The 121,896-nt window shown below is 37.4% G+C and overlaps 9 protein-coding genes across 20 annotated transcripts; 5 read left to right on the plus strand and 4 right to left on the minus strand.

Moving 5' to 3' along the window:
- The first annotated feature begins 4,856 nt into the window (after positions 1-4,856).
- LOC110374262 (secernin-3) lies at positions 4,857-8,210 on the plus strand. The gene is made up of 6 exons (XM_021331913.3): positions 4,857-5,481; positions 6,084-6,280; positions 6,607-6,913; positions 6,986-7,177; positions 7,561-7,695; positions 7,774-8,210. Exons 1-6 carry the CDS (start codon positions 5,323-5,325, stop codon positions 7,987-7,989), a joined length of 1,206 nt encoding a protein of 401 aa, XP_021187588.3. The 5' UTR covers positions 4,857-5,322; the 3' UTR covers positions 7,990-8,210.
- A 1,974-nt stretch (positions 8,211-10,184) lies between these two features.
- On the minus strand, positions 10,185-28,594 carry LOC110374244 (uncharacterized). 3 transcript variants are annotated; one of them, XM_021331874.3, is made up of 11 exons: positions 27,737-28,594; positions 26,268-26,411; positions 25,703-25,838; positions 24,436-24,607; positions 24,242-24,357; positions 22,858-24,080; positions 22,432-22,567; positions 19,813-19,973; positions 19,041-19,165; positions 17,919-18,125; positions 10,185-17,625 (listed from the first exon to the last, which is right to left on the minus strand). In XM_021331874.3, the coding sequence occupies exons 1-11, from the start codon at positions 28,127-28,129 to the stop codon at positions 17,553-17,555; spliced, it is 2,886 nt and encodes a 961-aa protein (XP_021187549.3). In that variant the 5' UTR covers positions 28,130-28,594; the 3' UTR covers positions 10,185-17,552. The 3 variants fall into 3 exon arrangements, with proteins under 3 accessions (XP_021187549.3, XP_021187547.3, XP_021187548.3); XM_021331872.3 differs by having other exon boundaries at positions 22,426-22,567; positions 27,737-28,593; XM_021331873.3 differs by having other exon boundaries at positions 22,426-22,567; positions 24,439-24,607; positions 27,737-28,592.
- A 4,091-nt stretch (positions 28,595-32,685) lies between these two features.
- Hk (Hyperkinetic) lies at positions 32,686-46,776 on the plus strand. Of its 5 annotated transcripts, XM_021331884.3 has the most exons (20): positions 32,687-32,896; positions 32,977-33,071; positions 33,383-33,484; positions 35,265-35,399; positions 36,854-36,971; positions 37,383-37,536; positions 40,546-40,619; positions 41,281-41,511; positions 41,664-41,757; positions 42,199-42,347; positions 42,441-42,520; positions 42,597-42,729; positions 42,803-42,939; positions 43,020-43,116; positions 43,193-43,311; positions 43,492-43,628; positions 43,874-44,036; positions 44,178-44,268; positions 44,345-44,395; positions 44,880-46,775. In XM_021331884.3, exons 1-17 carry the CDS (start codon positions 32,857-32,859, stop codon positions 43,983-43,985), a joined length of 2,007 nt encoding a protein of 668 aa, XP_021187559.1. In that variant the 5' UTR covers positions 32,687-32,856; the 3' UTR covers positions 43,986-44,036; positions 44,178-44,268; positions 44,345-44,395; positions 44,880-46,775. The 5 variants fall into 5 exon arrangements, with proteins under 5 accessions (XP_021187560.1, XP_021187559.1, XP_021187561.1 ...); XM_021331885.3 differs by having other exon boundaries at positions 32,686-32,896; positions 43,196-43,311; positions 44,345-46,776; XM_021331886.3 differs by having other exon boundaries at positions 42,220-42,347; positions 44,345-46,776.
- A 9,645-nt stretch (positions 46,777-56,421) lies between these two features.
- On the plus strand, positions 56,422-68,800 carry LOC110374253 (sodium-coupled monocarboxylate transporter 1). 2 transcript variants are annotated; one of them, XM_021331894.3, is made up of 13 exons: positions 56,422-56,720; positions 56,836-56,995; positions 57,112-57,229; positions 57,306-57,373; positions 57,854-58,008; positions 58,388-58,528; positions 58,909-59,127; positions 59,621-59,748; positions 64,316-64,458; positions 64,871-65,052; positions 66,744-66,864; positions 68,149-68,292; positions 68,684-68,800. In XM_021331894.3, the coding sequence occupies exons 1-13, from the start codon at positions 56,539-56,541 to the stop codon at positions 68,741-68,743; spliced, it is 1,821 nt and encodes a 606-aa protein (XP_021187569.3). In that variant the 5' UTR covers positions 56,422-56,538; the 3' UTR covers positions 68,744-68,800. The 2 variants fall into 2 exon arrangements, with proteins under 2 accessions (XP_021187569.3, XP_021187568.3); XM_021331893.3 differs by having other exon boundaries at positions 56,428-56,720; positions 68,681-68,800.
- Positions 68,801-69,550: 750 nt separating this feature from the next.
- On the minus strand, positions 69,551-78,168 carry LOC110374257 (sodium/potassium/calcium exchanger 3). 5 transcript variants are annotated; one of them, XM_021331904.3, is made up of 10 exons: positions 77,388-78,168; positions 72,932-73,120; positions 72,317-72,504; positions 72,058-72,244; positions 71,908-71,997; positions 71,474-71,817; positions 71,239-71,401; positions 71,060-71,161; positions 70,811-70,932; positions 69,551-70,563 (listed from the first exon to the last, which is right to left on the minus strand). In XM_021331904.3, exons 1-10 carry the CDS (start codon positions 77,404-77,406, stop codon positions 70,336-70,338), a joined length of 1,632 nt encoding a protein of 543 aa, XP_021187579.3. In that variant the 5' UTR covers positions 77,407-78,168; the 3' UTR covers positions 69,551-70,335. The 5 variants fall into 5 exon arrangements, with proteins under 5 accessions (XP_021187579.3, XP_021187581.3, XP_021187580.3 ...); XM_021331906.3 differs by lacking the exon at positions 77,388-78,168 and adding an exon at positions 73,527-73,750 and having other exon boundaries at positions 71,474-71,712; positions 71,908-71,979; XM_021331905.3 differs by lacking the exon at positions 77,388-78,168 and adding an exon at positions 73,527-73,750 and having other exon boundaries at positions 71,474-71,712.
- Positions 78,169-84,461: 6,293 nt separating this feature from the next.
- Positions 84,462-99,488, plus strand: LOC110374258 (sodium/potassium/calcium exchanger 4). Its single transcript, XM_021331907.3, has 11 exons — positions 84,462-84,892; positions 84,969-85,090; positions 85,735-85,837; positions 88,654-88,841; positions 90,758-90,905; positions 93,000-93,101; positions 94,101-94,211; positions 95,810-96,028; positions 96,710-96,811; positions 97,174-97,295; positions 97,617-99,488. Exons 1-11 carry the CDS (start codon positions 84,742-84,744, stop codon positions 97,827-97,829), a joined length of 1,581 nt encoding a protein of 526 aa, XP_021187582.3. The 5' UTR covers positions 84,462-84,741; the 3' UTR covers positions 97,830-99,488.
- Positions 99,489-99,732: 244 nt separating this feature from the next.
- Positions 99,733-102,457, minus strand: LOC110374264 (uncharacterized). Its single transcript, XM_021331921.3, has 3 exons — positions 102,194-102,457; positions 101,127-101,187; positions 99,733-101,050 (listed from the first exon to the last, which is right to left on the minus strand). The coding sequence occupies exons 1-3, from the start codon at positions 102,281-102,283 to the stop codon at positions 100,425-100,427; spliced, it is 777 nt and encodes a 258-aa protein (XP_021187596.3). The 5' UTR covers positions 102,284-102,457; the 3' UTR covers positions 99,733-100,424.
- Positions 102,458-104,156: 1,699 nt separating this feature from the next.
- On the minus strand, positions 104,157-116,528 carry LOC110374279 (dentin sialophosphoprotein). Its single transcript, XM_021331935.3, has 9 exons — positions 116,238-116,528; positions 115,046-115,588; positions 113,250-114,291; positions 112,370-113,115; positions 112,052-112,297; positions 111,384-111,646; positions 111,023-111,143; positions 110,498-110,798; positions 104,157-108,029 (listed from the first exon to the last, which is right to left on the minus strand). The coding sequence occupies exons 2-8, from the start codon at positions 115,553-115,555 to the stop codon at positions 110,499-110,501; spliced, it is 3,228 nt and encodes a 1,075-aa protein (XP_021187610.3). The 5' UTR covers positions 115,556-115,588; positions 116,238-116,528; the 3' UTR covers positions 104,157-108,029; position 110,498.
- Positions 116,529-120,949: 4,421 nt separating this feature from the next.
- Positions 120,950-121,462, plus strand: LOC126054667 (uncharacterized). Its single transcript, XM_049841114.2, has one exon. It carries the CDS (start codon positions 120,950-120,952, stop codon positions 121,460-121,462), a length of 513 nt encoding a protein of 170 aa, XP_049697071.2.
- Positions 121,463-121,896: the final 434 nt, after the last annotated feature.

Genomic DNA, 121,896 nt, shown 5'->3' on the forward strand with positions numbered 1-121,896 from the left:
TAGCAATGTGCGAAGCAACTTAGTCGTGTTCCCTAACTATATCTAACGTATACCACTTGCGTACTTTTCAACTCGATTAGTTTTATAAGAGAATTTATAATGCAAGTTGTAAGATTTAGTGCCTTGGTAATGTTGGTATCGTAAATTGAAGTCAAATATTTTGAGTTTTGAAAACCTTGCACCCTTTTTTGTGAGAATTTGTTGAATGAGTCCTTCCTCAGTGCGCACCGAGCAAGTGTTCAAGTTTTTACTAACTAAAACCCACCATTGTTCTTCTTGGAGCCCTTTATGTACCACGGCCGCGGGAATGCTTTGGAACCATCAAGCAGCCCCGTCAGGCTCACACAGGACAATGCGTTAGCTTGGTTAGCTGCATATGAGTGACGTCAAATTCCCTATCTCTAGAAACCGTAACAACAGATAGATAGCATACCGGAAGACAGTAGATCGATATCTCAAATGTCCCACTTTTAGAGCCTTCCAAATTCAAAGATATTATTGTATTTGTTCATTTGTAAGGAGGCTATCACAGGCCCGTTTCAGTCCTCCCCACGATCTAAAATTATTCTAATTTATTGGCAATGTCGATACCCGATTTGTAAACGTATTTATGATTTACTTTTCTTCGAAACCTATCATATCTATGCTATTTTATGTGGGTCAGAAAGTAAGTGTAGCTGTCAAAATTTAAACCGTCGCTTGGCTTAAGTCTGAAACAATGAGCTCCTCAAAATCCGCGGCTTCTCGCTTACAATAGTCTGCACTAAGTGAAGATACGCCTGACTATACACTGCACTAAATAGTCTGTGCATCGGCCAGGAACGTCTTGGAGTGCCGGCACACTGTAAACTAACAAATGACAATTGGCCGACAATCGACACGATGGTAGGCAAAAAAAAATCTTGATTCCAAACAAAATTTTCAGTCTTTCTGATACCGAATAAATACCTGATCTTAGTAGCCCAAACAAACTATCGGCCTACTAAAAGTTTGCGGTATACTCATAGACACAGCAATAACGCAATGAATTTATAGTGGGTACCTACACGGCAGTACTTAAACACCACAATGTTTACAATGTTGTAGAGTACCATTGTGTTTGAACCTGTTAAATAGTTTTTATAGCGAGTATTATTTTTAGCTGTAGCTTGAAAATGATGAGAACTAACTGTCATTCCTGGTGAAATCCCTTATTCATAAAGGTCTAAAATTCTGATAGCTCAAAGCAGTGTCGTTCCTAAAATGCGTTTAGAATGCTGGCGGTTGAGTGCAACCGTCGACTTATTAAAAGGCGTGACAGAATTTGTACGGTTGCGCTGAATTTTTTTAGAACTAAGTTTACAAACTTGTTATAGTTGGGAAAAGGCTCGGGAGATGATGATGATGACCAACGCTTGGATATAGTACCAGTAATCATAGCATTCCGGCTACAAGCTTGACACACTACTTATCCCCCTCAGAAAACCTAAGAACAATAAAAAGTGTTCTTAAACCTAAAAGCTGAAGTTGAGTCATCCGGCTTGACTTGAGTCTTCTTCCTGCCCCGTTCACAGGTCATTAGAGGTCGGCTTGACTTGACTGCTGATACAATTTATAAAGATTGAAGAAGAAAAGATTGAAGATGAAGAAGAAAATTATAAAGGACGGAAACCACACGAATCGACGCGCTCTCATTAAAATATATTTAAATTGCCACAAAAATCCATTGAATTTCTCGCCGTAAATGTGGTATTATTTACTTAGTTATCACCTCGATGGAGCAAAGGTCACCAAACCAGAGTTAGGGGCCGATTCCAGGTCGACATTCGTGTAATGAGCGTGCTTGTTGGCCGTGGTCTGGATGTTATACCTAATATGTGTTTACAAACATGTATATGTAGGTAGTTTATCAGTTGTGGTAGAACCCAAATCACAATTAAGTACTATCTTACCCGACCGTCTGTGAAAAGGTGTCCCGACATTTATTATATAGTTATTGTGGTACACATATGTGGGTATAACCACGTTCGGGACACTGCATTGCACCAAGGCTTTGATTGGTGCACCTACTTACAGTGGCCTCGCTCCTATAGGAATAGGGAACACGCTTGCACGGCGCGGAAATTATAAACACCTGTTAATTTCCTGCGAAAGGAGGAACCCTTGACATCAACTATTTTATTAATTTCAATACTGGCAGTAAACAAACACATACATTCCTTTAAAAATAGAAAGGTTGGTATTTCAGATCGTATACACCACATTTTAGGATATGAAAAGTCAGTTGGTTTCCTTAAAACTATAACATTGTAGTAAGGAACAAATAAATGATGTAGTTAGTTAGGTATATTTTTGTACGTTCCGTTCAGTGGCGAATTGACTCGAAGCTCAGCAGAGCGTGTATTAGACACTTAAGAAGATTAAATGAGGCCTGTCAGGAATGTCAAATCTTCAATCCAAAGTTTGGGAATGATAAATGATGCATAAATAAATCAGTCCTACTAAAAAGTCCATCACTGGCACAAAAATGGAATGAACGAATGACTGTACAAAAATGCTTTCTTTACTTTATTAAAACTGTTTTTTAACTTTTAGTTTTATCTAGCATAGATTTCGCGTGGTTTCACTTGGTAACTTCTTTCTGGAATAAACTATACCAATGTTAATCGGGGATAGTGTAGCTTCGCAACAGTGAAAGGATTTTTCCAATCAGTTCAGTAGTTTCAGAGCCTTTAAGGTACAAACTACTACAAACAAACAAAGAAAAAAATGTTTTCTCATTATTATATTTGTAAAGATGTTTTAGTTCGCACTAATGACATCGCTATTCGGGCAGGTTAGGTACTTAAAACCGATAATGAGAAATACAGTACATATGTAGGTAGTTCCAAGTAATAAAGTAAAAACAATGTTTTGGTTAGATTGTACTGATTGAACTGCCAGAAGCACACATGAGCTGAACGAGGACTGACGTTGCACCAGTAAATTCGGTTTCCAAATTCGTAGGCAGAATTGTTTTTCAAAATTCACTTAGGTACCTACCTATTCTTTGAAAATACTCAAGTTATTTTTTTTCTGAAACTGTACGTTTGTTAGGTAAGTGTACTCTTTTCAGGGTAAGGTAAAGGTACTGCTAGCTGAAAAAGCTATGATAAAACTTGGTACGAAGATAGGCTGCTTTTTCGTGTGGGAGGTATGTGCTGCTTTCTACCGGATGCGCGAAGTAGGAAGTCCTTCAGGACGTGGGTACGCAAGAAACTGACTAAGGAATTCATAAGTTTTTTACACAGCGAAACTCAATTCTCTCCGGCGATTATATCAAAAATAAATATCATAAAAAGGTCTTTTTTTTGTTCGTTTATGTGTAGGTACACTAAAGGCTCCGAAGCTATTGAACCGATTTAAAAAAATATTTCACTGTTTTCAAAGCTACAATCTTCCCGAGTAACGTAGGCTATATTTTATTAAACAGCAGGAAAACTACTAGTGGGCAATATACATAGGTCCGTTCCGTCATTACCTTTGACTTAATTTTAAATATTCTGATTCACAATAAAGTTATACGAGGGATAAACTCACAGACTTATGATTATAGGTAAGTGAGATTCATTACCCTCGTCTTCATAACCGCATCCAGCGCATCCGTTAAAAACATGTACCAATATATCTTTATACCATAAAAGGCTCTGCACGTAATATAGTATAGTGAAAGCTCCACTGATATAAGTTTACGGTTGCTCCACCTAGAACGGAGGCACAGACAATTTACCTGGACATAAATACCGCATATTAAGTTCTGAATTTAAAGAGCACATAGCGGAGTTCGCAGTAGGGTGCGTCGGTAACCTACCCGGCGGAAACAGGAGGTAAAACCGTCAGAAACCGGCGGGAAGTCGCTAGTACATCCGGTGCGACGTTCCATAGAGCACTCTCTATATTATTTTGCTTCATTGTTGTTGTTGATTTACATAAATGATTTATGAGCGCGGCTTTCTTTGGCCGAGCTAGGGCAAAAACAGTTTAATTGACGTTGATTATATCTACGTACTTGGTACAGATTGTGGGCCGATTATAACCCACGAACGTGTTAGTTGAATTTACCGAAAATAACTATACTTGTAGCCTTTTCACACTGGTGGATTTTCCGAGCGGAAACCCCGAGTGACATCGCCTGATTCGAAAATGACGTAAAAAACCGCGCAACTGCCGAAAATCCGCTCGGAAAATAAGCCAGTGTGAAAAACCTGTACAGTTGTTGTGTACACTAGCAGTTAGCCATTTCTATTACCTCCTTCCAAGGCAGTACTAAAATAATAAAGCAGTCGTTTGTTTGATTGAGGGAGCTAATCTCAGGACCAATTGGTTTGATAAAATTCTGCACGAGTTATCGTGCTAGTTTATCGTGGAAGGCTGCTATTCCTATAGAACGCGAGTGAAGCTGGTTCACGATACCTATTTCAGTAATATTTGAAGAAGGGAGTGACAAAGTTTACTGTCAATATCGAACTATCCCGCAGCAATAAAGGCATATAACACTGGAAGCCGTGCCTACACTCGTAGATTTTACACATACATTGCAGAATGCATCAAAAATAAAAGATCCCAAAGAAGAAAAGCTCATACATTCAGAAGGTGCATCCAAATAGTTCCGAGAAGGCCCTAAATTCGAGAACGTACATATAAAGAAGTATAAACAACGGCGAAAACTTAAAAAGGCCACTCAGTTTTCATGAGTATATGCTACGTCCGCCATCTATTGTGACTCACTAGAAACTAACTAATTATGAATTGGCGGTAGTGAGCAAGTAAATCGACTAAAATGGGACTTGCTAGAACAACACTAAATGCACTGACAGACAAATGTCCAAATGTCAAGCCGTGCATAGTCAAAGGAGCGAAAAGCAAAATGTGTCAATGACAATGACAAAAGTGGAAGTGGGACGTTTTTCGTTTAAAGATTTCGACTTTTCGTCACGTCAACAATCAACATACTACAGAAATATAGCACACACATATCAGTAATTTAATTAGGAATAAGCATACGTTCTTCTACAAAACAATATTACTTAGTTAATTTCCTGTTGAGACTTAGTTCAATGGTGCCATAATTCTTATGTCCTCGACCCTTGTCACCTTGTCTTTGCAAATTATTGTTGATTGATCGAGTTCACAATATTATTGCGCGGGCATTATGATTAAGTATTTATAATGTTTCATATTTTATTCATAGTATAACATTATATGGTCGGGAACCGTTGTTTTGTGCTTGAATCGTGTTAGAATTTACATATAGACGCTAGTGTTTATTTTCTGTCGGCGATAGCGTTCGAATTGCAACTGAAAATGTTTTCTAAACTGCCGAAATCATGCGATACGTTCGTTGTACTGCCGCCGTTGACCAAAAACAATTTAGTGGTGTTTGGAAAGAACTCAGATCGTCCACAGCATGAAGTACAGGAAGTGGTTCTAATAAAGGGTGGAATCAGGGATCCAAAACTCAAGGTATAGCCAATTTACCAAGTTGGATTTTAGTTTATGAGAGAGAGAATACATTCATTAAGATTTAAAAAACATGCAGATCTGTTCAACAGTATACTTACTCTAATATTATCAATACAAAGTAGGTACATAACTCTCTGGCTTTCACAGAATTTCTAAACAAATTGAATAAATGAAATTTGCTACACAGTTAGTCTAGAGCCTGACAAAAGAAAAAAAGCTACTTTTTAACACTGGTGGAACCCATGGGGCACTGCTGGTGTTCAAATAATATTAAATTTCCTTTTTGTCTATATTTCATTCAAAATTTGCAGCACATTGCCATATCATCAACAATGCTTTTAATAACAAACCCAGTGTATGGAAGTTAAAATCAATACATTGCTTTATACTTTCTTACTTGCCAGTAAGTCTGACACCAGTCTAACCAAGGGGTATTGGGTTGCCTGGGTAACTGGGTTGATGAGGTCAGATAGGCAGTCGCTTCTTGTAAAGCACTGGTACTCAGCTGAATCCAGTTAGACTAGAAGCCGACCCCACCCAAGCAAAAGGCTCAGAGGATGATGATGATGGTTTATACTTACTTGAATCCATTTCTATTGCAGTGTACTTATATAACCATAGAGGAGAGTTCCGCGCCAGTGAACACAGTCATTCTAAGTAAACCTGCATGGATGTGGGGAGCTGAGATGGGGGCTAATGACAAGAACGTGGTGATCGGCAATGAAGCCGTGTGGACCAATAATAATGAAGGAGAGGGTGATGCTAGACCTAAACGCCTGTTGGGCATGGATTTAGTGCGGTGAGTTTGTGCTGAAAACAAGAAAAAATATTTGAATCGTATCCTAGGATATTTTTGACAAGACCTCAAAGATTTTTGAAGGTAATGTCAAACTTTTCCACGAACTTTTTTTGAAGAAATATATTATTCAATGCATATTCATAAAACATTGTAAGCAGTACATTAATACTGTATGTTCAATGATAAAGACAATTACATGCCAACAATAATTAAGTAGGCTAGACCCAATTGGCTAATTAAACAAATAGTATGGTTGCAGCGAACTCTTAATAAGTAATAATTGGCGATAATATTTTAGATGAATTAAATGCTTCCTATTTTTGCAGACTAGGTTTAGAGAGAGCAGATACGGCAGAAGCAGCATTGGATGTTATTACTTCTCTTCTTGAGAAGTATGGTCAAGGAGGACCATGCTCTGAGCATGATGACAGTCACTTCTATCACAACTCGTTCTTAATCGCTGACCCCAAAGAGGCTTGGGTTCTTGAAACCAGTGGCAAACTGTGGGCTGCTGAAAAATTAAAAAGTGGCTACAGAAATATTTCTAATGGGCTCACAATAACTACCAAAATTGATAAACAGTCTGAAAATTTGTTGGAGAAAGCTAAGCGCATGGGCCTGTGGGATGGTCAAGTATGTACTCTCATGCAACAAAATATGTTTTAAAAGTTGCAATTTTCTATTGAAATATTACTTTATTTTCAGAGTGAATTCAACTTCACAAGATGTTTTTCATCGGGTGGTGATGAACTGAGGCAGCAAGAAGGAGAGAGGTTGTTAAAAGAGGCAAGTGTGTCATCTGCATTTGAAGTAAGGGACATGATGAATATTTTGAGACATAAGGACAGCCGTATTTGCAGAAGTTGTGATGACACTTTTCCTACTCAAGGAAGTCAGGTAAGCATACAGAAATTTGAAAACTGATAAACTTTTTGGGTATCGTGTATAAGGAGACAAGTGAAAGGAGTGAGGTTCGAATGCCAACTCAATGCATTTATTAGTTACTAGCTACTGCCAGCGGTTTTACCCGCATCCCGTGGGAACTACTTCCCGTACCGGGATAAAAAGTAGCCTATAGCCTTCCTCGATAAGTGGGCTATCTTACACTGAAAGAAATTTTCAAATCGCACCAGTAGTTCCTGAGATTAGCGCGTTCAAACAAACAAACTCTTCAGCTTTGTAATGTTAGTATAGATATAAAGTTGATACCTATGCACTCCATAAACTAAAGTACCTAAATATCTACTGATTTGTTGTTTTAAATGACTGATATCTTTCAGGTTTCATGTATCTCAGGGACAGGCATAAGTGTGCATTGGTTCACTGCCACACCAGATCCGAGTGTGTCATATTTCAAGCCTTTTGTATTTACCCAGAAGGCCCAAGCCTCTCCACATATGGTCAGCCCTGATGAGGTAAGGTATAGTCCAGTTTGATATTAAAAAACTGTAATAAAATATATCAGTACTCATTGATTAATTTCTATTTTACAGCCACTTAGAGAACATCTCCTATATAAACTACATAAAGAAAACATTGCAAAGGGGGACAACGAAAAACTAACCAAGAGTCTCCAAAAATATGAAGAGGAATATATTGAAAAAATGGAAAAGTATTTAAATAATCTCCCTGCCGGCCAAAACACTGTTGATGATCTTGACAATCTACTCAAAGGCTGTGTGGAGACTGAATTGAGCTTGTATAAATAATAATTAATCTCTTGTGTCAATTTATAAAACAAAGGCCTTGTTTGATCTTTGCTTGATAGGAATTAGCTAATAGATTAATCCATATAATTAGAGCGAAACTTGTATGGCTTTATGTGGCTGTTAAGCCTGTATTTATCCAAGTTCGTGAAATAGCCACGTATTCTAAAAATGAGTAGCCAAAATTTAAGTCTGAATGACCGCAAATAACTTACGTATGTATGTATGACAAAAAAAAACTGCGCAGCTAGAGCGGACGGCAATTTTAGTATATCATTGACACCAAAGCAACTTTATAGAAAATGTTTATGACTTAGATACTTAACAGTTAATAATTTATTATAATAATTTTGATGTATTTCTCTGATAAAATGTTTAGAAGCACGAACTATGACATACATAAAGTAATCTTTATCATTATTGTTTGAGTAAGAAAATTAAATATGAAATAAGAAAGCCAATGTAGAATAAATGGGAATTATTTATAGGTATTATGAACCACAGTGAATAATATAGATGGTATTACACAGTGTTGAAAATTCATATAATTTTACATAAACATTGAGCTGCAATTAAATATTTGATATCTCATAAATAAATAAATGCCTAAGATTGTAGAAACTGAAGCTTGTTTTTCAGTCGGGCTAAAATGAATGAAAGGTGTCTAGATAGTTAGAAAAATGATTGATAAATAAGGCTACAAAAAGTAGCTCCTTGCTTATTTTATTAATGACGTTTATATTTATAAAAAGAACACATTTATAGAAATGACGAGAGCAAGTTCAAAATGCTTATCTAGCTAAGCTAGTATTCACAATTATTTGCAATGCATTGCGATTTTAAATGCAGTTTATAGATAATATTAATATGGCAAATTAATTATTTTACAGTACAAAATACAAAGATGCCTATTTTGACACATTTTTAAAGTATTTCATGTAATGTGATGTTGCTTGTTTCAATAGATTTGAATTTATAAAGGAGGATATTTATAAATAATTAGTTAAATTTATAAATTTAGGAGAAGGAAGCTTTTGGTATTTATTACTTATATTTACATAGTTTATCTTACCTGTACACGTCTGTAAACTTTAACTAAAGCATACAATTAATACAGTTATCTCCTACTACGAACGAAAATCGACTGGTTTGACAAGCCTTACCTCCTAGAAGGTAGCTGTCAAACCAGCCAGCTGGTACCACTACAATAGGTATAGGTTTTTATATATTATCCTGTTCGCTTCTCATATATGTTTCTTTTATCTGGTGCTATTTAAATATAAATATCTATGCTATGAAAGAACATCACAATTTAAGTTAGATATTATTTTTTGCTGTTTGAAGACTACTTTGTCATTGTTATTACACCAAAATAAATTATCCATATTATGTAATAGATAACTCGTTCCAAATACTCATATCGCACTCAAATGTACTGTAGATGAGGCAACCTGCGTGTCTACCATTAGTGCGATTAAAATTTTCATTTTAAATGTGTGCTTGGTACTAATAATTTAGAGAATTCGAATAACAGTGCAAACCTGGACCTAAATAACAAATCAACAATCATTTCATTTGGTCATGTAAAATTAGATATTCAAGCGACTGAATAGCTAGTAATATCGTTATAGTTCAATATTTATTTATTTATACGCCACCTCATTACAATCATACGTTACAATCACACTAAGCACATATAAAATGCATAACTATGTTCCCCTGCATTTACACTAGTGGAATTCGATTAATTGAAGCTTGAATGTGACGCTTTACAGGACTCCAGCTTCTTAGAACTAAAACATCAAGTCTTGTGGTTCTCGTTATCCCACTAGACTAAATAACGTCTGCATTATGTGTGTTTTTAAAAATTCATGTCTATTGACGGTGTGTAATGTCTATAAGGACAAATTGTGCGGTCCCTCCTTGCTAAGCACTATGAAAACGTCCTAAAGCCACTTATTAGGCATGTAATTTGAAAATTTTTTGGCTACGATTTCGTATCACATGTTATTTCTATTTTATGATAAAGTGGATCTATTTTCATCTTTATATCAATGTTAAAATGTTAAAAATGATCAAAGTAAATAATTATATTGATTAAATAAATGCACTTTTTAAACTTATTTGGTTGTTTTCTTTCTTATGTACCCTTACTAACTATGGGATGGGAAAGACGAAAAATAAATAAAAAACGTGTATAAATTCTAGAGACGAAGTTCCTTTATTTCAATGTACTTATACAACTTAGTCTGAAGTATCACATGAATTCGTAATTAAACCGAAGTTAGGAGTCCTAAATATACTGAAAGATAAATATTTAAGCTACCTAATTTCAATAGTGTGTTATATACACGACTAACATTTACACTGAAACTTTTTTAGGATTATTTAATAAATGCCACATTATAATAGTATCTACACAGCAGATTAATTTACATTAATGAAGTATAAAAAAGAAATGTGTACAACTACAGTTTATACAAAAAGAAAAGGTATTATTCAGACAAATGTTCCTGAAGTTGCCGATGTTATACTTCGCCTGAATTGATATGCAATTTATACAAGCTTTTTTTATACTTGTTTCTATTGATTATAGTCGGTACAATGTTGCACTAACTACCATTGTTTTGTACCAAGATACATTATCATGACAAGTGTACCCGACTTTACTTCCATAATATTTATAAGAAAAGTTTAAATTCCAATTTGTTAATTAACGATTAATGAGATCTTATTATTTTATGACAAGTGGACAGTGCAGCAAATATCGGATATAATCGAAAACATTTAACAATGACTGCATAGCACTGCGTCTATACTTGCGTATAACAATATAACTGCACTGTGACAGCTGTTGATTAAGAAATTATAATAATAAGCTTACTATCGAACAACAAAATTGTAACCTAGATAATACTTAAACTTAACATAAGTCCATGTCTACTGTTCAGCCACAAGTATCGTCAGCATGTAAATAGAACTAACATTTCTCGAACCCGGTAAAAAGCCCAAGCCTAAAAACGGACCTTGTGTTAGGATATGAAGAGACTAAATTATATTTCATACTTATAATTCATATATTTGTTTTTTTTTTTAAATTTCATTGTTTTTTTTTTTATAATTTTGAAGTAACTCATTATCATAACCAAAAAAAGTTGATCAAGTTTCCAGTTGCGTTTAGTTTTTTTTTAAATTGTTTGAGGAATAATGGAAAATAAATGCGGACTAAAACGCCCGGGCATCGAAATGCCTTATTACTTATCCATGTTGTGGTATAGTTTTTGGGAAAGGATACAATTATTGCCCGAAAGCATACTAACAACGTTTACTTGTGGCTACCTCGTAGACAAAAATGCAAACAGGACATTATTGGCATAAATACTCCAACTCAACATAATTTTAAGTTTACGACACATAAAAACAATTCCAAAAATCTAACATTTAATTACATACCAGATTATTACATCAAAATAATTATTTAATAGGAAGACCAATATACGGCCTCAATGAAAAAATCTCATTCAACACTATTATTTACATTTAATCAATGAACGTACACACAACGCAAATACAAAAATTATAAATCTACGTACCGCTTTTGCTTTAATAACAATCAAAAATATTCGAAGCAAACCTTTTGCACATACCAACAATATTTGAAGTCACGGTAAGTTGAAACAATTTTGATCTAATTTACGATGCGCGTCACAAACAATCACCGAATATCAAAACAAATATTAAAGCATTAGTTCTCATACACACGCTACATAACTTATGAGAAAAATTGTCCTACATCGTAAATAGACTCCTGGTTTACTTTAATTCACCCATATTCTCCTGAATAACTAAGATACTTCATTTATAACTAGATACAGGTATACGTGCTCTATAATTTATGACACATATAACAGTGTAATTTACATTAAATACCTACGACAGTCAATCATATCAACTTTGTAGAGATTTGATTAATATCGTGACTGCAAAACTTCTTAAAACTATAGTTAAACGGAATTTTACATTAAAGTTTATCTAAACGCTATACGTAACTTACAAGTGAACCGAAACGATTATTGTTTTGCAAATCTTATTATGTCACAGATCTATATAACTAAAAGACAATTTTCTAACATAAATTTGTAATTACGTAGTGCTAAGGTACTTTATTCTAATTCCCAAAATATTTACAATATTCATTCATTTATTTGTTGATATAAAGACATTATGATTTCATTATGATCGAAAATTGATCATTTACAAAATTATATCATTCGCAATAAATATTAATTAAATCATTGACAAAAACTCATTTTAATTCGTAATGCTAATGAACATTTTATATTTGGCTAACGCGTGAATAACGAGACAACGTCGACATCGTCACGTTAAGTTCATAACACCTTGTTAAACACTGCTCCCAGAACATACAAAACATGCGGTGTTACGTCAGTATCGCAACCGCAAGACCGAACGTCCAATGTGAAAAGACCCTAAAAGCTAAAGTATATGTAAAGTTTATAAACGAAAGACTTGCCCTTATTTATTGCAGAGTTACAGAAAAATAAACAAAAAAGAAATACAACTTCAAGTGAAAAAGCATGCATAATCATTCACTTTTGAAGAATTGATAGACAACAAAATAAAATATTCTGAAATTACTGATATTAGGTATATGAAAATAGGTAAATATTGCTTCAATAAGAACGATGTTCATTATTATGCATCGAAAAGACATCACTAATATCAAGTATAAATAGTAAAGAAAAACTACGCATCTAAGGGTTAAGGACAAAATAATAATTTCATGAAAAATAAGGAAAGGAATGTAATGAGAAAGTATCACGATTTTAATTTAAAAACCCCAAAAGAAACCAGTCTGGTTTAGCTCATCAGGAAACCGATAAGAAAATATAAAAAAAATATAGCTAATACCAATCAAGGATTGATGAAAATTAAATTCATGATTATCACAGTACAGCCAAGAACAAAACTATTCATTATTGCAATACAATTTTGCGACTGAAACTTAAATATCAATATTATTCTGTGCCTTATATACAAGATTTATTTATTTTAAATTATCATTGTATTTTGCTGTTGACTATACATTGGAAATAATAAATACAATGGACATGGGTGCATTTCATGAATTGTTATGTAGAACCTTCAGATTGTAACAGAATAGTTCGGCACCCCCGAACTACTATGAGTTTCGATAAAGACAAGAAAAAAAATCATAACCCTTTTGATAAATAATTTTGTAGTTGTGCGAGCAAAGGATTAGAAATAACACAAAAAACGTCAAAGTGTGAAATTCCAAAGTTAAATGAAGCCTTATAAAATTATACCTTCGAAATAAGATGTATCAAATTATAGAACCTTAGTAATATGTACAGCTATCATTATATTTAAAACCTAATTTCCGTTAGTTATCCATCCATTTTTTTAATTTTTTTGTTAATAGTATTTAACATGTACTAAACACAAGCGGCTTTTACACATAATGATGATTATTATATGCAAAAGTCGCCTGTAGGTGTAACTTTGAAAGAATCGTATAACAATTAACATCAAACATTCAATTTTGTGAAAGTTATAGAACGAAATGAATCTTAGCTGATATCAAATATTTAAGAAGTCTGTTTTAACAGGAATAGTAGGTATGTTAACTAAGTATGGAGTGTTTTTCTGTTGGTGCCATGAAACTTTGAGATAAGTGCTATTTGTAACCGTGAGTAACTTGATGACAAAAGTTTAAGAAAAAGCATAGAGGATTGAATGCTTACTGCCGTCTGTATCCGCCGACCGCACATTCCGCGATTGCATGAAGTCGGCCGCAGTAGCACTACTTGTGTATGTATTAACTGTTAGTGTAGTAAAATTTGACAGCAACTGCACGTGAAATCGGTTTCATGACAATTCCCTACAAACTCGTAGTGCAGCTGCGGTCAACTTCATGCAGTCGGCATGTGCGGTCGGCAGTCGCAACCAGCAGCAAGAATACAAAACGTACCTTGAGTGAACTGAAAGTAAAACTGCGAACTGTATCACATCCGACTGTGGTGCTTTGTATTATGCCATAAAGTATTGGAACTTCCATGATTTGACATAGAGCTTACATATTCAGTCCTAGATTCAAAGCGGAAAGAAACAAAGAAGTTTTTAAACAACCAAGAAAACTTCGTTATTCAAACATTTAACCACATTCTCTCGTAAACAGTTGTGAAGCTACGTACTAACGTTCGTAACAGTATCACTCAACCACGCATGTGCTCGATGATTTTTTACGAACGCTAATGATAGCTTCATAACTGTTTACAAAAGAATATATCTAAACTGTGATTTAGTCTGTGGTATCGGAGCGGGGATATGCCTTTTTAAAAACTTCTCCGCTTTAATTTGGTTCAATCCGATAGATAGTTTCACCGTCAGTTTAACGTGTCTATTCCAACGCAGTCTTCTACGATCACAGATACCACCACTCCGCGTATCTTTGTAATAAGCAAACGTTATCTACAGTACTCGAACAAGAACAGTAATTGTCTAACTAGTTTGTCTATCTAACTATACATCTATTATACGACAAATATAAACAGCACACACGAGTGTACAAACGATGTTCTATTTAGTTAACAAAATGATTTTCGTATAAAAAGGTTTCTTTTGTGATCGGATTTCAACTATGGAAAAACTAGTCTTCTTCTTCCTGACACGTTCCTCTTCCATTTTTCCTGTCACTCGTCACACTGACACTCACTTCCTTCCTATTCATGTCATCTTTCAGGCAATCCATCCATCTTTTCTTAGGTCTTTCTCTTCCTCTCCATCCATCTACATTCATACCTAGCACACACTTTGTTGAATGCTTATCATCCCTCCTCATTACATGCACTTCTTTCACCCACCACCAAGTTTCCTTCTCTAACACTCCCTTTCGATTCTCCTAGAATGCTTCTTGCCTTATACACGTCGCCATTCCACTCCATCATTCATTCAAATTCTTTTCATTAATTTCTCCCATTTCAATCATCTTATCAACTTTCAAATCTCTAAATTCCTAAACTATAGAAAAACTGCAAAAAAGTATTTCTTGTAAGACAGATTGGTTTGTTTGTGCAATTAACTGTGAGGGATAACTCGAGCAACATACAGACATTTTAAAACCAAAGGCCTACTTTAAACTTTAACATTTAATGTTATTTTTGTTCTACGACTACTTTAAAGCAAAAGTGATATTCTGAAGTACAATGCCGTTGGATCATTTCTAAAGTATTTCCTGTTTCCTGAAGTCAAGGCAATATAAACAAAAATCTCCGAAGATCATCAAGTGAAATAAAAGGTTATTTATACTAAAGTTTCTAGTGGACTACATTTCTAGCTGCTGTAAGAAACTGAAAACTTTGTACGCGATGTCATCGTATCCAAAGTTGTTCAGTTTCACTTGATGGCTGTAAAATTTGAGGCACTGACTTTTTCTTATATTAGGATAATGTTACAGTCACCAAATGCCGACTAGGACTCAACAACTGGTAACGCATTACATACCTCTGTAAGCAAAACCAGTCCTTGAATAAAGATGCAGAAACTACATAATTATACTGTTTCTTTTTCTTCATAAAAATATGATCCGTGAAAATATTTTTTCCTTTTACTTTTTTTTATATAAATGTACTGACATAATGTAAAAATAATCTTATTGGCTACGCATATAGTGTCACTAACTAAGTTTCACTATTAAATCATTCCACTATTGTTATATGACTTGCCTTTTCAAAGACCCGGCGAATAGGTTCTACAAACAAGTTAGAATAGAAAGTCGAATAATGAATATTGCTTTTGAAAGAATATACTTTGCATGTAGTTGTTATATTTTTTTAATATTTGATAACGTGTTACAAAAGATGGAAAGCAAATATGACGATGTTGATAAATTATATTCTAAAAGTTATGTGACGTGTTTCATTTTTTTATGGTATATTTTCAAAATAGAAAATATAAAACTAGAAAAAAAGTGAACATATTCAATATGTTCGATATTTACAAAACGTCATTAATTCATGATTCATTCCATATTTACAAACAAAAGACGACACAAATGATTTAGGCCCAAACTCCACTAAGGGCGCTTCCAACTTATGCGTTAGACGTACGGCGTATGGACGTTCCTCTTTATTCATATAAAACGAAGGAACGTCCGTACGCCGTACGTCTACGCACCGCTTCGGCATCGCAGCAGGCCGTCAAGAAACGAATAAGTTGAAAGTGCCCTAACACGGAGACGACGAGAGCTATCCAAAGATGTTTTTCAACAACCAATAGAAACATCCTGCCACCGGACTGATAGGGACTAAGTAGAAAATATCTCCAGTTGTAAAAAAAATCTCTGCTCTGCTCTTCTCGTCTCTCGCTTTAGTCGAGTTCGGGCTGAGGGCCATCTTGGAATAACGACCCTTTCAAACACTAGTTCGATAAACCCCTTATATTTGCGTGACAGTCAAATATGTAGTGTTCATACTATCTCGCGCACACTCGCCTGGCCCAAAACACAGCGTTAGAGAGCTTAAAACATCAAATATTTATCTCGTGACTCGATAAACGGCCAGTCCTATTTTCTGACGAGCATAAACAGGATGTGGATCTTGTAATTACCGCCAAAACCAACGCAATTGCAACCATGAAGTTTCTTCACTCTACGTAAACATAGACTAGGAAAAGTTTAAGTTTGTTTACCTTTATTTAAGTGCTCACTCATATAGAGTTATAAGGTAAGTATAAATTTTTGTTTATGATGAGTTATGAAAAATATAATCATCAGAACCTCTGTCATCATTTTATGCAAGTCAGTGAAATGATTATGAATTATTATGAAACTGCAACTGCTCTAGATCAATTTAATGAACTTACTATAACTATATTACTTGGAAGCGCGTTGTTATCAGATTATGGAAAATGTCTGTCATTCAGCTTAATGATATTTAGGTAGGTACAGACTATGGAATATACGAACGCCGTCAAATATACAAACAATTTACATGTCATGCACATTTTCGGATTTGTTCACATCATTTTAAATGAACTTGACTATTGAGTATCAAATGGAGTACTTATTTCTGTCATTTAAATTTAAATTTTTAAATACTTGATACATTTTGAAAGAACAAAATCCGGCTTAGGCACATGGTTCAGTTTTCAATCATGACACGTAAATTCTTTGATAGCAAAGTTATCGCCAAACTTAATGGCGGCTCGCAACTAACTTCCGAGCACAGGTGCATGCGCATAACTAAAATATTTTCTTTCGGCACCTGAACTGGTAGCGGCAATATTCCGATACGTCATAAAGTTTGGCGAGAATTACACCAGCATTCGAATAAAATTGTCAATAAATAAGGCAGTTCACATCGCATTATGACCAAACTATTGTTACCTACATATTACCTGCTAGTCTAATCTGCTTATAGATAAGAAATGTTCTCCATGAGCAATGCTGCGGAGACTGGAAGCCGGATCGCACGAAGTTCATGCTTGAGTGCGTATTGTAGAGCGACCACGCAGGCCGCGAACAATCAGTGTAGCGTCTTCGAACGTTTGGACCTTTTCAAAGCTTTCGACGTTCTCACCCACGGTAGCATAAAGTCACTGGAAATTGTAAAATATAGATTTTAATTTGTGCACCTTATGATAGTATAGAAATATTGAATGACCTCTAAAGTATTTTGAAACGCACTTGGTAAGGTACCCTCTATAAAATAATTAAGATTCGCGAGAGACTCATAACTAAAAAAAAAGTTATGGTAACTCTGTCTGTCTGTCGGTCTGTCTGTTTGTCGGGCTTTCACGCCAAAACTACAGAACCGATTTAAATATAATTTGGTACATACTCTAGACATGAGTGGAACTGCAGGAAACAGCTAATTCATAAATATACTTACGCAGGTGGCAAATCTGGCAGATCTTCCCCGAAAGCCATGACGGGTATAGTATCTGTGATCTCGATCATTCTAACATCTCTTTGGGGTTGTGGCCAAATCGTGTACACAGACGGTTGGTAGGGCGAGTGACCGCTGTACCAAGGATCCCTCTGACGCATGCGCAGTCGCTCCACGTGCCTTTGCTCCCGAATCCGACGCATATGCCACCTAAAACATTCTCATAATATCACTAACTGCACACAAATACTTAGGCCTAAGTTCACTAACAAAATAAACGTCAGTTTCCTAAAAACAATTGTTTACAGTCTGATCGAATCTTGTGTGCAGTTGACAACTGTCAATTTTCAAGGGGAAATAGCATTCTTTGTAGTGTCTGTCAGAGTTGCCGACTGCACCAAAAAACGGACAGACCATGGTCAGACCATACTATGAATTTTAGCTTTCAATTTTCAAAATACACAATTATTTTAAGAAAAACCGGCATTTATGTTGTCTATGAACTTAGGCCTCGGTTATTAGTAGAACCTTTGAAAACACGACATCAAAATTTTTGATAAAACCGCAGATGTTTAACAGACGAGCCGAATTGTTTTGATAATAAACCAACACTGCTTACCATCAATTCCTTAGTTTCGGGCAATGTAACAAAAAATTACAAATTGCAAATTTAATATCGTTCGTGTCTAACAGAATTAGACACGAATGATAATGCCCGCGAACGTACTTTTGTAGAAAGATTTATTTTTATCTATACTAATATTATAAAGCGGAAGAGTTTGTTTGTTTGTTTGAACGCGCTAATCTCAGGAGCTACTGGTCCGATTTGAAAAATTCTTTCAGTGTTAGATAGCCCATTTATCGAGGAAGGCTACTAATAAATACCAAAATTTAAAAGTTACACCTATTTTTCTTCCAACTTTGTTTGGTTCAGCCTCCAGTCTAACCAGATGCGGCGGCGTGCATGGGTGGAGCGACCCAAGACTCTTTGGTAAGACTGGTTTTCCGACTTTCTGACATAATAACTGCCTGACAGTCTCCCTCCTCCAGTCTTTACAATTACCAGAATTTTACGAATAAAACTAAGTATCAAGATTTTTTTAATATATCTAAATCGTTACATACCTCAATTGTCTGCGCTCTTCAGCTTCTAATTTTTGATGTCGTTTTTCAAAAACTTTATCATCTAAATTCTCTGTTCCTTCAAGACTATATAAACTAGTGTATGGCTTCTCTCGCCATCTCGGTACCTAAAAAAGTAATAAAAAAGTGTCAACTTACTTATAATATGCTATTTCATGTATGTTTAGTACACACTGTATTGAAAGGCATATTTACATATATATTACACGACGACATATACATTATACGACGCTTTAAAATCTTGAAGCGCGTTTTCATGCGTAGGTATTCCAGCGTGATCGCTAGAACACATAATAACGTTCTAAGCCGTACCCTTATGATATCCTCTTAATCGATTATCGGCTACTGCTCCATGTAAGGAGATTAGCCAACTGCGCAGGACATATTATACTACAGAAGTATTTGCGTATACACAGGTGCTGACTATTCCTTCACTCTCATAGCCCGATGGGACGGCAATCCGACACGACCGGAGAGAGACAAAGCGCAGGACCGACATTTAAGTGCTCTCCGATGCACGGGTGTATCAATCACCAACTTCCAGGCTCCGGGCTGCTTTGTGAAAGTCTTCTAAAACCCACAAAGCGATTTCAGCCCGACTCGGGAATCTAACCCGAGACCTCGTGCTCAGCAGCCGCACTTGCAACAGCTAGACCAAGGAGGCAGTTAAAACGTACCCTTATACTTCTATTTAGAATCTTGCCAAACTAAAACCGACCTTACCTTGAGCGCAATAAGGGTCAGAAAAACTTACCTCTACAGTGGAGGCTTTGCAGTCCCCTTGATCGATGTCTTCCATTTTAACGTCGGGGTCCAGGCCGAGGTACCACGATAGGTCCGGGTCTCCCACCAGGGTGTGATACGGTTTCCTCGTCATCATTCCTGGCAGCGGAGATTTCTTGCCGCGGCAAGCAGCTGGAAGAACCAACAGGCGTTTCAATGGAGGATGGAACATTCGATAATTTAAAATAAAGGACATTTATAACCAAATTGCGATGGCATTAGATTTGCACAGCAACAATAGTGGTTTTGTTTTTATTATATAAATTAAGACTTAATAAAACATTACTGTAGGTTACCAGTTGACATAATGGGAGTCACGACTAAGACAATTATGTTAAATTTTAATATTTTGTATTCAAATATCGCACCCGTGCGCCGCGAGGCGAAATCCTAAGCCGAAGTGTTTGTGTCTTGTCTGCGAGTTACTGTATACTGTGACAATTTGTGATGAGGGTGATAAGAAGAGTGCCGCGAGCCGCGCCGGGTTGCGCGCTCACGTAACCTCGCGTAACCTCAGTCATAGAATATAGCAAACTGTTTTTAAACTTATTTCGTTCAAATATTGAAAAAATCTAAGTGCTACAGTAATAAATAATGTTAACAGTAAAGTTATAGTAAGTTATTTTTTGTTATTTTATTTTTATCTGGCGGCGTGCGTTTCATGACGCCCCCATGTACTGTTGTGATTTTAATCAACTGTAAACTTGTGAAACCAAATAAAAGAGAGGTTGGCGGGAAGAACGACGTAACGAGGCCCTCGCTACGGTAAAGTTTCGAATACATTAGGTGCGCACGCACCACGATACATTCGTAGTCATCTGTATAGTGATATGTAGTATTAAATAGTAAACAGTGCAAGTGTAAATAGTGCGTCGAAACTACAAGATTCCGTGAAAATTACTCGAAGACTTTTATTTCGCCAGCATTTCCTGACCCCACAACGACAGTAGCAGAGAATGTCGTGTTTTAAGGTGTGGTAAGTTTAGTTTTAAATTAAACCCGATATTGTGAACATAAACATTTATTTAGATAGGTTGAGGTTCTAATGCCCGTCAGTTACATTTAAATTCCTATCTCGAGGTAAGTGCGCTTGTACTTTCCTGGCGTGACGTGGAGAGATATCCAGTGATGATGCTCAGCAGAGGAGGACCCGCAGATGGTGATGCAGTATAGTAGGGTGTAGTGGGTGCACGGTGCCTCTCGGTGCCTGCTGACGTTCGGTCAACGGATCGACAGTGGCCCGGAGTTTAAGCCCGGATTTTGCACCCGAACTTTGGAACCTGGAATTTACGTCCATTCAAATAAGTGACGGCTTTTGTTCGTCCTTTTCTTACTGTGATTGCCGCGGAAGCAGGAAGCAGAAGTGCAGTGCGCTTAAGGCGAATATGTGCAAATTCACAGTCGGAATCGGAGTTTCCAAGTAGCAACTCAAAATATAGTTTTATATAAAATGTATAAAACGTATAAAAAGAAAATACAATGATAAGCAGAATAAGGAAATTTACAATGATGATGGAAATGGTTAAGAATGATGCTACTAATGTGCAAAGCAAGAAAAAAAATGAAATCTGCAAGTCATTTGCAAACGGTCACCCAATAGGCGGGTGGTAGCAGTAACACGATTGTTCAACACTTACCCAATACGGGAAAATACACTGATTCTACAATTTTAGAGAATAAAGTTTAAAGAAATTTGAAAAATTCGTAAAGACGGCACGATTAACGTCACGCACTGAGGACCGGCAAGAGTAAGTACTTGTAAGGAGCGCGAGAAAGAGTCCATGAATCTCTCAAGTCCGTGAATGAGTAACGAACGAAACTGATTTGCATTGGTACAGCAGTCCAGGTAAACGGATCGAAACATATTGTAATATGCACAATGGCGTGAAGTTCCAAATTGGCTCAACTTGCCGATGCACCGCTACAGAGCATGACTGACTACGTACTATTTGTTTTTAAGTTATTATTAAAAATATTAATTTGTAAATACGTAAATCATTTTAGTAATAGAAATAAATAATAGTATAACATACCAAGTAAACAACTCAATATAATGACGCATCACCGCCAGCTCACGCACACATACAAAGAACGTGTTACCGAGTCTTCGACAGCAACGAAAACAACGTCCCGCGGCGACTATATAAAGGCCAGCGCTGGCTTACCAGATTAATTCGCTAACTAGACGGATCCGAGTGCGATAGCCCCGCAGTCCACTCGTATTTCGTAAGCACCCTCTTATTCGATAGCCTAGCAGTCTTTTAAGAGTGTGTTTAGGGAGATTAAGTTGCGATACTACGTGTCCTTCTTAATTTCAGATTCAAGAACCAGCGACAACGGGGCGTCAACGTCTCGAAGTCATACCCCATAGTTTCCTGATTCTTAGTTACGTCAGTCCCTGACATAGTTAAAACTGTTTGTTACAACAATTCTTAAACATTGTATAGCCCGGAATAAGTATTTTTATTTCTTTACCTGAATACATAAAACTCCTGCTCATACAACCCGCTCAGCATTCTAGAAAATTTACCGTAGCGAGAGCCCACGTATCGCGAATACTGTATCTAATAATATAAGACGTTACCTTTACCCTTGACCATCTTTGCCTTGGGCCCGACTGGTTTCGATAAATTTTGCTTCGAGTTTTTAATGACTCCTGCAGCTGACAGCGCTCGTTTCCTACCACGTTTGCTTCCCATGCCACGTCGACTGTCCGAGGGATCCTCCTAAAATATTAACATAATTAAATAAATATTATACACTCTGTTTAGGCAGTAAGACCAAATTCCAGGACTTGATTGATTGTGTTCGGTCAGAGACCTTCAAACAGAAAGGGCCTAATCGTCACAACAAACGAACACGACAAGATCGAATGAACTATTTAATTGAATGAACATGTTCGATAGTTGGACTGTAGTTACACGAGACAACAGTACTGGAGGTTTGTCCGATGTGATGCATCAACACACTCCTATAAATTCAAAAAATAAATAGAACTTTTGAAAGCAGTACTTACTTCGGGCCCAACTAAGCTAGTGGTTCGCGCTCCCCTTTTTTTCATCTTATCGCTTTCATTCTTATCAATGGAGCCGTAATCTAAATTGTTTGTAAGAGCATCGACTGCGGCCTCTGCTGCGGCCTCCGCATCAATAAGCTGACGAAATTCCGAAACATCAAGAGTGGGCAGAGGTGTCAAATTCGGATTTTCACCATACGAGAAATCGCATAAACTAGTCTCAGTTCTCGCTGTTGAATATAACGTTGAGAATAAAGGCCATTCCAAATTTGGTTCCTTCTTTATGTTATCCAGATCTGATTGCTGCATTAAGGGCGACGTCGTCGGCGACTCGAGAGATTCTTTTTTAATTTCGGGTATTGTAAGTGAGGCCGAAACGGGAGTCAACGGCGTGGTCAGTGACGAGTGTGTCGTCTGCAAGCCCGACAGCGGCACGACGTGCAGCGGCGTCAGCGAAGCCATCGTCGTGTGTGGGCTCGTTAGAGAGCTTTTGAGTACGCCTTTTTGCAAACCTTTACTGGCGGCCGAGTGTGGCGACTTGCGAGACGCAGCCGGAGGCGACTTGTGCTGGCCTTTCGCTGCCTTGTGCGAGGCACCTGTACGCGTCGAAGTGTTCCGCGTCGGATGCGTGTACGTAGACATATGCGTGCACGCATTCGTCGTGAGCGTAGACGTCTGCTTAGGAGTTAACGTAGCTATTCGCTTAGGCGTCAGGGCGTCCGGCTTAGTAACGTGCGTGTACGTAGACACATGCGTACACGCATCTGAAGGCGTCTGCGTCGTGTGCGTAGATGTATGCGTAGTTGATTGAGGCGCTGAATACGGAACTATATTTGGCAAATTATACCTTTTCTCTAATTTTATTTTATTTGGCATTTTAGTACTCGTTTCGGTTGCTGGCACATCGTATATCCGCCTAGAAGTCGCTGCACTGTCTCCCGAGAGGTCCGAACATATCTTCATTCTCCCATGATTAGTTTTTTGAAGCATAAGTTTTGGTATCGGCGATTGCTCCCTCATGTCCGCTTCCCCTAGTTGGTAAGGGTCTTCCCCGGTAGGGGTCGTGTCGATCAGCTGTAGCCGATCAGACAGCGAACCGGTGTAGTGAAGCGTTTTCTTTGGAAGAGTGGAGGTTTTAGACTTGCCATAAGTATTTATCATTTTAGATTTCTTATTTACACTAAAAGTGCGCTCAAACGCCTTATCATCGTCGAACATATTCACTGAAACAAAAATAATGGATTAGCTGCTATATTACTCATTTTATTTCTAGTGTAACTTAATGGTTACTCGCGTATAGGTAAATTAAGGAAGTTGGTATATAGTTATAAAATGTTTATTTCAAATAGGTTATGTTAATGTAAGGAATCACAATGAAACTTACCATTTTCCGGTGGCTCAGTTTTGACTGTTGGAGTTTTAGGCAGCCGACTCAAGCTACCCAAACTGCCAGATGTTCTTCTCCGATTCCTCTGTATTTTCTGTATCACCGTGTTTCCGCTGTATGTGAAAAATGATTAATTGTTATTTGTTTCCACAGTAAGACACGGGGAGCTATAAACTTCTAATATACTGAACAACCTGTTTGACGTGACAGTGTACAGTGGTTCGGGTCGGGGTTCAGTCTTGATTTCCTTTTTGATATACGATCGCTTATTCTCAATCATGGTGCCGAAGTTATCGCATTGCAGGCTACTGTTGTCCAAAATCGAAGGCACGCTGATGTCGCCGGGCAAATATGTTGTTACGTCTGAAAAATAATCGTAATCAAAAGTTCAACTCCTATTTCCTACGGACGGAAGACTGAAGAACTTAAAGGTGCAAGTTGAAAACGAGCTGCCGACTGCAACTGCCGCGCACTTATCGCAAATTGTCGACCGCACCTTCACTACTGGTTTTTATGTATATGGTTATGGATCTCCGCCGCAACATAATAAGTAAATAAGCAACACATTGCAGTCTCCATTAGCTATCCACCTATTTCATGCAATCGGCAGTTGAAGTGGGCACCACGTTTCTAACTTGCACCTAAGACAATTACAAAATAGCCAACTGTGAAACCGGTGTGAACTCAAAGAATATTACATTTCAACTAACAGCTGAAAACATGTTCCGTTGCTGAAATCGATCGTATATTCATCAATATTGCATTAAACTATTTTAGGACCTAAATGTGCGACTTTCTCGGTGGCAACGTCGCCTTGTCACCTTCTAAAACATATTAGTCTGACATGTTTCTCAGCTCAGAAACCCAAATACATTTTGCTACACTGAGTTGGTATTACCATCAACATTTACTTCAGGATGAAAAAAATACTTTTTCGATCCATATCCATCGGTTGAAATCTTATTCTTATTTGTCCACAAAACAATATAATTAATTATGTATGTCAAAATCACAAAAATTACTAGAAAAATAATACAATGTTCAAATTCATGACTCCTTCTTGACTTACTGGAAATCATGACATTGCAAAATCATAATATCTGTTGTAGTTTCAAATAAAAGTGGTATATATGCCTGTATTCAGTTCAGATCATCCAGAGTCAGCCATTATAGTTCAGAATGAGAAAACAAAATATCATATATGCTACTTTTTATCTGAGTGCAGGAAGACATTCCCCAAGGAAGTGAGTGAAACCGCTGGCTGAAGCTAGTCATGAATAATGTAGTAATCTATCTTTATATATATAAAAATGAAACCCGCTTTCCGTTGTCACAACATAACATGAAAACGGCTTGACCAATTTGGCTGAAAATTAGACCCGGGAGAAGGTTTTAGGATAGTTTTTGTCACCATCCGGCTGCGGAACGCGGGTGAAAACTAGTAAGCATTTAAATTACCTGTTTCAGAAGGTCTGTTCAAATCAAAAGACTCCGGTGGCATCAAAGGTTTGGTTTTAGAAGCATCATTATTGAAAACATATGAATTTGCTCTGCTCTCTGGCACCAAAAAATCTGTTAGACTGTTAAACACTACCTGAAAAATAAGGGATATTACATTTTATAACATATTCCTAAAACAATCAAAGATTAGTCAGTGAATACTACAAAGTCCAATATTGGGGTTTATTTTCATGCAATATTTATTATTTTTATGCCAGTAAGTCTGACACCAGTCTAACCAAGGGGTATCGGGTTGCCCGGGTAACTGGGTTGAGGAGGTCAGATACGCATTCGCTTCTTGTAAAGCACTATTACTCAGCTGAATCCGGTTAGACCGGAAGATTGATTTCCATATGATAGATATTGAAAGAAACACAGTCACTGTGCACTTTTTGATGTCTACTAATTAAATCAGTTTATAGAAATGATGATAAATAAAAGTAGTGGTGATTGACATTCAGTCCTTCTCTGTATGAGAGGAGGCCTATGCCGATAATAAGGCTGATGATGAAAGTAAAATTACCTGATTATCAGTAGTAGCAGGTTCACTCTTGATAGTAGTAGAAGTAGCATTTGGGGGTGGGACATTTATAACAGGTGCGGGGTTAACATTATGCCTTTGACTCACGGTTATCCTCCTGTCCATACGTGTCACCTTAGACTTAAGCTGCAAATGTTAATGCATAAGATGTAAATAAACATTGCAATTGCAATTCAAATACAAACAGCACAGCTTAGTTTAACATGTAATATAAAAAGTTATAAAAAATATGTCTGTGAGAACCATAGATATAGAATCCCAGCACTGTTTGATAGATCGGCAATGGGTGACAAATAAACAAGTATGTTAATCCAAAAATGGTCTGTACTGGCCCCATGATATTTCGAAAATGTTTCTAATGTTTTATAATCAAAATAGATTTTAAAGTAGCAGAAAAAGTCATTCAACAGAAGTATATTTAGTTTCACAAAAATCTATATTGCCGATCTATCTACTATTCTATATCTATGGTATGAATGTCTTTTTGAGGAAAATAGTTCAATTGGATGCTCAGCTTAGAATATTGCAATGCAAGCAAAATTTTAAGCACTGTGTTTTCTAAAACTAAAATAACTAAACTTAAAACTATCAATATAACTTTTTTTCTTTTTATGCCAGAGCAAGCTTGGAAGCATTCGCGTATGCAGACAATACACTTAATAACATTTGCATTGCTTTGAGACAGGAAAACAATCTTACTAATATGCAGATTTGTAAAAAGAGTTTTCATTCATATCACTTTATAATCTATGATTAGTAATTTTGATCCATATTCAAACATGTTCACTTTCAAAAATGTTATTACTATGCAGGTTTCTGTGTTAAATTAATGTGCGTAAAATTTTGTTAAGAATAACAGAGGAAAATAATCGCAAATATGTATAAAAAATATGTGAGATTGTACTAAAATATTTATAACCTCAAATAATAAAGCAAGCAGAGTACTAATACTATAAATGTCTTTGCACAGCTTTTGATTTTGAATTTTAAACCAATAATGTATAGAATAACCAGATAAGTTTAATATTTACAAGTTAGTATTTACGTAAACATAAATATACTTAAGCATAATATCAGTAAAGGTTTATGTGAAAAAACTATACTACATAAACAACAATATGAATGAAATGACGGGTTTTGTAGCAAATATGGGATGAATATGTACTGTCATATACACTATAAACATAGATTTACATTAAAATAGTATATCAATGCAATACACAGTAATACTATAGATTACATGTTTGATGATATTATAAAAAAGTGACAATATCCAGCGATCAACCCAATATCATGTGGTATTTAACCAAATCTGGCATGCAGGTTTACATCAAAATATAAAATTTTACACCAAATTATCTACACAGACTAACTTGCAATATCAATATGTACACCTTCTATGTTCTAAACATGTATTCACATCACAATTTCTAATACAAAATGATACTTACAGAGTCATTTTCCAATTTCAGAGCAGTGTTCTGTTTGTCCTTTTTAGTTATAAGTTCATTTTGTTGTTGTATCAAATCCAGATGATACACAAGCAAATTTTTCAACCTTTTGTTTTGAATTTCAGCAGCAGTTAATCTCTCTGAGAGCCTAGTGATCTCGAAGGTTGGCTCCGCGGCAACCCCTGCCTCCTTGTCATCAGGGTGCGACGAAACTTCTACTTCCTTGTCAAGATGTGCTTGTCGCCGATCCGAGTCCTCTGAATGACATGCGTATATGTGGTCAAATGGAAAACTCAGCGCCAACGACTCTTTCGCGTCCAATTGATTTAATGCCGACAGATCCCCTGAGAGATTCACCAAATTCGATTCATTTACGCTACTACGACTGTTCATTTTTATAAGGGGCCAATCGTAAGTCACTTACGACGACGAGCCTGCCGGCTGTCAAGAACTAACTACCCGACACTACACTTTTGTTCGTTTCATTACAACTGAATTGATCATCTGTTTAATCACACACACTATTATCACATAGTAAAATTATTATCCACACTTGTTTGGAAGCATTACATTTTAACACAATAACAAAATTACGTATATTCAATAAACTGACATTTCTTTCACGCACATGCAGAATGATAAAACGCGCATTATATCCATGCACATATTCCGTCTACGGTTACTCAGGGACAAATATGTTTGAAAGAAAATCATTGGTAAGTAATTTATATATAAATATTAGTAATCTGATTATATCACTGCGTTTGATAAAGTTTTCGAGTAAATTGAATAAAAATTGAAAAAAATCGTCAACTAAGTCAAGGCGTCAACCGTAGACATTATTGTTTTTTTTTTCAGTTCTTTCTTTTGACGCTTCTCGACATTAGGATGTGGACAAGTATCGATGACATTCTCGCTGGTATTACTGATGTATAATTTTTCCTTATTATATCATAAAACACTTTATTCTAATATGATTGTAACAATTTTGGATTTAGAAAATGTGTCCCACAATCAATTGCACTAACTGAGTTTCACTCGATACGGCGGCGGCGTAGAGGTGGCGTTTTGTCTATGGTTCAGGAATGCCGTGAATTTTCACAAGGCTAAAATGCGTATGATACGGCACTTTAATTTGTTGTGTTTGTCATGTTTTGTATTGTAAACAAAAATTAAATAGTATTTTTAACTATGGGTAATTTAATTTCCCAATATCTGGTAGGATCCGCTAGGTTTATATCGGTATTTTAACGTCTTTTCCGTGGTCTTTTAAATATTTTTTTCATACCATATTCGGTTTCATCTTTAAATGACTCTAGGAAAACATTTTAGCCATCGTTATCGTTATATACATGCTTAAATATTTAGGAAATGTGTACTGCTAACAAATTATAATAAAAGAGTTGTTTTTTGTTTTAAGCAGAAATGTTTTTTTACATTGGCAGCAAAAAGTAGCAACTTTTAACGAATGTTCTTTTTTCAAAATCGGCGGCTTTCGTAAAATTAGAAAAATATCCAAAAAAATATTAATATTTTTTTGGTGGGAAATCATCAAATGAGCAGAGTGAGAAGAGTCTCAGAATGTTCCAGGGCCGCGGTAACGCCTTTTGACCCTAGTGGGCCTCACTGGGGTTTACTGACTCTCTTTGAGGAGTGCGTGAAAAAACGTGCGCCGACGACCTTTGCCGGTCATCACCTATTTGACGGAACGGCCACTGGGAGCGCACTACCCCTAGACAACTGTGCCCGGTGAGGATCTGCTTTACGCGGAAGGTAAGGGTAAAGGCGCTATGACTCCTCCCGACCCACTCTTCAAAGAGGGGACTTACACCACTATTGTGGTGTGCCATGCATTGGGCTGCGACAGTCGCTCTCTCCATGCCACCATGAGACCGGTCTCTGAGCGACAACTCGTTGCAGCAACTGGGTTTTCCCCGGCGCAGAATGGATAGGGCCTTCCATATGTGGTTAGGTAATAATAACAAAGACATCTTAACATCGAGTAGGTACTCGGTACTTACAATACGAAACTAGCACTCACGCCATTGAAGTCTAGGCTGTCAAACCGACATTTCATGTGTAAAAAAATTAAAGAAGTGAATTGAATTTATTTGTTTCAGATTATTTGAGCTAATCAAGAAATCCTATGAATGCGGATAGATAAGAACTGGCAAATATGGCAAAGTAAGTATGAGGATTCGTCGAGCAAAGCATTGTTGTTATTAATTAGTAGGTACCTTCCAGTGGTTTTAACCGCTTCCCAATCGAACTAATTACCGCACCCGGATAATAGGTAGCTAATATGTTAGTCTGATTTATAACCTAGGTGAAATTATTGCTACTTAATCTGATCGTTCATAAATTCACAAACTTTCGCCCATATGGTGTGGTAGTGTGATGGAAATTATAAAAAAAACATGATAGGTACTTTCGATTTCGGAAACGTTTATAACAGTTATAATTTTTATTAAATAGCCTCATCTTCTCAAGGCTATATATAAAATAAAAATAATATAATTAGGTACCGACCTACCCCATAAACTACGCTAAATATTAACTACGTTAACTACACTGATTGGCCTTGCAAGGGGTGGTGACCGGGCCAGTAAACAAGGGGACAATGGGTGGACAATCATGTGACCTCCCCACCCCCAAACCCCCGACCCAGCCTACTGATATGATGCGAGAATTAATGGCTTAACTGTAAACGGCTCGTGTGAAAACCCCAGCTGATTAGGTCAGTTTTTAGAGTTCCGTACCTAAAGGGTAAAACGGGACCCTATTGTTTTCGCTCCTCTGTCCGTCCGTCACCAAGCTGTATTTCATGAACCGTGATAGGGAGTTGAAATTTTCACAGATGATGTATTTCTGTTGCCGCTACCTATAACAAAAAATACTGAAAACCATAATGAAATAAATATTTTGGGGGGCTCCCATACAACAAACGTGATTTTTTTGCTCATTTTCTAAATAATGGTACGGAACCGAATGACCAACTTGCACTTGGCCGGTTTTTTTATTGACCTGCAATGCGCGTGCAGTTTGAGTACCTACTTGCATAAATTAAGTCAAGGATGCTTTTTTATAGTACAAAGGCAGGTTAGTGATTAGAGTTTGTACAGAGAATAAGAAAATTCCGCGAAGGTACAGACCGAGGAATAAATACTTTGCATAATTTGTATAATATGTATTTCAGTTTCGTCAATTAAGTATGTACCTACAATTTTTTTTGTGGCGTAGCGCCTGTCAGCGAAACATGACGACGACTCTTCGTGTGCATTGGTTAGAATATTTATGGTAGCTATTGTTGAAATAATATAAAAATAAAACTTATTGTATAAATTAAATTGATGCCTGAAACAGATGGATACTTAAGAAATAAACAGAAAATAGAGTGCAAACATAATTCCAGTTCACTAATCTTATACTAATCATGCCTACCTTCACCACTGTGTGCTTAAAATTGACAACGATCATTTTCTAATGTTATGTTAAATCGATAAAATAATGTAGATAGATACACGGCTTAGTAAAAGAAGGACCTAGGTTTTAAATTAAATCATCATCCTCAGAGCCTTTTCCCAACTATGTTGGGGTCGGCTTCCAGTCTAACCGGATTCAGCTGAGTATATAATAGTGCTTTACAAGAAGCGACTTAAATTATATAAATTATTTTTAACTTTACTTCTTTTTAAATTAAATAAATTATATTTACTTAAATAGATCTTGAAACTAAAAAGGTCCTACATGATAGAATGTTATGCAATACTTTCTCTGGTACGTTAAGTCACGCGTATCTCGTTCAGGGTCAGGGCCATAAGGGTAAATGCAGCGCACCCCTCGGTTCATTTGAATAATGACCGCTCTGCGAGCTACCCAGCCAGCTGTGCAGGAACAGAATAAAAAAGGAACTGTTTTGACAGACATTTAGGTTACTTTTTTTTGGGACTTTCAGGTACAATCGCCAATGGTTTTTATTTAAAATAATTTTATATGCAGGTTTTTTGTTAATTTTATTTGGCGATTTAAAAGTAATCGTATTTTAAACGCCATAGGTATATTACCCTACACAGTGCGATACATTTTAGTTTTTAACCTATTCAAATCAAAACGCTTAGTTTTTGTCTTTGTATTCAAGTCAAAATTTGTATAAAAGCAAGTTACCGTTTATTGCAATCGAGAAGAAAAACTAGTCCTTATTCCATCATTCCTCTTTCATTAATATAAACGAGGAAATAAATCAAAGTGCGGATGTTCACCCCTCAGACGAGGGAAGCAATCTGCATAGATTTGGCACGCTTCCAGCTACACCCTCAATCACATCTTGTTTACACTTAAGTACTTACTGCGGGATTGTTCGAAAGAGTTACCGCGGCTCTGGTGCTTATAAGGCCTACGACGGAACACGACGGGTTTTAGTCAGTAATTCTGACACTCCCTCAACGCTGATAACCTATAGCAGAAGGGGTCATTTGATGATTTTTGGCGCCGTCAAAAAAAAGTACTTATTGCTACATGTCTACTGAAATGTAGCAAATCAGCTGTGAAAGTTAACGAAGTCAGTTTAACGAAGAGGCTGACAAATACATATGTACTTCTATAAAAAAAATCATCAATGTATCGAACATACTGCAGGATATCTTGAGAATAACTGTGGAGTTCAAACGACTTATAAACGGTTCTTAAAAATAATATATTGACTGGCTAACTGATTAATCAATGTTAATTAAAAACCGCTGGATCTCGAAACATATAATATTTTTTTACACATATCGTTCATAAAGTGTGAGTAAAGACTCAGAAAATAAAGTAAAAAGAAATAGGATGAGACGTAATTATTTGTGTAGACGTAAAAATTTCGTAAAAATAATATTTTTTATTGTTTATGAGTTTGGTGCAAGGGCCGGGGACGAATGTACGTCGACGTAGCGTCTTGGCCGCTTGCCAATCGGTTCCATACAACGTAACTCCGTAGTGATTCTACCATGAAAATAAACGTCTATGAATAAAATCTTACGGTTTATACGTGTTTCAGTATCCGTTTGGTATTCCGTGCCGTAAACGCATTTTAGCCTTGACTGGTTGTATTGCAGTTAAAACGGTTAGTTTACTTGGTCACGATGGCTCATCAATTTTGGATATCGTATCATCCACCGACTGGTAGGTTCCTTGACATTGTTTTGACCGGAGCTGGTGGTTTTGTTTTGGATTGTTAACGATTTGGTGTATCAATTGATTAGGGAACAAACATGCGTCAAGTGGAGACGAGACTCCACCGATACCGGAGGAAGAACTCGAACAACAGAAGCTTGAACATGAAAAACAGCTGCAAAAGGTACCTAACAACATTAAATCTGAATACTTAAACAATAAACATACATGCTAACATGAAAAACTACCAAGCGTTCCAAAATTCCTCGTGTCATGCCTTCTAATTACATATTAGAGCTGATTATAGTTTTTGTATGATATCTAAAGCTAACAACAATAATTATAAGACAACAGAGCTACTTAAGGTGAATAATTGTTTGAGAAAAACATGCAATATAAACAAACACAACATGCTAATCTAACTGTGGTCCCTTATCTACTTACGGTGTCTACACATGAATTATACTTATTTACACATCGAACATAACATTCAAGGAGAAGGAATGTCAGGCGAGAGAGGCAGAGGAGATCAGACAGCTCGACATTAAGCTCCTTCACCAGCGGGCCATAGAAGCTGAAGAAGACAAGAAGAGAGAGGTAAAACTATTGCCTTACAATTATCATACATTCGCCACTATATAAAAACAAGTAAACATTCCGAAAAATCGCAAAAATGCTTCTCAATTCAAGTATGTAACTCAACGCCCATAAAGTTATAGGTAACGGCATTAACATATTACATGAGGAGTTATTCCCAATTTGTCATTAGTACCGATTGGTCACCAACTATTTTTTCCATAAACCAAATCCCAATTGGTCATCCGAGCAAAATAAATAATTTAATATTTAAATTTTGAGTTCCGATTCGTCACCCGCATAAAATTTCACGTATCAGAGTACCGTCAGAAATAAAAGTGTTAGAAGAAATTTTATATGAAAAACTTCGATGTAGGTAAAGGTATAGCTCTCATATAAATATAATAAAATTTACATTAAAACACAGGTGAAGGCAACATGGGCATTTTATAAACCCGAAAATGTGACACAACAAAAGTACCAGGGGCCCATAACTAGCAAAGAGATTGGATACATAAAAATGGTGAATGATGGTGTAAATTGGTATGTTTATCTACAATTAGGAAAAAAACGTAAAATCCTGACACTCTTGACTGCTATACTCCTGTAAGTTATGCGGTCCTAGTACACGGTGGGCAGTTCCATGGACACTCGTTGATTGGTATATTACTCATCTGATTTATGCGATCCTGGTATTTTGGTTTTGGCCGTGCGGTGTGTGACGCCGTTGAAATCGCGATTTTATTAATAACGTCTTGCCATATTCGGAAAAAACATAACCAAAATAAATAAAAAAAAAACATATTACAATATTGTAAAGCTTATCTTGTTGACAGTACTTTTTACAAAATAAAGTACGGATGACCAATTGGGACTAAGCAAAATAAAATATTTTATTGAATGACCAACTGGGACACGTTTTTTATGGATGCCAAATCACTAAAATGACGAATCGGGCATAACTCTACATGAGTACGCAAGCTCACTTAATTGATAGCTCTCGTAATTGGATCGAATATGGTAAATCTAAACCGATATTTTAAGTGTACCCAAAGTCAAACTTCTAAATTTATGCAACAATTTGAGTACAATTTAGAGGGATTTTATTAAAGACGGCATTGCGAAAGAGTATATACCTATTCAAATAGTAGTAGGTATTACGCACCTTTTTGATTCCTTGTGGCACCCTGGGCTTTCCTGATGCGACCCCGGCGTCCCCCCGGGGGCGGCGGCGCTGTAATTTATTTCAAACAATTTTAAATTACGAATTCAGGTTTCCATAACATAATTTTGTATCTGAAGTTCACGCCTACCCCTATCTTCAATTGTTTTTTTAAGACCAGCTTTAATTATTACTATCTTAGCTAATTGTAGCAGACTATTTCACTACCTATAATTAAGTATGTAAAGTAAAACATAAGTACAATTAAAATTGTTCACACAGCATCTTGCACTGAGCAAGCGAACTTTAAATTAAGTATAACTCCTTGCAAAATTCTACACCGCGTCCCAACCACCTGTTGAACAACAATACCATTACGTATTCAGTGTTTTACCATCCTCTTTCGGGAATTCAAACTTTGCTAGATTTATGTTAAGTTATGCAACCTTTTTTTCATTGTGAATGCAACACTGAGCGTGATTTGCAAGGTTAATCATGAGCTTTCGACCTTATATTCTTTATCCTATACGAACAATGATGAAGCTTACCTGACAAGAAAAATTCTCTATATATATCTAGCTTAGAAAATAGGTGAAATAAAATTACCTGGCATGTCGGTGACATTGGATGTTGGCGCAGATCGCGGAGGCGGTGGAAGGGCTCCGGGGCATGAACACCTCGTGGTCACATCACCGGCTGTGCGACCTCCAGAGACAAGCTGCACGCTTGCGGCAAAGTCGTCCATCCATTCCGGACACCACCAGACATCCGCGGGTAACTCCTCCCTTTGCCTAATATGTCACATTACTTGATATTTGTACTCATTTGTGGTAAAGGACATGCGCGTGTAAATGCAACGGAAAAGTATGTCTCTCTCATAACTGTGGGATGTGATTTGTCGCGCGTCCTTCTTCGAGATAAATCTAAGATGATGGATGCTGTCTCTATGTTCGAGCTTTAAGCTTCGTTTATGTTTTTAAAGCTGCTGTGTTGTTGGATAATGTTATAAAATAAGATCAATTTAATTATACTAAATCGTTAATCTTCATTTTGGTATTTTGTTATAAATGGTTTTGAAGTAACCAAAATATTGATAAAACACATTTCAAAAAATATCAAGGGTTTAATATTTAACCCTCTTTTTCGAAGCTTAACTAAGCCACGAAATATAAAAAATCACCCCAATAATACAGCTACTTGAAAGACTTCGCAAGACATTGAGACAGTTGAAAACTTTGGAAACTTTCATAAACTTGTAGGTATAATGATCGAAAGTTATTTAGAGAATGGATAAGAAACGTTTTTCGCTTGTTTACGTATAGTTATGTTATGTACAACAAAAAAGTAAACAAAGAATAAAGTAAGAAATTGGTGAAGATATGTGTTTTTAAACATTGTTTATCATGCAGTAACAAAAACGTCACTTACTTCTCCAACCGCTCATCTAATTGATCCATTTTTAATTTCCATATCTTGATTCTTCATAATATGTAAAAAAGTACGTTACAAATTGTTAGAAGACCTTCTATATTCGATACTCGCACAAAAATAAACTCAACGTAATTATATTCCAATAAGTGCACCCACGCGTCTACGAAAAAAGTCCAATCAATAAATTTCTAATTTTCTAGATACATAACTGTTGATGTAAAGTGCGTGCGGTACGAAATATGGCTGGCCATCCGTTACATATACGAGTCTAGATACATCTGTTGAATCCGGAAGGGTAGATCAATACTGCACCGGCGGCGGGCTGCGAGGTCCACCAATCTAGGGCATCCAGGCACTTTATCTAGTGCTCATGTCATAAATTATTGAATTTCGACACATGCGCGAATATATTGACCTATAAAAATTGCACGGGGATAGCCGCCAGGAGGAAACTATGCAATAGATGCAACACGGTTCTCGCTGCAACAAGTCGGCTTCGGAGCTTGTTCCGCGTTCACATCTCACATTTTGGAAATTTGAGTTTAATTTATTGAAATGGGGTTCAGTGTTGATAAATTCAGTGTTTCGCGATATTAGTGGGTTATTTTTTTTTTAATTTTCGTCGATTTTTGAGGGGGGCTTCGGCTCACGCCCTTTGAAACAAAGGCGGCCCGGGTCGCCGGCCGCGCCCGGTCCTCAGATAGTTTGAGTGAATATTTTTTTTGTTTAATTTTAATTGTGCGGTTATTAGTGTTGGTGATTTATAGTGAATAAATTATTTTATTTTTTCTGTGCAGAGTATGTTGAAGAAATCTTGCAGCACGCAGCTGACAAAGCCTCAGTCCAGTCACAGCATCGACGACAACGACGGGATCTACCTAAATTTCACCCCGTGTCGCTTCGGACCCTGCCGAGGTAAGCACCATAGGTCAGATATTTCCAAAAATAGATTCGGGTGATAGGGCGTGGTCAACTTTAAAAATAAATCTCAACGTCTGTTTGGGTCATTAAGTCTTTGTTTCTTAATTACTAAGTAGATTCCAAAGTGAGTGTGGTATTTTAAAATTATTTTATTTAAAAAATTTGTTTTCTGTTACTTCAGACTTTCAATCTTTTTGTTGATCCCTCGTTCGGCCTTTGTGAGACAATAACCCTTAGTAGTATTTTTTCACACGACTGGTTCGTAGCACGAGGGCCTACGTCATACGTTTCATTCATCGCGCTCATTCATACAGTAGGTGCATAATGAGGTGGGGTAGGGTATTCTTTGGTCAAACGTGGACTTTGTATACAAGAGGTTGTAGCTTTGTGACGTTGTTTGTGCAGATGAGTCACTGGACAGCGATTGCGGTGAGGCAGCAGGTTGTACCATCACGGTCAGCGCGGAGTGCAACGTTCCCGGGAAGCCGCGCCGGGGCTCCGCAGTTGATATTAGTACAAATGCAGATGATGAGCTGTTCCGTCCACCCCCTCGTCTTGGGTAAGTGATACTCACTAAGCAACCCTTGCCAGTAACGATGCCGAATGTTCTATGTAATTAATGCACACGATTGTCTTAAGCTTTTAGCTGAAGCGAATGATATAAAGCGTGTGTTATCACAGAATATTTCGGTATCTGTTAAGGAAGTGGTCTAGTATTACAGGTAGCTTCCACGCAGATCTTCTGGAGGCTTGGCTCCATTGTCCGGCAATCTACACGGAACCATTCAACTTCGGTGTGACTGCTTTGTTCACCACAAGGAAAATTAATTATTCGAAATACAAATTGACAAGCATTAAGGTGCATTGGCATCGTCAACGAAAGATTTCTTTAAAGAGTTATTATAATTTGTGATACCTTTGCTTTTCCAAAAAAATCTAATTTATCTTTGCATTCAAATTTCATACCTGCAAAAAATGTGCAACAGATAGGGACATAGGAACTATGTAAAATCTCACGCAATTAGCATTTTTCTACATAGTTAGAAATCGGCCACACCTATATGTCTTTGTATAAAATGTTGCAACATCAGTAGCTACCCCCGGCCGGGAAGTCTAGATCGATCTAGCCGACTGCACCGGCCATGACAGTTATGTAATGCACAGATTGTATCTAGTTTGACTACACAAAGTAGATTAAAATCAAAGTAAATAGGATCCATGCATTATCTTCCCAAATCATAAACCTAAATGATTATGAAAAGCATCAAAATGATGGAAATAGTTGCAATGGCGGCTGGGGCTGAATCTAGAAATAGGTCAGACCGGCGAGGGATGCGCGCGCAGCCGGCAGGCGGGCGTGCGCGGTGTGGCTCCCCCGCACCCGCAATACAGTCGCGTAGGGTCGCAGTGAGCCCGCCGACGCGTCGCAACACCACATGCTCAGTACGTAGACCTCCAGGCAACCCTGGTGAGTGCGACACTCTTGCTGGATACGGATCCCTCTCGCGATCACTAACCGACAGTTTATCTACTACTGTTCCTTTGATTTAACCGCGAATATAGTCTACGCTTAGATGTTACCTCGACGTGGATCACTCGATTTTGTGTACCCTTAGCTGACTAGATGTTAGCGTAGGGCTTGCATGCGTCTCTGTGTCTACCTTCCTTGAGTGTGTTACTTAACTAAACCCGCCGTGTCCTATCCTTGGGTTGACTCTGTGGGGTTGTATCTGTGTGGGTCGGTGTGCGGAGGCGTATGAACGTTTCGTTACAGATGAGATGTTTGTAGGGAGATAAGATGCCGTTGCTAAGCGTAGGAGCAGCATGAGGCGTCACGAGATGCAATGCAAGGGGGCGGAGGTGGGCGGCGGCAAGGAGGGCTCGCAGATGTCTCGCAGCGAGTCCACCATCAGCCGCTGCACGCCGCACACCCCGCTGGGCCCGCCGGACAGCGTGAGCGTCGACTCCAACCCCATGCCCACCATCTATCGGTAACTGTATGTTTGACGCGCCGTCGCGGGAGAAGACGTACCGCCGCCACCAGCGCTGCATGACTACTTGCGCTGAGCGATATCCGCATCATACTGTGCCGACTACTGCCTCATTAAGCCTAAAGCGATTCCGCCGACGCGAACTGCAGTAGACCACTACACTGATATGTCTTCTCCCAATGGCAAATAAAGCTGAGAGCGCACTACGCAGCATCGCGCACCGCGATCTTCGCATGCGAGTAGGTATCACAAGAGCCTTTATCTTAGACGGATGTTGCAACTTACACAGTTATGTAACCACCAAGAAAGTTATAGTTCAGAATGGGTGGCTGTAAGTGAGCCGACTAAGATATTGGGTGCGATAGTTTTACGATCGCTTGGCTTGCCTCATGCTGAAGGAGGAGACAGAGTGGGCCGACCCGCAACTCCCAGGTACGACGATATACAATATTATTGTGTCACGTTGTCTCTTCACCTTGCCTTACACCTACTTCCTGGCTTTCAATATAATCCTAGTGTTTACTTCGTCCTTTTCAGTTACGATATTGTTTACACATTTAGCGATCATTCGTTTAGGATAAATTATACTTTGAATACGCCATCACAAAGAACCAAAACCTATGTTTAGGTTTTTGCATGTCACGATATTAGAAAGAACTAAGATAGTACATTTTAAAATTAGTTTATTTATAATTATATTCATTAATTGAGACATGCCGACCGGCAAGGACTCTTGCTACTTACAATCATAGCTTTAGATCATGGACACAACGCTTTAGATTCAACGCATAAAACAACTAGCTATATACTGGTCATTTAGTGAATCAAACTTCGCTTGTAGGTAGATAAATTGTATATAATCATCAGTAGTGCCCTATAGTTAGAAACCTTGTAAATATCAATACATCCACGATAGATTCGATCAAAAATCTTGCGACAAACCGAATCAAAATAAAAAAATAGTCTCTACAAAGATCACGGATCCTGGTATTCAAAAATACAATAAAAACAATGGGAAAAAATCCTACTTTAAATAAAAAATATACGAAATAAATATAAATGTCTAGCGATATTTATAGGGTTTATTATCGTATTTTCATTCAATTTAGCCGGTAAAAAACAAACCATCTTTCGATAAGCAAAAAAAAAATTTAATGATTACAAAATAATAAAAATTTTGACAGATTCAAACTTTTTATATCATAAATACAGTGGTAAGTATTATTTAATATCACAAATAAACTTTAAAATTAGTACCTACATTTATTATGTAATTCTTTTACAAGAGAGGTAAACGAAGTTACAGAAAAAGAAAACTCTCATAGATCGTCAAACATTGAATAAAAACTATCAAGATTGCAATATACTTTATTATGCGGAAATACTAATACAATATATTTACTACAGATTGTCATGAAAAGTTAAAATAAACCGCATCAAAAAAGCAAAGCAAAGGGAAGTTTAGGTACCCAATAGGCTGGCAGCATTACCACAATGCTTAGCCAAAACAAAAGCCAACCTATGGGTCTCGGGAAGTTTCACAAGACTAATTAGAAAATATTTTATTTATTGTATAGGTGTCGGGCACCAATTGCGTCCCTGGATTGTATGGACGACTTCAGTGCAAATTCACAACAGATGTTGGATCAAGGTAGGTTTCTAGACTAAGCATTTTCTTTGAATATCAAATACACGTAAACGTCCGTTTTAATTTCGACTAGGCTAGAAAATGGTTGAAAGTGACTTACGTGGTGCGTTTTCCGCAAGTGTTGTTGGTTAGAGAAAAAGACGTCCTCTCTTAAATGATAAGCAGAACCAAGTCTGAAGTGTCCAACATTTGCAATTCAACAATCTCCTACATAATGCAGCATTGTTGTCGATATTTCTAGAATGTTTTTGACTTGGATTTTCCTGGTCCCGATTTACATAAAATATTCAGATCGTTGACATGTGACTCTTCCTGAAAGATAATTCAAGAAGTACCTATAAGTACTTAGTAATTTTCTTTTTAATTCAAAGTATGCGTTTTCCATTTACAATTTGCAATTTATCAAAAAGTTACCATGAAAAAAGGAAGGGTTCTAACAATAGGGATCAATTCTACAAAGCATAAAGGGGAAAGATAACAACGTTTTCTCTTTGCTTTGTAGAAGATATTGAAGGATTTATCTATGCAGATTACAGAGAGGTGAATAGAGATTACATACTAGCACACACAATACAGAATAGCCAATTTAAATGACAAAAAAAGTAGGGGAACATTTAAAACCTTCGTGTATATAAGTCAGTACATTTTATAATTTTCTGGGCAGCTGGTGAAGTAACTGTCTCGCGGCACATGTCCGCTTATATGGGAAATCACACCACCATGCCATCGGTGGTGACTCCCGGCTTGCGGTACAAGAACTTGGGGAAATCTGGCCTGAGGGTGCCCAACATTGGCCTAGGCCTTTGGGCCATGAACGAAGACAGCGCTGAAGATGTCATTAATATTGCTCTGGAGAATGGCATCAATCTGTTTGATTTGTCGGAAGCACATTGCGGTTAGTTGTGTTTTGTTTTCTTTTTATTCAAGCTCCTATAATATACATTTTTATATCTAATGTTTTCTTAACTTTATTCTATAATATTAATGAATATATAAATAAACAATTACATTTTTAAGAATATGGTGTTTACAAAAATCCCTTTTTAGCAAAAGGGGAGGCAGAATTGGGCAGAGTGTTAAAGAAACGTGGTGTAAGGAGGACAAGCGTTATAATCACAACCAAAGTATACTGGAGTACCAAGTAAGTTCTAGCTTTAGCTGCGTACGAAGCCTCCACTTGATGGTATCATTAGCACTATTCATGAAAATGTCTCATTCACTATTAATTATCGAAAATCATGGAATGTTGGGTAAAATAAAAATACTTCTTTAGATGAACGACCAACCTACTAGCACTTCGAGTTCCTTAATAAAAGCATTGTGCCTTCCCGTTCACATCTGTGTATTAGAATATTATTACATACTAGATCACTGATTTAGCTGACATATGTACCTACTAATATACTTCATTACATGTTCAATTTAGCGTCCAAGGAGTATATTATCTTGTTGACTGTAAAGATGAGTGGTGTAAGCTTTTACTTTGCTGCTAGGATACCTTGCTCTGTAGATGTACACTTACGCTTAAATTAATTCGCTTCACGCTAGCTTGTAGCTAACATATGAACTTTCCATTTAATAGGTTTGCTCCTACTAATAACAGGTCGGATGAAAGAGGCCTCTCTCGTAAACACATAGTTGAGAGCGTAAAAGCGTCACTGGCCCGTCTCCAGGTTGAATATATTGATGTAGTGCTCTTGCACAAAGTTGATCCCGTGTGCCCGATGGAAGGTCAGTTCTTACATTTAAACTAGCGACCCTTAAATTTGAAGTATCTCAATGCTAGTTAAATTTTCAACCCTAAACTGCGCAATATTTTTACAGAACTTGTACGTGCAATGAACTTTGTGATCAATCAGGGTTGGGTGATGTACTGGGGGACAGCTCGTTGGAGCCCAGCTGAAGTAAGATAACATTCCTATAATATCTTTGCTATCTCCAACCTCTGTTGTCTGTTATTGATGCTTATCTGTTTCGTAGATAATGGACGCATATAGCAACTGCAGACAGTTTAATTGCATAACGCCTATAGTGGAGCAAACTGAATACCACATGTTCTGCAGGGAAAAACCAGAGCTTTATATGCCTGAGTTGTATCACAAAATTGGCGTAGGTGAGTATAGAAAAAGGATGCATATATTTTACACCGTTTTTCTTAAGATGCTAATAGGGATGTTGTGTTCTAGGTATGATGGCGTGGTCTGCGATTACTACAGGCAAAGGTCTTGGTCGTGAGGAAATTACTGGGCTATTCGCGAAGTCACGATTCAACAGAAAATATAGCACATTTAGCTGGTGCGAAGAAGATTTGGCTGTCCCTGAGGTAAACCTCTTTACACATCATAAATAGGTACTTCGAGATGTTTTGCGAAATATGTGTTAATTTTAAATCTTTCGTTAAAGGTTCAAATAGCTGGCAGTAAGGAAGCGGTGAATGGTGAAGAGCCACGCACATACGGAGACAAACTTCGAGATCTTTCGAATCTAGCAAATACATTGAGTGCGTATCATTTCTAATATTTCCCAATATTTTTCTTAGTACATTTTGTTAAGTCCTGTTATTTTTTCTCTGTTAGCAGACTGTTCGATGAGCCAACTAGCAGTTGCGTGGTGCTTGAAGAACGAATCAGTGAACTGTCTCCTTCTAGGAGCAACCAGTGTTGAACAATTTAAAGAAAATATTCACGCTCTACAGGTATGTCATCACAATTTTTAATTTGAAGATTATTAAGGATCTCGCACATTGCAGACTTAACGGCAGTTTGTCCGACGGTTGGCAATTTTTTGAGCCAAAACTGGCCAAAACAAACTATCGGCCGACTAAAAGTTTGCGGTATGCATCTTGGGCCAGGAGTTAAACACAGTTCCATTGCAGATCGTTCCACAACTAACACCGGTGATCATGGTGGAGATAGAGCGTTTGCTAGCGAACAAGCCACAACGTCCACCCATGGTTTCAACACTAGCGATGCGCAACCAACAAAATAACAACTCTGTCAGGATTGACATGACGTATGTATCTGATTACGGTCGTTCCAATATTCTATCTATCTGTTCTTTTGCTTACTTGAAATCGGAATTTGACAGCTTTACTTTTCACTATAATTAAGGGAAGAAGTTCCCTCCCCTCAGAAACGTCGCTAGTTACATATATGCTAAGCTAGTTCCTTATAGATGGAATATTAAGAACGGCCGATGAACCTGCTGTTTTTTTTTTGATGTCCTAAGTACTGAACATGGTGTTTTTTGGCCAACAGAGGCGCTACCACGTCAGGAACGGGTTCCCCGAAGCCCGAGGGGGATGTCGTCGAGGCTGAGGCTTCGACCCCCGGTAAGGAGCCCGGACGGGGCTTCTGTGAGATTCAGTGACCGTGGTGGCGCGGAAGCACTGACTCTGCTTCCAAATCTAGTAGATCAAAGGTAAGAACTAAACAGTAAGCGTTTCTAATCGTAAAGTTCTCGCTAAACTCGCTGAAGGTCCAATTAATGACGACAAAAAGTTTGACGAGAAGTTCAACTTGTGTTTCGAACTACAATAAGTATTGCTCCTTTTGTCACTAGGAATCTCTTAAGGACAAGGAAAAGGAAAAAGAAAAGGATTCCAAACCGAAATTCTTCTTGAACAACGCTGGAGAAGTCATCAAACGTACTGGTAAGTGGCTATTTCATTCGACTTTTCAGATGTTGGACTTATAGCCTCATACTGATGGTACATGTATTTTGTTTAGAGCAAGATGGAGTGTCAACTGATGTCGTGATATCAGTGTCATCGTTGAAAGGTAAGCAACCGGCTAGCGGGGGCAGTAAGGTGAAGAAGTCCAAGTCCGACACGGCACGTCCGCGGTCTGCCTCTCTGCAAAGGTCCACTTCAGGACAGTTGTCGATCGGCAGAGACCGCAGGAAATCCCGTCTGGACTTGAACTCGCCAGCCGATCCATAAATTCAATCGCTTATGGACGTAGGAGTACCTGTTATATTCTAGGCCTGTGCATTTACCTAGCATTAGATCACGGCACCTTCCCGCCGACTCTGTAAACATGTAGAAACAACTGTCATTGAGAAGCTCTAGGGCCTTAAGGAAAATCGATTGTTTGTAGATATAGTAACAAGACGGCGAGCCCTAGGCCTTGTCATAAAGTACACTTATTTCTGCATACTTACAACAATATCCTTGGCAAATATCCTACTACCGCACGAAGCAAATACCCAATCGCTATCATGCTCAAAAAGAAAATCCAATCATTAATAACGTCTGCTCTACAGGTAAATCAAAATCATCAAGTTAAAAATTAAAAGGACCTTAAGTGATTAACAAAAGTCTGCAATCGTTGCAAAACTCTGGGAAGTGTTTCTTATGCAAGTAGTTGGATAAAATCCTGTTTGTTGTATTATAAAAATTAACATAAAACAAAATATCTGGTAGATGTTATTGGCACTTGAAATATTAGTAATAATGTAAAAATTGTCTACTGATGTAATAATGCATGTTTAGGGATGTTCGCTGTGAACTACCAAGTAGTGCTAGCGTTAGGTAGATAGGATAAACTTGTAGTCCATTCTATGGGCGTCGAAGTCACCAGCTGCTTAGATAAACACAGGAGATGCATATATAGCGAGTACTCCGCTCTTTAGGAACTATGTTAGGTAAGCGTAGAACGTTTCCAAATTGTTTAACACGGTTTTTAGAAGTCATAGTCTCCCAGTCTTCAGATGAACACCTCAAACATCGGCTATATCTAGGTACTAAGTATCGAGTTTGATAGGTACATAACTTCCCTGTGAAGTGATTTCTCCTTAAATCGGTCTTGTAAATAATTAATCACGGTGAGAATTAGATGATTCCTTTGAAAACTAATCTTAGAAACAGAGTCTACTACTATTAATAATACCTTTTAGTACAAGCGGGGGCCGCAAAACTTGGGACTAAATATAATGTTGATATATTGAACATCTTGTTGACATATTTTATCCGATCTCCAGTTTTGCGGTACCCGTTTTGACTTTCGAGGTTTTTTCTTATATTATAGCTTCCACTGGTCCGCGTTTCTCTTTCTTAAAAGTTGGTAGTCTGGCTTAAACATGGCGTAGCGTTTAATATTCAGCAAGCACGCACCATCGCGAATATATTGAACAGTTTGATATGCAAAATAATTGACTAAATAATCTAGTTCATTCACGTCATAATAACTAATAAAAAATAATATTAGTAATTAGTCATTGTCATCAAGTTAGTACCAAGTGTCAGGGTTCGTCTCGAAAGTCCTCAGAAAATGTAAAAATAACGTGTGCGTGGTCCGTTTGGTCAGTATTAGATTCAAAAGTACCTACGTGGTTGCCGCGACACTAGTTTCGACATAATAATCGGTACCCATTGTCATCCTTTTAACATCAAATGAATGGTCGTTTGGTCGTTGTTAGATAGTCCGTTGTTACCAGGTACGCATAGATCGATAGGGTTGCCTACTGCGACATTTTAAACTAGTAGTTTGCATTTCAGATTGATTCGAATAAAATGGATTAATAGAAACGAGTAACGCAACGCTTTGAATAATGTCTGAAAGTTTTCTATTTGTTTTTTGAAATTAAACTTAACTAAACAGTTCTACAATTGAAAAGCAGACTAACTACATCAGGATAATGCAAGGGATGACAACTTCTTTTCTTTCTTGACCCACTATAAAATCCTCTTTAACATTGCCGACCGCGACGAGTGGCGTCGCGTGCGCATCTAAAATTCAAAAGTTCTGTAATACGACTTCTTATCGACAAAATTCATATTTTTTTCGTCCTCATATAAAACAAATTAAAATCCTTGGAAAATTTGCAAAAATATCTATAAAGTAAAACTAAATAGTTTTTTCAAAAATAGTTGCCCTTTTCTTTTGTTTAGTAACGTAATTCCTTGATAATATATTAGGCATAAAAGGTCACACCGTTTAGAATGCTAATAAAATTAATTCAATTTAACCCTTTATAAGTAGTCTTTAGTAATAAAGGTTTTATCTCACGAAAACGTAACGGTAAGCGGTCAAACGTGTACGTGTAATGTGTATAGATACGTGCTCTAGTGTGCGTGACTACGGCGTAGCATTAGCAAATATGCTAAAGAAAGGACATTGAAAAACATGATTCTCATCTACCTAGCCTTTCCCAACTATGTTAGGTTCGGCTTCCAGATTTATCGGGTGCCTCAACCCAGGCAACCCAATATGAAAGACAAGATTATGTTAAAGATTTAAGAAACATTAATTTATTTATAACAATATCATCTTTTTTTCTGTTTATATAAATTGTAATTCAAAAGCAGTCTCAATAATCTGAGGGCACGGCAGTGCCCCAGCCAAGACTCGAGCAAAGCGGGCACGGCCGTACTATCTTTTCTCGAAGCGTTTCGCGGCTATTTCAGCCCCCTGTATCTTCCATGTGAACAAAGCTAGGAGTTTAGGTTTGCGATGACCAAGAGTAAGTATTAGAACAAACTCAGTCTCAAAATTACAAGACATTTGAATAAATAGTTTACGAGTTATGAGCAATCAAAGTTACACGATTTTGTCACTGACTCACTCACTGACCGATCATCAAAAGTCTAAGGTACTTCTAGCAAACTTAGAACCTTCAAATTTGGCACCAAGATAGGTTATTAGCTACATATAAAGGGAAAATTATAAAAACCTTAAAACTTAATAAAAAAAATTGAAACAAATTTATATTTGCGGTTTTTCAAGAACATTGTGTATGAATTTTGACTGCATTGATAACTTTGTTATTTATTTATGTACAAAATATTACTATTTGTTTTATTGGTACGTAGTGTGGTATATTGTTATCATGTATTAAATATACATACATATGAATAAAAAAGCTAGGTTACAATGAAATGAATAATGATAAAATCTTTCATATTAATGCAGTGCGATAAATACTGCATGCTCGCTCGATAGATGGCGTTGTCCTGGTCTAAATCGCGCTATGGTTTCGTTACATAGCTTAGTATTAGTAGTACTTAAAAAAAAATCAATAATTTCATGTGATAGCGCCATCTACCTCTGAAATAAATCTCTTTTATTCTAATAGATATTCCATTCAAAAAATCGACAATTTCGAAATTGTTTAGTTTATTAAAAAAAAAGTTTTTTTACTTTAAATCTACATATTTAGTTTGTTATATATATTTAGTTAGTTGCATGTAAGTTAATTTAATTTGTTATATACTTAGAGAAGAAAGAGACCTACAAAAAATAAATTAGATCCCACCAAAAACATTAAATGTAAAAAAAAAGCCAATCCTCTACGCAATTCCTCCACCATAAAAAGTTTTGAGATCGCATAGAAGCCAAGTCCTGTTCAACTTTATTTGTAAAAATAAATCAATATTTTGTGACTATATCAATAGTTTTGATCACATTACAATAATATTGTCTTGGCCATGAGCACAAGTTAAAAGTCGCTCCTTGAAATAATGTGTAAATACTATGGAATTGATAAATTCTATATGGACATGATTTCACGATTGGACTGATTAGGGACTGATTGGAATTTGAGATCACCATTGACTAAACATGCGCCATAGTACATGTGATGATACTGACTGTCGGTCATTTACTAACAATTGAATAAACTAAAAGTATTTAATTCTGTGATATTAAACTTCATGTTTGACTTTCACCTCTCCAAGATATGCTGTATCTATTATATTTGTAGTTTATTGTGCTCATGGCCAAGTCAATATTATTGTAATGTGAACAAAACTATTGATATAGTCACAAAATATTGATTTATTTTTACAAATAAAGTTGAACAGGACTTGGCTTCTATGCGATCTCAAAACTTTTTATGGTGGAGGAATTGCGTAGAGGATTGGCTTTTTTTTTACATTTAATGTTTTTGGTGGGATTGAATATTATCCAAATTACTAACAGTGAACATTTTTCACTATTTTTTTTAACATTGAATAATTTTGACGCAAACAAATAAACACTATTAAAGTGGTGATGTACCCGAGCATATACGCACACGAAAGCAACGTGTAAACGCATTCACACACACAAGTACGGCTCACCCGTTTTCATGACTAAAACCTCTATTCTTACGAAAAAAAAAATACTTTAACTCTCGAATTCTCTCTCCCCAAACGAACGAACGAAATCTCTTCTATCCCTGATTTATCTCATGAGATAGGGTCTGTCAAATTAATTAAGAACAACTAACGTGTCTCAATTTGCTCTGATTCGATTTAATGAAGAAGTTTCTTCAAATTAGGCTAATTAGGCTTAATCGTCGTCTATTAGGCTTAGTGTACATATACCACATTAATATGTGATGAGACACCGTTGCGGAAAGCCGGGTCGAACCTAGGATTACTTAGATAAGTAGCTGTTAACGTCATTCCGATCTGTTTCTATCATTTTTCTGTAAGCACTGTACTGAAAATAATTTGCAATATTTCCAATTTGGTTAGTTCACACCGATTTTAAACGCCTATACCTACCTTCAATTTTTTATTACGTGTATATAATTATAATTTCTTTTACGTAAAATAAGATAAGCGATGTACATATAAAAAAAGCACAGGAACCGAAAATAGTGATTTTTAAATTATGTTTATATTAGCTATATATTATGATGAGCATTTGACACAGTGCATCAATATTCGTAATGGAAATAGGATTAAATACGTAGCCTGTACATAAGTCCAGTGCGATTAGGATTTTACATAACTCGGAGCCCAGTTATAATACTTGGATTTTTAAAACTTCTAACATGCTGTTTCTCGCAATTTTATCAGGATAAATGTAATCACATTAATCTCCGAAATTCCACCTATATTCCTTATACCTTATTCATGAAAACTTACTCGATTCCATCGTCCGATGTAATTAAAACTAGTGTGGGTGCAAACACAAATTTATTCCCGATCGATATCATTTTAAATTCAAATAAAATAATCTACGAAATTATAGCACAAATGCACCAAAAATCTTTAAAAAATTGTATTTTAAAACGTGTTTTCTCTTGAGAAATCACAGCGAGCAGCTTGTTCATAACATCATCATACGTACCGAATGTTTGCTGATATTTGTTCGTGGCCACTATGAAACACATATTATTCTCGCAGACGTCAACTTCTGAGATTAATACACAATATCGCATTTAAAATTACCTTGTACCTATTACGAATGCACGAATAGGCAGTCACCATCTCGTTGCTGGAGGCCTAAGAACACCTCCCCTTGAAACTTTTAAATGGCTTAGCTTGGATAAGTTAAAAGATAACAGCGCATATCTCGATCGAAGTCAGTTCTATAAAAAAAAAAAAACATTACCAGCAACAATTAAATGGGTCATATAATGTAAGGAATTAAAAAAAATACCTTAATTTGACGAAAAAATAGGAAAGATTACTTACATAATATTAAATGTGTTTTAAATAAATAAATTGATTAATTATACGGAAAATAATAAATGAATTGACTTTTGTCAAGAAAAAGAACAATCATCCAAATCCATTTAATATCACAGGGCTGCGCAGTTTTTCATATAGGTAAAATCGCTAATTACACTGGACGCCGTAGAAATTTTATATTATAGAGGAATGAGGCGTTTATACATTCAGCGCTGACAAAAGAAGACCAACATCAATATAATACATACGTTCTTAAAAACAATAAAAAAAACATTTGACATTAAACATAGAGAAAGGACTAAGTATTGCCCAACAGAAAAACAGATTCTTCTACACTGGCGAATTTTCCGAGCGGAAAACCCGAGCGACTTCGCCCGATTCGTACGTACGAACCTAGGAAACACTCCGCGAAAATCCGCTAGTGTGAAAACGCTGTAAAAATAAAACACGGACAAAAAGTGGAAATTAAGAAACGATCGTGAAGCCAGTGAAGAATTCTAGAACTTAAAAATTGTTCCTTATCTATGATTGGTTCACTCCATCATTGCATGGACACACTAACAACCAACTTGACAGACAGATATTGGTTCCACGATCGTTTTCGTTCTTTAAAGATTTTCAAGTCAATTTCATATGGGGCATTGCTTAGTACTTATCTATGTATATGGAGTGGTTCTATCAAACCCATAGACGAAAGCTATCCAATACGTGGTGGCGGGCTTAGAAACTTACAACATTTTTAACTGATCACTTAAATTATCGAACTTGTATTGCATTTATCTATAACTTTATCCACCATTTTTAGGAACATTGTAATGCCTCGGTTATGCGTCTAATGACAAAAACTACAATACTTATGCCAAACGAATAATAACTTGTTTTAGGAACTGAGCGTAAAATTTGCACTACGTCTGTTTGTTGCAAGGGTCTAGGCCTATCATTACACGATATAATATCTGGATACTGATCGTCATGCGTTGGCTGTACAAACGCCTTATCCAATTTTTAATATTATTAGTGTTAACGCATACATACCGTGATATTTTCATCGTTTTCAGTGGAACAAATACAAAAATTCAGGCGTTTTCTAAGCATCGTAAAAATCTAAACTGTATTTCTGCGATTTTAAAACCCACTTACGTTACCCACGTACGAACGCGGTTCTAAATTAATTCCAAAAAGAAAAGGTTCGAATGTCATTCAACAATACTGATTTAGACCCTGTGAACGATATTACGACGATTCTTTAATCCAGTTCGATCTATCGATTAACCGTCAATCAAAGCTATCGATTGATAACAGCATAGATCGGTCCGTGCCATCTCCACCTATGGTAGCGATATCTACTAATCCTTTCTACCCGTCGATCGACTTTCAATCAAAAAAATTTAGGCGAAGATAAAAAAAAAACAAATTTTCCAAATTGGCCGAAGTTCTCGCGATGCTAAGAAGATGCTGTTTCTAGAAATTCAGAATATTAACAGCACGACTCGAGTTATCATTTTTGAAACTTCACAAACGTAATGAATACGGTCTCAATATTGCTACAACTAAAATTATTAATTTTTTAGGTCGATTGTTCAATCCCCAAAAACGTTTTAAGTAAATAATAATTTCATTTTGATAGACTTTAAAAAGATTTGTCGGTCTATAAACTATGCTACAGTTGAAATACTTTCACGGCAAACTATTTGGAGCAACTGTGGTATCAACATTAATCTGATCTTTAGGGCGTGTTCACATATAAAGTCTTCATTTACCTATAGAATCGTACTACTGGAGGTAATTTTTACTAACATCTTTCGTACACCAGAAGTTACTGTAGTGTGAGTAAACTCGTATAAATAACTCAATCACAAAAAACCTGTGATATGAATTTCTATATGAATGCACCCTAAAATCAGACAGATTTATTAAAAGGTTAGAAAAAAAAAAAATTATACGGACTTCAATATTACTACAAATGATCCGCTACAACAACTTTAGTGGACTGTTATCGGAGAAAATGTCACGGTATATATGATAGGTTATTTAGATAGTCAAATAAGGTTGAACACACATTGCATTTTAATATTGATTCTCTCAAAAGATCACAAGGTTTAGCCAATCTTTCATGTTTCCTAAGAACTTATAAAGAAAGGACTCGTAAAAGCTATGAGAAGTTTATGTTTAAACCATTTAACTTAAAGGCTAATTATTATCTGCGTAGCTAACTATCTTGGAGTCAGTTTTCATTCTGACGGTTGCGCGTGAGTGTCGAAACCATTGCCTATTGGATCTCTCCAACCCATGAAAGTTACTGGATGACCAGCGGGGGTATACCGACGTTAAAAATGGTTAACTGCTACACACGTCTCAAGAAGTTTAACAAGGAGACTGAAACTTTTAATTCAGTATTAGTAATCGAATTCTGACAAAATTTTATCCAAATTGATGTTTTAGGAGCATTATAAATACATAATAGAATGGAACAGTAGCACCACTAACTGCTACCTACCAGTGGTCACCAATCAACATTACAGCAAGTATTAAGGTTTAATGGTTTATAAGCATAAACTCATATTCACTACGGAACATGCTTGGAAGGTTAGATCTTTGATCTATCTTGTCTTTTCATAAATGAGTACATACATGAATTAACTATGAATAACAATAGGTACAATTAGCATTTACAATTACATATTTATTATGTCATACCATCGTATTTTCATATTAACTATGACAGTGTTCGTAATAAACCCTGATGGAAAATATTTAAGAAAAAAGTTAACTGACATCGGATTCAAAATTGACTCACTGAAAAGCAATGGCTCGTCCGATAAAAATTAATGATATTTACATAAATAATGGCTCGCCTTGGCGAGGGCACTCCTATGCCCCCAATCTAAATTAATACATTTTGCGAATAGTATAATCTGTGGTATAAAGAAATATAGTTATCGGCACGAATCTTGAGCTCTGACCTACATCTGCGCAGAAGTAAGATTCGTGCCGATAACTATATGACTCCGCAAATCATTCACATTTTTAATCAAATCTCTTTGACGAGTCGTCTGAGTACGAACTCTGTATTTTGCCGGAGAAACAAAAGAATCTTAAAGCGAAACAAAAAACAATCGATGTTAAAAGTGTGATAAAACAAAAGCCCAATATTAATGTTGCAATGTGTGAATAACCTTATTTCTTATGGTACCATGGTTATTCAACACGCGGCTTTTAATTTCGTCGATCTATGATTTCAACAAATCTGAGGGATTGAAAACAGTAGCGAAAAAGAACGAAAGAAAATTCAAAAGGTATTCAAACAAAATTATTCAAAATGCAACTACGTACGTTCGATTCGAAAGTTGTCTGACTAATACTGTTACAGCCTTTTTATAGTCCCACTGCTGGGCACAGGCCTCCTCTCACATGGAGAAGGATTGTGCATTATTCTATCTGTCTGACTATTAAGCATTGAAATTTTATTAACTTTCGAAACATTATAGGATATTCTCCATGATTCGAGATTTATATTTATTTATCTTCAAAATGGGCTTACTGTTATCATCTGATTGAGAAAATGCTAAATATCTATGGTTTTGACACAATGTCTCTCAGATTTGTTGCTCTTTACGTTTGCATTATTGATTAATATAAGAAGAAATATATATCTGTCGATTGAAATCATAGAGCTAGAGGCTGGTTGCTCTCTGATTTCAGATCGTTGCATTTGTTAAATGATACAGATTTTCTATTTTTCTACTGAAAAAATATATGCCTAGTTGACAGTTTGTTATCATTACAAATTATATTTTTTTAAATACTCAAATTATTCTTATATAGAGGTTATGTAATTATTTATAAGACAGAGATCTATTTAGGTAGATATTTAGCTATAAGAAATAAAGAAGTAAGTATATTTTTATATAAAACAGAAAATGAAAAATAAAAAACAAAAAATATAAAAGCCAAAAAAAGTTTTGCCGCGTCTTGTATATCGCTCATGGTACCAATAGTGTCCTTTCGGTGTGCTTCGTATAGATACCATCAACTCGATGTGTTTAGTGCCCCACGCAATCCACTTACTTATAAATAGGCTAAGTTAACTTTAATAGTGTAAAATTTCATGAGATACACCAGAGATACCTCCGAATGATGTACATACAGTTGATGTATTAGATTACTTGTAAACTAATTAGATCTGATGTTGTCGAAATATATATATTTTATATTATTATAAGTTGTAATATATGTAGCGGTTGATCATTTGATTTGAAGAAATCGATCAAGATAGACTAGCAATGATATTATTGGTTAGGTTAAATGCAGATATATTTGTCGATAGCTTGGTAAGCATGCAAACCTTCAGAGTCTTGTACCTGCCAGGTAACCCATATACCTCATACCGATAGTTGTGTCGCGGTTCATCTGAGAAGGTCACATCTACGGAATCATAAGGCAACATCTTCGGGAGCGAAAGTAACTTAGGAAACGGGGAGAAATACTCATTATTTGTACCTATTTAAGATAACATTTGTCAGTATGGTAGTCCTTCGGAAAATCTTAACCCGTACATATTTGGCATTATAAGAGAAATTTTTGAAACGTAAATTGTTATTGTACCTCAATTCTAAAGCAAATAAATTCTATTGGTTCTTATTGAGGTATAATTTTAAGATTTTCCGCACCACCACCCAGTTAACGATTGTAGATTACAGATAGAATTACATATACTCTTAGCGTAATATTTGTCGGTGGTGGAATGATAAATACTCAGTAAATATTCAATTAATATGTGTCTATGTTATTATGACTGCGCCGATGCACCGAATATATAATATACAGCACTTGCAACTCCCTGTAATGTACGTCAATAGAGTATTGATCGGCCGCACGGCGCAGTTTCCATATACTTATCCAAGCAACTTATATCGATGTCAAATTGTATTCTAGTGTAGTAGAACAGTTTTCGCCAAACTCGATGGCGGCTCGCAACTATATTCACACCGCAAGCACGCGCACGTGGCCCCGCATCCCCGCCACCCGCGGATTCCTTAAAATGGTTTCTGCGCAGCATCTACGCGCCGTTCCGTGACGACAAAAAGTTTGGCGAGAACTATAGGTGAAAATAATCGTGTATTTAACCATCAATACTCGTGTGTTACTTACGAATCTCTGAATGTTATAATATTAATGAAATATCATGTGTAACCCCCATAACTAAGTATGTACTGTATGTCGTATCTGTAGGATCAGTAGTCACTTGGATTTTTGTCTCGAATATTTCCATTGATAGCTGGTAGCCCAACCATATATAACAATGTAATCCACGCAAATCAGGAGCACAGCTACATTTCAATTGTAACTTTTTAAATGTTTAAGCCAGAATCATGTAACATCATTTAATTCATTCAATAAATATCATTAAATGTCATGTGTTGGTTTCATTTTATCTTACCTATGATGCCTACAATTACCCTCTACACAAAAACACCTCTACACATCATTTAAATATTAAGTCAGCATTTGATTTAAACAACAATAACAGAAACAGAAAATCACACGGCAAACAAGTACACACAGAAAAGTGAAATACATCGCAACACTCAAACATATGGAAGAAGTGGCGCTTATTAGCAGAAAGATTGCTTTAACATAGACCACGAGTCAATTAATAAAGCCTTGCTGTGAGTATATATGCAGAGGTAACTAAATATAATCAATACCAGGGAAAGTTTTAGGTGAGTAGAAAGAAGTTGTTTGGGAACCACCTAATTAGTATTTGATAAATGGCACCTTTGGCATCCTAAGTAAGTGTTATAGTGTCAGTAGTAGATGCCACAGTATAATAAATTCATCAAAAAAAACTCGGTAAAGAAAATAGTAACATTCTACTCAAAAACGTATCCTGAGGAGTCCTATTCCCAAAAAGAAATAAATAGAATAAACTTATATTGCTGACACGAGCTGTAGCAAATAGTTCCCTTGAAACGCGAGTGGAACAGCAGACAACGTCTAGTATAGAAAATACGAGCTCCCTAGTAGGTACCTATTTACATACATGAAGGCAGGATAGCAACAAGATAAAAAAATACAGTAGGATTGAACTGTTCAGCTTTGCTGTTAGTATGACATTGAACAAGAGGAACGAACACACAGTTAGGAATGAAACTGCAATAAAGCTTTATAACGATGAATCAGTGTTTTTGTTCTTCCACCCTGAATGTAGCGAGTAGGAACAAATCATAAGATTGCGTCCATTGAATTCAATTCTAAAGGTGAGTGACGTGGACGGCTATTAACATATTGTGTGGGCCATCCTTACGTGGACAACGCAAGATGCGACTACACCGGTAACTGGTCAATTAGCTAACCTCATCCCTCCAATGGGTCAGTCCGAGATCCTTCCAAGGATAAATATAGAACCGTTCCAGCTGCAAGTTCCGCTCGGTAAATGCCCATTATATACCGAGATGAAGTTTAAGTGTCACAGTGGACGGACGCGCGATCTCAGTGCTCCTCACGTAAACCAAAGTCATGACGGTAATATATTTCGACTGGCTCGACTACCTCGTCTTCGGCGGGATGCTTCTCTTCTCCGCCCTCATTGGCGTGTACTTCGCCTTCTTCGCGTCGAAAAAACAGAACACCACTTCTGAATACCTTATGGGCGGAAAGACTATGGGGATGTTCCCTATATCCATGTCGCTGATAGCCAGGTACATAATGTTTATTACTAGCGTCGCCACTGACCTCTACTTGTTATATTTTTCCGCTGTTGCGAAGGTTGTGTACCTCACTTGGTGTTGCCTAAACAATGATTATTATTTCTAGTTATATTTCGGGTATATCGTTGCTGGGCCTGCCAGCTGAAATGTACACGTACGGAACTCAGCTGTGGACGATAGTACTCTCGGAATGGGCGGTTTCACTCACTATCGCAATTGTTTACCTGCCAGTATTTTATAATTTGCAGATCACTTCAACTTATGAGGTACTTATACTTAACTTTATGTACATAACATAGATGTTTGTGCTAAAATTACAACAACAAATCTTACATTTGCGACTTCGTGTTTTTATTTAATAAGTTTTGTGTTTTCTTTTCAGTATTTACGATTGAGATTTAACCAAAAAGTGCGACTTTTGGGCTCAATAATATTTATCATCAAGATGCTGTTATACATACCCATTGTGATATACGTACCTGCGCTGGCATTCAGTCAAGGTATAACATTTCATTGCGTTCCTACGTAAATACTTCCGGGCAATTTATATTATTCATGTATATCCTTTCTTTGCAGTGACTGGTATTAACTTACATTTAATCACGCCCATCGTGTGTCTCGTGTGTATATTTTACACGACTCTTGTAAGTACATCAATCTGTTATTCTTTACTGACCCTATTCTATCCCCTGCCAGTAACAAATAAATTGCTATAGTCTAGAAACGCGTAGCAACGAGGTCAACTATATCAGACATTGTTACATTATCTGGGCATATGATGAAAATGTTATAATACTTGAAGGAGCATCCTTTTAATGCATAGAATGCCTCGTTAGTCTAGTAGTCGCTATGCGCGCATGCTGTGCACGTTTCTTGGGTTCGATTCCCGGATTAGGCCAAAATAACTTTGTGGCTTTTAAGATCTTTGATAGAGCAGCATTCTAATCTCTATTCAGTCGTGAAAAGCCACATCTGACTACAAGAGTGAAGGAATAGCGAGTGCATCATAGTCTACGCAAACGCTTCTGCACTGTAATACATATACACTGCTAAAATTGCTGGCCCTCTTTTGAAAACTGCTGCCATAACCGAAAATCATCATCATTATGATTGTTATTTCACAGGGAGGGCTCAAAGCTGTGGTATGGACGGATACACTACAAACAGTACTTATGTATTTCGGCGTCATATTCGTACTTGCGTACGGCACGTGGCGATTAGGGGGGATAGCCAATGTTATTTCAATAAACAAAAAAGGTGACCGGCTCGACTTTTTCAAGTGAGTAGTTGCTACTGTAGAGCCGTTTTCACCAACAACATGAGCGGCCGTTTTCTGTTGATATACAATACATAAACAAATAATGTTTACTTCGGAAATGTTGTTCTTTAATTCAGATTTTTACATAATTAACCAATATACAAATATTTAAACTTATAACTAATATAAACAGCATCAAAAAATTAATCCTCCTCGCTATCACTCGGTAATGTGCCCAAAAGGCTAGCAGTATTGCCACGTTGGATGGCAATGTTCAATCGTTGTGCAAAATAAAAGCCAGCCTTCGGTAAATTGAAAGGGAAAACTCATAGTTGTTTTAAGAAATCTGACGTTTATGTTTAGTTTTGAGGCAGATTATTGATAGTTGACTTATTTCCAGCATGGATGTAGACCCCACTATTCGGCATACCTTCTGGTCGACTGTGTTCGGTAACTACTTCAGTTGGCTCGCCTCCTGCTCAGTCAACCAGGCTATGGTTCAGAGATGCTTAGCGCTTTCTTCTTTGAGACGAGCTAGAATGTAAGTATATAGAAAAACTTACATAGTAAGTTATCCTGGATGTACCACTAAAAGGGACTTTCCCCTTTTCTCTTTTGGTGTTTCACTTTGTACATCACGTACTGAATGTACACAAAATCTGTGATTTTCATATAGCCAGTCTGTTTGAAATACGACTTATTCAGCCTTACCCAGTAAGTCAAATTTAAGGAAATATCGATAGACATGCATACGTAATTTGCATCTAAGGTTAAGCTTAGAACTACGTCCCCATATCTCAGTGCATTTTTGAAGGGACAACAAAAGTTATGAATATCACTCTTCCATCTGTAGGTACCTAACTTCGGTGCCAAGACCACTCTACTATATTTTTAACACATACCTATCTATTCTGTTTCTAGCACAATATTCATAATGGCAGCTGGTATATTCATCATCGTATCCCTATGTTGCTACACGGGTCTTGTGATTTATGCCACGTTTGCGGAGTGCGACCCCCTCACGACCGGAGCCATAAGGAAGAGTGACCAATTGCTACCGTATTTCGTGATGACCATCACAGGGTCTATTCCGGCGTTACCAGGAATATTTATGAGTGGAGTCTTCAGTGCAGCTCTGAGGTATAGTCCCGGTGAGAGAACGCCGTTTTTCTATTTTTGAGACAATTTTTTCTGAAGGTTTTGGCGATTTTTGAGGCTCGATCCTTGAGTAGGTAACTATTAAAATTACTTTGACAATAATGCTGCATAGGTATGTTTCGAGGTTTATCTTACTGAAACTTATTTTGTGTATAACTATAATGATCATTGCTTGGTTGTAAAGACCATGGCGAATCAAATTGTCTGATATCTCGAACTTTTATGAGGCGAAGTTTCATACTGGCTAAAGCCAACCTTTCTTTCTTCTAGAGCCCTTTTTGTATGTTTTTGCCCATATATTTGCTAATTATTTATTTTTAGGCATATATGAATAATTGTCCATTATTTAACACAAATTGGATAGATCCAGATTTTGCCAAACCACCTAAATTATTGCTTTTAACAAATTATTTTTTATTTGTTTTGTGTGCTGATGTTGCGAGTTAATATTAATATTTATTTTCGTTATTTTTAGTTCTATGTCGACCGGGCTGAACTCCATGTGTGGAGTGATATTCGAGGACCTCATCCGACCTGCCTACAATAAACCCATATCGGAAAGAGCCGCTAGTTTTATCATGAAAATGATAGTCGTGGTCATAGGTGCGTAACTACACTCAGCGGCACGGAATTTGGCCCAAACAAATACAAGTAGATATCAGCCCAGATAGCTGTTGTAAATTCTAATTTCATATGACATACTGTCAGTCCTTTCGTAATTGTTAATTAAAATACAGAAAAATGTGTGTCTGTTTAACTTTTGTAACACTAGAAGCAGATTCCGTTGTTGGAACACAAAGCAGAAAGTTAAGTTTCAATTCAGATAAAAATTGCTGAAGTTCTAAGCACGTTCCAAAAAAAAATTATAATTATGATCGTTTTTTGTTTCTCTTTTTTTCACAATTTGATCTGAAAATTACCCTCACTGCAGCTCAAGTTGCTCAAGTAGTGTTGCTAAGACGTCAAGGGCGGAAGCAGCGGAAGATGGTTGAAACTTTAAGTGCACCGCGTACAAGTTAAAGATATGCATAGAAAATGTATGACCAGACTGGCCTTTACACAAGAAGACCAGAAAGTGGGGGTGTAAGGTGTTCGTCGGCGCACGACGACCGATTTATCGTACGTGCAATAATGAAAAATCGGTTTCTCACTGCGTTAGAGATACGCCAGCCTTTGCAAACAGCAAGAGAAGTCAACGTCCGTAAGCGCACAATAAGAAGAAGGATGGAGGAACGGGTTCTGCATGCTCGAAGACCAACTCGAGGCCCGGAACTTCTCCCGCACTATCGCATAGCCAAACTTAGGTTTGCAAGAGAACATGCAAATTAGACGCATGACCAATGGAGTAAAATTTTATGGACCGATGAATGCAGAGTCGTCTTAAGAGCTCCAGACGGCCGTGAATGTGAATGGAGAAAGCGCGAAGAATGGTTTCTTCCCACCACTACCAAGCAAACAGTCGGTTTTCATGGTGGGTCCATCTTGGTTTGGCGAGGCATAAGTTCAGAAGCCCCTACTGAATTATTGGTTGTCAAAAGTCGTCTGACAACAGTGCGGTATATTAAAGAGATCCTTCAAAATCATGTTTTACCCTGTCAGGGATTCATAGGAAGTGAAGAATTTCGTATAATGCAGGACAATGCTCGACCTCACGCAGCTCTTTGCGTAACCGATTACTTGTTCGAGGTCGGTATTCAAAAATTGGACTAGCCTGCAAGAAACCCAGCCATGAATCCTGTAGAACATGTCTGGGACATGCTTAAAAGACAGGTCCAAGCAAGTCGTAACCCACCACGGACAGGCTCTTCAGATCAAGAGAAAGAAACACCCATTATTAAAATTCGATAACTTTCTGTTTTGTTAAAAATGTTGAATTTAAAAAGTTTATGGTGATTATAGCGGTAAAGGACTCTGTTTTCTAACTCAATAAAAATCCTCACAATTCTGTAGTTTGTTAGTCATTTTCTTTTGGAAAATGAGTAAATTAAACTATTTTAAAATAAAAATTCAGATTTTTCATTTGTGAAATGTGCTTGGGCCAGATTCCGTGCCGCTTAGTGTATATCAATTTCATGAATAAATAATATCATAAAGTTAGGCAACGACGAGACATGTAAGACAAAGCAGACAGAACATCATCATCAGCTTTCATACCCTACTGCTCCTCATATGGAGAAGGATTGATCATCATCGAATCATCGTTAATCACCACGCTTGCTCAAGGCCTATTGGCGATTAGCGGTTGCCCTAAAGAGCTCATACAAAATAATGAACGATTAGATATATATTCCTATAATATTCCGTTATAAGTTACCTTGATGTTGACACCTAGTACCAGAATCCCTACTATCCCTACTAATATTATAAATGCGAAAGTACCTAACTATGTCTGTCCGTCTGTTACGCTTTCACGTCTAAGCCACTGAACTGATTTTAATAAAATTTGGTACAGAGTGGACCTTGAGAAAGAACATAGATTAGTTTTTATCCCGGACTTTTGAAGATTTTTTTTGAAAACGCGATATAACCGAACTCTACGCGGGCGAAGCCGTGGGCGGAAGCTAGTCTTTTATAAAAAACAGTGTTATCAATCACGTCTGCCTGCACATCCGAGATAGACTCAAAAAACATTGCACGGATTTTCATGCGTTTTTCATCAAAGGGTTGTCTATTAATTAAATCCAGGCGAAAGCCAAAGCGAGTCTGCGCTGAAAACGTGTACTTTTTCATGCACGTCAGTGTAAAATAGTAAAATCGTTTGTTTATCTTGACAGACACATCGTTGTGTTAATTACCCATTATGTGAATAACTTGCTTGTTCCGTATTCCGGTAGAACTGTTAGTTTAGTACCATTACTCATTAACGCTTTGCTAAACAGCTTAAACGAAATGTCTATTGTTATCGGTTAATTTTGATTGGTTTTTTGTTTTACTTCATATATAAAAAAAAAATGTGTAATTATCGGATGAAGCAAGCAGACTAAAGAACTCAAATTAGTGAAATTCTTAACCTATCCGAGCTCAATCCTCCTCAAAATTTGTGTGAGACAAATGTAGAGCATGCTGTCTGAAATTATTCTAGAATGTTCGAGCGTCAAATTGCAATCAGTCATCATAAACAGATCGATATAAAATTCACATAACTATGCCATAATACACACCCTTGCATCACTACATTTGCAGCCACTACACAGGGTAATATAGGCATACATTGGCTGTTTTTCCCCTTTTAATTTCATCCGGCTGTCGGACCCTCTACCCGGCTAATTTGCCGTTCGTCCGTTTGATTTAGTCTGCTCTCAAAGCGTGGCGTTTTTTCGTGTCTAGCCGGCCTATTAGCACGAAATTAAGGAGTTCGTTTTGATTTTATGCGCTGTATTTTTTTAACGTTTTGTGAACCCGCTGTAGATGAAACGCAAAGGCGGCTGCAAAAAAATGTAGTCTGCGATACTTTGATCAGACTCATACATCAGTTAATAGATAGATATGGAGATATATGGCACTGCGCACTAAATAATCAGGTTTCCTACCGGTATCGAACAGACCATTGACTGACGAAAACTTTGATTGGATTCACGATAATCTTCAAAATAAACTGTCAGCCAAACTTCAACTTGAAATCTTTATCGTTTAATATTGTAATTTTCTTTAACAATAATCAAGTAAATGAATCAGCTAAGAAACAGCTAATTGATTTATAAAAGTTAAACTATTAGGTAATCATTAACCGACGATTGAAAAAGTGCACATTAAGTAGGTACCTAGCATTTACTATTTAATTCTATTATCAGATTGTGGAAGTCGATAGTCACGCAGGAAAACTCCCCTTTTAACATCGCATTCGTAAATGCGAGTTATTTAGTAACTATTTCTTTCGCATCCCGGGAGAATTCAGGCTAGTTTCCTAAAAAATAATAATTAGTCCGTCTTGTAGATTGTCCAAAATTAAGCGATACGTATTTTTTCTTTTTTAAATTGGATCAGAACTTGTTAAGATATAGCGTGTTAAAGTTGAGTGTGACGTCACAAGTTGCTACAATTTTCAGGACACTGTGACGTAAAAGGCCCCCACTCCTAATTTTTGAAGTGTATTATCTTTGTCATTTTATGTTTAATTAAAAAATGAAAAAATACGTATCCAATATTTTTTGATTATCTAAAAAGCGGACTAAATATTATTTCATTATTTCGACCCTGGACACTACCCTATTGTATTATATAATTGACTACGGAATATTATTTTTAAGTATTTCGACTCATAAGTACGGTAGAGGTACTTATGCATCGATATATTATCCCATGATAAACTATGTACTTACTTGAACTTATAGTTAGACCTGAAATTACGCCTCGAATTTCCATGAAAAAATTCGGTGGTATTATTAGTGCTTGCATATTTCTTCGACCCAACCCTTACTGAAGTTTTTAACAAATTACAAATCACATTCCCTGTTTAAACTAATTCACTGTAAGTTTAAACCATTATTTACTGTAATCGACAAACAACTTCCCTGTTTCAATCATTCGGCATTTTCTTGCATGATTAGTTATTTAGCAAGTCATGTTTATCGCACATAATAGCCAATAATCGTAAAACTGTCATGTTAGACAACTCTGTAATTATGAGTTATGTATGTCTAAGTCATGAATCCTTAATACTTCGTACTTATGTCTAAATATAATTGGAATAATTAAAGAAGTCTGAAGTTATAATATTGGGGAGTCCACCCGCGACCACGTTCGGTGATATTCAACCGAAAAGTCGAGAATATAAAAAGGTATCGTACCTCTACATGCAGTACCGCATTTAAGTCCCGATTATTTATTAACATGTGATGATTCCGATTTTACATAATTCAAAATAAGCAATCATGCCATTCCTAATCGTGCTAACTGACATTCATGCTTAGTTTATCTACTACTAGCCGTTTTCCCGCGGTTTCACCCGCGTCCCGTGGGAGCTACTACCCGCACCGGGATAAAATATAGCCTATGCTACTCGCAGATAATATAGCTTTCTAATGGTGAAAGAATATTTAAAATCGGTCCAGTAGTTTTTGAGTTTATCCATTACAACCAAACAAACAATGATTAACAATGTTTTTCTCTTTATATTAGTATAGATATTAGTCTATATGTTACGTGTGTTATAGCTATGGTATGTTCACAGGATTCGCTTGCGTGGCTCTAGTGTTCTTGGTGGAGCATATGGGTGCTCTTATTCAAGCCGGTAAGAGTCTGGCTGGTATTACCGCGGGAAGCTTGCTGGGACTGTTCTCTATGGGATTGTTTTTGCCCTGGATTAATTCTACGGTACATAAAACCTACTTTTTTTTTTTTTTAAGTTTTCATAACAAAACTAATTATGAAACCACTGAAAAACTAAAACTATACTTTTATATTCTATACTTATAATTTTTTACTTCAGACGCTACTGAAACGCAGATCTACTGAAATCACTGAAAATCAAAATAAAAATAATTTTATTGTTTCAGAAGTCAATGGCGAAATAAATTAGCAATGTCTCTCATTCACATAAAAAAACTGTCACTTCAGACGCCCTACACCCTAAATACGCTTTTTGTATCTATCTTAGAAATTTTGTATTGCCTTTTGAGAAAAAAAATCACATCGACATCCAATATTTTTGCCACTCCAAAAGATTGCTTTTCTAATAACATGTTTATTAAAACTATTTTTAATCCTACAATTATTTCTACGAAAGGGTGCATTAACCGGCGGTCTGACGTCCACGATGCTCGTCGGTTGGATCTCCCTGGGGACCCAGGCGGCCATGATGCGGGGAGACATAGTGGTCACCCCCAAGCCGGTGTCAGTGGCCGGCTGTCCTGGCAACGTGACATTACCAACCTCTTCGGCTACGCTGTCTACTGTTGAGTTTGACAGGTGAAGTATATGATAGATGATAAATTAATATTTTATACCCCGCGCGGCCAATGATGATCCCTATGACAGTTTGGTAGCGCTTAACATTGTAGTGACGTCCTGTCACAACAAATCCTTTACAGGCCCATAAAAAACTCGAAAAAATCATAATTGTGTACATTTTTTAATAATAAAAATGAATATTAAGAAATTATTACGTAATGTTCGAAAATAATGGAAAAAAACTCAATGCAAATGTACATGGTACGTGCTGCAAAAGTTACGTCGCCAAGCTGTTATCGAAAAAAAGGGACACATCGATAAACAAAATATCGATAATTTGTAGGAAAAAATTTACAAATGCTTTGAGTAAAAAAAAACACAGTATATTTGCATTTTTGTTTAATCAATCTGAATCTGACATGACTGAATTAAAAAAAAAAAAACTTTAAATATTTTTCCATAAAGCTGGAAATTATAAATTCTTTAAAATTAAATTCAAAAAGAATTCTAAAATTTCTTCTCTTTAAATAGTGCAATTTTAATAAAAATTAATGTACAGTATAATAAAATATAATAAAGCCGTTGAATGACCTGGCTGAATGACACCTTTGCGTAACAGAATTTTATCGAAGTTTCGCATCACTATTACTACTGTCAGTTGAAACGTCATACGGATCATGATTCGCCGCGCGGGGTATAGTTACAGATACAGAGTTTTCGTCAGTATAGTATCTTTACTTCTCAAACAAGAATAGGCTCATTAACGATTTTAGATCATGTCTTCCGTCGTAGAACTGAGAAAATACGTATCATCGTATTGAGTGTCATGGTTGCGAGGACTAGGCAGGCATCCAGTAAAACTACGAAGTGTAAAAATGCAATTAAGTGAGCAAAAATGCACTTCCGAGATTTACACTCTAAGGCGACGATATCCTGGCCTTTGTAATAACACTAAACTCTACATAAAAATACTCTACGCAAATGCCGTATAATATTACAATATTTATTTAACTATACAGAGCAACATAGAATTCTTCATAGCCGCTAATGGAGCATATCGAATTCGTTCTAACTACTCGTTATATGCGTAACCTCATTTCTTTGTTTCAGGACACTATTTTTCTTCATACGTATTACATAAGTACAGGCACACAATGAGTTTTAAAGACTCTTATACTAAACAGTTACGTGCAACAAAACAGATTTTTCACGATATTTTATGTATGTTGGTCCGTTTCCAAAATATTCATCATCGCCATCACCCAATTTTATTTGGGACCGGCGCAGCCTGTTTTATTCTTCCAGACTTTTTTACCTACCGTAATCTCTCAAGTAACATTATTTCTAGCCATTTCGATTTTGACATAAGCCATCGTTTCTATGGTCGTTCCCTTATACTACACCCATCCACATTCATGCTCATCATCACCTTAACATCCAGAATTGTGTGCTGCTGAAAAGGATATATCTAACCATATAAACACTAGCGGCTCGCGGTTCGTGCTTCGCTACGTATAAAGTCCATCATTTTATTACAAGAAATGAGGTAAATGAAGTACCACTCGATCGATTTGTGCAAACGTAACATAAAAAAATTACTAAATAGTCTTAACAAAGCTTAAACATTTGGTTTGAATAGGTGAGACCGTTCTTGAGTTGTAAAGAGATAGTACATTATTGCACGTGGTTCATTTTCTTGGTATTTCCAGGTCGGGCACATTCTTCATGTACAGACTAAGCTACCTGTACTACACGCTAGTCGGTATGACAGTGTGCATCGTGGTCGGCTCCATAGTTTCCTACTTCACTGAGCCCAATGACCCAGCTATGGTGAGTGATTTCAAACTTTTTGATCTAACCTTCTTGTTAACGTACTAGCTTCTGCCAGAAGTTTCACCCGCATCCCGTGGGAACCTCTTCACGAAGCCAGATAAAAAGCCTACAGCCTTCCTCGATAAACGGGCTATCTAACACTGAAAGATTTTTTCAAATCGGTTCAGTAGTTCCTGAGATAAGCGCTGTCAACAAACTAACCCTTCAGCTTTATAATACTCGTATTAGTAGGTATAGATTTATTGCAGATAGTGACTCCGTAGTTATAGTGCATTCGGTTTAAAGGCTAATCGATCAAGGTTTCTTAGAAATTGATTGGAAAAATTTAACTTTAGTAATAATAGAGATTATGAAAGCTAAGTAGCTAACTTGTAAGTTCTAATACCTAGTATTTTAGAAAATCTCACTGGAAAACTTACTAATAGGTAGGCTCTTTCTAATTCTATTTATAGAATAGAACTAGAATGAGCATAAGTAATTAGAACTTTAAACAAATTCGTCTCATTGGAACGAATACGAATTCGGTGAGTTTTCTTTTTAGTACGTTACAAATACACACCACTCATACATAACGCCTACCAGAAAGCTAAATTTAATTTGATCATAATCATGTTTTGATATATCATCAAGTTAAAAAAATCCGTTCTCATTTTTCTAGCTCTAACGACGGCTGTAGAACCTCAGTTTTATATTTTGGTACTAATATTATAAAGGGGGAAAAACTAAGTTTGTAGGGGGTAAGTTTTGGAACTGCTGGTTGGATTTCTAGCTTAGCTACAATGTTCCTAAGTGCCATAGGCTACATTTTATCCCGGTACGGGCAGCAGTTCCTACGGGACGCGGGTGAAACCGCGGGAAAACGGCTAGTGTTACATAAAAGCAATACAGTATATTAGATTAAACGATGAAAAAAATCTTCTAGTAAATTCAAATAAACTGCAATACTTTCAAAAACAGTCTAAAACATACTCTAGAATATTTTCAATTTTGATTGACCACTTAGGTAGGCAACTATAACTATATATGGAACATCAGAACACTGATACAGTTACAGAACATTTTATTCATTTAAAACCGAATAAAGAACACGTCCTAACCACCTTGACCTACCAACAGCGCGAATATAACACGTTACTTCTATTGCATGTCCCGTCTCCAACGTGCCTATAAAGATAGGCTGCAAGATTGCCATCCGTCCCTTGACAGGCGTTTAGGCAAATTGGTGGTCAAGGCGTGTGAGCCGACAGATTGACAATTAGAGCAATGTGGGTCAATGATCAGGTGCACCGGGATCTACTGACGCCGATTGTGCATCGGTGGCTGCCAGAACAACACCCGCACTGCCGCAGACCAAGACTTACGCAGCACGACATCGAGTTGCATGCTAGGGAGCTCGACCAGCTGAGAGCGCACACCTCCTACGATGTATGTTATCCTGGTACCTTTAATTAGTACACCTTAAGTATTTATTGACAAAAACCTTTAGTTAAAAGTTAAGAAGTCCCAAGTCTGAACGACATGTACTTATTACAGTCGATTGATTTTTGCATACTACGTTTGCTATATATAATACAAGTTAAAGTTATAAAGATATGAAGAGCAGTAGTAGATTGTTAAAAAATCTCTCGGGTATAATACCCTTTGCAAATCCAGTGCTAACGTACTGAATGGCTCAAGGTCCGATTAATTCTACACCTATTGAAAACAGGATCTGTCAGTCTATGTCCAATTGGTGTTACTGACCTAACATAATAACTTGCACAATCTATCACGTGTTATTTCATGCCTATATGTAATTTATTGCTTATTTCAGAAGATGGCCGACAGCCCTGAGATCATTCGGAAAAATAACAACAACGTGAACGATAATTACTGATTAATTTGTGACATTATAAGTACTCTAAATTATGTGTAATAAAATTGGTTACTTGATTTTGTGTTGTATGATTTTGTGCCCTCTGTTTTTGACCCTAGAGTTAAATTAATTGAAGTTTGTAAAAGCTAATAGATTTTATAAATACGAGTGTATGACATGGTTAGCTAAAAGGGGCAGTCTGGTATCGATCAGGCGCCTGCATGCTCCAATTCGAAGCTGCGCAGTAGACTTCGGATGCAACTGCTTGAATTTTTGATATCATTATTTAACCTTTACTTGATGTAGCGTGATGTGTCTGACTATCATGCAGGTTTAATCAAACGAGAGCATTTTATAGGGGTAGCTACGTTATGTAACTTTTGTAATCGTTATTGTTGGTGCTCATGGTAGTTTTTGGTAATTTTACCTAAGGTTGACTTCGACTATTATGCAGATACTTTACTTGGTTGCTGCCTGATCCATCCAAAAAGGTACTAAAGTCCAAGAAAAACCAAGCGAATTAACCGAATAAAGACGCCAATTAGTCAGTGATTTTGAAAGTCATGATAGTAATGATCCCGTTCGTACGACTATCATTATATGTAAAAAAAATTATAATTTAATTGTTATAATGCTGTTATATCAAAAAATCCATTAAAGTAATCATTTCAACAGTGTGCAAAATCACCGTTAGAGGCTTTACCGTGACGGGTTTCAGATACCACTAGGCTCAAATATGAAACGGGCCATCAGCGTCATAATAATGTCCGTTTGTGCATCGGAATTATTAATGAGTTAAAACCCCGCTGACTGAATAAAAGATACAAATAGCTATAGATATATTTAATTAGTTTAAGACAGTTACATTACATCGTATAATATGTATTTACATCAACTTATCTGTATCGAGATTACTGACAAAGAGAGAACGTTGGTTGTTGATGGTGCCTTGTACCAAACACTCGAGGAACCTTAGCCGACCTTAAAGAGGAACACCTCATACAAAATACGGTAATATAAAAATATATAAAGTTTTGAAAACAAAACTATATTTCATATCCAAAATATAAGTGATGTTTATAAATTGTAAATGTCTGAAAGCAGAATGCCGACGATATACAAAAGTTAAGGTAAGTATGTTCCTGTATGTCCTGCTGGTCCCATCAAATGAGTGACATCATACACTACTGTTTATAATAATACTGTTTGAACTGCAGCACCTTCCCGAGTGGATGGTAACACTCTCGACACATGATTGAGGTATACTTCAATACTAACATTTATTTAATCTACATAAAATGGCAGCGGAAACTACAATGTATGAAAAATATAACATCTCGCACACACATGCGTATTCTCGTATCTTCTAAATCACATAAATAAAATTAAAATAAAAAACTCAACTAATGAATATGAAACTTACTCTTTGGTCTATTGAAAGAGAATGTAACTAAATAGATGATCAGAAATATTTGCTAACAAAAATGTAACCGAATGCTTATAAAGTACACGTAAGTTTCAGCTCACATGAGTATGAAACCGTTGCGAGAGGCATCACGACTACCATTTTTACACTTCGTCTTACATTATTATGTCCAGAACACTTAGCTAGCTTAAGACTTTAGCTCACTTCTCTTGCACGTGCGTACGTTGACGGGGAAGAAGACGTTAAGTTCGATAAGCGTGGCCAGGACCAGGAACATGGCATACATGGCGAGACAGGCGCGCCCCACCGCCGCGTCCAGCTTGAACTTATTGAACCAAAACGTCAGGTAGAGCAGCAGCAGCGTCGACAGCAACGAAATGGCCGAGTACTCCAAGCCCATGGAATTGATCTTCACCTGTTAACATACCATTGTATTTATCCTGACCGTTCGGATGGTCACGATGAATTAACAAGTCGCTGTGCCAATCATTTTTATAACAGTGTCGCAATTTCGCAGTGCTACATTTTTAAAGGGGTTAAAAAGCTTTTGAAATTCGCACGTGCAGAAAACAATTAAAAATATTTTTTGTCAGTTGAGCTCAAACAGATTATTCATAGCATCAGACGCAATTAAGTCTATATTAAAATGGTTGAGTTCTAACCCAGTAGTGACCCGGCTCGGCAGGAGTGAGAGATGCTTTGATGAGCCACGGCAACCCGAGGCATAGCAGAATGTCAAACGTGTTTGAGCCAATCGAATTGCTGATACCCATGGATCCATGACCTGCACATCATCACATAATGTATGAGTACCAATTACAGCAACAAAGAAGGATACTGAAATATTCATAGATACTGTGGCAAGAAAAACAGTTTAAATATTAGAATAAATAAATGAAGTTACTCTTTACCTTGTTTAGCTACTATAACACTGGAAACGGCTTCAGGTACAGAAGTTCCAGCAGCTAGGAAAGTTATGCCCATCACAGAATCCGGTATCATCAATGTGTCCCCTGTAATATACCAATAGCTAATTCAGTAAAATTCCCTTTATCTTCGTGCCTGTGTCTGTCATAGTTAATAATCTTACCGATAATAGTGATCATCCAAGCTACAATGTAAGACAAAGATCCTATCCATACAATGCACATCATAAACGTAAGAGGGAACCAGTTCTTGAACCGAGGCTTTTCACAGTCTGGGATGGTGAACAAAAAGACCAGGTGAATGGGCCATGTCACTATCCAAGTTGCCTGGAGAGGAAAACAAACATTAAGACATTAAGTTTGACATGGAAAAGCACACTGTAACTGTTTTTAAACTACCTTAGTTAGCCAGCTTCTGCCAGAGGGCCACTTCCACAGCGAATGCACATATTTATCTTCTACTTCTTTGTTAGCGTCGTCCACATTCGCTACAGCTATACTGTCTTCATGGTGTACAATTTCCACGTCATTCGCCTTATTTTCAATATCAATACAGATAGCCTTAGCTTTGTCGCCGTCTGCGGTAGCTAAGGTCACAGAATTTGCTGTGTCAATCTCACAATGTTTTTCATTTTTATCTGGGCAAAGAGATAACGCACTTTTTATATTCCCATTGTGTTGATGGTGATCCAAAGACAAATCATTTTTGTTTACAGGTGAAGATTGTTTAGCATCTTTAAGTTCTGGAAATTTAAATAATAGCACAGGAGATATCTTATTGCTGCGCTTATTGGTAACAATATTAAAATAGAATTAAAAACCATAGAACGTACCATTCTCAGCAGCAATAGAGTTTTCATGCTTTTCGTTTTTCTTCAACATGTCAGATACACAGTTCCAGCTACCTGTGTAACAACACATTTCTGTGATAAAATTACGCATGAATCACTTTATTTGGTTCAACCACTTCATGAAATACTCACTTTTAGCGAAGTTTTGAATGGATTTGTCATAGTACATGATGCAGATGTAGACTCCGTACAGCATGACGAGGAGGAAAGCTTCGTACCACTGCACGTACTCGTCGTGCATTATGCAAATCAGTATAGATACTGTGATGCCGTAGGCTAAACAGTCCCTGGTTAGTGGCCACCAGTCTAAGGGAACAACCTGAAAGGAACAGCAGGTTAAGGATAGTCAACGGATTTTGCGTCAAAATTAAGAAATAGGAACGAAAATTACCATTCCTGCGCCGATACCGCAGCACGCAGCCACAGCGAGGATGTTGAAGACTGCTGAGCCGACGATGGTACCGACTCCGATGTCACCCTCAGTGATGAAGGTGCCGATGACGTTGACGAAAAGCTCGGGAGCTGATGTCGCCGCCGCCATGAATGTGGCTCCGGCCACATCGTTCGTCATGTTCAATGCTGGAACAATGACAAACAAATATAGGTTATCGTATCGAACAGTGCCATAGTCGCAAAGCAATTCTTATATAGCAGGTAATTTGATCTTCTACATATAAGTACACTTGATAATAGCACAGACCTAACTCATGTTAATTTAGTACTGCTCAAAGAGATTTAAAGCTGAGACGATTGACACACGACACCGCGCACCGCCGCTCTGATTCATATTCATTAAACAGAGTTCTTGAAACTTTGACAAACGGTCGGAAATGCTCGGTAGATTGTCCCACTTTCTTCGTCACATAAAAACATTTCAGTCAGCAGTACTTAAGGGTATAGTATTTGGAGCTTGATATGTCGGTCAAAAACTGCTATTTTAGGGAGAAGTTTAAATAAATGCGTCTTGAATTTGAATTGACGTTTCGGTAGACAAAAGAATACATACCATGACATATTCTTTCAACGGCTGGCACAAAAAACTTGTCGCAGACGACTGCCAGCGCCAGGAACAGGTAGATGGAGATGAAGGCGTGGAGGACGATGGCTCCATGCTGCCTCTGCTGCTCCGTGAACAGGCCTGCCGGGAAGTCATCGATGGCCGGCGGCGTGCAGTTGCGTAAGTAGCCCTCTGAAACTGTACGAAAATATTTGTTGAGGACAAAATTCACAAGCTATACGGCTGGTTATTTTTCGAAGGTGTTCTTCATTTTGTTCTTTCATTGCATGCGTATCTGTAAACATGATTCAGAGTTTATACAAGAGTCGAATGCATCAAATCAAAACTCCTTCATTACAGCATGAAAATAACAACCTATTAAAGGATTAACGATTATTGAGGTAATAACGTGAATCATCTTTTATTTCTTGTCTATTTCGTGAATGCAGCCAATACTTACAATGTTATGAATCCTGCTGTCTCACTCGAAGATGGCGAAGGATACAACTACACGTAGTAGCTTGGTATACATTATGTATGATACAATAAACATGCTAACTAACCTGTTTGGAACTCGTGAGCAAATTGAAAGAATAAAACGTACGGTTTTGCAGCTGAACTTGGTTGGTGATTCTAAAGAAACAAAATCCAGAGAGAACAGCAGTCCGAGTCAACACAATTAACATGTAGGTAATATTTAGTAAACATCTACACTGTATTTTTAAGGTAACTTTACTAAAACTCCAAGCTTTATGTTACCAATAACTATCCTCTGACATTTCACGTCATGTGTAAAATAGACAAGCTGCCTAAACAGTATTTTCACAAAAGTTTCATTGAGGAGATTTCTCATTGCTTATAAGCATCGCTTATAAGTAAATAACAATAAACCTCTCTTTTGGTGTGAACTATAATATTAATTATGGATCACGTTTCAATACTTAGTAACCTTTTTGTCAGAAGATATCCTAATAATATTAAGTTGACACAGATTTTAGAGGCAAAAAAAAAGAGTAAGAGTATATGTATGTAAGGAATAATTCTTTTAGAAATTGAGAAGGTATTCTTAATAGCAGATATTAAAAAAGGGCTATTTAATTTGCCAAACTGAAGCCAGAGAACAACTACGAAAGAAAAAAAAAAGTTTCGACAATCACTCGCACACATGCATGACATTTGCACAACTATTGTAAAAGGAAAGTCGCGAAACTTCGACTTATTCTTTGTTTATTGTTGAAACTAACCAGACTCCTTGATTGAGATTTATGATACTTTGTGAAGTAAAGCACTTAGGCTCGATTCGAGTATCCGATATCCGAAGAAAGTAAGAACATACACACCTACAGTACATTTGTTGTTCTTAGGTTCACTGCAAGATGTTAGAACCGATGTTTGGTGTATGTTAGAACCGATTAGAATTTAGGTATATTCAAATAATTAAAGTGGAGATATTTCGAGATATTTTATACTGGTTTGCTTCAATCCGCAAAATATGTTTGTGACTGATCGACAGATTTTGATGTCGACACACGGTGAAACGTATTGTTAAAAAGCCTATAATAACTGACTTGTTCTGTGTTTTTTATACCTTGCTAGAAGTAAAGCCTCTTTAAGTATATGCCTTGACAATATACGATCAGAAAAGTAAAATGAAGGAAATACCAACTGATGCTGGGTAATCAGCAGTATTGCACGTACTGAATAAAATATTCCATAGTTAATGATTCGGTAACGCCATTGAATTGCATTGCATAAGGTAATTGACACTTTGTGAACTCTTGCCAACGTGTCTAGCGTCTGGTGCGTGCCTAACTACCTACACGAGTGTATCATCCATCTTTATTAAAAACTTTTAAATGAAAGAAAGCAAAAACCAAAAATAAAATCCTGCTAGGATTTGCTCTCTTTCAATCCTCAGTTCTCCGAAGTGTATGAAGGAAAGAAGAATTTTCTTTCCCGAAGGCCAAGCTCTTTTAATCGCACCACAGTATGAAGATTTGAGTCAACATGGTCTTAACACTGAATTGAATCTATCAATGATACCTTGATACCTGAAGTGGCATTTGATAGAGTACTTCCTATCCTTTAGATTAACCGCAATGATAGCAAAATAATAATTATTAATATCAATGTTTTGGTCATAGAAACTCATCACACAGTTGGATGGCAGGCTGGCAATTAGTTTTTGATCAACTAAAATGCACTAATATTCTAAGCTACTAGAATGCGCACAGAGCCTTAATATGAACAATACTTAGACACAAAGTTCGTCTCTGACGAAAAACCTATTTCAAACTTGTGAGCCGTTAGAAAACTCTTGCCGTTACGTAAAATATACGGTTTTTAGAATACGATTGAAGTGAATCAAAATCGGTGATCGAGGAAAGGCTAGGCAGATGATAGTGGATCTTCATAGTTAATGTAGGTATGATGATGAGGTATCAATTTCTGCTAGCAAGAAATCATATAACCACCAAGTTCAGTGAATGCAAAGGTTCGCGTAAGTTGCCAGGTCCAACTACGAAGTCAATTGTGATATCAGAGTAGTTTCCATTGAGACGGCACGGACATGGTCCGCGGCGTGCTATGGCGTGCTTGATTAACAAACGCACATCCTGTGCCACTCTAAAAACGGCTCCTTCAAATAGCAAAGTCAACAAGCCAATCATGGACAAATTGTCTCAAATTACTGCTGCACTAACTTGTTTAACCGAATTAACTGATTTTAGAAAATACGTGTCATTTGCTCGTTGTAGCCGCGGCAGGCGTGCCGGCTTCGTGCCAAATTGTGCATGTTACCATTCGTTATTATAGTTGAGACACTCGCATGCGGCGACTGCACTATGAAGGAAATTGACAGATCAAACATGGCAGGAAGTCCGCATTAGCGACGCGTAAGTCGTCTTTCGATCCGCTGCTCTCTCTATTGCCCAACGACCTAAGGGATTTCACCGACGTTCCAATATTGGGAAATCTCTTTTACAACTTTTACAATACCCAGATTTCGAAAAACTGATTTGCAAATATAATACCACCTACCACAGGTGGAATTTGAAGAACCTGCATTTCGACAGTTTGTTTTTGGCCTATATCGTTTCAGATGAGGAAAATAACCCAAATTCGGGCCGATGATTTTGGACTCTGCCAGAAAAAGATCACGTGAAGACAGTCGGTGTTCAACCTTGCTCGCTGACAGCCCTGAGTGGACAATTGACAATTTGCGCGAGGAGCGACCGGATGAGGCGCCGAGTCGGAGCTCTGCCTCCCCCTTCAAACTTTAAGAACGATGGCCTAACTGCGGCCAATAGCTATAATATCAAATTTACCTAATCAAATCATACAACAATACAATATAGCTTGTTTAACACATTTTCAGCATTCTTCCACGCGATGCAACAACAAGAGTCTATCAGCGCTGCGGCATAAATGCCGTATTGTGGCAAGTGGGTAACTCTCTTGCAATTATGATTGTCCTAAGATCAGGTACCATAAGCGAAGACCTTCTAAAAATAGATATCGATCAGAACCAATTATTTACTGCCCACGATTGATTAATACTCGTAATGTCCATCGTATCGTATCCTGATTCCTGATCACAGACTGTAGGTACTAAATATGACTGAATGTCCTTGTTTTTGGACTATTACCTATTAAGTTAAAGTTAACACAAACTTTCATGATATTTTTTTTTGTTATCGTGGTTGTTAGTGAGGCAGGTCAGTCCTCATTTCATGGAGCTGTTACAATGGACGTTGACATCAAGTGAATCAAGGTGCGGTTGCTAGGTACTCTCGCGTTGTTGAGCTATAATCAACACTAATTCGTTTACAGAAAGATCTAATAGCCATCGGGTGAGCATCGAGCCACGCCCGCGTTTCGACAATTTCGTCAATAGCTCAGCTCGACTGCTAAGCGGCAATACTTCCATTTCTAATATTATGTGATAATGTCGTTTATTAAAATTAACCTGATACATCCATTCCATTGAACTTTGCAGCCGCTTTGTTTATATTTACTATGTAACTCCCACGCAAAAACTTTTAGTACGGGTGATTCTGATGGTAATGCCGGGCAGGATGATGAAGGTGGAATAGCAATGCTAGTGTTCGTACCTGGTGGTGCCGCATCCGGGGGTAGAACCGCCATCTCTTCCATACTTACAAGGATGCAAGGCGCCGGCCCGGCCGCCCGGCGCGCTGACGCAGCTTCAACCACACTACATTCACTTTCAACACTTCAATCGTTGATATAATCTTCTTCGCAACTCCATTTGAATCACTTCATGAGTGAGCCAGCCGATGAACGGGAATTGGACGCACTTCCGACCTCCTTCTACATAACCTTGCCATGATGGTACGCGCACTTCACCAGGATCAAAGGCCCGACGACTGAATCTCCAGGATGCTAGAAAGGTGTGAATCCCCCTAATCCAAACCTCGACAAAAGTAAGACATTGGACTCGTACCTCGATCGGAGGTATTCATATTGGAGTAGTTTCGTGTAGAGCGCGACGCAGGCGACCGAGGACGTCGCCACTGGCGTCCGAATGCCGCCGCTCACGCTCAAACGGACATAATGGACCCGCCGGAGAGCTCGTCAAAAGAAGAATACGGGGGCCAATTATTTATTTCCATACAATACACGTACGTCGGCCGGCGCTCGGGCGCAGTGCGGGAGTGACTCCCAGCGCGAGCATCGTCTCCTCGCGACCTACACGGCCACATGCTCACCACAATTGAATTTTAATGAACATCATATTATGTACAATTATTGTTAAATGTCCTTTTTTAATAAAGGCAATGTTAAACAAATTTATTCGCTAACAATAATGCCACACACTTCAAATATGTCCATGCAATAAGTTAGCAACGTTTCAGTTTATCAGAACACCGGAGATGTTCTCGAGCAAGAGCAATGACTTACACATATTAAGAACAAAGAAGACACACACCTAGAACATTAAGGAAATATCCCGAGTCGGGTCGCACTCAGCTCTGATTTTAATAATCCGTGGGGTCAAACGTCAATTTACAGGCCCTTCTCGACTCACCGCGCGGTCGGCACGCGACTTTTACAATTATACTTAATTAAAAGATTTGAGCACGAACATTTGTTGTAAACCAACTATCATGGATATGACTCACGAGACAATATTGCACCTATGTAGGAGTAGAGGAAACAAAGATCGTTAAAAAATGAACAACGGTTTATATTTGAAGTACTACGCTTACACCGATTCGATGAAAACATCGCAATGTGCTGTATATTGAAAGGAAAGTTAATACTTACGATGATGACAATGTATCAGTATTTGCACATGCGCAAATACACATTCCGTGTTATCACCGTCAGTCGTCAGACTCTATGTCAATGCTTAATATTTGCGATTAAAGATATGAAAAGGGAAAATTCACCTGTAGAGTTCTCTTCAACAAGTTCTAAATCATCATTAAGATTTTCCTAGCCTTTTCATAACTGTTATGGAATTCCCTTCCACTAAACAGCTTCCAAAACAATAGAATTTATAAGTTCAAGTAACGCCATTTAGGACAAAATATTTCGAAAGTTTACGATTGTTTTTCTTATTTATGACGCCTGCTTTCATAGGGGAAAATATAAACAGACCAAAGTTGGTACGATCTCAATAATTTTCATTTAAAATACTAACAATAAAATGGTGTTTTCAAAGCCACTAGTATAAAAAGAAGAAAGTATTCCGCGTTTCTGGAATAAGTTCCGGGCTATAACTTAGGGGGCGCCAGTTTAGGGGTGGAATTCTAGTTCCCCTTTCGTAACTAGATGGTGTTGGGATCGAATTGAATCGCGCTATGGTTTCGTTCCCCGCAGGAGTATATATACCCGGCCTCGATTTTCACAAGTTGGAATTAAATGAGATAGTAAATTGAACCAATTTCTATCATTTGAATTTTTGTACGGGTTCTCTCTTATTGCTATAAGAGACACCCTTTTAAAACTGAAAATCTTTAGAATCTATGATACTGTGTATCATGATTTTCAAGTACTTAGAGTGGAAATTCTCATAGAACAACGTCTCTATGATTTTCCTACGATTCATTTTACTAAGGGTTGATTTTTCAATCATCAGTTAACTTCTATCGGAGGAATGAATATAACAGTTCAAAACATTTTCTATACTTATACAAAATAAAAAGAAATACAGGTAACACTATTATTTTTTTATTTGTAAAGCATTTTTGGAAATTATTGGGTTTTCCACTAAAAATCCGCCCAATACTAAAAATAGTCAATATCAAATCTAACATGCGGTTTCCTTGATTGCTTTTACAATACAAACAATACTATTTTCATGGTTATGCGCTTGTACTTATATTTATAAGTACATTTTCATTGCAACTTCCGTAGGCTTTAGTTATTTACCGCGGAAGATTGCTACATTGTAGTGCACTGAAATATTCTATTTCCACTTCATAAACTATTTTCTTTCTCTTGCAAGAAACCAGTTTTTATTATTTTTTGTTGACACAACTAAACAATGAAAACAACATGAAGGTTGTGGACTGTATGATTGGTGTGGTGCCGAATAGGGCTGCTGGCGGGGACGCTCTTCAACAAGGCAGGGTGCAGACAATAACACTATCTGTTTTTTATTGAAAACGTTAATCCTTAAACTAGGGCATACAAGTTACACTTAAAATTAGTACTTAGATACGCTTAACAATTTTAGTCTTAAACTTTAAAGGAATTAAAAACAACAACAGAAAATAGCTTTTAATTAACTACAGACATACTAACTATCATAAAACCTTAAAAAACTTAAACATTGATTATCACTGCTTTTATCATTTAGTTATCACTTTTACACTTATTCATCGTCGCCGACACAACAAACTAAATAAACTTTGTTATTGCCTGAACTTTTGTAATTGAAAAGGTTATTTGTTGTTTGAAATTATAGATGTGATGCCGAGAAAATTGCAATTGTGCACGGGAAAATTGCAGTAGTATGTTTTTGTATTTACTGAAGAAATTGTTTTTCGTATGTGTAGGTGCTCGTGACTAAGTTATAGCCACGCTCGGTCGGTCCACTGATGGGTGACCATCTAGTCATGACGGGTTCCTCCGTGTTTCGAAAAACACGATAAATTGGTGGCTAATCAGAAGCCAGAAACACTGACAACCAGTCTTACCATGGGGTATCGGGTTGCCTAGGTAACTGAGTTGAGGAGATCAGATAGACGTTTCATGTAAAACACTGGTACTCAGCTGCATCCAGTTAGACTGGAAGCCAACCCCTATAGATGGAAACCGGTTAGGCAGATGTGACGATGAGACCGTACCGAACGTACTGATTGTACCCCAATATATTTTGAGTCATACTGGCACTTTTGTCGAACAGCGATTTAAATATTGAACTAAAAAAAAAGTAAGTAGGTATTATAGACCAGACAGCCAGCCTTTTATAATATGTTGAATGTCGGCATTCAATCGCTTTAAAAAAATGCACAAAAGTTAATATATTTATATAAGACCACGAAGAGTTTTCTTTCAGTACAATAGAACCTGGTACTGCGTCGCTAGAGTACCTACACAGATAGGTATGTTGACCAACTGGCTACCTGACAGTAGTCTCGCGAGTATCTATCGAATTATCGATAATATTTGTTATTGATACGCGTTACTTGTAACTACACGATATTTCTGTGTTCGTAAACAAACAGTGGAAAGTTTAATAGCCGAGTCGAGTGGCCCTTTAATCCTCGGATTATTAGATTTTAATGGAATATTTTTATTGGATAGCTAGATAGCTAGTAAGCAGATCTGGGTATCGTTGTTTACGACTTAATGTTCAGCCTTGAAAGAGATTATTAGGTTTATCAATGTATGAATTTAGAAAATATTTAGAACGTCTTTTATTTGCTGCGTACAATGTGTACTTACCTAGTTTATTTTTTTAATAATTTTTACCGAGCTTGATATCAATTGCTGTTGAGTTTGTGACGCCACTTCTTTTTCACAGTAATAACACAACAAGCGTTTTTGAGCAACGGCGCATGCAATTTTGACGTTTGAAAAGTGCTGTTTTTCATCCTACTTTGAATATAAGCGGTTTGGTTCATTAGACCTATTTCATGCTGATCAACTGTTAAAAATAGGACTTCATTGTTTCAGGAGCCAGTCTTCAAAAATATAATCACAACTTAATTATCGTATCAGACCCATCTCCAGTAATTATTAGATTACGTTCTAAGCAAGACTTTTCTAGGATTATCTAAATAATCTTCAGCTATATTTATTCTTAGCTATCAACTTAGTAATATCTAGTTAAGAGCATTAATAAATATTTTTCACTTAGATAAATTTCCACGCCAATAAAACGTTTGAATTATTGACAGTAAAATGCCAGCATTTTGGGGTGCACACATACGTATGACTAAAAGGCACCAATCTCTTTTCATTGTATTATAACAATCTTTACATTAAATCCTTCTCCGAGTGAGAGGAGCCCTATGCCCAGGAGGGGGACGATAAAAGGTTGATGATAACTATACTTACTTTGTATTGTATTATTATTCTGAAATAAGGAGTAGACGAAATAAACATTTATCAGATACTTGTTATTAATCACTTAATGTAATTAAATTTAAATAAATCAGATACGAAATACGCTCAAAAGGACGCTTTGTCTGAAAAACAAAGGACTTTCACGGACTACTTAACTATAAGTAGTTGGTTTCCACACGCTTTCACCGGCATCCTACGGAAACTTCTTCCCGTACCCGGATAAAACATAGCCCATGTTCAGCGCAGATAGTGTAGCTTTCTAATTAGAGCTTTGCCTCATTAAGACGCCATAGCGACGTCGCCTTCTATCCGAAGGTCACCAAGTCGAGTGGCCATGGCGTCTCGACAGTCGGTTCGTAGAATAACTCACACGCTGACTGGCGACCACACTGGTGACTGAGTGAACGAGGTGCAGTTCACCGTGTACATTATAGTGGCATTAGTGGCTACGCCAAGCTGCCAGAGTATCCAGAAGCCACGTAGAGACAGTGGCGGCCCTAGGGGTGTGCGAACTGTGCCATCGCACAGGGCCTCGCGCTGCAACCCACACTAATATAAAAAAATTATAATTAAAAAATATTTATATCTGGTCCAAGAAAAAAAATGTGCATTTTTTCTTTATTTCTTATTCATTCTGCGTTTACTTTTCGAGCCCTCAATTTAACAAAAAGTTGGAACACCAAAGTAACAAAAACAACTGGCTCTCGATCCAGTCACGGATTCTTTTTAATTGTGCTTAATTCCGAGCTTAATTTGAAAGTCCTTAAACAAACAATTTTAAAAAATTCGCGCTTGCTACGCTCGCGGCTGTTCACTTGACAGTGCCTTTCCTTCTAACTTGATTAGAGTACTTTTGTCCCAAAACTCAAAAATTTTCGCGCTCGCTACGCTCGCTACTTCAACTAGCACTGTTGTTTGTTATACAAGTTTAGATGCTTTAGGGACCCAAAGCTCAAAATTTTTTACGCTCGCTACGCTCGCGGGTGCTTTACTTTCCACTTGTTCTGTTTTTTCATCCTTTTTTAGCCGAACCTAGAAGGTAGTGCCGCTTTTAAGTCTTTTTATTAACAAGAAAATAACTCCTAGTTTCCGTATGAACTTTCTTATTTACGACGTTCGATTGACGACGTTGATTCTTTAAATATAAACTGTAGTAAAAATAAAATTTTATTAATTTGTTCAACTTGAGCATTTCTACTCAAACATGACGTTTAGCTAAATCAAAACACCAGACCTACTCTCGCAGGGCACGCCACCATAGTGGCGGTAAGTCCCCTCTTTGAGGAGTGGCTCGGGAGGAGTCACGGCGCCCTCACATACCGCATGACGCAGGTCCTCACCGGACACGGTTGTTTCGGGAGGTACTTGCATCGAATCGGTCGTGAGGAGGCGCCCGGGTGTCACCACTGTGCGGACAGCCCCGAGGACACGGTGGACCACACAGTCCAGGAGTGCCCTGCTTGGGAAGGGCACCGCCGGGTCCTCGTCGAGGTTTTAGGCGGCGGCGACCTCTCGCGTCCGGCCCTGGTTCAGGCCATGGTTCGGGGCGAGAGGGAATGGGATGCCGTCGCCTCCTTCTGTGAAGCGGTCATACTCCGTATGTCCGCACCTCTCATCCCGGCCGCCGCACTGGGCCAGGTAGACACCACGGGCGCCGGGTGTCGCGAGATGACTCCCGGTAACCGTAGGCGTGGGTCTGTGGACGGTGAGTTCGGGTGGCTCATCGTCCCTCTGTCTGCTTAGACGACAGACCCGTGTCGACGGCGCGCGTTGTTCCACGCGCTCCTCAAAGAAATGTCAGCAACCCCAGTGGGTCCAGTAGGGCCAAAGCCTGCCGGGGCTGCGGGTTATTCGAAAGAGATACCGCGGCCCTGGCACATGAAAGGCTTACGACGGAACACGACGGTTTTTAGTCAGTAAGAGTCTGACACTCCCTCGCCGCTGCTAACCCACAGCGGGAGGGGTCATTTGATGATATTTGATGTCGTTAAAAAAAAAAAATACCTACTCTCGCAACACATACTTTTCACGTAGGACAAAGGGCCTCGACATAGACCTGCCGCACATAGCCTCGCAATCGCTAGGGCCGCCGCTGCGTAGAGAACTGTAGCTCGTTTACGCTTCCAGTTTGGCGACGTTTCCAAAACGTCGCCATGTGATTTAGGTACCATACACTTCAATATTAACTTCTTGGATACGTAGCCGGCGACGTCGCCATTGGCGTCTAAGTGAGGCAGATTCGAGCACTAACAGTGACTGAGCATTATTCTTATTGGTTGAGTTGTCTCGTAGTCTTTAGAGTACAAACAAATAAAAACAAGTTTCCTCTTTGTTATAAATGTATAGATATAGATGAAACCTACACAAAGGCTGAGGAACACGTGGATCTGTGAAGAGCATCTTTCAATGGCCATGTCATAGCATTGTCTAATGCCTAATGCAACATCACTCGCACATCGCACTGCATTGATAAGATTGTGCAGTTCAAACACAAGTAAACAGGGTTCTCACACCTGTAAAAGATTATAGTCGCGTATTTATTTTATTTGCGTGCATGCAAATGTGTACAGATTAAAGTGACACCACAGATAAAAGATTTTTTTTTTAACTACGGTTTCCATATTTAGATTCCTTTTGAAAAAAATTACACTTCTTCAACTGATTTTCTAGATATGCTACGTGAATTTCGTACATAATCACAGCAATTATATTTTAAGTTCAGTTTATCGAAATTAATGAACGGAACACCAATTTAAATACTGTTTGGAGCGACAATGCGTTCCTGCACTCGCCTAAGTCCTTGCATGCAACATTGTAGCATAACAGTGCGTTACATCGACAAACACCTCAACTAATATTGACTGAACATCTATTTACAGTATCCAAGTACTTGTAAAAAGTTATCTAATAATCGTTTCCACACGTAAGCAAAGAAATTTAAAATAATCTCACTGAAGATTACGAGCAGGCATCAAAGGAGCCCATATTATTGACATTAGTATCGATAACAGTGATACGAGTATGTACAGAGCAGCACTATTACTAATAATAATATGATATTGATAAATCATTTATTTTCATCAAGGGCCGCAAGAAATTACCGTGCGCAGTAACTTTCCGACTGCTGATGCATTCATACGTTCATGTTAACTACCCGTTTGTGACTTGATTTTTCGTATCAACTACAATATTGACGGTGTTCACGTATTTTATTCAAACGTCAATCAATTTGCAAAGTAATTCTAAATAATAAGTTCTAGCTGATTGTAATTCTGATGGCAAACATGTTAATAAGGACTAGACGTTACAAGTGTTATAAGACTGCTGTTATAATCAGGGTGCTTTTAGTTTTGGGTATACCCCTAGTTTATGTTGCGTTATTTGGCAGTGATGGTAATGAAAGCGAAATCCAAACATCTGATTCAGGTAATGTGTTCTTCAGTATTTCATATACATTATTCTTGTAATTTCCAGTGATAAACAATGTTTTTGTGGCGTTCAGGTTACGGAGTGGAGTTTTCTTCTCGTAGACTGTTGAGCGTTGTTGACAAGGATAGGAACTGCACTCCAGCGGCGATTCTCGAGTTCCCTCCCGATGGTCTCACTCGCTACCAGAGGCAACATGTAAGATCTATTTGTATACCATTTATTAAGTAATTCTTATTCATATTATTTTAAGAAAAACCTCTTATTTGTTTATTGGTTACACTGCTGACATTATGCTGATTCGGTACAGTATAGTACAGTTTAAATTTTGACTAGCATTTCTTTTAATAAATTAGTTAAGCTATAAAAAATACTCATAGGTTTGTATCTTTTTATTTCAAATAACAAGACCATGATCATGTTATTTTTAATGTTATTTTGGTTTTTAAAATATATCTTTGAATAATAATATAATCTGGGTGTGTGTATTGTAAACAGATATAAACAATATTTACTGATTTCCCTTGTTTGAATTTATGCTGGAAATGAAAAGTATTTTTTTCTGCTGTTGCTAATGATTGGTGGAGATCAAATACACACTTTAGTACCTATGTTACCATAACCATAGGTACTTAATACCAGAACTGTAAACCCAAAAATGAAAATAAAATATCATCATCATCATCATCATCATCAGCCTATCGCAGTCCACTGCTGGACATAGGCCTCTCCAAGTGCGCGCCACTGAGATCGATTTTCGGCTTCTAGCATCCAGCTCCTGCCTGCCGTCCGAAAATAAAACATGTTTTTTTTGTATTAAAATAATTGTTATTAATTTACAGGGGTATATACTGGTGCACTGCATTCTGGCTGTGTATTGTTTCTTCTTGCTGGGAACTGTTTGTGAGCAGTACTTCGTGCCGGCTATCGAAATGATTTGCGAGCGTGAGTACTTTCCTACTGCTGATAATAAAATTTACAGTTTTCAATGTTCTTTGCCTTAAAAGTAAAAAGAGAAACCTAATAAAATCACTCCCATTAAACGTTTAGGTTCTTGTCTATAAAAATGGGACATAAATCATAAATAGCATACGTAGGACTGAGGATGTTAATAAACAATAAATCACAGTCAAAAATATTCATTTTTAGGCTTATTTATACATCCGCTGACCAAAATTATGTTATCTAATTAAATAGGTACATGCCCTCTAAAACACGACCCTATAGACTCCTCTTTGAATATTATATTTATTTATTTATTTATTGCAAAATGTATACAGATGCATCTTATGCTAGGTACACATTACCCTGTTAGGGCGCAGCAAATTAACTTAAAACTAAAAGTATTATAATAATGACTTAGACTATAAATATATATATATATATATATATATATGACATTAATTTATAAGAAGTTAACAATATCTACAAATAATTATTAGTTAAGCTTACATTTACAATATCAACTTAGGTATATGACAGTAGTTTTAGTTTATCAATATCGTTTATCAGTATATGTTGAAAGTATATAGTTACTAGCTTCCGCCCGCGGCTTCGCCCGCGTAGCCTTCGGTTATATCGCGTTTCCAAGAGAATTCTTCAAAAGTCCGGTATAAAAACTATCCATCCTTTGTTCTTTCTCAAGGTCAACTCTATCTCTGTACCAAATTTTATTAAAACCAGTTTAGTGGTTTAGACGTGAAAGCGTAATAGTCAGACAGCCAGACAGACAGTTACTTTCGCATTTATAATATAATATTAGTAGGGATGATATGGGCTGAATTCGTTTTGAGGGTTTTGAGAAAACCCTCATATCCGTGACCCTTGCACAGCATGCTTTGCGACCCCTAGACCAAGGAGACAGTTCACACCAGGCATTACTTTAAAACAAAGCTTCATACTGTAGTACAGTCAACTTCAGGTCAGTGGTAACAGTTTTATAGGAAAATCGTACTTATTACTATTGAGTTAACGTGCATGACAGTTACCACTGATGTGCAGTCTACCGTACTATATTCTCAGTTTAGGCTTGCGTGCACTACCTTTTCTAGGCCAATTAGAACAACCGCCTATCGTGCTCCCACAAATTACAAGAGAACCCGTAACATTAGGTAGACGATGGTGTCAATTTGTTCATTGAAGTCCTGCAGGTCAAGGTATCGGATGTTCCAGAACGTTTGCAGGATCATGCGTGGAATTATGGCTAATAGGTAATAGTCGTAATACGAGTTCCTAAACTGCAACCTCGTTTTATGAATGCATGCACTTAATGTACGCAAGTTTGCAAAACTAGGGTGTTAATGAAACCTGAAAATGATCAACCTCTTTAAGTAATTGGATAAACACAAAGAGGGGCTACGATAAATACAAAGTCTAGCCAAAGGGTATTGGGTTCCCGGGTAACTGGGTTGAAGAAATCAGATAGGCAGTCGCTTCTTGTAAAGCACTGGCACTCAGCTGAATCCGGTTGGACTGGAAGCCGACCCCAACATGATTGGGAAAAAGGCTCGGAGGATGATGATGACAAAGAGGGGATACGAACAAATGCCTCAGTAATTGCAATATTTGCTCGCAGCGTTGCATTATCTGTGGCCTGAGGCATCCTCTTTTCCGAGCGAATGAGCCTGAAATTGAAATCAAATCAGTGCGCACTCGCGATAAATAATAAAAAAGCTATATCGATCGATATTACGCGACTTTTAGTCCGTCTAGACTACCACTTTCAGCCCTCTTTTTGAAAAATTAAATACGCAGCCGGGCCTTCATCCTTTACGATACATAGACCCCGTCAATGTTCCGGGATTGATTCTATGGATAAATCTTATGTGTAAAGTCTTAATATTTATACTCATTATTATAAATCTTAATAGGACAACTAGAATCGGCCATCTAAAACGATTCTTATCACTACTGTCTAGTTTCCCTCCTTTCACCCAACTGTGTTGGGATCGGCTTCCAGTCTAACCGGAGGCAAATGAGTAAAAGTAATTTAAATGGACCTACTAGAAATCACGATATGATTACACATAAACTCAATCACGATAACATACATTTTTTTTCATACTCACACAAATAATTCACTTTGCCATCATTCACCACCATTACAGAAGATCTATCTCAAGATTCGCCGATGCTCTTTCGTGTTATGTGAAGTAGGCTTTCATACCTATCCAAGGTTCTGTCCGGAGGCAAAGCAAGTTTAATTAGTTTCTGCCGGTACGATGCCCCCTCTCCCTGAACAAACTCCCTCTGAAACCTTTCTATAAAGTCAAAAGTCAAATAGTTTTATTTTCAATCGAATGCAGGTAGACTGGAATCATATTTCATTAGTACTAATAACTCCGCAGACAGATACTTTGAAGGGTCCTTTTAGATATAAGGTTCGTATGGCTTGCGCAGACTAATCAAATCAAAATTCCTTACTATGAAACCTCTCAAATATTTTCTCCCTTTATTTCGTCTGTTTGAACTGCACCCTGAGAGCACAAATGCTTGCACAGGGGCAAAAAGTATCCTATATGTTATTCTGATGCATAAGCTATATCACTGCTGAGTTTCATTAAAATTTATTTAGATGTTTTTGTGTGACAGAGCCCATCAAGACACAGCTATAAATTGTAGCAATCTTTCTCTTTTCTGCTTTAAAACAACGATGGAACTACCAAGGATCATCAAGATTCTTTCAGGAATTCGTGTGCTACAAATTAACGAACATACAAACAAACATTTGCATTTTTTCAAATGAACTATATTTGTTCTAGGCCTCAACATAGGTATGGACATAGCGGGTGCTACGTTCATGGCTGCCGCGAGTTCCAGCCCGGAGCTCTTCATCAACTGTGTTGGGACGTTCGTGACGGAAGGAGACATAGGAGTCGGCACCGTGGTCGGCTCAGCAGTCTTCAATGTGCTGGCTGTGCCCGCTTTTTGCGCCCTTATCGCGGGAAAAGTTAGTAAAATATAGTTTTAATTACACGTCTAAGGAAAATAGATAAGTATAGTCAGGAATTGTGAGGCGATAGAATGTATTTTGTTGTACATAAAGTGTTCTGTTTCAATATAATATACATTTGCATTATAATAACAACAGCGTTGTTGGACACGACGGCTCTTCTCGAATGAGATCAATAATGATAGTTCACCTTTTGCGTAAACACAGGTGCACTCTTTATTCCTTCACTCTCATAGCCAAGGGTGACATCTGACGCGACAGGAGAGAGATAAGGCGGTACACGGTTGTACCACCACCAACTTTAACTAAATTTGTGAAAGTTTCTTAAAACGCACAGAGCTATTTCTGCCCTTATATTATGTATTCTTTCATTAGCTACGTGTACCTACATCCATTGTTAATTGTAAAGATATATAATATATCTATAGATATCTATATATCTTAGACTTTGGCGACACGAGTGCTCCAGCTAGACAATTCGTTATCTATTTGAATAAACATCTTTATGTTAGACGCCTAGGCAAGATTAGATAAAGAAAACAATCATAACTCTAATAAATAAAAGAAATATACTTTGGAGGATGCATAAAAATATGCAAATGTTCAGTCACTACTAGACAATTTTCACAAAGCAAGAAACGAGGCCAGTCAATTTACAGCAATAAAAACTTATTACTTATTAATGCTACAAAATCCCAAAAAAAACAACGAAGTGCGAGGCGGACTCGCGCACGAAGGGTTCTGTAGGTACCATTATTTATAAATCACGTTTGTTGTATGGGAGCCCCCCAAAATATTTATTTAATTCTAGTTTTCAGTATATCAGTACTCTAACTATTACGGTTCATGAGATACAGCCTGGTGACAGACGGATGGAAGGACGGACGGACAGAGGAGCGAAAACAATAGGGTCCCGTTTTACCCTTTGGGTACGGAACCCTAAAAACTAAATATTTTGCATGCTAACCTATCCGTAAATATTATGTCAAATGTGAGAGTCTATCTGTTCGGCATTCACGTCAAAAATACTGACTCGTGTTAAATAAGGTACACAGATAGTATGAGAAATGCATAGCATATTTTTATCTGGGTGCGAAAAGTAGTGCCTCAGGGTCGCGGGTGGTAGGTACTACCCACGTTCGGCTAGTACCTACTTTTATATCTACATATTTTATAATCAATCTTGCTGTTTTACCGCACAGATTGCATGATGCACAGGGGCCCGATTCTCCTAAGTTAATAATGTCAAAATTGAATAGAAATTGAATCGCAGTTTTAACCATATCGGGCATTCTGCTACTAATACTTGTTGTAATTTGACCCACGTTGTTTGCGGAAAACGTTTTATTTTGAACATACTTAATTAATAATAACGCTGCAACATATTTGTAGTGTACCTATGCACGAAAACGTCAATAATGAGTAATTATCTAATTTCGTAACTGAAACCGCGGGTAATTTAGTGACTTCAGTAATTGCTATCGACAAATTACCGAGTGAAAGAAAAGTGTGAAGTAAGGAAAACATATCGAAACGTTGAGTGATAACTACAAGATACACACAAGTATTTCACGCTAACTAGCAAACCTAGTTTCTATAAAAAATACAAAAACAAAGAAACAGGTTTCTGCAAACACTGTATTTTTTAATCAGAGAGCTGAAAAGTTCACAGATGCCTATGCAACAAAAATACATCATCTGTGACAACAAATACTGAAAACAACAAATACTGAAACCTAGAATTAAATAAATATTTTGGGGGGCTCCCATACAACAAACGTGATTTTTTTTTGTCCGTTTTATAAACAATAGTACGGAACCCCTCGTGCGCGAATCCGACTAGCACTTGGCCGGTTTTTTTTTCATTATAATTACATTATGTTTATTATCTACATTTGATACCATTTACCCAGGTGGTGCACCTAGACTGGTGGTCTGTCTCCCGCGACTGTGTGATGTACGCAGTAGCGGTGGTGGCTCTGATCCTCACACTCCTGGACGATGCGGTGTACTGGCATGAAGCTCTCCTGCTGGTGCTCATGTATGTTTTATATATACTGGGTAAGTCGTGTTTAATGCAACCTTTTCTCGGTTATATTGGGGACGGCAGTCTAACCCGGTGCAGCGGGTTTAAATATGTATTTGTTTATTTAAATATTTACACACAACCTTAAATCTACCATTACAGGACGTTCCTAATGCGGCAGTTAGGTTCTTATTATTTATAAAATAAAGTTTAATAACAAATACAGATATTTACAGTACATAGGTATAAAAAACTAACCTAGTAAAAAAAATCATCCCCATCGTCCCAGTTGACAGCGGGGATGAATTTTTGACGCGTTTCGTTATACTGTTTTTTTTTGTAATAACAAATTAACGTATTCTATAGTTAACTAAATCCGCAACTTCAAAATCACCCCATAAGTGACTACAGTGAAGTCATTCCGCGATTCAGCACATAAACACGATGAAACGCCTATCTTATTTTCTGATACACGATTCCTTTTAACGAAACAGTTTTTAAGAACGGTAACTTTTGACAAACTTCTATGAGACTTATGCGAAAAACCTATTATATATTATGTAAACAAAATGATATTTTAGCCTCAGGCAAGCAGAACAAACATTCAGGCAAGGTATTTAAGTCAAAAAGTATGTCATATAGTCTAATAACGGGCCTGAAGAAGTAAACAACTTAATAACAACACTTTCTTAAGTAATCAAGTACCAGCGGTTAACTTACAGATGTTACTCGGAACCAGACCAGCTTTCCAACAGTGAAAGAATTTTCCAAATCGGTTTATTAGTATCGAAGCCGTTAAGAGGACGAATTGGAATTTTTGGCGCCAAGGATCTCAATTTTTCTCAGTAAATACAAAACGGATCAAAATACAACTTGGTTACCTGAAAGTGTATTATATAAACCTTATTTTGTTAGACGTGAAAACATGATTAGGTAACTTTTATAACAGAGAAAAATATATCAAACATACCTCTTTTTAAAAAGAGATTCACATATTATGGGCAAACGGGACCGATTTAAGCCTCTTAACTTTTTTAGTAGTTGAGTACATACTCTTTAAAATTGTAGAAGGAATTTTTATCAAATCATCATTTCTAAATAATAAAATTACAAAACCATTTTGTCGCTTACGACTTTTAGTTATAAGCTAGCGCGCGTATTGTTATCCTCGCCCCGCTCAGACGCTCCGACCCCTTTTCGCGCCTTAGATGCGCGTGCCGGTTATGGAATTATTGTTGACCAATTCGTCGCCTTAAAATAAAAAAATGCTTCCTCTTTATCATTTACGATATAAAAATCAGCTAAGTATAAATATCGTGTGGAAATAAACTTCATAAACCTACAAATTAGACTACCGGTAAATGGTTTTAACGAGTACATTCGGTAAAAACTATTCACTGTTTAATTTGATTTACTGCGGTATGCTTGACTGATATATTCATGACAACGGATTTCTTTTTATTAAATTTATTGTTGCAATCGACTCTTGCATTGTATTTATGTTTGATGGCTTTATACAACTGTATTTCATTCTTTTTAGGCATTACTGTTGTTGTTACTGTACTGCCTTTTTATCGTCCCACTGCTGGGCACAGGCCTCCTCTCACATGGAGAAGGATTGTGTATTATTCACCACGCTTGCTCAATGTGGGTTGGTGATTTCAGACTATACAGTCCAGTTTTCCTCAAAATGTTTTCCTTCACCTTTTTGTCAGCCATTGGTGTCCAAGGTTTACTTTTAGGCATTTGTAATAGGCAATGTTGACATCATTTAAGGATAAACTGAAAATATTGTCGACTAGTTTTTTTCCCGCGATTTCACAATCGTCCAGTGGGAACTTCTACTGATCCTACCGGGATAAAATGTAGCCTATTTTACTCGAGAAGAGTGTAGCTAACCAACAGTGAATTTTTCAAATCGATTCAGTTGCTTCGGAGCCTTTAGGGTACAAACAAAAACACGTTTCCTCTTTGCTATATTACATATGTACTATTTATAACTATTCACACTCATTATCATGGGTAAATCCTAAAAAAAAAATTACCTACATAAAATTTTGTTTTTAAATTTGATAATTATCAGTGTACACACTCCACATATAATTAATTTAAGGTTGTCTTGTTCACAGCTATGGTGTTCAATGGCTGCTTGGGCAAATTTTTCAAGAGCGGATGCTGTATGTTTAGGCAAACTAAAGCCTATACGGAAATCACACCACTCCTTGCAAATGGTAAGCTATTTAAATCACACAGTTGTAAAGCATTTTATTACAGAGATTAAAGCATTGACTGGTATAACTTAGGTCAGAAGTTCGAAGATATACTTAGTGCGAATTACAATCGATCCATCCGTTGTTTGAGATTGAATATTGAATTTTAACATTACCTTCACATCAGTTATGTTAAATTCCAGTCTCTAATCGAACAAGAACTGATGGATTGGTCGGAGACCTCTCTACTACTAAATGAGCCAGTTTAAAAACAAAACACCAACGACAGTCATGTGATAATCATGCTTTCGCAGAATGCATCCGAGTCACTAGTGTGAGAACATCATCATAAATTATACCTCCGCCTCAAAAAAACAGGCCAAGTGCGAGAACAGGCCACGCACGAATGGTTCCGTACCAGAGCAAAAATGAGCAAAAAATCACGTTTGTTGTATAGGAGCCCCCCAAAATATTTATTTTATTTTAGTTTCAGTATTTGTTGCTATAGCGGCAACAGAAATACATCATCTGTGAAATTTCAACTCTCTAACTATCACGGTTCATGAGATACAGCCTGATGACAGACGGACGGGTGGACAGAGGAGCGAAAACAATAGGGTCCCGTTTTACCCTTTGGGTACAGAACCCTAAAAACAGGCCAAGTGCGAGACGAACTGGCGCACGAACGGTTCCGTACCTTTATCTGTAAAAATCACGTTGTACCAACAATGGGAGCCGTCTGAAACATTTATTCTATTCTAGTTTTCGTTATAGTATTTGTTATTCCTCCTCCATCATTTGAGAAAATTTCAACTGTCTAGCTATCACGGTTCTTGAGATACAGCCTGGTGTCAGACGGATGGACGACAGCGAAATTTTAGTAGTAAGATCCCGTTTTACCCTAAAGGTGCGGAACCCTAAAAAGACTCATAGATTATACAACACACTTATGATGTAACTCCATATCTTTACATGCTTCCTATAACACATACATACACATAAGGAATTTATTTATTCTAGAAAAACACGCAGCTTCAGATAATGCAAAGAGTATTCAGAGTATCGCAGTTGGAAAAACTGATGTGCAGATCAATGTACCGACCATACCGAGACGGGACTCCTTCGACTCAGGTAACTATTTAAAATGTATTTATTTATTTGTGCTTTGTGGGTTTTATAATAAGTTTCATAATGCAACCCGTAGTCTGGAAGTTTGTGATTGATTCACCCGTGCATCGGAAAGCACGTTAATGTCGGTCCTGCGCCTAATCTCTCTCCGGTCGTGTCGGATTACCTTCCCGTCGGGCTTTGAGAGAGAAGGAATAGTGAGAGCACTTGTATCTACGCAGCCATTTCTCAACTCAAATAAAATTCGTTTTTTATTTCACAAAAGTATCTTTTGTAGCCTTCACCCAGCTATATTGAATTCGGTTACCAGTCTAAGCGAATCTAGCTGAGCAATTCTGTTTTACATGATTAGATTCCGAACAATACCGGCTTTATTGGAAAATACCTGGATAATACTGGACATCTCAAATTTAGTTTATTCTTGTGCCCTCAAAACCAGCTGGTCAGCAGGTGGCTTAAATGGTCGTTTCACCCGCACGTTTTTAAGATTCATATAACCTGCACCGTGTAGACGCACCCTTAGTGCACATCCAGCTTTACGTGAGTTCTCGTTTAAAACGTACGACGACGGAAATTATCGGTTACTAGTCAGTAAATTGAACGTTTGCCTGTGTTTAAACGCTATGACATTACTACTGCAGTACGACGGGCCAGCTTGAAATCGAACTTGATTGATGATTATTTGATTATTTGATGTACATTCTTAAGATTTGTGACTGCAGTTCTAACTTAGTTTTCAATGCGAATCGGCGTATCTGTCGTAGATTTAAAATGTATTCATTCAGATGCCGCGCGTCACTTCTTTATTGCTTACTATTTTATGACCAAAAAACAAGTAACTCTGTGCATAATATTTAATCCACATAAAAAACATATGTTGTTTTAAAAAATATTCATCGCTAACAAACATTTGATCTATAACTAATCATGTACCGAACAAAAACTGTAAGTCAACCCAGTGATATACAATATACAATGTACGAGAATTTTCAACATTTTCTCTCATACAAAGCGTTTATTAAAATAGTTTGGCATGTTCTCACGAGTACGCTTATTGTTGTTACAAGAATTTTTAAGCTATAAAACAATCTGCTATAACGCGAAAGTTTTGCGTACAGCTGTTTTGTTAGACCGATTTTATGTAAAGGCAAGTAAATAACAACAGGATAAATAAAAAATCCTTTTAAATCGTGTTTGCTCGTATCTAAGAGTGCCTGCCAACTTTTAGCCGGCCGATAGTTTGTTCTGACTTGTTTGTTTGTACTTTTAAACAGTGTAGCAAGGAATGGTAGTACGCACATAACAACCCCTGGTCTGTGACTCAGAGTTGTATATTTTAAACCCATCTATCTCCAACTCCTGAGCCATTTTTTCCCAACTATTTCAGGGTCGGCTTACATTAGTGCGCTCATATTAGCTTCACTTGTAACTATGTATGTAAAAAAAAAATGTAAAAAAATCTTGGAATCTTAACTTGACCCACTTCCCGGTCTTCGATAAGGATCAAATTTCGCACACGCTCTGAGTTCTGATGACAATACATAACTAGCGTATTTTTTAGGTTTTAAAACAATTTTTTAAACCCATACCTCGTTTTCCAGATACTCTAAGCAACCACTCCATGTGGTCGTGGCCTGGTGAGAAGGAGTCGTTTTGGAAGAAGGTATTCTGGGTGTTCTCTTGGCCCATCAACCTTGTGCTCTGGTTGACCATCCCTGACTGCCGCCGCAGACCTGCGTTGTACCCTGTCACGTTCATCATGTGCGTCACTTGGATAGGAGGCGTGTCGTATCTAGTAGCTTGGATGATCACCGTGCTAGGTAAGTAATATAGTTTAGATTGGTCATTGTTCATAAAAGTATGAAAGCAGCACCCGCCAAAAGCTTTTGTTTAAACTATCTAGCATACTGTGGATGTCTATGTCTACTAAAATCAGTTTTATCGGGATTATGCTGCCGCATCTATATAAAGCGATTTCATGTAAATAAATAGTGCAGCTGTGGCCTGTAAGGTCGGCAGTTGCAGTCAGCAGCTCGCTTCCAACACGTACCTTCATTAAGGAAATGCTTCAAAAATCATAAAACAATATGCGAATGCCAATTCATGTGATTTCTGTGTGCTGCGCGTGATCATGTTCGACCACGACTGACAAATGAATGCGCATTGTTTGATTGATACCTACTTAACATGTGACAAAAAGTTTGCCGATGCTAATTCCTGGCTATAAACAAAACATACATAGCATGCGTGAGCTGAAAACCTGTAGTGTTCCTATTCTGTTACCTCAACACATTATTTATTGTAGTGTCCTTTTCGATGTGTCCTGTCCTACCTTATTTTGGTACCTCAACTTCCTCCCACACGACTTCATCTATAGGGGAATATAAAAGTTAATTTCCATCATACACTTATCTGACACAAGCCGCGGATGATTTCGTTTTTTTTGTAATGTGTAGTGATCAAAGGGCTAATCCAAAATTGCTATGATTGTTCTTTCATAGGTGATACGCTGAATGTCCCTGACAGTATAACTGGGTTGACGATTCTGGCAGCCGGCACCAGTCTACCTGAAGCCGTGTCTAGCGTCTTGGTGACTGTGCAAGGTAAAGTACCTATTTTTAATGAAGTTCAACCTAATTAAGTTGTACTGCTGAACAAAAATGTCATCTCACACAGAGCAGGAATTAGTGCTCAAAGTGACCTGGAAATTCTACATTTTTAAGTCCAAGTTTCTCCGCTATGTTTTCCTTCGCCATTGACTGAACCATCAGTCAATGGCGAAGGAAAACATCCATGTCCAAGAGACAGCAAGGAAACTTACTAAAAAATATTTGTGTTTATTTTTTTGTACCCTCGCATTTGAGGAACTACTCAATACTACATCTGCCTTATCAATCTGATGATGTCGATCAGGCTCCTTTTCTTATTGGCAAATCTTACAAGTCAGTGTTTGTTGAATTTTCAGGGCACGGCACAATGGGGCTGAGCAACTCCATTGGTTCCAATACGTTCGATATACTGCTGTGCTTGGGTTTGCCGTGGCTGATCAAATCGCTGGCTTATCCCACCGTGCCAGGTCATCATTGGGTGAGTACCTATACCTACATGTTATTTTTTTTTATAAGTCTGCTTTTGTTTCATAATTTAAAAATAATAAAATGACACGGCCTACTATAAGCGAATTAACTGGATTTAACTATAGATGGAGAACTTTGATGAGAATCATGATCTATAGACCCGCACAGCATTCAGTGGCTCAACTGTTTATACCTTTGTTTACTAGTATAATAACAGAATATCCTTCCCCAATCAGATATAACGCCTATACTATCTCCCTCCATACCAAAGATCTTAATAGTCACACCAGTAGAGTTATTATCATACTTACCTTGTAATATCATATTCCAGGTATCAATAAATTCAAGAGGTCTATCATACAGCGCGATTTCCTTGCTGTCAACATTATTCGCGTTATACGGCTGCCTTCTGCTCAACAAATTCCAGCTGGACTGGAGAATCGGCGTGACTTGCAGCCTCATATACCTCGGCTATCTCATCCTGGCAGCTCTCATTGAGCTCAATGTCTTCTTCCAGGTCAACTTACCTATATGCCCTCACTGATGGAATGTGGGAACCCTTCTCATTTATGTATTTTATGGCCTAGCACAGAGGAGCGCAGCGGAGAGGATTTTTATAGAGTACTCGTCAATTGTTTTTAGTCTGACGTACGGGCCCCGTACTGCCTACTGATCCTCTAGGGTCGCAAGTTTTTTGTCAGGTTCAGGCACTTATGCACTTTATTTAGTTAAAGTAGATTTTCTAGTGTCTTATAAAAATGCTCTTCGCTGCGCTAGACATAATTGTTTTTTGATTTTGAGATTTTAATTCCTCGAAATTATCAAAATTGTATCTTGAAATTCAGAGGCTAACTAGTGTAAGGAAACATGTACTTATTTAATTTTAAGTAGAATATTAAGATAGTAACTCTTAAGCAATTTAATAGTGATTCAGTATTTTTATTTCATTAGGGGATTATAACAAGGTCAACGTTTCTCGAATATCTTTATCCGATAACAGTTAGTTGCGATATCAGAACAAAGGAAAGTGAACCAATTTGTATCGTTAGGTACATTAATAAAAAGTTTAACGTCATTATTTTAACATTCGAATGTTGGTAAGAAATGCAAGAATTTTTTTTAATGCAAATATATCTATTCCATCTCGGACTGCCCTTCCCCTAGTTATCTTATTATTATATATTTAGATATCTAATTTGGCGAATGCAAAACCAAAGTCAGTTATATATCTACGCAAAAGGTACCTACAGCACTGGTATATATTTATCACTGGTACGTTATCTCCATTCAAGGATAATCATCAGTAGGTTACAGTAACATACCTTAACTATTTTTATGAAAACTCTGTACTAACATGCATTATATTTTAATATTTTCCGGAATTAACTTCTTCATTTACAGTATTTTCATATATTGTAGTATTAAAATAAACGTTACTCAATTAATGTACTTACACTCGCACTTTTATCATCATCATCATTAGCATTTCTGCTGCCCCAAACAACTATAAGAATGCAACTTTATATTTATTTAATAAGTATTAACATTATAGTACATATTGTGAACTTGTTAAAACGTACTTACCATAAGAAATATCTTAAAGCTCGGTCGATATTATGGTATACGGACTGGTTAAAAACTATTCTGGTTAAAGGGTTTACAAAACTTGTGGCGTTTGACACCACATAAAAATTACCATTTACTTTCATGTACTTAAAAAAGGTAATGAGATTGTTCCTCAAATATTTCTGTTATCCTTTTTAGTTATACATAACCACTGTAATTACTAAAACAAAATTTAGAAATTTAATTTTGACAGTAGTTTAAATTATGTCATTTCCATATTTTAACCAAAATTAACTGAGATAGATTACTGATACCATCAGATTCACCATTAGAGGAGAAAATTTTCTAATAAACTTACTTTTCATAATTTCATATAAATCTTCGTGTCATATGCCAAGTCAGTTTATTGTTCACAGTGAATTTATTCGATAGTAACCACACGTATCAATCGTGTGTGAAAATTGTTCTCATCGGCGAAATAATAGGCTTTCTCTATCGATTGTATGTTTTTAGTAATTAAGGTTTATTAGTAAACAATGATAGGCTCATTATAAATCACATGTAAGGCTAATTTGAGTGTAGACTAGAAAGGGGAAAGACATTGTTGTTGAATATTAAATAAAAATATTTACCGATACCTGTTTAAGTGTTCGTTCCAGCTTTCCTTTCCTATTCATCCCTCACACTTCCTACATATTGGCGCTATGACGATCAAATCCTCTACTATTTAAACATAAATAAACGATTTTACTTTTTAATGTTGTAAGTAACGAAATCTGATATGAGAATTTCTTCTGTTAATGAACCTGTTAAATTGTTAATACTTATCATTATTGCTAGCTAAGATTGAAATTATCAATAAAACTCGTCAATACCGCAAATACAATAATTTAATTGGTAACAAAAATCATTTGATAGACAAATGCTTTTATAACTGTCTGTATATAGCTATAGCAATATAATATATTTACACTTTCATCAGTTTAAAAGAAACGCGCATAATCCACGTAATTAGGCTTAGTATACAATGGAGGGCTAAAAACTAGTCGTCACTCGTGACATAACGTCCCGTGAGTGAATGAAAAGTTCCCAATGAGTGTCTCAACAAGAACTAATGACATAAGGCACAATGAAAAATAACGATTTTGTCATAACACATAAGACGTTCAACTTTTCCATTCCGACGCGTAAAAGTGTAAAAAAGAAGACAATACATAATCGGCGTTCGTAATTAGAGGTAGCACACGCGATTCGCGGCATCGACGCACGCATGTAATGTGCAGACGGAGCGATACGTTCACGCATCTAGGGTATCGCACGTCGGAAAACACGCCTTCCGTATACTAATAGCTCACAAAAACTACGCACCACGTACGTTAACCAAGATCATGCTAATTATTACAAAAAATCTTAAGTATATGCAAATAGAATTGATTAATTGCTCCGTACTGATTACAAATCGAATATTAACGTTTAATAAATAACGACAGCATACAAATCACATTAAATTAATATCACTACTTATTAGAAATAATGCATTAAGATCTCTTACATAATGATTAATCTATGTAACCTACCTACCTAAACTACGGCTAGGTATAAAGTAATCTATCAATCTGTCCCAAAAAGTAGGCGGTCGTTTTGTTGAGGGGAACATTGACGGGACAGACGACATACAAATTTTAATTGGCTTCCTCTGAGGCGTGTGCATGACGAAAGGATAGGGATGTTTGATGAGCGGGGAAATGGTGGTTCCGATCAGACTGACCGTGGGCTTAGCGAAGTTGATGGGCTGACTCTTCACGACCTGTCGCTGACTCGCACCCCCCAACAGTATGATCGGTATCGAGCTTCCTTTAGTGGAACTTATCGGCGATCTCGTGGAACTCATGAAGGGTCTCAACGATGACGGCCTCGACGTCGAACTAGGTGAAGTCTCGATAATTTCATGAAAAATCGAGTCGTCATAATCCTTGTTCTCTTCAACAAACGGTGTGATGAACACCACCTGACGCAAACTGTTTATATCCTGCACTAGTTTAGCGTGTTCCTTCATCAAATGTTCGCTTTTGGGTATTATGTTGTCAAGAATATTATCCATCCGTCGTGCCATTGGGTGCATGTCGAGCGAGAACTGAACCGGCCATTCAGCCGAACGTTTGAAGATCTTTCGTAACACTGGGCTCTGGGAACGCCATCCTAAGCAATAATGAATAGATTACCATATAAGCGAGGAAAAAATAATGAATTTACCTTTGAATCACAATTCCTTTACCTTCTTTGAGCATTCTACCGATTCTATCTCTGTTGAATGTTGCATAGTCGATGCAGCTTACCTGAAATTAAATAATTTAACTGTGATAAAGTATAACTGTGGAAAGTATATCTTAAGTACATAGATAACAATGCGTAAGCAGTTAACCAAATGATTTGAAGTCAATTAACTTCGCATGAGGCGCCAAAAAAACAATGCATTTTCGCTTCAATTTTGCAATTCGCAATAAATCATTATTATTTAATATCTACCTATAAGAAACAATAACACAAAATTAAATAGCAAGCGGGACTATATAGCAAATTCAAAATTAGATAACTAAGTACTTGTGTTTACGAAATTCTTGAGCTGAGAGTTTATAACGGTATTAATAACTTGTGGTACAATTTCTACAAGGATGCATAATTCGAAAAATCTGAACCGAAGACGGCGGGACGGGACATAACCACTATATTTTGTCACTTACTAAGCTACATAGAATCTATACTATTGTGTATCGTGGTAAAGTCGAAAAGTGACTGTAAATCTTACCTGTCGTCGGTAATAATTATCGAAGTCGTAACATACCTAGTTAGTCAATTAAGCGCTACACTGGCTACTGAACATGGTATTTTTTATGCTCATTAGCAATATGCGCAGAGAGAGCAACCAACTTGTTATTAATATGTCTTTTGCAAAGTGCAGGAAATTATTACTACGATAAAGTAACGGCTATATTATCGAATTAAGGTTGATCAAGATTTATTGTTAAGATTCTTTGTTAATCGCAATACAGATAGACGCCCGAAAAAACAAACAAAAAAATATATAATTCGAAGGATATGGAAGTCTATAAACTTTTCTAAGGATTTGGCAAGTATACCTACAGCTGTACGCATTCTAATAAAAAGAAAGCTTCCACAAAATACCAAATTCATAATAGACCAAAATGCGAAACAGATCTAGACCCAGATCCGGAAAACTGTAAACAAAACTTTAATCAGGTACAGATACTTTTCGTACAAAGATACGCGTGAAAAATCAGGCAACAGCACGAATACCAAATAAAAATAAATAAGTAAACATACCTCCGTAGAAGGCCCGAATTGCCGGTCGGGCAGTATGTGCATGCCCTCAGCGAAGAGCAAGACTTGGCACAGCACCACCAACCACCACATGGTATTACCACCGACTGGCGCTGGTATACTCGGGGCTCGGCCCCACTACCACCGAATGCTTTTCCTCGCACTAGCATGTTATACATTCCTTCACGTCGGTAATGGACAAACGAAGTGTTTTATTTGCACCTTTTTGGATTTTCCGTTTATATTCTAGACATTCTAGGTTCTAATGATAAATTACTGGCTTCGCGCGGGTTTTCCGCGACCTGGGGAAAATACTTTGCTCAACTGTCTTAGGGATCCTATTAAGTAGGTACCATGATCTGAATCTAAATCTAAATCAGCAGCAAAACTTCAAATACCTATTCATATTAGGGTATGTCCACCGCCCAGTTTGTAGCTTGATAAAAATAACTTAAAAGAACTGTTGGTCTATTTCAGCCATACTCAACCAGCGGCCCGCGGGCCGCCTGCGGCCCGCTGCGCTTTTCTTTGCGGCCCGAGCCACGTTAAGGGCCCAAAATTACGTAAAATTAACGCATTTATTAATTCACGCATTTACTCATGTTTTCTCCCTTAATGCGTACACACAGATCACACTTGAGTGCGCTCAATATGAAGAATTTTGGAAATTAGTACCGGATAGCTATGAAACGTTAAAAAATTGCGCACATTTACTCTTGACATTGTTTGCATCAACTTACCTATGTGAATCCTCATATTCAAAAATGAAATATGCAAAAAATGTCTACAGATCTCGGCTTACCGATTCGCACCTAGACGACGTCTTGAGAGTAGCATGCAGTAACTATGTGCCTGATTTATCAAAAATTGACAAAAATTTGTTACAATGTCAAAAATCACATTAATTTTTATGACAGAAATAAATGCAAATTTTTTTATTATATAGTTTTATATAACTGTCGCATAATCTTCGCTTCATCACTAGTAACAAATGCGAAAGAAACCCAGTCTGTCTGTTACGCTTTCGTGAATAAACCACTGAATCGATTCTGATGAAATTTGGTACATGGATAGACTATTCGCTGATGACGTAGGTGACATAGGTATGTAGGTAAATTACTGCGGCCCGCAAGGTTAAACAGTAGCAATTATGTGGCCCAGGGTAAAAAAAGGTTGAGTATAGCTGGTCTATTTGATCAAAACAAGAATTTTGTAACAATGAAGATTAAATATTTGGGTAAAAGTTAGAGGATAAAAAGACAATGTACCAAGAAACAATAGGCGGTTTCAAACTTCTTACCTAAGCCTTTGCCGAAAACTTTTTAAATATAGGCAACAAGGGTTTTACATAGGCTATATTTTATCCCGGTACGGGCAGTAGTTCCTATGAGAGGCGGGTGAAACCGCAGGAAAACAGCTAATGTACAATATACATATAAATAGCTTCGTTTCTGTTTTGGGATATGGAAAACTTACCTGACCTTACCTTCATGTTCAAGATACATTCAAGAGTACAACACAAAGGGTCGGCACACATCTGATGGAAAATGCGTCGCGTTGACCATATTACTAAAAACATTCAATCAATCACACCTTACCGATGATGCGTTTGTGCGTCAATCATACATACCTATATGATACGCTCACACTTTTTCTCAGATGTGAACCGACTCTTATTAACCTGGGTGTGTCATGTTCTCATCATACTTGCATATGTTTATCACACTGTCATGTGTGATGCTAATGAAAAGGATTTTTTGTTGTATTTGTGACCGAAAGGCCTCGAAACTACGGGACCGATTTGACAAATTCTTTTACTTTTTGGAGGAGCCCACCCAAAGTAACACAGGGTTTAATTCATCTGGAGAAGTTTCGCGGGTGAATCCGCGGGGAACAGCTAGTCTCTTGTGTCTCTTTATTAGACAGTACAATTATTAATTACTAGTTTAGAAAAATAAAACATCAATAATGGTAAGGTATCTTTATTACAAATACTTAAACGATACCTTATTTACAAGATAACAAAATGATACAAAACTTTCGAATCGTGTTCTTTTAGGTATTAATATATTATGATCTTCAAAACCTAAATTAGGTTCTGCTAATCGCAGTCACTCAAGTTTAGAAACACAAGTATCGGAAAATAAAAACACAGTAGCAGAAAATAAACTCTTTAAGTTATTATTTTTTACTCTCAATTTAACTAAAAGCTAATTTAACAACCTAGGTTTAAATAATAAATATTAACCACGCACCTCCCGGTATTACTACAATGAAATAATTCTTTACTCATTAGGAATGTGCACTCCTAAACACAATCATGTAGTATTTCGACGCACTCGATCAGACAAATAGCCTACAAAGAGAAATTCGGCCTTCGAATATATTTATTACGCTATGTGTCTAAACTTATATGTATTAATTAACACAGCGGCTATTGCTATGAAATGGTGATGATAGGTACAACTTCTTTGAAAAATTCTTGAAAAACACAGCTTCGAAAAAAAAGTCAGTATAAACACAGCTATTCATAATAGTCAAAAAACATGCTTATATATATATTTTTTTTATCACCTTTTACAAAACTGACACGGTGCGACCATATCGGCTTGTGTATAAATAAACATAATAACTTGGCTCCAGTGGCCATGGTTTAAACAAACATCAGAGGAACACAACAACCCTTACAAGACGTCAGCTAACACGAGAACTAAGAGAAAGTGTACAATCACCCTATGCACGATGTTGAATTTTCAGCCTTTTTGCTATATTTTACTTTGATTAGTTATTTTTTACGACTGCAACATCCAAGCCACTATGGTCACCCAAATCCACATGCAACAGATTTATCAGTATAAGCATCACGAGCCAATTCATTGATTTAAAATAATCGTCATTCACTAAATGTACTAAACGCTAACAAAGATTTTAAGAAATTAATTGTCCAACATAATTTTACCTGGTTGAAAATAAGTTACAAATAAATATGTGATGATTACTTCGTTTAGTCGTATAAAGCCTAATTATTAAAAGTAGCTCCACCTAGTCAACGGATGAGTAAATCGTTGTTGTTCTAAAGTGGATTGAGAATATAGAAATCACTTGGTATTTTCCTCATCTATTATTGTAGTGATGAAACTTAAAATATGTTATATGACTCATTGTAAGATACGGTGTTTTTCGCTATAAAAATCTATGATTGTTCTAGTTTAATAATGTTTTTTGGCTAAGTTATTGTTTGCATTTGTTATAAAATATAACATAACCTAGAAGATTAACTTAGATTTTTCATATCATTTAACTCATGGAATGAGTTGGCCATTCGGAGAATTAGCCACTTTACGAATTAGTCCTTTTACAAATGAGTCTTTTCACGAATTAGGCATTTTACTACTTAGTCCTTTTGAGAATTAGCTAGTTCGCGAATTAGTCCTTTCGAGAACTAGTCCCTTCACGAATTGGCCTTTTTGCGACGATATACGACTAAACGTTTACTTATTTCTCTTTTGTCATGAAAATCGAATTATGTACAAACAGTGCAATTTTGATCGTAGGTGATCGGCGTCTACATATTTTTTCAAACATTTACTAAGATTAAATTTCTATTGAGCATAGAACTGATATCAAATAGAATATTATTTTAATTCAGTTGAATATTTCGGAAGGCCATTGAAAAGATTCTTTGCAAGATAAAATCACAAGAGGCCGCTCACGAGAGGACAGCTACCGTCACACGAGCCGAGGGCCTCACGACACCTGCTATTATTATTACTGAAGACATCTACAAAATATATCTATTGCACGACACTATATACTTGGTAAATATATCTGTATCTGATTGTTTAGTAAGCTATAAAAAATAAAGAATCAATATTTTTCATATGTAAATAACACGTTTAAATATAAGATCTATGAAAAGCAACAAAGTTTTGCCGACCGCAGACAATCAGCATATTTGATGCGACGTAGAAGATGTCTCAGTGTTTAATGAAAACGTTATAATGTTCAAGTTTGACGTGTGCATCTACTCGAAGTGTCGCTACCTACACAACGGTCGAGGCGACTTCGATCATTACGATTTAGACATTTCAACTACGACAGCAATATGATATGAAACGCTTCCTACGTGTTTTACATTTTAATATTAGTGTTACCCTGAGTCAAACATATATTTGGTCGCGATGCATGCAAAACATGTGAACTACTAAATTAAAAATACGAAGAAATTACTATATTTACAATAGTTCTAAGGTCAATTAAATGAAAAGGATACTTTTCGGTGCGACATTTCCAGGTATTGGCAACATTATACATAGAAAAGTTATAGTCTCCTAATGATTATCTTTGTTAACATAGTCATCACGAATAGTCTTATTAATCAATATTTTGTTTGGGTCGACTTAAAGTCTAGCTGCATGCGGCAAGATAATAAAACTGACCTAACGCTTGGTATATAGCTCATGTCTAACTTAATGGCGTGAACGGTATATCGCTGGAGACTGCAGAGCGCACGAAGGATATGTGTGATGAGACATGCGCGTCTCGCCGCGATCAACTTATTGTGAACCGCCAGTAAGTTAGGTGTGAACCATAGAAGGCGCTCGGCACCTAACCATAAAGTGGCAATCTAAACTTCTATAATTTCTTGTGGACAACGTGCATGAGGTTAGACCAGTAATCAACATCCGGCTAGGCTTCATGTGCTCTAAGGCAGGTAATTCCACGTGGAAACTACCCTACAATTATTGCTTTTAAATTGCTTTTCACTGTATAGGTTCATTATAATCATGTTGATGAACCTAGATTGTATTTAGACTCCAAATAATCACACAACATAATTCAAGACACGTCACATGATCAAACTCAACCAGATTTACTTCACTGTATAGGTTCATTATAATCATGTTGATGAACCTAGATTGTATTTAGACTCACACATAACATAATTCAAGACACATCACATCATCAAACTCAACCAGATTTAGTATAATCTACTTACATAGTATGTAGAGCATACTTGGTACTAAGCGCTAGCAGCAATTACAAATTGTGTTTCGGTAACATGAAGAGTGTTTCATAATCAATCCATTAATTACGAACTGCAAATTGCTAATAGCTTGACTGTGGCATGCATAATCATGTAAAGTTATTATATTGTCAAACAAGATCCTCTTCAAAAATAATATTAAATAGACGGACTTTGTATCCCATCGCAATAACACAACCCGCACACATTTGTTTACCTTACTATATAAATCCAAATAAGTTTCAATTTCAACTCCTCTTCACCCCTCACGGAATATGACATTATAATATCTTACATAAAAAATTACAATATATCTAAGATTCGCTGAGGTATGTTTAACATTTACGTGAGTTACTTGCTCCACTTGATCAGTGTACATTCCAAATTACAAATAGTATATAAAATTACGTTAATTATTACGAAATTTACAACATCGAAAATTACGAATGACTGCCGTGCATAATTGAATGTATTGTATAAAATCAAAGATGGAATCTTGGTTCCATATTCGAATTTATGATAAAGATCACTGGCTTTTGAAGCCTAGGCAGTGTAATGTGTAATATTTTAGAAGTCTAATTACCTGGAACGCTGTGTGACGAGCTGTCGCTACATAATCTCTCGTAGCGGACATATAGTACAGTATTTATAGGCTTAATGTTATACGCGTAGCAAGAATGCGCTCGTATTGGAATGTACACTAAGGGGGGAGTTCCATGCATAACGTCACGGTGAAGTGGCGTCTTCTGATTGACGACACGACGGATACGGCAAGCTCGCACCACCAAACAGCGACGCCTAGCGCCGCCAATTCTGAAACAAGAGTCAATTTTGATGTATCAATCATGTTCTAGATGCTAGTAATAAAATGCTTCAGTTACAACTTAATAACATCTTGGTAAAAATATGGTTATTATGAATAGCACAATTACGTAGTACCTACAATACAATCGCTGAGTATATTATGCCAAATTTTAATCTAAATGGTACACAGATAAAAGCAAGATTTTCGCTGAAGCTGCTCTTAGTCTCGTTATCCTAATAGATGATGAGAGATCCTTATTATTTAAAGCTCAGCATACTCTAGCAGAAAGATTATTTGAATATGTAGTCGCAAGATTTAAACGAATTGATTTAATTTAACCTTTTCACCGCCACGCCATATCGGTATTCCTATGCCCTGTACGCCAAGCCCGAAAATCTTAATTTTAAATATCTACTAAAAAATACATAAAAGTAATGATTTAATAGGTTTATTTTGTATTTTTCTGCGACCTGTTTTTTGTCGAGTATAGCCGTCGTTGGCGCACAGGGCACGCTTGCTCATGTCGGCTATAGCCGACATTGGCGTTCAAAAGGTTAAAACTATCGAACTTTATAATATGTTTATGCAAGAAGTCGAACGCAAAGCGAATAATATAAAGCACATCGAAACTATGCCATTTCTTTTGCATAAATATGAGAATATTTCGGGTTTGTAAAATATAGCTAGGCGTATAAAATAGCCATCGCAAACGCGTATCGTATCGCTTTTCGTAACAAATCACTAGATAACATTTTTTCTTTGAAAATTGCGTGTAATATTAGCTGACAGCATAGCAAGGCCCAAGTTTATATAAATCCAGTTAAGGTTTGAGTAAAAAACACAAGCGATTATATTCTATACTAGTCGTTCCATGTGGTTTCACCCGCGTCGCGAGGGTAAAGTGGTAAGTGACTAAGTGATATCCTCCCTTGGTCACAAAGTAACCTAAGTTACTCTTTATAACATCAGCTACAAAAAGGCCAGACATTTCAGAGATTAAAGCCACAGACTTATGGTGAAAAAACATATTTTGAGATTATGCGTGCTTATATATTACTTTGAAAATTTTGCATATAGTGAAAGCTATTAATTTAAAATTACTAGTTATTTGTTCAATTACACAGTTATTTTGAAACTCGCTCTCGGCGCCACAGCATAAGTTTTGCGGTTATAATTAGCTAGCACATATCTAGACATAAATAGAGCATTTGTTGCGCAAAAAAAATGTGTTAGTAGATCCATAAGTGGAGCAGAGTATATAGATCCTTGTACTCCGTTATTCAAAGAATTAAAAAGTCTGCCACTTTCATGTTTATATATTTTTGAAATTTGGATATTTGTGAAAAAATACTCTTACTTGTTCCCCTTGAAAGAGCACAGTACGGCTACATAGGGAATATCCTGGGAAATTACAGGTACCTCCTCAGAGATTACATTTATATAGCAGAAATGCATGCAATCAACATTTTTAATTAACTTCCTGCAGAAGTGAGAATACTAACATTTATTAAATTTAAAAGACAAATGTTTTCATGGCTCTTGGACAAATGTTCTTATTCAGTAAATGATTTTCTCAATTATAACGATTGACATGAATTACTTATGTTGCAATTCTCAAATTCAAATCTAAAGTATTTGTACACCGAAAACGGTGGAATAATTTAGACATGTAATAAATTTAAGATCTATTGTAACATTATTCTATCAAATAAATACAATTACTATTAGCCAGAAAGATTTCGCCGGGCTCTAGCAAAAAAATGAACATCCACTTTGAGGTATTAAAAAAATAAAATAAACAAGGTTATCAAAATTATTAATAGCTTATTTAACCTTAGCATTATTTACGTAACGAAATAATGCAATAACAATTCGCATTGCTAGGGCAATTTAATAACAAATAGCATAGCATAGCTTATAAAAGGCCTAGTGGGTAAAAAACCAACCTCTCAATTATGAGGGCATGGTTTCGATTCCAGGTCAGGCAAGTACCAATGCAACTTTTCTAAGTTTATCTTGTATATCTTAGACACCAATGACCGTGTTTCGGATGGCACGTTAAACTGAAGGTCTCGGCTGTCATTGAACATCCTTAGCAGTCGTTACGGGTAAGCAGAAGCCAGTAAGTCTAACACCACTCTAACCAAGGGGTATTGGGTTGCCCGGTTAACTGGGTTGAGGAGGTCAGATAGGCAGTCGCTCCTTGTAAAGCGGTAGTCCTCAGCTGAATCCAGTTAGACTGGAAGCCAACCCTAACATGGTTGGTGATATGTATGATGATGATAGCATAGCTTGAGCAAGTGCACTTAGGATAATTATTATCTTCTAGCAAAATAAATATATATTGTGCAGTTGAGTAAATTGAGGAGGTCAGATAGGCAGTTGCTCTATTCATCGCCCAATTAGACTGGATACATACCCCCACATGTACGAGAAAAGTTTCAGTTGATTTTCGAGAACAAAATGAAAAAAATACCTTAATCATCATTATTATTGGGAGTATTAGCCGCTTTCACGGGCTGTGGTATAATTGTAATCTCGTCATTAATTTTCAATGGCTTCAGGAGCGATTCGCTAGCCTTAGGAGGGGCCGCACTCTTGCTTTTGTCCATGACTCGCTTGGCGACCACGCTGTGAGCAGAATACACGTGACTTTCAAACTGCTTGTACATGCCAAACGTGGCCGTACAAACCGTGCATTTGTATGACAAGTGAGCTGGCTTCAACGTTAGGTTGTGATCCCTGGCCACGTGGTTCAGCAATTTCCATTGGTATACCTGGAATTTATGTTCACTTGAGTTAGCATATTGAACAAAGATCATAACAGTTGTAAGAATTCAGGGATTCTATAAATGCATATTTAATTTTGTAAAGACAGCTTGAATGTCTTTGTTAAGGTCGTTAGTTAAGTTCCTCATCAATTTAAAATTATGAAACAAGACAACTGAAAGATTTAACTTAAACTATACATATATAAACAGTTAACAAGACATGTCCTTACCCTGCCACACACGGGGCACCTGCCGGCGTCCTTGCCTTTGTTGGCGGCTTCTTGCATTGAACTAGTGACAAGGCCGTGAGAACCTAGCAGATGTCGTTCTAGGCCTTGGTCCGTGAAAAACCTAAGTGGAAGGAGATATTTTCAGTAACAGAATGATTAATTATTTATAAATCATCGATTGATCGTAGTTACGTAACGCACAGCGCAATTGGTGCGGGGATGACATTTATGTCATATCAAGTACCTTCTTGTTTTCGAAAACCACATATGTAACTGGGTTTAGGAGGTCGGACATTCAGTCTATCCCCATAAATCTTAGTCATACATTTTTATAGTTACAGATATGACTAAATATATTTACCTAAATTGACATTTTTGGCAATTAAGTGGCGGCCTGTTGTAGATCATCTTAGGATGGATCTTCACTTTGTGTATCCATTGCATGTGATTTCGTAGCTGCTCGAGATCTTTGATGTAGCCGTCACAAATCTCGCAAATGACGAAGGTACTCTTGGAGTTGACGACTTGTGGGGGCGGGAACTGCACTGGCGCGGGCAGCGACTGCCGAGGCAGTGGGGTTATGGAAATCGACGGCTGATGCACCGACTTCTGTCTTACGTGATTCTGAAAAAATGTTGAAATGCTTTGTTAAGTATTTGGGTTCTCATTATCTTCTATTTGGTATCTCATTAATGTCGTGAGGAAGGGAACCACTTTCCGCTCTCTAACACAAAGTAACATTATTATATTATTTGAATTTCATGTTCAAGCCTTGTTTAGTGAAAGTTTAACAAACAAACAAAACTACACTTACTACTACTATACTTTAGCATCCTTTCTATGTAGTTTCAGAACTTTTCACATATCAACAAATACAATTTAACTGAGAAAAGTTGCATTGGTACTTGCCTAACGTAGAATTGAACCCACAACCTCATACTTGAGAGGTTGGTTCTTTACCCACTAGGCCACCACGACTTATTTGTAGCATTTGTACGGAACCCCGAAAAAGTGTAAATGAATACTCACAGAGACTGGATAATTTGAAGACAGGGAAGCCGGCGCATTGTGCCTGACCATAACGCCGCTGCGTAATATAGGCACCCCATGCACGGGCAGGGATCGTGGCGCCACGGACATGGGCGTGCGAGTGCGGGGCCGGTACGAAGCACTGACCGTAAAGCTAGCCACCTGACGCCCCTGACTACTGCCCATGTGACCCCGGTTCAAGTTATTCTGGTAAGAACCCATCATACTGTTGCGGGACCTGGTTATCTGAGAAATTACAACTTTGTGTAAATATAATGGAAATTGTGTCAGTGAATGGTTAGTCATTAAAAATCATACCTTTGGTATTTTAGCAGGAGGCTCCCACTCAAGCGGTGGAGCCAAATTCGTTTCAGGTTTAAATTTCTTGGCACAAGGAATTAGATGGCGCGCCAATTTTCCTTTGCCGTTGTCCTCGAAAGGACAGTTGGCGCACTGGTGGTAGGCGGGGGCTCTCTCTAACTTCCCTCTGATATTATGCTCCGCTTCCATGTGATATAGTATATCATGAGGACTCCGTATCTCAAACGGACAGAAGTTACACTTGTAAACATTATTCTTCATGTGTGGCGTCTCCAAGTGATGAGCCAACGCCAACTGAGACTCCGTCTTAAAACTACAAAATTCGCATTTCTTCTGAGGGAACGAGTAAGGTGCATTATTTGCTTTGCTAAATTCAATATTTTTACTAAGTGAAGCAATAGATGACTCTGTGGCTCTAGTACTATTTCCAGATTTCTTCTCTCTATTTAGTTTCCTGTTCTGTTGTTTCAATAAATCACTTTGTACATATTCTTGCACCAAACCTAAGCCAATATTCATAAAAAACTTTCCGAGGGAACAATCAAAATAATTATCTGATTTGTTTGAGCACACCTTATCTGCAGTTAAATCTGCAACATCTTTTATCTCTCCTATAGAATCAACTTTATCTTTAAGAATAATAGTCTTATTTTCTTCATCACTCATCAGGATTTCATCCTCAGAGTCTGTGGAAGATTCTCCATCCCAAGATGCATCATCTTCCTCACCACGCCTTCGTTTATCTAAAATAGACAAACTAACAAATAATGATAAACATTCAACTAAACTCAGTGGGAACCTATAGGCTATCAAACAATAAAAGAGAATAAGATATTAAATTTAACATAAGGTGAAAATAGAAACAAGAAAACTGTACCTTTCTTCTTCTTTTTCTTGTCATCAACTTGCTCAGCATCAACTTCCTCAACCTCAGCTGAATCAACACCTCCAGAAGCTGGCTCGTCCTCTGACTGGGCTGCATCTTCGTCACCTTGTTCTTTCTTCACATCTTTATCTTTTTCCTTTTTTTCATCTTTTTTTTGTTCCTGTAATTCTTTATCTTCTTTGGCTTTCTGTTCATCTAGTTCCTTACCCAACAAGTCTACAAACTCCCTGAATGGTTTCACTGAAGGTTTTTCGTAAACGTAGGGTACTATGAAAGACGGGGCTTCAACTACGAACATGTCGTCTGTAAGTGAAGGCAGTATAGAGGGCTGCGCGGCCTGGCTCGAGCTCTGCGTGGTCGCGTTAGTCTTGCTGCTCACTGGCGTCACAGTCGTGCCTCGAGCCACAATACTCTGATAAAGATTTTGTGCACTTAAATTAGAACTTATTGGCAACCCAGCAGGCTTATGTGAACTTGAAGATTTTTCAGACGGCTTGGTATTGATGTCAATTATTACAACAGTAGGCGGCTTCCTTTGCGAGTGATTCTGATTGGTCTTCATCTGCCTGGCTGCCATTTCAACCAATGCTTTTGTATCATTGATAACAATTGGTTTATTCTTGCGACTTACTGGTCCTGGTGGGGGGTTATCAGAGTCATTACCACCATTTTCCAATTCATCAATATATCTTTTACGCTTTATCGCCCTACTGCTGCGTCGCAGTTGTACTTTGCTATCACTCACTACCTTTTCTACATCCATAACACAGTCATCATTATCACTTACAATTTCTTGAACTTCTGGACTAAGTGAATCATGGGAATTCCCATTTTGACTAAGAGACCCATCTTCATTGTCTAATAAAACTATATTACTATCTTTTATTTTAATGATGTCTTCTTGTGACAGGTCAACTGGCCTGTCTGTATCACTGTCTGAGTTGATACTCACTGTGTCTTCAGCTCTTGGTTCACCTTCAAATATATCTTCATCTGAAGAGTCTACTTCTGAATCCAGCATGGTATCAGAAACCTGAAAACATTTTGCAGGGCTAAAGTCTCAAGAGAAGGTATTTTCTGTAAACTAATTAGAGAATAAGGAATTGACTGATGCTCTGTGGTAGGCAGTTACTATCCAACCTACCCTCAAACAATTTTTTTTTTCTATGAGTAATAATACCCCCAGAGAAATTAATTTAAAAGAATTACTGCATTCCAGTTCAGTATTTTAATTACAAAACATCTTACTTATAGTTATAACAGTGCAAAGCATTGTTATACTGAATTATAAACCTTAATAAAGTGTTGCAATAAGAGTAAGTGGAAATGATGATTTATTATCCACATTCAACAAGTCCAGCTTTCAAAACACAATCTAACAGTTAGCTGCTTTATCTGAGCCTTAGGTAACCAAGGTATCAATACAGCTAATCAATACTAGAGGGAAACTTTACATGTGCTAATAAATATATTCAGAGGAAACTGCAACCCAACCCCTTTTAAAATATTAGTTTGAATTGCTAAAAGCTGTGAGACTGGTATAGTGAAACCAATACAAATGTATCCTTAGAAATACTTGATGTAAAAAGGTAGTTCTCAACCACTTCACTGTCCACAATGCAGAGACAATAGTTAAACTGTCTATGTGTATCACATATGACTCAAGGGGCAGGGAAGACCTACTAAGTTTGAAATAACATTTAATACAAATGTAGGCAACAGACAAAATCTATCTGCCTACTAGATAAAAAAAATTGACAGTTTAAGAATTCTGTTATGTAACTTACCTCATCTGGTGTGATTTCAGTGATGCGAGTAATAGTGGTGGTACCTTTACCAAGGGCCCTTGCTTCTTCAGCCTCTTGGTTCTTTTCAACCATGATTTTGTGCAGGTTTTCATCATTTGCATCTGTCTTCACTTGACAATTGGTTAGAGACTCTGCAAACGATTCATTACTGTTGCCACAATTATTCTCCAAAATAATGATGTTACTGTTATCATTATCATTTTCAGGTAGGTCCGGCCCCTCTGTTGACAGTTGGATGTCATGTTCCTGACTATCACTGGCGTTGCTGTCATCATTGTCCAAGTCCCCCGCGTTGCTATGAGCCATTCCCTCTTGACTGCTTTCACTGTCTAAGTGATTACCGTCCTCAGTGTTATTGCTATTTTCACAGAGATTTGTTGCATTATCACAGCCTTCAGAAGCAGTTTGCTTTTCATTTTTTAAATTGTCTGGCGGTTTTGGAGAAGTATCAACTGGATTTTCCATAGTACCGTTTACTTTGCCATTCATGATGCTATGAATCTACATTCCATGTGAAAATATCTGTCAAAACAAAACAATGTTTTGGTTAGTCTATTTGTTTAGTATTATTAGGGGTTGTGTTAACAGTGGGGTAAAATCATATAAAGGTTGGAGATATCAAAAGAGAGAAATAGCTGCTTGGTGATGATCATAGAGTGAGATACCAAGTATCTGAGCGTCATATTTTGTATAGTAAGTAGCGCCCCTCCTACCCGCCCTTCTCCCCCCCTGGCAAGGCGCTAGCAATCAAAATGGCGCCGTTCCATGGTATAGCTGTCTAAAGCTACGTGTACATACTGTACGACGATTATAAAGGTCACTTCTTCAAATCTCAGAAAAACAGTTATGTAGACACATATTCCGAGACCTATATTATTGTTGATGTATACACAACACCATCTTGTTGTCAACGTAAAACACGCACATTTCGCTCCAAATACCCTACATTTTTTTTATCATTGGAGAATGACCTACAATTTAAAGAAATCCTTGTAATTCTTAAATGTAAAAAGTGCATCTCATTCATTTATATTCAGTTTTCCACCTAAAAAGTAAAGTTTTGAAGTAAACAACCAAAGCCGGTATTCAACACAGCTTAAAAATATCAACAAAAACAACAATACTCGTGTCTTTGATGTTTGTAAATTTAGGAAATTATATTTTACAATACCTGGACCAGTCTGCAATGCGCTGTCGGTGAACCTTTTCTGGTACTCTCGGTCACTACTTGGTTATTTCAATGGTGGAACCCAGCACAATTTTTATAATTATGCGTTCACTGTACACTTAATAAGAATTTAAACCAAACTCAAAACAAAACAAACTCGCGAACAAACTTACACTAACAGTTCTGAGTACAGAATTATTTTAAGCATTTATAAAATTAAAAATTGTGCATTAGTAAATGATCCCTCGCCAGTCGCCACCTTACAAATGCAATATGGCGGACGGAGGCGAGTCAATCACGTGACTGCGCTAGTGGCGCACTCTTTACATCTAAATTGCGCCGATTTCAGAATATCTGGCTCTGATGAAAGAAAAAGTATTGTATAAAATAGATTCTTTTTCTCGCCACTACATCGTAGGGGCATATAACTCATAGCTGTTTGCTTTCAAATACGTCTTTTTGTACATATTCGTAGCATAAAATGTGGCAAGGGTTAGTGAGTTTCTTAAATAATTAAGCACCCATGGTGATTCGTTGTTTTAGCTTGAACTTGAATAGATTTATTCGACACGTCCTACGCATAAGTCCGTATGTGAAAAACGTCAATTTTACAGGAGAGCAATTACAAAGTTATCATAAGTTGGTCAAGTTATTATTCTTAAACTACTGAAGCGATTGTTTTGAAACTGATAAATTATGATAATTGTAAGTCAAATTTTACAATTCAATTTTTATTTATTTTTAATATTTCTTAAATAAAGAATTATTGCAGATACTCTTGGAATTTATAACTTACCATCTACGTAACTGGTAGTTACGGACTTATACAACATGTTTTAGGCAAGTGATTTTTTGTAAGTGGCAGATACTTAGTATTACCTTATAGGTACCCTATTCAGGTAGTCTTATTTTCAACTTAACCACGTCTATAAATAGTTTTTGTAATGTGACTAGTAACAAAGTATAGATACGACAAAATATTTTTCTTCAAATAACTACGAAAGTGGCAGATACAAGTTCAACTCCTAGTTTGATTTTCGGTGTAAAACTCCGTAACTAGCCACATACGGCTTTCTTAGGCGGAAAACAGGAATGCGTTTGCTTCAATATGATTCCATGGACGGTAATAACAAAATCTGCTCCCATTCTATAGTATTACTAAGTAGATGCATATTTCAGTTAAATCTTATAAGCAGCCTTATCAGATTCAATAATATAGAAAACTAACCTTATACGAAAAGTAAACAAACAAACTTAACGCGACAATTATCATCTTTTTGATTTGTCCCTTGTCCAGTTCCCGCGTACAACTAAGCAACTGTCATATGCGCGTGGTAGACATTTCTCCGTTGCCGCGTAATAGTGCGTAAGTGACGGATAGGTACTTTTACGTCGGACTTCTTTTTCCTATTTTGCAGTTATTGAGTTATACGCCTCGCATAAATCGGTCGGAGACAAACTTTTGAAAAAAATTTTTTTTGCCAAGTTATAGATTCGGATACGTAAATTACGAAAATGATATAGTCGTATAACTACGTATCTACCCGATACGGACTTATACGTAGGATGTGTCGTATTGCTATCACTCATACCTACTACGTATATTAATATTCTTTTAAAAAAAGCTGAAAAAAGAAATTAGGCCCTGATATTTATAATAAAGGTAAAATTATTGAATTAAACTGTAAATAATATTGTAACACTTTTATAACATATGTTTTTCAACAAATAAAGGACAATGCTCCAAAAAAACCCAAGCCCGGCGCAAACGAAAAGTAACTCAAATTATAGGTAATAATAAGTAATGAAATACTGCATAGGAGGCATCATCGAAATCAATGGCTAAATGTATGAAATTGCTATTTGATTTTTTAAAGGGGTAACATGAGCAGCTGGGGCGTATAGTTTAATTAAAGTGCTATCTGAAACAACAAACAAGTAATATGGCAAGTAATAAGCTTCTCCAAAAAGATAAATCGATACCGAAGTACAGGCTGCAGCGCCCACGTCATGCGTCATCGCGTCATGAGCGTTTTACATTACTTAGGGTGGGCTAGACATGAGGAACAGTTCGCGCATCCCGCAACATTTTCTGATCTCGTCGTGTTAGAAATAAAGAATCGATGACTTTTAAGCGTTATTATTAAAATGAAAAGTACATTCAAATCCTGTTTTAGTTCTATCATCCTATTATCTTGTAAAAGTAGGTAGAATAGTGGAGAAGTTGCTATAAACATGTCATTATGTACACTCTTAAACCACAACTGTATCTGTTTGTTGTTCGTTTTACTAATACATTATGTTACCTCTAAAATCTTGAGTAGCAATGTACCGCAGATGTTAATATTCGAATGGCAATTTCACACATATAGCCACTGATTTCGATAATGCCCCTATGTAATATTTAATTACTTATTTTTACCTATATTTTGAGTTACCTACATTTCTTTTGCGCCGGGCCTGGGTTTTTTTCTCATACTTCATGAGCATTGTCCTTTGTCTTTATCTTTATCTAAATATTGCAAGCTGACCAAGCTGTTTGCTATATTACCATTTCAGCTTAGCAATTCTTCGGGCTATGCCGGAATACTTTATAAATCTTTTGAGTAATTATCTAGATTTGTGGGTGCGCCCTATTCTTCCTTTACTGATCTTATTCTACTTTGTCCTCAAACTCAAAAAAAATACAAGTCAGTTGTAAAGGGCGACAAGAAAAGCGCTCGCCAAGGGCGTAGATGGGCGATTTTCAGAAAAGAATACCCTATGACGTAAAGAAAATAATATATTTTCATCACAAATCTACTATGTTAACTCTGATATTAAAGAATATATTGTTATTAATTAGCTAAATGTGCATTTAGAATTATAACAACATTTTTAAGAATATTAAAGTTTTTCTATGATGAAAAGTATTCCTGCGGTCATGCTAGGCCCGCTGAACGTCACAAAATATAATTAATCAGAATTAAAACAAACAAGTCTTGAAAAAAGATCTACTAAATATTATATTGGCATAAAGACATGCTTAAAATCTTTTAAAAAGTAACAAAACAATAGCATAACTCTATAAGATTATTAAATAATCAGCGAAATAATTTCACGTTCTTCACTTCTTGGACACATCTCACTATAAAAGTTGTCATTACAAATAATACCCGCTACAATTTCCAAAATCAAGCCTAATGAGAAATTTTAGATACTAACAAAATACTATGATAACAAAATAAATGCTATCAAATGATAAATATATATTTTAAAATCATTTTTAGGCCTCCGTACCCAAAGAGTAAAACGGGACCCTAATCCACTGTCCGTCCGTTCGTCAGTCCGTCCGTCGATCACCCACCAGGGGCTCGCCTCGTGTGCGGCGGCGACCTTCTAAGAAGGAGGTCTATTGGTGGTCTCAGGAGTTGGCAGGCCTTCGGCAGGCCTGTATTCATGCGCGGAGGTACTACTCTAGCTTCCGCAGGCGACGCCAGCGCAGCGACAGCCTTAACATCTTAGAAGTTGAGCTCTATGAGACGTATCAGGCTGCACGAGAAACTCTGCGGTTGTCGATAATCCGGGCGAAGGACCAAAGCAGAAGCGAGATGCTGGATGGCCTTAACCGCGATCCCTGGGGACGCCCGTATCTCTCGGCAAGGAACAAACTTCGTGCTCAGGGCCCCCCACTTACAGAGGCCCTCGAACCTCAGTTCCTTAGCCAAGTAGTGGAAGCCCTATTTCCCAATCGGGCAGAACATGTACCTCCAGCTATGGAACAGCACGATGAAGAGGAGGAGAGACTGAGGCGGAGATGAATACTGCGATTTTGAAGGCGCGCTCCAAGAATAAAGCTCGAGACAGTTCCCTGAGCCTTGGAAGGAGGGACGCTTAGTGGTTCTGCAGAAGCCGGGTCGGCCGCCGGATTCACCTTCGGCGTACAGACCCATTGTCCTGTTAGACGAAGCGGGTAAGATGCTGGAGGAGATTCTGGCAAGCCGCACAACTCGGCACTTTAATACGACCGGCCCCAACCTATCGGATGCCCAGTATGGCTTTCGGGCCGAACGTTCGACTGTGGACGACATATTGCGCTTGAAAGCCGAGGCGAGGGAGGCGGTCGCGGGAGGGAATGTGCTGTTGGCGGTGTCATTGGCGATGCATTTGCATTGGCGATGTCCAGTCTGCCATTCAGATGCATAGGTGAAGCGCTCCAATTCCACGGAGTGCCTACATACCTGAGGCAGCTAGTGGCAGACTTCCTGAGAGGACGGAGCGTCTGCTACCAGGGACGCGACGGGCGAATGGTACGGTGCGGTGCTCTGTTACGTGCGGAGTTCCGCAGGGGTCAGTCTTAGGACCACTCCTGTGGAACATCGGATACGATTGGGCCCTGCGTGGCGACTTTACTGCCGGGCAGGGTGCAATTTGCTATGCAGATGACACCCTTGTTACCGCTCGGGGTGAGACTTATGACGAAACAGCTGAATCGGCAATCCAGTGCGTGTCCCTGGTCGTCAGCCGTATTGAAGCGGTCGGACTGCGCGTTGCACTGGAGAAGACGGAGGCCCTAGTATTTCATGGACCCCGGCGTCGCCCACCTGCCGGGGCCCACCTTGCCCTTGGGACTACAAGGGTAAGAGTTCAAACCAAGATGAAATACTTGGGCCTGGTAATAGACCGATTGTTGAACTTTCGCGAGCACTTCTTACAGCTTCAGCCAAAGTTGATCAATGCTGCGTCCTCCCTTGGTCGATTGTTGCCGAACTCGGGCGGACCAAGCGCGATATGTCGGCGGCTTTACACGGGGGTGGTTAGGTCGATGGCGCTCTACGGGAAGAAGGTACGGAGTGCTGTCCTTCCGCATCACCCAAATTCTGACCAACCATGGGTGCTTCGGCTACTACCTGTATAAGGTGGCTAGACGGGAACCTACCCCCGTGTGCCACCAGTGCGGTAGTAGCCCAGATACAGCGCAGCACACCATTGAGCTGTGTCCCGCCTGGGACGAGCAGCGTAATGCGTTGGGGGCATACTCAGGACAGGACTTCTCGCTGCCGAATGTGGTGAGGGTGATGATCGGCAGCGAGGCCGGCTGGAAAACCGTAGATACCTTCTGCGAACAAGTAATATCGCAGAAGGTGGCAGCGGAGCGGGTCCGTGAGTCAGACACTCATGCGGACCCAATTCGTTGGCTTAGGGTGGGCAGGCGTCGGACACGTTACGCCGCCCAGATGCCGCCCTAGCAGCAGCCAGTGACCAGCCAGCAGACCGGGGAACTCCTGCTACCTGCTTTGCACGAGCTGCTGCTGAGATGGATCGCCAGTAGATAGAGGCGACCAGCCACTGCCGAGAGGTCGTCTTTGGTCCTCGTGGCCCCTCTCTAAAAGGCAGAAGACGGCACAAAAGTTTTTAGTGGGTGCAAGCCCCACATAACCTCACCGTCTCCCCGCGGCGGTGTGTGTATGCGTAAGGCATTTTGCTCAGCTGAAACAAAAAAAAAGGGGCCCGATTCTCCTAAGTTAATAATATCAAAATCGAATAGAAATTGAATCACAATATGATCGCAATAGCAGTTTTAACCATATCGAGCATTCTGCTACTAATATTCGATTCGACAACGACATTCGATTGGATTGCGATTGGTCTGCTATTTTGGTGATTTTGGTCTGGGGCCCGA

Source organism: Helicoverpa armigera, chromosome 1 (assembly GCF_030705265.1).
Source record: "Helicoverpa armigera isolate CAAS_96S chromosome 1, ASM3070526v1, whole genome shotgun sequence".
NCBI lineage: Eukaryota > Metazoa > Arthropoda > Insecta > Lepidoptera > Noctuidae > Helicoverpa > Helicoverpa armigera.

Coding starts and splice junctions, on each gene's coding strand:
- LOC110374262 (XM_021331913.3), top strand. CDS start 5,323: ATGTTTTCTAAACTGCCGAAATCATGCGATACGTTCGTTGTACTGCCG. Junction 5,482..6,083: donor TCAGGGATCCAAAACTCAAG/GTATAGCCAATT, acceptor TTTCTATTGCAG/TGTACTTATATAACCATAGA. Junction 6,914..6,985: donor TGGGCCTGTGGGATGGTCAA/GTATGTACTCTC, acceptor CTTTATTTTCAG/AGTGAATTCAACTTCACAAG.
- LOC110374244 (XM_021331872.3), bottom strand. CDS start 28,129: ATGAACAGTCGTAGTAGCGTAAATGAATCGAATTTGGTGAATCTCTCA. Junction 24,358..24,435: donor ACTGTCACGTCAAACAGGTT/GTTCAGTATATT, acceptor TTTCACATACAG/CGGAAACACGGTGATACAGA. Junction 19,166..19,812: donor GCAAAGCCTCCACTGTAGAG/GTAAGTTTTTCT, acceptor TTACTTTTTTAG/GTACCGAGATGGCGAGAGAA.
- Hk (XM_021331884.3), top strand. CDS start 32,857: ATGGCTCATCAATTTTGGATATCGTATCATCCACCGACTG. Junction 36,972..37,382: donor TCGCTTCGGACCCTGCCGAG/GTAAGCACCATA, acceptor TTGTTTGTGCAG/ATGAGTCACTGGACAGCGAT. Junction 41,512..41,663: donor TTTGTCGGAAGCACATTGCG/GTTAGTTGTGTT, acceptor ATCCCTTTTTAG/CAAAAGGGGAGGCAGAATTG.
- LOC110374253 (XM_021331893.3), top strand. CDS start 56,539: ATGACGGTAATATATTTCGACTGGCTCGACTACCTCGTCTTCGGCGGG. Junction 57,374..57,853: donor GTATATTTTACACGACTCTT/GTAAGTACATCA, acceptor GTTATTTCACAG/GGAGGGCTCAAAGCTGTGGT. Junction 64,459..64,870: donor TGCCCTGGATTAATTCTACG/GTACATAAAACC, acceptor TTTCTACGAAAG/GGTGCATTAACCGGCGGTCT.
- LOC110374257 (XM_021331902.3), bottom strand. CDS start 73,608: ATGTTAATTGTGTTGACTCGGACTGCTGTTCTCTCTGGATTTTGTTTC. Junction 72,245..72,316: donor GCGGTATCGGCGCAGGAATG/GTAATTTTCGTT, acceptor TGTTCCTTTCAG/GTTGTTCCCTTAGACTGGTG. Junction 71,998..72,057: donor CATTCAAAACTTCGCTAAAA/GTGAGTATTTCA, acceptor ATTTTATCACAG/AAATGTGTTGTTACACAGGT.
- LOC110374258 (XM_021331907.3), top strand. CDS start 84,742: ATGGCAAACATGTTAATAAGGACTAGACGTTACAAGTGTTATAAGACT. Junction 85,838..88,653: donor TATCGAAATGATTTGCGAGC/GTGAGTACTTTC, acceptor TATTTGTTCTAG/GCCTCAACATAGGTATGGAC. Junction 88,842..90,757: donor GCGCCCTTATCGCGGGAAAA/GTTAGTAAAATA, acceptor CCATTTACCCAG/GTGGTGCACCTAGACTGGTG.
- LOC110374264 (XM_021331921.3), bottom strand. CDS start 102,283: ATGTGGTGGTTGGTGGTGCTGTGCCAAGTCTTGCTCTTCGCTGAGGGC. Junction 101,188..102,193: donor AATTCGGGCCTTCTACGGAG/GTATGTTTACTT, acceptor ATTTAATTTCAG/GTAAGCTGCATCGACTATGC. Junction 101,051..101,126: donor CGGTAGAATGCTCAAAGAAG/GTAAAGGAATTG, acceptor ATTATTGCTTAG/GATGGCGTTCCCAGAGCCCA.
- LOC110374279 (XM_021331935.3), bottom strand. CDS start 115,555: ATGAATGGCAAAGTAAACGGTACTATGGAAAATCCAGTTGATACTTCT. Junction 111,647..112,051: donor CTTCAAATTATCCAGTCTCT/GTGAGTATTCAT, acceptor ACATTTTTTCAG/AATCACGTAAGACAGAAGTC. Junction 110,799..111,022: donor GGTGCCCCGTGTGTGGCAGG/GTAAGGACATGT, acceptor CATAAATTCCAG/GTATACCAATGGAAATTGCT.
- LOC126054667 (XM_049841114.2), top strand. CDS start 120,950: ATGCTGCGTCCTCCCTTGGTCGATTGTTGCCGAACTCGGGCGGACCAA.